This window comes from Pyrgilauda ruficollis, unplaced genomic scaffold (assembly GCF_017590135.1).
Source record: "Pyrgilauda ruficollis isolate IOZ18807 unplaced genomic scaffold, ASM1759013v1 scaffold188, whole genome shotgun sequence".
Taxonomy (NCBI): domain Eukaryota; kingdom Metazoa; phylum Chordata; class Aves; order Passeriformes; family Passeridae; genus Pyrgilauda; species Pyrgilauda ruficollis.
In genome coordinates this window covers 521,186-633,681 of record NW_024517873.1, presented here as the reverse complement: position 1 = coordinate 633,681, position 112,496 = coordinate 521,186, and the positions used below count along the sequence as shown (strand labels likewise).

The 112,496-nt window shown below is 47.2% G+C and overlaps 3 protein-coding genes across 23 annotated transcripts; 1 reads left to right on the top strand and 2 right to left on the bottom strand.

The window, feature by feature from the left end:
• Positions 1 to 2,954: 2,954 nt before the first annotated feature.
• Positions 2,955 to 49,109, bottom strand: CERS4 (ceramide synthase 4). 15 transcript variants are annotated; one of them, XM_041465322.1, is made up of 12 exons: positions 34,220 to 34,413; positions 31,918 to 31,983; positions 27,334 to 27,507; positions 19,947 to 20,064; positions 16,889 to 17,007; positions 14,789 to 14,846; positions 12,316 to 12,366; positions 8,283 to 8,375; positions 7,522 to 7,650; positions 7,225 to 7,331; positions 6,702 to 6,858; positions 2,955 to 4,065 (listed from the first exon to the last, which is right to left on the bottom strand). In XM_041465322.1, exons 1-12 carry the CDS (start codon positions 34,231 to 34,233, stop codon positions 3,874 to 3,876), a joined length of 1,278 nt encoding a protein of 425 aa, XP_041321256.1. In that variant the 5' UTR covers positions 34,234 to 34,413; the 3' UTR covers positions 2,955 to 3,873. The 15 variants fall into 15 exon arrangements, with proteins under 15 accessions (XP_041321256.1, XP_041321268.1, XP_041321257.1 ...); XM_041465334.1 differs by lacking the exon at positions 31,918 to 31,983 and adding an exon at positions 33,805 to 33,870 and having other exon boundaries at positions 34,229 to 34,413; XM_041465323.1 differs by having other exon boundaries at positions 34,229 to 34,413.
• A 22,834-nt stretch (positions 49,110 to 71,943) lies between these two features.
• LOC121352372 (thaicobrin-like) lies at positions 71,944 to 76,756 on the top strand. 2 transcript variants are annotated; one of them, XM_041465254.1, is made up of 3 exons: positions 71,944 to 73,512; positions 73,624 to 73,733; positions 74,359 to 76,756. In XM_041465254.1, exons 2-3 carry the CDS (start codon positions 73,661 to 73,663, stop codon positions 74,877 to 74,879), a joined length of 594 nt encoding a protein of 197 aa, XP_041321188.1. In that variant the 5' UTR covers positions 71,944 to 73,512; positions 73,624 to 73,660; the 3' UTR covers positions 74,880 to 76,756. The 2 variants fall into 2 exon arrangements, with proteins under 2 accessions (XP_041321188.1, XP_041321187.1); XM_041465253.1 differs by having other exon boundaries at positions 73,621 to 73,733.
• Positions 76,757 to 78,395: 1,639 nt separating this feature from the next.
• Positions 78,396 to 112,440, bottom strand: MARCHF2 (membrane associated ring-CH-type finger 2). 6 transcript variants are annotated; one of them, XM_041465252.1, is made up of 5 exons: positions 112,291 to 112,440; positions 99,870 to 100,089; positions 96,123 to 96,318; positions 83,930 to 84,139; positions 78,396 to 81,257 (listed from the first exon to the last, which is right to left on the bottom strand). In XM_041465252.1, exons 2-5 carry the CDS (start codon positions 100,043 to 100,045, stop codon positions 81,099 to 81,101), a joined length of 741 nt encoding a protein of 246 aa, XP_041321186.1. In that variant the 5' UTR covers positions 100,046 to 100,089; positions 112,291 to 112,440; the 3' UTR covers positions 78,396 to 81,098. The 6 variants fall into 6 exon arrangements, with proteins under 6 accessions (XP_041321186.1, XP_041321181.1, XP_041321182.1 ...); XM_041465247.1 differs by lacking the exon at positions 112,291 to 112,440 and adding an exon at positions 111,842 to 111,865; XM_041465248.1 differs by lacking the exons at positions 96,123 to 96,318; positions 112,291 to 112,440 and adding exons at positions 111,513 to 111,601; positions 111,686 to 111,712.
• Positions 112,441 to 112,496: the final 56 nt, after the last annotated feature.

The following is a 112,496-nucleotide window of genomic DNA, read 5'->3' as shown; positions in this document are numbered from 1 at the left end:
AAACTCCTACTAACACCCACTGCCACACCGAATCTTTTTCAGTGATGGCACAGGAATACTGGGGATTTTATTACTGTCTTCAGAAATGCTGCAGTAGGAAGCACTCCACAAGCTTTCAGGTGAATACATTTTTCAAAACATAACATGATTCAAGCACTGAATAATTTCTTTTTCATAGGGGGAAGAGGAGTAGATCTCTTACCTGATGGGGGTCTTTATGTACATATAGCATTAAACCTCAAGGTGAGAACCAGAGATAACTTGATTCTCTTGATCAAGACACTTGGTGACTCCTCTCTCCACCCTGACTGAGTGTGTTACTAAGATATGCAGCAAGATTTAATATAAGAAAGCAAAACAACTTAGGGAAAAGGAAAGCTGTGAAGATTTTGGTGCTTTCTTGTGTTGTTCAGTTTTAACCTCCCTCTTTCATGGCTTGCACTGCCTCCTAACTGCACTTCATGAATTCATTTTCTGCCCAACCATCCATGCTGACAATATCTTAAAATTTTATGTGTGTATCAAGATCATCTTTGAAAATAAGTTTAACACATTTTACAAGTGGCTTTGGTGTTCAAAATCCCTCTGAGCATCTGAGATTTAAACCTGTTCTCCATCAAGGCCAGTAGACTCTGTTGAAGCAAATTTAACTTTTCAAAGGTAGAAATGGGAAGGGAGGGTGGGAGCTGGCTGTGCTGCAGCGTGGCTCTGGGTGCAGTAAGGGGACCGAGCCTCGAGGGACAGAGGCTCTGCCGCAGCCACAGCAGCTCCCTGGGAGTGTGTTTGGGGTAAGGACAGGACAGAGGGTATTGATGATGTGCAGACCTGTCAGAGGTCTCCATCACCAAAAGCTAACCCAGCTACCTGGCCTCACAGAACTTCTTCATCAGCCTGGGGTGGTCCTGGGCCCGCCAGTGCCTGACCCAGGTCTCCACCTTTCTGATGGGAAGGTCACTTTGCTTGGCTAGTGCAACCAGCTCCTCCTGGAAAACAGCAGGGAGGAAGGACTGAGCCCTTTGGAAGCTGTCATTCCCTGTGAGGGAGGAGGAGCTCGGCTCCCAGGGCCTGCTTCTGCCTGTCTGCCTTTGCCCAAAGTACACCTTTATTTGAAAAAAAAAAAAGTATCAACTCTGTTTGCATTTGTGAACTCCCAGATTGTTTTGGCCATTTTAAAACTCCAATTCAGACATATCTAAATGCAGGTTCAGAAATAAGCACAGCCTCTCCCTGGTTAAGTTTTGCCAGCTGTACACAATGAGATGTAATATCTGGCTATAAAAGTTAAATACATTTTTTTCATCTCTGATACTACTTTAGCTTGTAATTATCAGCTACCGATGGAAAACCTGAAGATAAAAGATGTTTCAGCTTGTAAAGATAAAGAAACAGCCACATGGTTCACTCCATAATGTCAGTAAACCATTCAGCTGTTGAAGTGGCACTCACAGGCTTGAAGGCATCAATTCCATCATTCTCATTTTCTGCATAAATTCCAAATAACATGACAAGAGTTAAGGTTTATAAACTGTGATGAAAATTAATACAAAAATGAGCTCATTAGCATTTAATAATTAATCTGACAAAGCTTTATAGTGATTACATTAAATTATTTTTTAATAGAACTCTCCATTAGGGAGTGAGGAGAAGCTGAGGGAGCTGGAGGGGCTCAGCCTGGAAAAAAGGAGGCTCAGGGTGATCTTCTTATTCTCTACAACTCCCTAACAGGAGGGTGCAGCCAGGTGGGAATTGGGCTCTACTCCCTGGTAACAAGTGATAGGAACAGAGGACTCAAGCCATGCCAGGGGAGGTATGGGTTGGAAATCAAGAAGAATTTTTTCATGGAAGGGGTTGTTAAACATTGGAATGGGTTGCCCAGGGAGGTGGTGGAATCACTGTCCCTGGAGGTAATTAAGAAGTGACTGGACTCTGCCTTGATTAACAAAGTGGTGACTGGTCACAGGCTGTACTTGATGATCTCAGAGCCCTTCCCTAATCTAATGGATTTGGTGGTTCCATGATATGCTCTTCTGGGTTTCTCAGCAGACAAGTGACAGACTTGCTGCAAGTTTTCTACAACAGCTGTTCTGTGGGGGGAGCTGTGATGCCCCATGTGTGAGGAGAGGAGGGGATGGATACACTAAATTCTTAAACACTATCACACTACTCAGAAGCTTCCCAGCCCTGGAGCAAACAAAGAGAGAAGGTCAAGCAGTGCAGGGAGGAAGCTGAATGCTTCTTCAAGCCTTAGCAAGTTGATGTGAGAAAACAAATTCATCAGCTGATCTGCCTCAATGACTCATCACTGTTATGCTCTGCTAAAGGCAGCACTCAGTAATTGCTCAAATCCAACAACTCTCCTGTATCATTGATGTATCTTTCACAACAACCAGATTTGCCTCCTAACAAGCTTATCTCAATCTTCAGGGACACCACAAAGCCCTGAGGATCAAATCCAGCAGGCATTAACATACACTGGCTCCATTAGGCATTATGCAGAGTCTGGGAAGTATTCTGCTCCTCAGAGGAGAGGTGATGTGATTTTACAACAGGTATCTTCCCTAGCCTCCTAAAACCTTACAAAAAAAGAAGAATAGATATTAATTTCTCTCCTTCTACCCTTGCAAGGCCAAAGCACCACCCCAGTGTTGCCATCTTGGACTTGCCATTGTCCTGGCAGTACCAAGCAACCTGACCTGCCCCTAGGTCTAGTGTAGGGGTGTCCCACATTGTCCTTTATTCCAGGGCCAAACACAGTCTTACTGAGCAGGAGACAAACCAGGCAGCTGCAGGTCTTTACTGGCATGGCTCAGTGTGGCTGTGTGTCCTGTGCGGGCAACATCTTCCCCCTGGCAATGGCACCCACATGGGTCTCCCTCATCACACATCCACCTGTAAGGTGCAGCCAGCCAGGTTTACCTCCTGCTGGTTAAATAAGTAGAAAAGAGACCAGATGATCAAACCTTTAAAAGTAATTTATAAAGAACATTTACATTCAGTAGTACAAAATGATGAGTCATTTCAATATCCCTCCTGAGCACAGCACCTGCAGAGAGGTGAGATCATACACTCAAATCGCAGCGTACAGAACATGTGCTTCCAACTTCCAATTATCACAGAATTACAGAATATTATGTGTTGGAAGAGACCCACAAGAATCAACGAGTCCAACACCTAAGTGTTGAGAAACAGCTGACTGGATCTCCCAGCTCTTCCAATGTGATTTGTGTGGGGACTCTCCAGCCTGGGCTTTGGAGTTCCCTCCTTAGGGGCAATAAGTAGGGACTGAGATCCATACCATTACAAAACTGGTTACTGGCACAAAGAGTACTTCCTTTGAGAAGAACATGTTTTATCTTATGCCTTTCCAAAAACTTTCATTTCACTATGCTCAGTTTTTATTTTGTAAGTGTATACAGGGCACTTGTTTTCTCAGAACAAATCTTACCCAGTGGTAAGATTTGTCACTTGTCAGCCATAATAATAATCCAGAGGCTGATCCAGGCTAAACAGATTCCTATCAAACATCAGGTGGGTAAAACTTGACGCTGCAGGAGTTAATCCACCTTCTTATTTTTAAAGTATTTTTCAAGATTAACACACTTGACAACAATTATGGTACAGTCTTAATACAAGTCAAACCACTTTGATCCCTTACTATCTGTTTTGAGGCTACCTATAGTAAGCTTTTACTGAAGGAAGACAAAAAACTTCCTTCAAATATTCATTGACTATAAACACTTTGGTTTATGGGAAGCAGGAATTAAGCTACAATACTGCAATTGCACTCCAGTTTATCTACACAGTGAGCAAAACTGTTTCTACAGATGGTGGCCTGGGGTTGCTGGAGGCCAGGCCAGCAGCACAGGACAGCAGCTATCTCTCCTTGGCATGGCCATTGGCATGATGGGCTCTGTTGTCCAGGGGCTCAGATCCATTCCTCTGGATGTAACCGTTGCTTGTGACATTGCTGAAACACGTGATCCCATTTTTCTCCTTTTCTCTAATTTTATCTCTTTCTTCATCCTTGTCACTTTCTTCTGTGTCACTTCTCATGTCCTTTTCCATCTGCAAAGGCAGGTGAGTGAGAAGCCAGATAAACGCAGCAGTTTTCACAAGCAGCAGTGATGCTGAGCCACAGGCTGACCACGCACCTGCTGCCTCAACCACTCAGCACAGTCCTGCTCTGTCCCTTCAGCTTTTACGTTACCCTTGGGAACATGTTCTCCTTGCCTCTTTGCTTTCAGTCTCATGGAATCTCATCTGTGATCCTGATACATATTCCTGATATACATAATTCCTGAAATTAGGAATTACAGGCTGCAAAGCAGTACAAAACCACAAATGCCCAGGACTGAAGACAGCTGTGTAAGCCTGAGGAGATCCACATTGCTGCCCTGCTCATCAGCATGAGGGAGAAGGATGGGGTAGGCAGTTAATTAAGCTCTTTTACACTTTCCAAAAGGGACAAGGAGCTAACTTCTGCCTACATGGCCTGGGTGGCTGCAGGCTGACAACACCTGGAACAGGCTGGAAACATGCTTCCCAAAGGCTTAACGCAAAGCCACTCCACTCTGACTACATTCAGTTTTATGGTCAGGCTTTTCCTCTTGCTGTTTATTGACTGAGAAACCTGTAATCCACTTTTGTAAGTATCTAATTAACTGCCTTAAAAGGAAGGCAAAAAGGAAATAATGGGATAAAATGACAGCTTAGAAAAAAGCAGCTCAGCACTTCCTGGCTTCTCAGGCTGTCTCTACTCTGCCACATAAGATGCCAATACTGGGGACAAACTCAGTGTCACACTCCTTGTTGGGCAGAAGGAAAGCTGCAAACCCCTTCTGTGACCTCAGCTTTAGAAACTGCTCAGGGGAAAATCAGGTGCTGCCCAGAAATTTAGTCTCTGTTTATGGCTGTCCATTCTTCTTGAGATCTCCCATATCATATTGAGAACTCTATTTCAGCTCATGCTCTTTCCAGAGATCACTACAACCAGATGCAGACAGGACTTGTAAAAATCTAAATTTGCACTGAATTCAATCTGCCTCCAAGGACAATATGGGTGGGAGATAGTATCTGCTGTGAACAACCTGCACCTTGGATCACTCTGGAACTGACAGATCAGGAAATATACAGGAGTCTGGACCTGCAGCATAAGGACAAATTGTAGTCAATATTTCTAAATATATCCATTTATAGCCAGAGAATGTGACTGAGGCCTTAAATCTGGCAAGATTCCCAAAGGAACTACAAAGCTGCTCCTTCTATGAGGGAATGAAACTTGTACTTCAGGATCTAGGCTGAGTTCTAATTACTTGGGATTAGGAAACATCATGTGAGAAGGTGGTAAAGATTATCCTGTAGCCAGAGAGGAAAACCGTGGAGACCAGAAAGGCCCACAAGAAGAACATGAACTGATTGCAGCAAAAGTTTCATGATTGTCAAAGAGAGAATGTCCTGTATGCTTGCTGATATTGCTTTGGTCATTGAAACAGATCTGTTTAGGACAAATCTTTTGTGCTTTTTACTGAGCAGTAAAGTTTTCAAATATATTTTTATATCAAATCTGGCATATCCATTTTAGATAAAATAGGAAAAATTCTGGATATGCTTCAGGATTTTCTTCCCTGATGGTTTTTTGCTTTCTGATAAGACTATTTATTACCTTATCATTTTACACTACAGTAACTGCAGTGGTAATTCAGCCCCCACAAAAACTAGGAAAACAATAAAAAAGTTGTGTCTTCATTTCCAGCCCTGTTTCCTGATCTGCAAGTAATTTGCTCTGTGCTGCCTTAAGAGAAGGCAGATAAAGAAAATGGGAACAATCAGGATAAAGAGGAGCCTTTAATGATTGCTCTCAGTTCCTGTAAGACAGAATTCCTCAGTTGGATACTAATGAAACAAATCATCCTGGGCTCTGAGGTCACTTCCCACAAGGCACTGACTGGTCACCTTTGGACTGCATCCTTGGCATGTGGCCAGTCACAGCTTTGATTCTGGGAAGAATTTCATGCTGAGCAGCACTTTGGTCTCACAGCAAATACTACAGGCCAGAAAGAGTGGGATGTGGGATGCATTCCATTTCAGTTTGTACAGCTGCAGCTCAGATACTCATCTCTGGCTGCTCTGTGCCTGTTGAGCAGCACTGCCAGGTGAAGTATGGAATGGATCATAATTTGGGCATGCCTGTTGCCCTCCACTGCTGGAAGAAGAGCCCAGGCAGCTGGTTTAGACAGCAATACCTACTGTGTGAAATCTACAGCACAGTAACACAATTGTAATCAAAAATTCTGTACAATAAGGGAAACACTTCTGCACTGACCTCACCAATCATGACAATTCCCTCTTCCTTGATTTCTCACTCTTGTTACAAATGCAAATCACTCTGCACAAAGCGTTGGGATTTTTACTCAGATGTCACTGGCATTGTTCACAGACATCTCTCCTAGAGTCCAATCCATATTTTTGTTGAATATAAGCTTCAGAAGTGGACGCAATATTGTAGCGATTGATAAAAATTTTTTTGGTCAACTTTCCCTAATATAACTGAGTTTCCTTCCACCTCACTGTTGGAAACATGCATGTATAAATTCAATAGAACAATAAGGAATCCATGCCAGATGGACCCCTGTATTCTCAAGCAGTCTAGGTGGACCCTCCCTCCCCGTGTGATGTAAAGGATAGTACAAACTGATGCATACCGTGCCCTGGAGGATGAACTTGTAGACCATGTGAATAATTAGGCAGGACCAGAAGATATGGAGCAGCTGCAGAATTAGCAGGAGAACATTCACAAAGTAGTATCCAAAGAAGGGTTGGAATATCTCCATGGAGTAATAGTAGGTGTTATAAAGCACTCTGCAAAACAGAGGGGATTGCAGTGGAGGGAAAGCATGTTGTTAACAGGGCCACAATTAAGTCCCAGAAATTTGTAGTCACAGAGGAAGTTTCAGATCAGCCACTTCCATCTTTACCTATCCCAGCTACCAGTTCCCCACCCGAAGTACATGGGATGGAGCCACTGGCCCAGGGCTCCAGGAGTGCTCTGTGAACCCAAAGAGCAGCTCTGTCTACCCCAAGGCAGGTGCAGCAGCCATGTAGCACCCATGTGCAAAGGGGAGGAACACATGCTCCAGGACAAAGAACAAAGGCTGCAGCAGCCAGATAATTGTCCTGTCTCTCAGAAGGCAGCTTCTCCATGTCCCCTCACTGCAGCAGACTCACGTGTAGGGGTAAATGACCAGGCGGCTGATCAGGAAAACAGCTGAGAAGATCATAAAGAGGCTGTCACAAGTTTTTTTCCACTTCATGTAATTGAATATCTTAGTTGGCTGGAAGGAGAAAGAACAATTAAACAGCAGCCAAGACAGCATCTGCACACACTCCAGGGGGTTAATGAGACAGGTATGACACAACCTGCATGCAGAAACTGTGGAATACCCCCGTGCTTGGCCTATGTTAGCTAGGACGACATTCTGTGACTGAATAGCACCATTGCTGATTAGGCTCTGCCTGGCTCACCTCTAGGAAGCAATCAGAAGCATCATGAATCACCATCACCAGTGTCCCAATGCGGATGTAGTTGGCACAGTATGAAAAACTGATCAGGAAGATGGTTGCAGCATGATGGACTATCTGCTCCTTGAAATCCTGATGAGAAGGGGAACAGCAGAGAACAGAATACATAATGCACCTCCTGCCCCAGTCCAAGCGTGGTTCCTGAAGGTAGCAATGATATCTCTCTACCTAGTGACTAAGAAACCTCCCAATACAAATCTTACCCATGTAATTATTTTACCAAATGCATTCTAGAAATATAGGCAACCAAGAGACCCAGGAATTAAGAGATCATGGTGTAACTGAGGATCTCACAACAAAGAACATTCTTTCTCTCCACCAGCCATGGCCTGATGCTGCACGCTGTCTGTTGGGACACTGGCACCAGGAACACAAGCAGTTTCACTGGCAGAGAACCACCTCTTTTCCTGTCTCTATGATCAGTGCAGCCTAGAAGAGCTACAGAAGAGCAATTTTATATTTGGATTTTAAATTTGGATTGAGAACTCTGCAGTACTTTGCACCTTTCTGTATCAGGGTTGGTGTTCTCCACTTCCCAGAGTAGAGAAAGCCAATGAGTGGGAATGAAAATTCCTGTGAACGAGCAAGGAGAGAGTGCCACAAAACCTTGACTGGCACTATACACATACTTTTAGAGGTCACTCTCCTAAGTGTTCAGCTTGTGTCCTGTTTGTACTTGATCCTCCACTGAGACTGCCACTCACCTTCCTCTTCACGTCAAAGGGCAAGGTGAAGACCAGTGACCAGTAGAAGGAGAGCTCCAGCATGTAATACCAGAACAGGGAGGGTTGGAGAGGCTGTGAGAGAGGGAGAGACAGGGAAACACCCATCAGATACATTAGTGCAAGGGCTGCAAGTGAAAACTCCTTCCAAGGCAAAAGACAACTGTAGTGGGTTGATGCTGCCTGGATGCCAGGCAGCCACCAAAGTCACTCTGTCACTTCCCTGCACAGCTGGACAGAGGAGAGAAAATATAACAAAGGGTTCATGAGTTAAGGACCAGGACAGACTGCTTATCAAATATAGTCATGGGCAAAACAGACTCTAATTAGAGATATGAATTAAGTTAATTGCTAACAAAATCAGAGCACGATCATGAGAAATGAAATAAGCCCTTAGAAACAAACACCTTTCCCCCTGCTCCTCCCTCCTTCCCAGCTCTACCTCATACCCCAGTGATGCAAGGAGATGGGAATGGGGGTTATGGTCAGTTCATCACCCATGGCTTCTCCTGCTGCTCAGGGAGAGGAATGGTTCCCCTGCTGCACTGTGGGGTCCCTCCTGTGGGAAACAGTTCTTCATTAACTTCTCCAGTGTGAGTCCATCCCACAGGCAACAGCTGTCTGTGAACTGGCACAACATGAGTTCATCCCATGGAAAACAGTCCTTCCCAGACTGCTGCGGTGTGGGTCACTCTTCCACGGGGTGCAGTCCCCCAAGGACAGGCTGCTCCAACACGGGAGCAGGGCTCCTCTCTCCATGGGTCTCCCACGGGGCCACAGCCTCCTCTCAGGCATCCCCCTACTCTGGTGTGGGCTCCTCTTCCACTGGGCTGTGGGTGGATCTCTGCATCCCCCGTGGATCCCCACAGGCTGTGGGTGGATCTCTGCGTCCCCTGAGGATCCCACGGGCTGTGGATGGATCTCTGCATCCCCCGTGGATCCCCACAGGCTGTGGGTGGATCTCTGCATCCCCCGTGGATCCCCACAGGCTGTGGGTGGATCTCTGCATCCCCCGTGGATCCCCAGGGGCTGCAGGGGCACAGCTGCTTCACCTTGGTCCTCAGCACAGCCTGCAGAGGAACCTCAGCTCCCACACCTGGAGCACCTCCTGCCCCTCTTTCTCCACTGACCTTGGTGTCTGCAGAGTTGTTCCTCTCCCATGTTCTCATCCTGCTCCTCTCTGTCTGCAAACACAACTGTGCAATAACTTTTTCTTTTTTCTTTCTTTCTTTTTAAATCTGTTATCACAGAGGTGTTACCACTATTTCTAACTGGCCCAGCCTTGGCCAGTGGCACGTTCAACTTGGAGCCACCAGGGATTGGCTCTGCTGGACATGGAGGAGGATTCTGGCAACTTCTTACAGAAGCCACCTCTGTAGCCCCCGGCTACCAAAAACAGGCAGCGAAAACCCAATATTACAGCAAATCAACAAAGCTGGTTCCTGCAGCCACAGGGGGAAATAGTTCAACTGAACAACACACTCCCTCATGAAATGTCATCTGTGCCAAGATGAAGTCAACAGCAGGGGAAATTCAACTTTACCACATCATGTCAAACATTTAGGGAACCACCATGAAGATCGTGAATATTTTTAGGATTTCTTCAGCATTATTCTGATTTCTGAGCAGACAGTACAGAGTTTTAAAAACTACATAAACCAATTCATTATGGTGGAAAAGGAGTAGCTGAATGAATCATTCCCTTTTTAGGCTTGAAGATGCTTCAGATACCCTGCACTCTGTCACAAATTTTCCAGTTTAATTAAAGTAATGGGGGGAAAATCCAACCCCAGCAGGAAATTTAATTCACATTCTTTTGGGTAAATTATCTGGGCTTTTACAGATGGGAAATGGAAAGCTTAGCTCACTCAGCAATATCTCATTACTTAACAAGCAATTTTTGCTGTTGTTGCATTATATGACCTCCTTAAACCTGAATCTATTTGATAAATAATTACTATGACTAAAGGGGCTTTGCAACCATTTTCAAAGGAACATGAAGTATTGTACTCCCTAATACCAACTGGTTATTTATGGCCTTCATAAATTTTAGTTTGTTTTCCTTTGTAGCACCAGCAATTGGCCACAAGAGGAAGCACAGCTGGATGCCCTGAGGCTTCCAGGGAGGACATGAACATCTCCCTAGCTGGTATGTGCTGGTCACACTCCAGGTTATCCAAACAGAAGCTCTGGATCAGAAGCTATTTTTTCCCCCCCCCCCAAAGATCAGACTGTTTGGGAGAACTGGTGTTTCTCTTGTCACTGTCTGTAGCACACGGCATGGTCTGTTTAGTAGAAATTGTAATTAACACGTGTGTTGTTCCTGCTAATACACAGGTTTGTCCTTGACTTGCTTTTTGCCAGTGGGATATGACCAGCCCTGGTTTTGGTCTTTCCTGGTTGTTACAAATGTTGGAAAATGGGTGTGTGTTCGATTTACATGGAAAGGTTTTGGTAGGGGGGTGGGGGCAGGGGTGGCTTCTGTGAGATGCCAGAAGCTGCCCCAGTCCAACAGAGCCAGCCCCAGACACCTCCAAGATTGATCTGCCACTGGCTCATGAATGATAGTGGCAGTGGCTTGAGGACAATGTACTTAAGAATGGAAAAAACTGCTGGACAAGAGAGGTGTGGAGAGAGGAGTGAGAATATGAGATACAGCTCTGTAGACCCTCAGGCCAGTGCAGGAGGAGGAGGAGGAGGAGGAGCTCCTGGTGCTGGAGCAGAGTTTCCCCAGCAGGCCATGGTGATACAGGCTGTGCCCCTGCAGCCCACGGAGGTCCACGGGGAGCAGAAATCCACCTGCAGTCCCTGGAGGTCTAGAGCCTGACTAGAGCAGGGGGATGTGGCCTGAGGAAGCTCTGAGCCTGTGGAGACTGTGCTGTAGTGCTGGGGCAGGCTCCTGGCAGCACCTGCGGTGGAGCCACGATGGAGCAGTGCATTCCTCACGGATTGCATCCTGTGGAAAGGACCCGCAGTGGAGAGGTTCATGGAGAGCTGTCTCCCGCTGGAGAACCCTGCTACCAGAGCAGGAGGAAGGAGCAGCAGAGCCAAGGTGCAACAGACTGAGCACAACCCCCACTCCACATCTCACTGCACCGTGCAGGGGAGGAGGTAGACAATGTGGGGGTGAAGTTAAGCCCAGGAAGAAGGGAAGGGTGCAGGAAGGTGCTTTTAAGATTTGGGTTAAACTACTCTTATTTGACTAACAGTAAATGAAAATAATTTTTCCCCAAGTCAAGCCTGTGTTACCTGTGATGGTAACCGGGGATGCTCTCTCCCTGTCCTTATCTCAACCCATGAGCCTTTTGCTATATATTCTCCCCCCTTTCCATTTGAGGAGGGGAGAGAAAAATGGGCTTGGTGGGCACACTGTGGCCAGCCAGGGTCAGTCCATCACAGTGTGCCATTATGGAGGCTCCCCTTGTTTTTGACAAGACATGTACCACAAGTGTACAGAGCAGAAGACAGAGGGAGCTGAGTGATCCTTGCAGTCTAACATTCCTATTCAAGCCCCACTTGTTTGTATGGTTTAATTTTTACACAGAACTACAGATTTGCCCCTGAAATTTTTGCCTTCAAGCAATACTGGATTGTTCAGACTCGTCCTCTAAGGCATTGCCTCAATCTTCAGTCATTAGTCCTGTTACATTTCCTGTGCCTCACACTGTTAGAATTGGGCATTACTTTTCTCTTTATGGGTTTGCAACCTCCACATACAGTCAAGGGGTTCTTTCTTGTTCTAGCTTTGACTGTCAGACAAAACCCCTGGAACATAAGTCTTCATTTTCGCTTGATAGTGACAAAGTGCTTTGCCAATTCATCTTCTCTTGCATTAGATGATACCAGGTACAAAGATGTTCTCTCCAGATGAGGGTCTGACTTTGAATTCTTAGGTCTTCCGAGTCTGAATTTAATTCAGTGTCCTCTTTTTGTCACTATTATAATCTGATTTTCAAAAAATACAGAAACACAATACAAGACTTGTAACAGCAATTTTCCTTCTTGTGTGACTCACCTGTTGTGGATATCCTGTCCAGCACTCTCTATGGTCCCAAAGCCAAGGCTTCTGCAACAAAAATGAAACATGTATGTGAGAATATCAGAGGAGCTCTTTTCTTATCAGTTTCTAATTCCTTTAGTTTCTTACTGCTACCGACTTTGTTGTGTTTTATTACAGGCAGAGCTGGTCTTGCTGTCTGGAATCCAATTGCCAAGAGATTTCCACTACAAGGACTCGCATCTGCTTGTGACATTTCTAAATTGTGGCTATTTGCCTGAAATCTCACACACTATTTAGCCGTTCCTAATAAAATAGCTCAGAGAAGACCTCTCCCAACTTTTTGCCGTCTTCCACACGCTTGAGGTGTTGGTGATGTTTTGAGCATTTAAAAATAATCTTACAAGTATTTAATTAGGAGTATCTGTGATGTAGACAATAACACTTAAATGTAGATAGAAGGTTGAAAACTGGTGTGTCAGGTAAGTGGTTTTTTTCTTTAACAGTGAAGGTTATGCTGCAGTTTGTTAAGTAATGAACCTCTGAAAAGATCCTACTCTGTTCAATAAATTGGTAGTTTAGAACTTGGCAGTTTTGAAACCTTCATAGAAACATGGCAGCTAAAGTCCCCAAGAGTCCTCCCTGCATGGAGCATGCTCTGCCTGGAGCTGAGCCCAGGCTGGGCCAGAGCTCACAGAACACAGCGATGCTCACACCTATGACGGTAATTTTCTTTAAGTTCTAGAGGGCTCCAGATATCAGAGCTGAGGCAAGAAGGCAGCATTTCTTCGTCCCACTGAGCTCTGCTGGTGTGTGGGTGATACAGAGGCAAAGCAGGAGGCAGTGGGTTTAGGTGCAGGGCTAACTTGGAACAGACAGAGTCCCTGCTGACTGGGAGTGATGCTGGGAATAGAATTTACAGCAAATACATGTGCAGAACCAGGAGAGATGTGTGGTACTGAACCAGAAAGCACAAAGCAAAAACCATGAAACAACTACGGCACACTGTTTACCTAAGCTACAAAGGAACTCCAGATCCCTGAATTTCATCATTCCTCTATTATCAGCAAATATAGCTGATTCCTGGTGGCCTACTGGAAGATAACTTTCCTTTGTTACAGGCTGTTTCACTGACTTATGGGCAGAGGTTTTTGCTATCAGTCCAAAACTACTAATGCAGAATTTAAACACTTGCTTTTTTCCTAAAGAAAGAAGGGAGTTTCACAACAACAAACACATGTTTAAAAGCTACTCAGGTAATAAAGTAAACATGTGAAAGTCAAAAAATCTCACAGGTATACATGTCCTGTCATGTTAGTTCTTTGTCCTTCTTTTTAAAGTAGTCATTTTAGTACAATTTAGGTAGCAGAATAACATATTTGCTACAGGATCTAGAGGTGCTGTCTGTAGGATGGATGTCTCCCTTTTTTTGTGAAAATTTTAAGATGTGTGTTGAATAAAGACATGGGTCACAAAAAGTGAAAATGGTATTTCATCCATATAATGGACAGACAACATGCTGAAGAATATGATTTTGTCCCTTGTTGCTACAGGGCTCTTGTACAATGCTAAGCAGATCATCCAGACCAAATTTCAAGAGCTGGTCTCAAAGAACAGTCTTCTGTTTTGACGTACAGATCCACAGAACACTGCAGCTGGGGTTCAGATACCTTCACTCCTCAGCTAGCTCATCCTCTAATCCTCATACTTTTGAGTCCCTTAAAATCTGACTTGAAAGTCTGTGTAAATTAAAAGTCCTTCACATGTTACAGTGAGAGGTCACAAGGAGGGTTTGTGCCTGCTGCCTTGGGAAGTGCACATTTTGCATCACTTAACTCATCAGACCAGACCAGAAGACTTGCAAAGCTCACCTAGGGAACCAGACACAGCAAAGGAGTCAGGTGAACCTTGAAAACAGAGGCAGCAGATGGCCAGTGCCCTAGTCCCAGCTCAGGGACAAGAACATACCCATGGCTCCCCTTAGCACTTCTGCCTGATAAGACAGTACAAATTGTATCAAGAGAACTCACTATTTATCAAATTAGAGAAAAGGCTGAGGCATGAGCCTGAATCAATCACATCCTGGGTAAGGAAAACAAAATTAGCAAATAAAATTATTAAATTGCAGTCCATGCTCCAAAGGAAGCCAAATTTATTTACCTTAAAGAGGTATTGGAGACAACACACAAACAGGCCCTGCAGCTTCCAGCTTAGGTAAGTGTTCTATCTCCTACCCTGAAGAAATTTACTTTTACACAATCCCAACTGCCTTCTGCTTTGCCAGAAGAAGAGGAAACTTGGTTCTGGAGTCCTTAAAATAAACCCAGTCCAGTATGTCTGTGGTCTCCTAAGTGTGCTATGCAGGGGATACACACCAACCTGTCAGGAAAACCTCTAGAAGAAGATCTGAAAAGGCATGTTTGACAACAAACTCTGCCATTCTTGAAGGCATAGGCTGGGTAGAACAGCAGGTGACTGCGTGTGTACTCACATCATACAGGACAGCGAGTCCAGTGAAGAAAGAAATGATGTAAAATGTAAATCTCCAGCTGCAAACAAACAAAACAAAGGGCATTAGAATCCCATTAATTAACCCCTGAGCTGCAAGTTTGTGTATCCTCACACTAATTAAAACAATTACACTATTAAGGCAAAGACACATGTTAGTATGTTTAAGGTTTGACCAAAACAGGAGCAGCTCTTTGCATTTTACCAGCACATTTCACAGACTTCACAAAGAGCAATTCCTTTGCTGCAGAGATGGCAGAGGACACAAGAATCTTGCTGACTAAAATCCTGATGAGAATAATCCCAAAGCTTCCCAGCAGTAGCAGATGCATTTGTAAAAGTGAAACAATGCCAATCTCTCCTAGGCCTTTAGAGATCCAGCCTGCTAGATTTGTTATCATGCACCGTAGCTAATTACTGTCATGTTTGGCTCATTGAGGAGTCAGAAATTATTTTCCAACATTAAACCCACACAGAAGTACATACAAACTGTTTGTCCAGATCAGTGGACAGAGGCAGGTCACCTGAATATTCACACATATAGTAAGGAATGGGGGGAATTTCAACCTAACCAAATAAACAAGTTATTAATAAATGAACCACAGGAAATATTAAAAGGAGTAAAACTGTCTAAATTAGTCCTTTAATTTCAAAAAATCTCCATAACAATTCAGACATAAGTGCATTTTGAGAGACTCCACCTGTCAATGAAAGCCCCAGGAATTCCAAGACAAAAATAAACTCTGCAAAGCTGCTCTGTCACATCAGAGAGACGTTCTGTCTACAGACTGCACATGGCGACAGAGGGCGGGGGAAGGACTCTGTCCTCAGTGGGCTGAGGCAGAAAAGGATTTACTGTTTCCTACTTACTGTTACTATTCACTACAAGTCATCAGAGTGCAGGGAGAGCTGGTATTTCATCCAGATGGAGGCAGAATAAACATTGTTGCTTTACAACTCCTTATTCACTGTTTCTGTAAATATTTGTAACTATATGGAATATTATAAATAAATAATACACATCCTTTTCTTCTTTTTGAATTAGGGTTTTTAGGCAGGGGTTTCAAATTACAGGTGGAGTGTTCAATGGAGCACATGCTGATGAGCCCGAAGTTCATGCCTAGCCTATGGATACAGACACACACTTTTAGACAGATGAATAGTACTCCAGGTATTTAATGATTTCTTTTGCTTATGTGGCTTTCCTGGGGGAACCCAACTCCTTACACAAACAGCAGAGCAGCCCCTTGTAAATGAGGCATTCCAACCAACCTGTGGAGAATCCTCCTTTTCTGTGGAAAGCTGAGCCAGGACTGACGTTCAGATCTGTCTGTCCTGAGATTTATTTTGTGCCTCCACATAACAAGGAGGATTTCCACACAGCTGTTTGCAAGGCAGTTTTTGCTCTTTGCTCACAAACTTCCACCCCCGTGGAAGGATGCTGGTTTGTGACTTTCAAGATGCTGAAGGCAAATGACAGCAGAATCCAATCCAGCCTGCTGCCTGTAGCTTTTGAAAACAACAGTGTGCAAAATAGTTGCAGAAAAGGTGCAGCAGAAGGAATCTATGCAGAAAGGGAAACTATGGGGAAGGAAACAGAAAGGATGCCTTTTTAGTAGGTACTGAAGCAGCAGCAAAGCACTAAGATGTAAAGAGCAGAGAGTTTTTCAGGTTCAAATATGTGTCAAAGCAGGATGCCAGTGTGACAAAGTCAGGAAAATTCAGAAACAAGGGACCAGTAAGGAATAAAGGTACAGCAGTAAAAGGAGACTTAGGATTGCAAGTAAGGGGGAAAAACAAGAAATGTTTCCATAACAGAGAGGCAGCAGAGAGTAATAGCAGAGCCAAGTGGGTCAGGGAAGAGCCAAGATGCTCTCTGCATAGGGATGGAGGGCAGACAGGGAGCTGGGATCTCTGTGTAGGGATGGAGGGCAGACAGGGAGCTGGGATCTCTGTGTAGGGATGGAGGGCAGACAGGGAGCTGGGATCTCTGTGTAGGGATGGAGGGCAGGGGGAGGCAGTGAGCTGTCTGTGGAGCTCAGCTCCAGTGAAAACGGAGTTCATGGCCTGTGCTCCTGCTCACCAGGCCTCGCTGAACTTCTTGGACAGGCTGGGCCGGTCCATGTTCCTCCGGTGCCGGAACCACTTCTCCACCTTCCTCACTGGCAGGTCACATTGCTTGGCTAAACTGAGCAGCTCACCCTGGAAAACAGATGAGGCAGCAGGCTCAGATCCAGATTCAAAGTTCAGAGAGGGCAATATCTATCTGACCCACCACAGAGCCCAGCTGGAGCCCCTGGCCAGCCTAAGTCTGCTCAGGCTAAGGCATCTTTCTGAAAGCTGTCCATTCCTAGTGTAAAGATCTTGGATAGCAGAAAATCTTTCCATTCCCCTCTAATCAATTGGTTATAAATACTAATGTTGAAACTTCTCATTTTTTATGTTAACTTCCCCAGTTTCATACTGGTCCTGTCTCCTCACAAGTTTGTTGCCTAATCACTTTCTCACCCTGAGTTTCTTCAGGGACCAAATCCTTCAAATCTGTCACTCCAATAAAGATCACTGCAGTGTAAATCATATTTTATGGTTCTGCACTGAATCTTGTCATGCCTCTCAGCAATTCTGATGCAGTATCATGGTGGATGTAATGAGCAGAGGCAACATCATTTTCCTACTGGATATTCTCCTCTCGTGGTAAACCTGTTAGGGGTAATTCTTCAATATATAACTCACAGAAATCCTGCAATTACCTTCCTTCTTGTCCTTAGGCTGTTAAGAGTTTGTCATGTTTTATATTCCTACTTGGAAGTGTCATCATGGATAACCTTGTTTTTTAAGTAAAGCAATAGTTTTTCATGGAATGCATTTACCTGAATTGGTATCATGTGAGAGTGGCCTACATACTTTGAGCATGCTGTACAAAAATAAATTGATTACCAGTTTTCAGGTATGCTGCTTTCAGATGTGCTGTTTTATGAGCGCTGTTCTGGAGACAAATGGAGATGTTAATTTACATTTTCCAACTGCTCCATCATGTGGAATTCCTCCCAAGAAATGGCTGCCAAGAACTGTAAAATCTCATATTGTACTGGACAAGTAAAAGCTGCCTTTAAGCAGTGGTTTGAGAGCTCCTGGGAGGGGAAGGGAGCCAGTAGACGGGCTGAGGTGTACCCAGTGATGGAGAGAGCCAGGCAGCAGCTCCTGCCCCACCTCATGCTGCTGTCTCATGGTGAGGATCTGTTCCAGTATCCCAGATCTGCTGGGAGAAAAGCACCACTTCAGCACAACAGGGGTGCAAGAAGAGCTGCGGGAAAAACCTGCTGGCAAAGCCAGGTCTTGAGTTAGATCTCTGCCATAGAAGCAGTTATAGTAAGAAGTGTTTGGATTTTGGGGACAGAAAGGCAAGAGGAAAGCCAACCACACTGACAGTGTCCCTCAGAACACTCCTTCCTGTTGTGGTGTGTTTTTGTTTTATTGGTATGTTTACTGTTTGATTTGCAATTTTGTAGTTTCCTTATGCTGTTCCTTTCGTCCCTGCCCTTTTCACAGAATCTTTTTACTTTTCCTTTCATTAAATGCCAGTTTCTTCCCCAACCTGCATTCTTTCGAGAAATTTCCCTGTCCATTTTGTATTTCTCCAGACTTTATTAGCTCACTGAAAATGCTCTCCTCCCTTGAAATTCTTTATTGGTTTATACATTATATTCCCTGCCTTGTTTTTCACTCCCAATTCTCCTGATTTGTTAAAGATTGTATCCTCCCCTGAGACCTGCCCCCATATATAAGTCACTGTCTGCCCCCAGTTTGGGGTCCTGGGACACTGAAGAGGGGAAGTTTTACCATCGAATAAAGTTACCCCAGGACCCGTGGTGCTGCTCTTTGTCTCCATGCTGTGCTGTCACTGGTAGCTGGGATTCAGTGGGGCTCAGAGGGGGGATCTGTCACCCTCCCTGTCACCATCCAGCCAGGACAAACGGCACCTTCTCACTGCTGCAGAGATGGGCTGGCTGCACTACCCAGATCAATGCCTGCATTTTAATTTTAGCCTCTCTTCCTTTATTTCTAATCTGGTACTGCATGTCCTGAGGCTCCTCATGCCCCACTGCAGCAAAAGCATGCTGCAACAGCCTTGGTGAAGCAATGTGTTTGGAGCAGGATTGTTCCTTGGGACTGGAAGCCATGGTGAGCATCCTACTCACCCATCCTCTATAAGGGTTCACAGCAAGTGCTTTAAGGCCAAGAGAAAGTCTACAAAACCAAGCTGAAATAAAATCAGATTGCTTTCCCTAGCACGGAATTCACACTCAGGGACTTCCCTGACCAGGTTAAATTCTAATATTGCCTGACAATTCATAATCCTGCTAGTGGTTTTTCCCATCAGCAACAGCCATTATAACTCTGGGTCATCTTGCCAATTTCTTGAAAAACACTTTTCTTATTCCTCAGGGGGAAACTACCCTCCAGTTATGTTTGCAGGCTTCTGAAGCCCCTCACAGTCTCTGTGATGATGGCCAAGACTCTGGCTTCTTGCAAGGCCAATCTCAAACTCATGGATTGCATGGCAACAGAATGACCCAGTCTAGGACTAGATCAAGCAAGACACGTTTGCTGAGCTGCAGGGACTAGCAATGTGGGAGCTCAAGGCAGCTGGTTTTTATTCAGGATTTGCCAGTATATGAAAAGAAGCCATCACAGAATGGCTGGGGTTGGAAGGGACCCTGGAGCTCACCTTGTCCAATGGGCCCTACTCAAACAGAGCTGCCTAGAGCCAGGTGTCAAGGACCATGCCCAGAGAGCTTTGAGTTTTCCCAAGGATATAAATCCCCAACCTCCCTGGGCACGCTCACAGTAAGAAGGTGTCTCTGCTGTTCAGGCAAAGCCACCAGTGCTGCAGCTTGTGCTGTGTGTGGGGCAGGCAGGGACCGGAGCTGTCACTGCTCCTCTCGGGAGCAGTTTCCTCCGCTGCTCGGAGGCAGAACTCAGAGCTGATGGCACTGCAGGAGCACCCTACAGCAGGCTGCTCTCAGGGAACCAGTGCTGCAGCGTTTCCTTTCTGGAGCTTCCAGATATCAACGGCATTGCTAAACTTCAGGACTCCAAATGGGATTTTCTACAGGAAAGCAAAGAAAGAAGGGACTCACCTCTTTAGGGTTCTTGCAGCGCGTACTATAGAATGTTTCCAGCACGGGGTTGGGCTGAGCTTTTGGTCTCTGCTTGTCTCTCACACCCAATTTGGTACTGAGGGGCAGGGCTATGGCTCTGCAAAAGAAACATAAAGGGTCAGCCAAAAAGAGAACAGTGATTTCTGATTTTGCAGCACTGTTAAAACGTGATGCAGTACACAACAGCTGCTTCCCACATGTGAATCTAAACATGAGTATCATGCTGAGTAGATAAAATCACAAACTTACAATAGAAACTGCTGGACTTGCACCCTACTGCTCTGAGCTCTGTGCTGTGATATTCAAAATTACATGAGACTGGCAAATGCGATATCCTCCTTTGTCAGCTTCTGAATCACCAGGCACGAGTCTCTGGTGTCCTTGGAGCTGATGGGGAGAACCACACTGCTGATAAAGCCTAAAGGATGTTCCCTGCTTAATCTAGAACATGGAACACACATGGCATCCACCTGAACTAAGGCCTTGGCTCAGGGTCAAGAGGGAGGCTCTGCCAGAGGCATATTATTAATGCAGAAGAAATGTCCTGCTGAAACAGAAAGCCATTTGGTCTTTCCTGGAGTAACTTATCCCCCTGTTTCCTAATATAAATCAAGCACCGTTGCAAAATAAGCACATGGCAGCTAGTAACCTTGTCACAAGCAATGATGTTTGCATCTTCAGTCTTTCACAGTGAAATAAAGCAAAAAAAAAAACCAAAAAAACAAAAAAAACACCAAAACCTCAAACCCCAAAAAAACCCACAACAAAAACAAACAAAAAAAAACCCCACAACCAAAAAATCTGCATAAATAGAAAAAAATTAGCCAAGGAAAACTGTTCAGAGAATCCCTGTGCTCAACAACTCAAATCCTCTACCAGCAACACTCCTCTCTACCTCAGCAGCAGGAAACATCCTCATTGAAGGTGTGAAGTGAGATCCTGCATAAATACAGCACAAAGAGGAAACTTGTCACAATTTTTTTTTTTTTTTAATATCTAAATAATCTGAATTTTTCTTTAATTTCTCGAGAATTAGCTGTTCCTATTAATTGCTCCCTTTTACACACTGCCACTGGGGAAGTGTCTCTGTGTTGCTGCAAACTGGTTCTGAAGCTGCTTTGAGCTGACAGCACCAAGCAGAGGCAGTGAGTGCTGAGCCCCATACCTGCTCTGCCTGGTCACTCCTGATGTCCAGGCAAGTCCTCTGATCCATTCTCCCTAATGATTTGGACACAGAAGAAGATTTTTTTTTTTCTTTCACTTTCCTTAAAAAAAGCTGCAAAAGCTGTTTCACTGTGTAGGTGTTTAAAGGTGTTCTACTTCAAAATAGTATGGGATATATTTATGGCTGTGATTATCTGGTGTGGTTACTTGTGGTTTCTGATAGCCATAGAGCTTATGCTCCATATGCATGTCTTTAGGGACTATTTCAGGTCCAGAATCCTCCAGATGGGTCTTTAGAAGTTTTCTTTTCAAGAACTCATTTCTTAATTTAATTAACAAGTATTAAAAAAAAAATTATAAAAAGACCCCCTACCTAAGGAATGCTGTAACTTCTATTAGACCACAGGATGGGTACACATTTTGCTCACTCATATAACAGCTCTCCCTTTTCTTTTGCACAGCCAACCCACCTGCCTGTGTATCAATTGTTCTTTGTCATTATCTCTGGGAAATTCCTTTGGCATCACTGGCTATAGGAACATTCAAAAATGTACCAAGACCAACAAAAATTACATGTTTCTACCATAAAACAAGGGCCAGGGCTAAGTGTGCTTGCTGGCAACAAGAGAGATAGTGATCACAAAAACATGGGTAACCACTGACCAGTTTCAGTGAAATTCAGCAGCGCTCTGGCACTGCTGCTGGGTGGCAAAGGCATATAGCCATCACTGGGAATTCTGGGCTGGCTCTGACTGCTCTCAAGAAATGTTTTAAGTGCATCTAATGACTTTTTTTCTATATGAAGTGATTGGTTTAATAAGAGTGATACTGGACCAGCACGTCCTGTGCTCTGAACAATAAGACAGTATTTCAGTAGTATCCATAACTCCACTAAATTGGGAAAAAATCTACCTTAAGCTCTGCATTAGATCTTGGTTCTTATATTAAGCAGTGGGCCTGATCTTTCTCTTTCAAAGAACAGGCATGAATACAAGCACTTCTGAAGAGGAAGATGTAATCAATTCTATTGTTGAAAACAACCTTACTGCCACTTCTTATCAGGCCATATTGGGAACTGAAATGTATGACATTTTCCAGATACATTAAACAAAGAGAATATCAGGTATCAATGCAGCTTGACAGCAAATTTATTTTACTGAAAAGTGTTCAGAAAAATTTCTTAATTTTGTTTAATCCCTGACTTCTCTATATTTCCTGATTTCTTATGGTCATGGCATAAAATCTCACTGGAACTGAAACAAGCCACTTGCAGTGGATGAAATCAGGGTGTAACCAGTTACAATTACTTTGTTGTTGAGGTTTTGAATATACCCATGATTTATGGAACCAATCCTACTTTTATTGGAACATCATTGGGAAACCAAGGCCTGAAATTGTTCCAAAGGGACATTTGCATGTGTTGGCTGTATGCTCTGACTCAGTTCTCAGTTAAGTCCTGTTCCAAGCACAGCCCTAAAAGGATGATGCTTGTTCTGATTTCAACATCACAGATCTCTCATCTCAGTGGCAGGGACAGCCTTGTCATGGCACTTTATCAGCTCTCTGCGAGACAAAAGGATAAATCTGAGACTAAACTGTGCCCCTCTCAGAGTCAGACATAGCCAGGGAGATGATTCTCATCAAAAGCCAACAGTTCCACCAGTGAGCACCTCTCACTCCATGTTTTACGTGGCAGAGGTCTCACCAAGGCACTTTATTCAGTAACCAGAGAACGAGCTGTCTTGTGCAAAATCTCCTCAAGTTGAAACTAAGTGGATTTACCATGAATAGGATTAAACTGCTACTCTCCCACCTTTCAAAAGTGGGCTACACTCCTTCTGCAGAGGCTTTTAGAGTTAGCATGAAGTAAAAGAAATAATTTAACTTTGGGGGTGGATTTTAAAAAATATTATTTATAATATTTACTTGCAAATACCTTCAAGTACTAAGAAATGCAGAACCAGTGACAGCAGCATTCCGAACTTCTTTGAACTGCACAGTCTCCTTTGGCCTCCAGCTTTCCTTTGGCAGAGGGCTACTCTCTGCTCCTGGCACAGTCTCTGCCTTCTCCTGCCTGCAGGAGAATGCTTCACACTAGTTAAACTGACTGTTCTGTTTGACACAAGGCCTGGATTCACCACAGTGCTGCTGTCCAAACGGAGTCAGGTCATTTTCAGTTAAATGCTGCCATGTGCCCTCATCCTTGCACCAAGCCCCACCTGTAAGACCTTAACAGGAAACTGTTTCCAGATCCTTCCTGATTACTGATCAACAACAAAAGTCTCTGTGGAAAATAAACTTTAGAAAGATACATGTCTAAATAAAATACTCAGAATTGGTGTCCTTTCCTTCCTCTGGTTTTGAGTTCAAGTATCTGTTCCTGGCTGATCAAGAGTGTCCATTTCTTTAAATGTACAACATGTGGCTCACATCCTGGCACCACCCTCCCACAAAGAGAGCTAGTATTTTGGACTAAAATCCTCTTCTAGTGAATTCTGGGAGCTGTGTGCGTTCAAATTCACTGAGAGTTTTTTCAATTGCCCAATATCCAAAAATCCCTGGACAAGTCCAAAATGAGACAAATCAAAAATTGTTTGTAAAGTCTGGTTTTCAATGGCTTTACTGTTTCTCAATGGACTTTAGTTGCCACATTTTACTAACCATGCAGGCAAGAAACACTTTCCAATACTCCTTCAGAATCATAGCTTTCCAAGAACTTGATTTTTACGGAAATGGTCTTAAAAATTACATAACTAAAAGAGAAGCCAACATCCTTGCAGGACTATATCCAGGGAAAAGTTCTGCTAAGTAAAATCAAGCTCCAAGTTTTGGTTGCAGGACATATCTCCTACTCACAAGTGCAACCTGGAAACACTAAAGGAACAGGGGAGGTTCCCAAGTTCTAGGTGCTCTCTTTTCTCAGGACATCATTAACTGCTTCCCCCAGCTCCTGCCCCAGTACTGTGGCACAGCTCAGCACTGCAGCAGAAATGGGCTTTCTACTCTTCAGCACTGAATCCACCTTTCCCCACCTTCCCCAGCACAAACCAGCTGGCAGGGAGTTGCTTCACAACCCATGAGCTGTTTCTTCTGCCCCAGGGCTGCAGCCACAGCCTCCTCGGCTCTCCCAGGCCCCACCCCGACACCGCAGGTCCCCTTCCCACAGCCACCACCCCATCCCTCATCGCTGGCTCTCAGAAGGATGTTGCTGGCTCATTTTGGCCCAGTTCAGCCAGCCGGTGCAAAGGAGAGGAAAAACCATCCTTTTACAAGTTGAATGCCTAAAAAACGGATTAAACAATTGGTCCCAGCACAGTGGCTGATGCAGACATTGCAGAAAATGCTCCCAGGCTTCCCCTGCCTCTTATTATTTACCTGGAGTTCTGACAGTTAAATCACATGAATCACATTATAACATGTCTGAAATCCCAAAGCAGACACCACCAGGAACTATCTAGAGAGAGAAAAACTTGGCACCCCATGCAGAGTTGCAAGTAATAGCTGGTGGTGCTGAGGGTAGAATAAATTGCCAGAGTGCAAGTACATCCACCAAACCCAAACCTGTCTATTAGTTACAGCCACTCATTTCAATCTGCAGAGCAGGTGTCCAAAGATATACAGTCAGGATTATCTACACAGAAAATGAGAAATAAACACACATTTCCTTCTGCAATTCTCAAACTTGGTGTAAATTATTTTAAACAGGGCCAGTGCCACTGTTTAAAGATACAGATAAGGCAGTGGAGAAACTGAGGGCTGGATTCACACTCCACCTTCCCAGGGGAAGCTTTCTTCTCCAGGATGAAATGGATGTGAAACAGTAATGATTCACAATGAGAAAAAGTCATGCTGAAGTAAATTACTGCAGAGTTAGGACAAACAAGAATACAGCTCAGAACACCGGCTTGTAATTTGCATAGGTAAAATAGGGCTATGATTATAGGTTTCCTGGACCTGTAAAATGGGCTTGTGATGTTATCTTTTTCAAGGGTGTGACATGCAGCTTTTATTTAATGAAGTTTGTGAATCAAAACAGCTTTAAAATTAATGAGTAGGACCAGGCCTGTGGAAACACTCCCAGATGAGGCAGCGCTTGGATGGGAAAGAAAAAAATCTTTTTACTTGGCCATTGGCATCTAAAAGCAGACGAAAAAGATATTTAGATTGACGGGGAGTGGTGTGGCAGGAGGCAGGCAAACAGAGTCACAGAAGCACAGATTCAGAGATGCTGAAAGGGGCCTCTGGAGACCACCCAGCCCAAGTGCTGCTCCAGGAGGCTGCCCATAGGGGCTATGCCCAGCTGGGTGTCCTCATCTCTGCCCACGCAGACTCCTTCCCCCTCTGGGGAAACTGTTCCCATGTTTGACCAACGTCACAGTAAGAAGAGAGTTTTTGTATCTGCAGATGGAGCATCGTGCATTTCTGTCTGTGCCCATTGCTTCATGTCCTGCCAGGTGCCACCACAGGGAAGAGTTTGGCTCCTTTTTCCTGGCCATGAATGGCACTGGGGAGCCACAAACCGGCCAAGGTCAGGGGCACACGGGCCAATTTCCAGCTCCACGCCAGAAGCACATCTGTGTCACCGACCAGCAGGGCCCACCTGAAGGAGCACGGAATCCAGCCAGCTCCCTGCACCAGCAGGGAAGAAATGTGAGTCACTTGTCTTTTAATGGCTACCTGGAGCACCTGGGTTTCCACAGGAATAGATTTAACCAAGATGCCCATTTCCCCAGGAAAGTGCAGGAAAAAAAACCCATGGAATTTATGGAATGCAACTGAACATATTTTTTGCAAAGAGGAGATTGTAATTCCAATCTTGTATCATCCTAAAATGATTATTTCAGTAATTATTCAAACATTTAGTTTTAATAAAATATCCCAACTTACAGTCAGTAAATTTACAGTATTTTAGATAAAATTCTTATAGGAGAGCTCTGAATTTCAACTTCTATGTTTTTCCAAGCTACCCTTGTGTCACAGACAATCTGCAGAAGAAACATCTCTATAGTCTACAGGAAAGTCCATTTCCATTTTGTTGTGCAGCCACTTTTCAAAAAAGAATGATAAAATGTTTTTTAAATTGTCTTTTTCCCCTCTTTCTAAACTTAAAACCATAGAAGATTTCAAATTATTACCTTTTCAGAGAGCTACTAAGAATACTGGGTTTTGAATATATCGAAAAAACACTTTAAAGTGTATTCAAAATCACGAAGGAGACTTGCACTGCAGTATTAACAACAGTTAATGCTGTAGTAAATCTCAGTTTTCCACCAGCAAATCATGTGTCACCAACCACATTAATACTGACCAAACTCATAAAGCAATGCCACCAGTTCAGGACTTCAATGATTAAACTCAGAGTTAATGACACCTGCAGGATTTCTTGCTATACTTTTGTCATGAGGCCCACATTTTCTGTCCTGAAGTGTAATGTGTAAAACATTCAAATGGTTCTGGCCAGAAAGATCCTTGAGTCACAGTAACTTCTGCTGCCAGCACTGGAGGGTGATATCACAGAGTCTGCAAAAAGCAGCCCCAAAAGCAGATCAGGGAGCAGAATGAGAGGAGCAGAAATCCTGGCAGCCCAGCACTGAGGGGTCTGTAGGAACTTCAAGCCAGAGGAAGCAGCTACAGATGTGTGTGTCCCTGGCAGAGGAGAGCAGGGGCACTGCCAGCCCTCGTGGGGCCAGCACCACCCACAGCCTGTGCCAGGCAGGGCTGATGCTGAGGCACAGGGCTCAGCCCAGTCTGGTGCATCTGGTCCAGGTTTGTCTATCAGGTGCAATACTCCAGATCCCCATCACCCAAGATAAAGGAGACTTAACTGTGTGATGGAGTCTTAACAGGATTTCTGCCACACTCAAGCCAGAAACAGCAAGTAACATGCAACACACACAAACCAGCAAAACACACACATAAACCTCAGCTACACTTATCTCTTTAATGTGTATGAAGTCACAATGCTTGCAAATAGACCCTAAGGATAGGGTTTGTGGTCTACATTCAACACACTTCTTTAGCCAGTATACAGGGCTGAAAAGAAGGAGCTGAAAAATTTATCTATGTCAGCAGACTTTGTGACATGGAGTTTCTGTGGACCTCTTCAGTCACGCATTGACACAGACAACAAAGCCAGCTTTTGGACCCAAAAATTTTGCTGTTATTGTAGCTAAGAAACCACAAACAGTATGAAATAACTTACCTTTCAAAGGCACATCGAATGACTACCAAGATTAAAGCAAAGGGGATACTGAGCAGGAGATGACGAGGCTGAGGATAATGAGTGTCTTCAGATTCTTGCATGTCCTCCCAGGTGATTCCTGGGGGCAGCCAGAACTCGTGCTGCCACAGCCACTCATACAGAGAGCGAGCCATCCTGGAAGGAGCAGAGAGCAGAATGAAGTGAGCCCTGCACACAGGAAAACCTGTCAGCACAAGCCGGGGCAGCCCAGGAAGGATTACACCCCTGCTGAGGTGGCATCTGGCCGAGGAGCAGAGCAGCTGTGGGATGCAGCACTGCCCAGGGAGCTGATAACCTGTGCACAGATCCTTATCATGTGCTTGGGAAATGCTGAGTCCTGGCACCAAACCAAAACAGGGGTAAAATGGAGAAAAGTGCCTCAGAATTCAAGAGAGTATTAGTGCCAAACTTCTCTGGTTCAGAGATTCCTCTCTACAGCTTGGTATTGTGGGGATGTGGCAAGTCTGCTCTACTTTTTATGTATATATCCTTATTTTTCAGTTTTTGATCTTTTGTATTTATTTGTTTCTATTTACAGATTGTAATTCCATTATCTCTATGTGTGTGTGTGCATTACACTTATTATTCTGAGACTTAGACTTCACCTTATAAAAGAAAAAAAATCATCTTTCTGCTGTGAGTTATTAAGGAAGGTACTTCAGGTAAGAATTTTTTTGCTAGGTGGATTTTGTGCTGGGTTCTTAATGTAATTTTAAAGACTATGCTTGAATGTGGAATCTACATATATGATCAGTGAATTTAGCAGCAAAATGGAGAACAGAATGTTGATGTGACAATTCAACCCACAAATACTGTTTCTAGATAACTTTACCTCATACAGAAATATGAGCTGCACCACCCTCCAATACATGTTGCTCATTCTTAGCTGGTAACAACCAACAGCCCAAACACAAGCTCTGAAGTCAAACAGACTGTGCAGGCTCAGAAGAAGGAAATGGGAATGAAATGCCCATTGAGACAATCAGAACAGTGCACAGGAAATGCCACCTTAGGAAACTAGGGAAAAAGCATAAAATTTAAGTGTCTGGCCCAAGTATTATAAAGCTTCTCTTCAAGCACAGTCCCAAGGCCTGGCCTGTTTTCTGCAAGAACTGCCTATCAAAAAAAAAAAAATTAATCAGTCATTTTATTTTGAAGATACCTTTAATTCTGATGCAATTTCTCTGTTAAACTCATTCTACAATTTTTGTGTCTGAGGGGTATTTTCTGAATCACAACTATGGAGTCATAGAATGGGTTGGGTCAGACAGGACCTTGAATCTCATTCCACCCCTGCCATGGCAGGGACACCTCCCACTGTCCCAGGCTGCTCCCAGCCCTGTCCAGCCTGGCCTTGGGCACTGCCAGGGATCCAGGGGCAGCCACAGCTGCTCTGGGCACCCTGTGCCAGGGCCTCATCACACTCATGGGGAAGAATTTCTTCCTAATATCTAATCTAAATCTACTGTCTTCCAGTTTGAAGGCATTCCTCTGTGTCCTGTCCCTCCAAGCCCGTTTAAAAAGTATCTCTCCCATCTTTCTTGTAGGCTCCCTTCAGGCACTGGAAGGAAATGTAACACCTTTTCTTGATTTGGACTTCACTATTCCCCTCAATGTGTCTTTTGATCGGACTACAACAGGGAAGAACAGGATGCTATTTCTTTAAATTTGACTCATTTCTCCTGGCACATGCACATCCAATTCAGTTTGAGGACAAAACTGACTGAAAATATTTGTGTAATTGATAGTAAGAGGATGCAAACTTTCTAATCACTTATAGAAAAATATATAGAGAATTTATATATCATATATAGAAAGCAGGAAAACATTTCCCTTTTTCTCAAAGAAAAAGGAAAACCATCTTATGAAAAATGCAGTCTTCTCCTCCACCATGCACTGCCTGACTTCAGCTTTTCATAGTAAAACCCACAGCATAAAAATCCTCCTAAAAATCAAGAACCTTACATACTGAAGAACTGCAACCAAAAGAAGTGGAAGTATGACTTCACTAGCACTGAAAAAAAACATCCAGGTCTTTTACTAGAGTTCAGTTTGACAATAATTAACAGTATTTTCTTTCTGGTGTAACTTCTGGGCCTCTGGAAACTGCACTTTTGATACCACTTCCACGCTGCTCTCCATTCCTTCTTCTAGTTCTTCTTCCAGATAATGCCTGGTCAAAAACCATTGGCACATGGAGATAAACAGGGTTTATAGATTCTTCAAATCCTGTTTTAAGAGCCTGACAAGCAGGACGCAACAGTTTTTGAATTGCCTGCCAAATCTTGAGTCTCTACAGCTCTCAGGGGCCTAGAGTATAACCTACCTGTCCCCACCAAGGCTGTTTGGAGGTGGGAACATTTGCCACCAACCACTGCTCCTCTGGCAGGGCTGCAGGATCCTTCAGGACAGTTCCCTTCCTGTGCCTTTAGTGCTCCAGCAGAAGCACCTGAAGCCAGAGCTATGGAGGCTGGTGACAGCTCACTGGTGACAGAGCTAGCTGAAGCACACACACACACCTGCCAGGAAAATCTTTTCAGACTACTCAGTAAACATGCTACCCACGAGTACAGCTCCACTTGGGGGACACAGCCCTGTGCCCATGGGACAGGGCAGCTGTGCTGAACCCCCAAGCCTTGGTGAACCATTTTTTCAGAATGTCCCCAGACTTCCTATAGACTGTGTAAACCCAGCTTTCTCCATAAAAGTCTACATTTTTAGAGAAGAATGTGTTTGTGTAGAAGCAAACTGTATATGGGCTTAGCCTACGACGAATTCAACATCTTGTCAGCATGAAGCAAGGTGACACCACACCAAAACAACGTGTGCCCTTCAGACAGTACTGGATACCAGCCTGAAGAGCCAGATAACCAAAGTGAGGTGCCTGAATTGCAACAACTTCACAGGCATTGAAACTCAAAATGTTGGTAAACTTTCTCAGCTGTTAAAAATCTCAGCTCTAGTTGGGAAAAGCATTAGGAATACCTAGGAGAACTCCAGGAAGAAATTACACTTCCTCGTTGGTTCAGCTCTTCAAAAAACATTTCTTCAGAAGGTCTTCCCACTGTGCAGACTTCTTTTCCTCAGATGGCATGCTGAGGAAAGCTGCCATCACAGCCAGCCTTGCAGCTGCACAATCCCACATCCTCCCTCCAGAACTGCATATATCTGGCAACAACACACAACCACACTTGGTAGAGAACAGCAGCTGAACTCCACTGGGGACTCTCTGTGGGAGAATACAAAATAGAGGTCCAGTCTGCCTAGGGGGGATATATAGATTCAGTGGCCTAAGGAAGCAAATAGCCAGCACCTAATTGACTCTCATGTGCAAAACACAGATAGTCAGGATCACCCTCATGGAATATTTCTTCATCTTTGCAGCAGTCTTTACATATTGCAGAAAATACAGAACAAAAAATACAAAAAAAAACCCCCAAAAATACAGAACAGGGTACTACATGAAGCAACACATATCTTTTGCAATTTATACAGGTCAAGTTCTCAAGTCAAGGCTGCTGGAAAGCTGAAGACAATGGTGTGTCTAAAAGGCCCTTTGAGCACCCACAGAAAAGTGTAAGAGGCCCATTTCTTTCTCAGAGGTTCTTTACACCTCACAGAGCATCTATCCTGCACTGTAGCTTTGTAACATGCAGAACCAAGCCCTTCAGCTCTGAACACAGGTCTGACTGAGAAGACACCCCCTCACACAGAGCTCAGCAAGAACAGAGACAACAAATGACAGTGGGAAACACTGGACAGAGCAACATCAGGACTTCACAAACAGCCAACAAAATAGTAAATGCTGAAAGAACAGCTTTAGGTTGGTTGTAGAAAGGTACATGTAAGGATGAAATCAAAATCAGAGAAGTATCACAGCTACACCGTGGGGTGAGGGAGGACAAGGCTTCAGCACTTCCCGAGCCCATGGAGCACCAAGAGGAGTCTGGCAAAGTGGACTTCACTGAGCTCCTCTGAGTGGCACAGCCAGAAGCTCCTGAAGCAACTCGACTCTGCAGCCCAGGGCCCCATCCACTGTATTTACTTTGTTGAATCTTGCCTTTCCTGGTGTTGCTTGTTTTTTTGTTTTTGTGTGAACATGGTGGTTTCATGTGAATCCTCAGCATGACAAAGGTCTCTGCTGTTGGGCTTGCTGAGCTGCTCCAAGGACAGCAGGAATTTCTGTATCCGCAGCGCCTGCAGCAGAGCAGCACAGCAGGGTCCCCACCCTGAGCACACAACACCACTGCACTTAACCCTGCAGGGCCAGCTCTATGCTTGGTCTTGGTTTTGAAGCAGAACTGTTTGAGAAGAAGCAGGGCATCCAGCTAAAGAGGTTACTGCTTGTCTCACAGGTAAAATGGCTAAGCAGGTTTACCCAGGCAATGTTAACTGTTGCTTACATCTTCAAAGAGTTACTCTCTTGCTTCACTTACAGACTCCATTCCCAAGCAAAACATTAGTATATAGGTACACAAATATTCATGTAAATTTACAAGTGTGAATACAGCAGATAAGGGTGGAGATGAAACAGAAACAGCTTACACATCTTGGAAAGAACTGGGTACAGAGGCCTTCGAGGGCTCGATTACAGCAGGCACGGTCCATTGTCTGCAGGTGGATTATACAGGTTTGTGGGTGAGCCATGCCAAAGGTACAAACACCCCTGCAGTGGCTCTGGGCCAAGCCATTTAGGTCAGCCAAGTCTCATTAGTTTAAGTACAGCATCGTGTTAATGGCCTGGCTGCCGGAGCAGCGCAGGGATTCCTGCAGCAGCCTTCCTGGTAGGGCCAGTTTTCCCAGGATGCAATCATCCCTGCAGCACAGCACTGCCACGGGGAAATCCCTAGTTAATGGGGAGCACACCACCACAGGGATGCGGTTATGCTGCTTCTCCAGTCAAGTTGCTTTGTTTTTCCATGGGGTTAAGGCTAAAGAAAACCAAAAATGCCTCCTCAGTCTTGATATGCTGGAGACCAAAATGGGGAGGGTTGCTCTATCCTCCCGAGAAACTGGGGCTGAGAAACAAAGTCCTCCATAGAGTTCTAAAGGTTCCTGTTATTTCAGACTGGAAGAGCCATTGTGTTCCTGCCCTACTCTGGTCCATATTGCCTAAATTTGAGTTTCCATTGCCTATTATGCATTTCAACCTTTAACTCATTTTACTAAGAAATCAATTAGCCAAGAACTCCATAAGTAAATTCTCTCCTGGTAGCTTTTCTAGGCAGTTTCTTGTTTGATATTTCCCACAATCCTGATGTCTCCTGATAAACTACTTGTTAGAGCTACCCAAGAGAAGTTACTAGTGTAGACATGAAAATTACTGTCTCTTTTAGGCAGAAATAAATTATTTTAAGAAATAAAGCTCTGACTAACAGCACAGGCTATCTTTTGAACACCCATATTATATTTAATATCTTAATCTCCATCTCCAAGGATTTTTCTTTTTTTAAACTTTCACACTAATGATCACAATACTGGTATTATAGTATTTTATAGTATAGTTGTATTTCTAGGATAATTTTTGCACTTTTTTTTTGGTAAAATCTTTTTTACATTTCTTCTAATATATATCAAGACTTGGTAAAATTTATAGATTTAAAAATCACTAATAATTTGGTAAAATTTATGGATAAAAAAATCTTTGCTCCAAAATTCTTAAATTACATGTATCATTATTTTCAGCATACTGAGATGGAGATTAGCTAGTTAGAGTCACCTGCCTGAAGGGAATACATTAAAGCTTTTCAAATTTCACGCCAGTTTTGATATGTTCATTTCCATTTCCTCATCTCTGTTAGCCATCCTGGAGTCATACCTGCTTTCAGATATCGTCTTACTCAAAACAACATTTCCCCTGCCCAAGATCCCCTTTTTAACTGTGTTTCTCTTGGTTCTTCACCATTTTAAGGCTTTTCTTATAATGTAAATTTAAGCATGGATGGACAATGTCCAAGGGACTCAGCTGAGATTTATCAATTAAGAAAAATGCCTAAGAAGGTCCTCCCATGGTAATGAAAAAATATTTAAACCTTTCCATATAGAGCCAGTCCATGAACTGTTTATTGAACTTAGCTCTCCTAGCATGCTTCCTCACCCTGTCAAAGTAACATTCCTACAGAACCCATCACCCTCTACACATCCATTTCTTTGAACTTCTTTTGCAGATTTTTACAAGCCTGCTTGCTCTGGCCATAACTGATGCAGAATCTCCAATCACACGTACAGGTTTTGGTATTAATCTCTTTTTACCTGCAGATAATTCTGCTTTATTTCTCTAGTTACCTGCCTTCTTATCTCTTTCTCTTGTGACTCTACACACCTTTTCCCCTCATACTACAGCTTCTGGCAGAACCTCCATTTGTTTTTGAATGAAATAAGATGTTTCAACTCTGACCAGTAGCAAGAGAAATGAAACCACAACTTCCTTACCTTTGTAATCACCAACACTGTTCTTCAGGCTCACCCTCCTCACCCAGACTCCGTTTTCCATATCCTCTTTTTCGGAAGATAATTGAAAATTTGAAATTATTTGTGCAGCCTCGTTTCTCCACCAATATCCAGTTACCCTCAACTTCCTAGCTTTTGGATATTCTCCTCACTTATATCTACCAGCTCACATTTCCTACCAAATTATTTCGTGTCTGCTGTTTACAGAAGAATAAATTCATTTTCCAAGTCATGTGCCGCTCTGTTCAAAGGCCAAAATTTTCATGTACGCCATCTTTTGGGAAAGCTCTGCTCCAGAAAAACCCTAAAATGCCCAATCAAATATTTGAAACTGCAAATAAATGCTGCACAATAGACAAACTTGCTCTTCCTCGCCCAGCATAAATGACATACTAACCTCCCATACCTCATGCTCCACGTGGCAGCTCCTTCCCTGGTGGGCTGCTCTGCCTGTGCGTGCCTGGCTCGGAGCAGGCTGCAGGTATGACCCACAGCACGGGTTTCAGCTGATGTCACTCCCCACGTCAGAATGCAAATCAGACAGCTCTTCCCATTCACTCATCCCTCACTGAGGGGCATAAGTACAACTTCCTGGTTTTGCCAGTGGAAAACAAGCATTAGTTTATTCAGCTAAAAACAAGGCCAGAAAAGCTCACAAATACCTCTGGCTCCACCATGTCTTTGGTCAAAAGGTGCTCAGAGCACCCAAATTTTTCTTAGCCTCCCTCTTGCACCAATGCACTTTCAGAAGCTGCTTTGGGCGCTCTTCACATCCCTCACTCCAGCTGAGCTCTAGATTTCCTGCCTGCATCCTGCTTTCCCCAGGCAACATTTCTGTACTGCTCTTGGCCATTCATACCACTCCCACCTTCCTGATGCTTCCTGCTTGTGTTTGAGCTCAAACAACAGTTCCATGCTCACGCTCGTTTGCCTCCCACCATTTGTTTGTCTTCTTGCATGTTGGAAGGACTACACCTGCTTGGATCTGGCTGTCCTGGAAGATCAGCACCTTTACCTGCCAGGAGAGCCTCCCATGAACTCCTGCCAAGTAGACCCCTGAAGAAGAAAAAATCTCCTCTCCTGAAAGTTAAGAAAAACCCAAGAAGGTAGATTCAAATTTTGGAATACCACAGCTGTTTCTGCCATATTTTTCCTCCAAGAACCTGGAGATACTTCCCTACTAATGCTGCAAAAAAACCTGGGCTGAACTGCAGCACTCATCAAACTAGTCTGAAAAACAAAGTGCTGTATTGAATTATCAGGGTAAAAGCAACAGAGACAAAAGCTAAAAACCTTTGCTGTTTGGCTGGTACCTAGTTCATGGCTGAATTATTAAATGAAGTAACATTCCTGTTACATGCTAACATGAAGTAACATGCCTTCCAAAGGCAGAGTGAGGTAACACAAACCTTGTTGTCCTGACACTTGGGAACAATGTTCTGCTACTGAACATTAACTGTACAAACTGTACAGTTACAGAACTGTACAAACAAGCACAAACAAAACAAAACAAAACAATCGGCGAAAAACCATAGGAGGCTGCATGCTGATTGTTTGGCCTCATCACTGTGCAGAAAGCTACAGACCATATTAAGGTTTAGTAAGAACATCAGACACCACTGGTGTCCAAGCAAAGCAACTGAGGCACTCAAAGCACCAGCTACAACATCTCCACAAAACACAGTCTCAGACCTATGTGTGTTTCTCAAGAGTGCAAATGTAAAATATAAGAAGGAGGTACCTATAAACCCCAAATGAGCTACTTATCAATTTTTTTGCATTTTTTCCTTCATTCTTTCTCCTGACATCTGCTATTTCCTCCAGTCTCACTGTAGAAACAGCCGTCTCTGTCTGACATCACTTGATAGAATTGAGGAAGAAAATCAAGTTGTTTGCCTCAGGCCACAGTGAGCTAAGAAGTCAGGTTGGAAGATCACTCAAAGAATCAAGAGGGAGATTACTTCTCCTAGAACTGCTCACCTGTTCTTTCTCTATCAGTATCAGAGTCAGGCAATCTTAATGAGATCATGTCCTTCAATCTGAATTAAGAGACAGTAAAAACTGCCAAAAAGCCTCTAAATAGAAATGCTATTTATCCACAAAGACTGTACCAACAAGCAGTTCATACACCAACAGAAGCCTTTTGAGGTTTTGGAAGAGAAAGGCCAAAAAAGGAATCACACACTGAATAAGGCTCAAGACTTTGAGCCTGGGCAGCAATAACTTTGGGAGAAATTCTTCCAAAGGCAAGTTCTGGCCTTACAACCCACTTTATGTTCAGGGTTGTTCAGATGCTGGAGGAGCAAAAAAATACTTGTCCAGATAATTCATGACAATACATACTCCTTGACACTTTTTCTACTACCAACAGCAATCACTCAACTGATTATCACTAACCCCGTTACTCAACAAACACATACCAGGCCTTAAAAAGTTTAATTCTAACTTAAAAATAGAGAATGACAAAAAGCAGGTAGTAGGTTCAAGCTTCCAAGCCATACTCAAGTCACATTAAAATACCAACACAGCTCTCAATTAAGCCTCTTTCCTACAAGCTCATGGAACAATGCAATGCTTCTCCAATGCGTTACTTGACTCTCCAGCCCTTTTGAAGCACAAGCATTCCTAAATAATCGTACTGTTGTGGTCTGATGGCCCTCACCTCTCCTCTAAGAATCACCCTTGGCAAGCCCTTCTAGTCCCTTCCAGGACAGCTCCTCTTCTTCTGTCCTTTTGCCTTCAGCCACACTCCAGGTTCCACAGTCTGTGCAGCCCTCAGAAGCTCTTCATCCATAGTTTCACCTACAATTCCTACTTCCCTGCAGCCCAAAGTGCCACCATTGTCCTAATTCATACAGTCAAGCCCTACAGTGAATCAAGCACTTTTATCCTTCTTTCTCTCCCAGCAGGCCATTTCCCCAGTCAAGTTTTCTAATTCATCACACCAGCAGCTCTGAGCATCCCCTCAGTGCTGAACTCCTGAACAGCCAATGCTGGGTCACAACAAGAGAACCTGCTGTGTTAAATAAGGAGGCCTAAGGGACTGATCTGTGCAACCTCTGCCACAGACCTCGCAAAGATAAACAGCAAAGTGGAATTGGATCATCTCGAATGCCAACATAGATAAGAAAAGTGCTTACCTATCACTTGGGATTAATCTGTTGCATGAAGTTGAGGGAGGCATCCCATATTACAATGCAGTACACCTACACACACAGTGAATGACTTTTCACACAACCCTCACTTTCCTCCCTCATGCAGGAAACACACAGGTTTTAATTACTTTCTATGAGTTGGCTTTAAATTTCAGTATCAACAGTTCCATCAGTTTCCCAGGTATTTGTTCCTGCAAACTCTCCAGCCTGTTCCAAAGCTTAGGAAAAAAAATTAATTACGCTAAAATTAAGATTCATTTAAATTATACTCCTACCTCCTCCTAGTACATGCTTTCATGATTTTTCATTTCAAAACACAAAACTTAAAACCTTATCTGAGAACATCTACATTCCCAACATTACTGCAAAAGCAAAATATGTCAAAAACATTGAGATAGCAACTGATAGAAAGATTTCCCTTTCTCCAAGATTAAAAGCATTGAGAGTCACTTTTCACAAGCATTACTGCTTAATGAGTAATACAATCTATCATATGATGATGTTCATTGAAAAACAAATGTAAATATGAATTATTCTTCATTAGCACAGATAACTTAAAAGCTCTGTGACAGGAGCAGCCTGTAAGCAGAATGTAAAACTCCAGCTGTTTCCGCAGGCATTGTGCTCTCTGCTGGAAGGTGCCTGACATGGACAGAACCTGCCTCCAGTGGAGCTTTACCTGCTACATAAACAAATCATCCAGGATGGTGCATTCCTTGTCAAGATTTGAAGGCTGCAACCACACTGCTATTTATCCAGCAATTCTGGCATTATGGGATGGCTTATCTACATGTGCAGTGGGACCCTTTCAATGAGTGATCCTGCTGGACACAGACAGGGCTGTGAAAAATGCATATTACATGACAGGCTTTTCGCAAATATTAAAATGAATACTGTATGTGTTATGTTGGAAAGTTATGTTGTATTAATCCTTTTTTGGTAGTGCTATACTAATTTTTTTAAGTAGTGTAGTGAATATAGTTTTAGGCTGCAGAAACTATGTAATGTAAGATACTTTTTCTAACTAGACTCCAAAGAACTCAAGAGAAGAATTATTGCCTCCTTATCGGGGAGAACCAGACTTCGAGGTACCAAAACAAATGATTTACAAGATGAGGGAAGAAGTTGACAATAACCAGAAAACACCCTTTGTTTGAAAATAATTTTTGCATCATGTATGAGAGATATGAATATGCAACAGGCTATTACTTTTAAGGGTTAATCCTTCGTTAGCAAAGTGTGTTCTGTCGCAGGACAGAACATCCAGACGTCTGTAATTCTTTGGTTTTTTATTGTCCTTTATTGTCCTAACTCTAATTGTCCAGATTCTTATTACTCTAATTTGTATTACTACTTTTACAACCATTTTATTACTATTAAACTTTTAAAATTTTAAAGCAAGTGATTGGCGTTTTTCACAGGGCTCATTGGGATTGCTCAGCCCGGGGTCCTCGTGCTCTTCTGACGAACGGGGTCACTCCTCAAGCTGGACTCATCCTCCTGCTCCGCTGAGGAGCCCTGTGTTTGCTGAACATCTGAGGGAGAACTCTGACACCCCATTTGTTCCTCCCTGGGCCAATTCCTCTGCAGAACAGACATGAATTTACCCCACTGCAGCCGGCTGTTCTGCCCCTGAGCCGACACCACCGTGGCTGCGGCAGCTGCCCAGGGTGAGACCCCGGCCCAGCCAGAGGGATCCCCCCACACAGCCCTGACTCACCCTGGCTGAGTCAGGGTTTATTTTTAAAACACCCATACTGAGCGCCACTTTCCTCTTGCTTCAGTTCACCACAAGTAACTTTACAAGGAAAGTCACACAGAAGTGATTATTCGGGGAATTCTGCTTTCATGCTTTTAATTCAATATCCTCTCTAAACAGAAAAATTCCTCTGATCTTTTCTTTGAAAACATTAAACACAAACTCTTGACAATTCATCTTTCAAACCCTGCAGAAGGATCTTTCAAATATGTATGAAGACAGACAGATGAACAACAGGGAAGCCGTTGTCCCAAAAGCTCATATAGTACCTCAGGGATAAAAATAACATTGCTCATTACAAACAAAATAACGTGAACACAGCCTGTAGTTCACCTCTTTCACAATTTATTTCTCCTTATCTGTTTCGGTTCAAAGCCTTGGCATTTGTTGGGTTGGAAGGCATATGCCATAACCTGTGACTACCTCACCTGCAGCAACCTCGCGAAGAAAAGTATTTGAAGAATTTCTTTATTTTTGGAACTGACTTTTAAAACAAAGACACTAGTTCTGATCAAAATCAGTTTCGGTAAAAGGTGAATCAGCCTCAAAAGTTTATGGAATTACTGCAGTCCTCTTTGAACACATTTCCTATTTTCCGAATAAAACTCCTGGATTAATTAAAACTAAAGCATATTGGAAAAGGAGTGAGGAACATGCACTGGGTTCTTGACATTGCTATTTAATTCTGGATAAACCTGATGAGGTGTACTCATCAGTAAAGATGAAAACACTATAAAAACAACCCCCAGCAAAAAAAACCTCAAGTGGACTTTCAAAACTGGGGAAACGATGACTTTTTTTTTCTTTTTACTTAAGAAGAACCTGCTATAGAATGCCAGTAGAATTAAATATGAAACCTTCAATACAGATATACTAAAGGTGAATACATGCATACAGCAGATACCCACAATAAAATGCATTTATTTGAATGAGGAGGGTGGCTTGCAGACACCTGGTTAGGGTGAAAAGCACCCCCCAGCCAGGTCAGTGTGTGAGCCCAGGAGCACTGAGTCCCACCACAAGCAGGCCCAAGGACAGGAGCTCTGCCAACACCTGTGGTGGCCTGGCTGCATCTGGTGGAGAACAGCACTTGGCATCCTCAGCCCTTCAGGCAGCTCCACAGCAGGCCCAGCCGGGGCTGGCACAGCTCCTGGAACTCGGCAGAACCAGAACCTGCCCTGGGCGTTCCAGGGCTGTCCCCGCTGCTGGGCAGGGGCAGTGCCCAGCTCCTGCAGAGGCTCCCCTACAGCTCCTCTCGGGTGCACTCCAGCTCTAGAGACCCCATGAGCTGCAGCTTTTACAACAGAACCTGCAGTGTGTGGCACTGCAATGAAACAGTGCTGGAAACGTGTAAACTCTACACCTGCAACGGACTCCACTGAAGTGTTCAATTACTCAATTAATATTAACTAGAACAAGAGTAATTAATTTTACTAGTAAGAAATAATGACAAGATTTTGGCTTCCTAAAGAGCAATCTATTTTTAAGTAAGCCTTTTGACTTCTGCTTTTCCTTTACACGCAAGCATGGCTTTTCTCCTACAGGGAAGAGACCTGCAACAGACATTAGAAATACAAGCAGGATATGAAACACAGAGCACAACAAACAATTCTGACTCCAGCAATCTCATGACACTTTTGTTCTTATCAACAGGCTCTAAATTCACAGCTAAAGTGTAGTCAGTTCAAAACTGCATGCCCCTCAGTTCAACTGCACCCCCGCTGGATTTTAGTGTGGACTTGTTATGTCATAGTAATGTCTGGATACATCCAACGAGTCTAAATTTATTAAACAAATGTGATTTTTCAGAAAATGCTGTGATATAATGACTCAGCATTTCAAATAAGAAGTACATCTTACTTACACCCCACAGTACAGAAAATCAAGATGGACTATTTGTTCTGACTTGTGCATGTCAGATCTTTCATGTTCTCTAATCTCCTAAGTTTGTTTTCACCTGAACAAAGCCTAAGACTGGAGGACCACAGTGGGAAAAGAAACAGATGTGCTTCCTTTAAGATTATATCAGTGGGTGGAGAGATCCACTACAGCCCTTAAAATGAAACTTGCTGCTCTTTCCAGCAGAAGATCCCCCTGCTGAGAGAGGCTCTTACAACTGAGAGCCAGTGTAAACCAACAGAGCCATCAAAGACTGGACCCTGGCCTCCACCCGTTCCTGGCCAGCTCTCCCACATCACTGCCACCACCCCAGCTCAGGAACCTGTGAGGCTTCACAGAGAACCAGCCTGAGAAACAGATCTGGGGTTAAACCAAATGTTTTTTTGTTTTTACTCAGGGGTGATTTTACCCCGTGCCAGTTCCTCAGTGCAATTCACTTTCTGGCTTCAAAATCATTTGTGCAGGCTCAATGCAAGGTGTAAGGGGAAATGACAAGTGGCCCGGACCTGGCAAAGGTGGCACCTCTCTCTACAAAAGCACAGCTCAAGCTAATGAAACTGTACCTCTGCTGAGCTCCCAATGCCCACCTGCTGCATCATACCTGGAAATACCTGGATTCACATCATCAAGTTCTTACTGACCTTTGCAAAAGGAACATTAAAAAACCCAAAAAAAAACCAAACTAAACCAAACAAACAGCAACAACATCAACCAAAAAAAAAAAAAAAAAAAAAAAAAAAAAAAAAAAAAAAAAAAAAAAAAAACAAAAAAAAAAAAAAAAAAAAAAAAAAAAAAAAAAAAAAAAAAGCCAACCTAGAAAATTAAGCCTAAATATGTGATAGATGCATCCCCAAGCCATTTCTGGGTGTACATACACAACTGTCGGGACCCTCTGCATCATATCACACCAAACACCATGCCTGTATTTTTCTCCTGTTTCTCTCAGGAGTGAGTTACAATAGAACTATCCCCTACTCATCTTAGACCTGAAAAAGTAGTGTACAACAACATTCTAGCTGCATTTTACCCTCTTGCAGAGAAATTTGCTATGAATTAGGATCTGAAGATTCTCTGAGGGATCTTTCATTTACAACAACTGCTTCCAAAGTCTGGACAAATCATCGTAACCTTGAGCTGCTACAGCTCAGCTGTGAGGTCCCTCAGTCTGCTGCAAGCATTGGTCACAAACCCAGCTCGTGTGCTAGTTCTGTGCACAGTGCTCTCAAAAAAGAGAAGTCCCGTGGACTTCTACCTCAGAACTGCCTTGGAAGCAGAGGAGACAAGCTGAGGCGTGCGCCCAGATGGCTGGAGCCTTGTCACCTGTAGCTGTATTGACTAAACACTCCTTTACCACAATCACTTTTCACAAGCAGAATTAGCAGCTTTGCAGTTTGACTTTTGTGTATTGAGCTCACATAAACCGCTTCCTAGAATAATGCTAAAATAAGTGATCTACAAAGGCTTTCACTTCCTTCCCTGCCCTGTATTGTTCTCTGCCATAAACATGTCAGAAGAGAAAAATTTGGATAACACTATGAGCCTGAAACCAATTTCCCCCCAAAAGCTCTGCAGGGAAGAGTCTAGGGTACTATAAAAGCTAGAGCTAAAATAGAAAATAAAAATTTCTTGTTATATATCTCAAAGAACAGAAAGCAGTTGGACTTTCCTGACACCTTTTTGCTTCTTGAGCCTTCTTGAGCTCATGAAGGATTCTCATTAGCTGCTGTCAGAAAAAATATGAATTGCGGGAATGCCTGATTTAGTTATTTTTGTGTTTATTGGACACTGCCAGGCTTATAAAAGATTGTCTGTTGTCAAGATATTGACTTTCCAGAGTTCATGCTCTCCTTCAGGTCAGACATCATTTAAGTTCTGCATTCAAAAGGACGTCACAAACTGTAAGTGGTGTTAAAAAACCCAATGAAAATGCACTCCATCAATCTGATGACCTCAGGAAGTGAAGAAAAAAAGCTCCATCATGAGGAGAAGCTTTAAAAAGAAGCCTTCTTTAACTCTGTTTCAACAAAAAGGCATATACCAGGAAACTGAACTTTGAAGCCTGTGAGGATGCCTGCACAAGTACACAGCCGTGGGCCTTTGGAGCTCGGACAGACTGGTGTCCCCAGACAGACTTGGGAAGCAAGAGCACATAGCTGAGACATCCTCAAGCACCACTTGTCTCATCTGGCAATGCAGGGGCTTCCCAGACACTGTCCAACAACATGGGAAAAGGACACCAACTCAGACGAGTTTTTTATTTTGATTAGAGCTGAAATCCTTAAGCCCAACATGAAAGGTTGGCAATATGAATCTGATCTTTGCCACATGTGAACAGAGGAGCCAAGTCTCTTGTAGTTACTGATGTGACAGACAGCAAAAATAAACCTATTTTTGTGGATTTTGGTAGACTATAACAAAAGAAAAGGACAATAATAATTTTTCATTGCAGGTGTTTACTCTCCTTCCTGTCTGGAAGCAGTTGTCAAGCTGTGAAGCCTCTACTCTATCTCCTTAACATAACTCTGACATTAGATGGGAATTAGATTAAGAAAATTAATATTATATGCAAATTTCAACAGATTTGAACAGCTAATAAGCCTCAGCGACTTTGATTCTCAGTAAAAAGTTCTTTTGGCTGCACTTTTCCATTTTGGCAGCTTCTTTGCTGCTCTGAACACAGGCATCTCACAAAGTCTTCTCTTTCAGTGTACAACCCCCAGGTAAAAAAATAGCTTTGTCCTTTTTTTTTTTCTTTTAAACAGAAATACAGAAAAAATTCCTCTGCATTTTCAAGTCTCATGGCTATCTTGATAAACCTGACCTTGTAGATTCATTGATCACCAGCTGAGTCTCACACCTCACTCCAGTTCTCACTGTTGGCTGAAGGAGAGGTAGGTTCCTTCTGAGGACAAACATCACCATGTGCATCCTCTCACACACACCTTCCATCTGACTTTTACAAAACTTACCTCACAAAACTCCGTATTACACTTTCAAAAGAAGGAAATACTTTTAAATTATGATAAACTGATATAGATAAAGATGCATTTTCCAATCTGGCGAGCTAAAATTCAGCTGTCAGACTGCAAATGAACACTGGTCCGCTTCAGAAACATTCACCTCATGCCCTGACACCTGACTTTATGCTTATCCCATTGCCATTACCTCCTAAAACCAACCAGCTGGTCTGGCTTTAAAGGATTCCAGAAGTGGAATTTGCTGTCAAGTATTGATTTGATGTTTTTGGCAACTCCACTCTAAAATTAGGGTTGGTTGGTTCGCTTCGTTGGTTTTTTTAATTATGCTACTTGAATTTTGATCATTACACAAATCTTTCTAAAAACAATTCAAATCACAAACGAAATATCTCAGCCTTCTGCCCAGCTTTGCCGTCCTTTTCTCTGGGAAGAGTTTTCATTGCCAGCAAGAAACTCTTCTCTCAATTCCATCGTTTTTCATGCCACGGGGTAAAAGCGACACTCCGGCAGAGCCCGCGCTCCCCCGGCCCGGCCCCGCTCCCCCGGCCTCGCCCGCCGCCCGCTCACCTCCGGCCTCCCGCGCCCCGCGGCGCCGGCCCGGGCTCCGCCGCTGCCCCGAGCGGGCCCTGCGCGCCCGGGCGGAGCAGCCGCGGCGGGCCCGGCCCCGCTCCCGGCACTGCCTCTCTCCGCTCCCGGCCCTGCCCCGCTCCGCTCCCAGCCCTGCCTGGCTCCGCTCCCGGCACTGCTCCACTCCCGGCCCCGCTCCGCTCCGCTCCCGGTCCGGCTCTGCCCCGCTCCCGGCCCTGCCTCTCTCCGCTCCCAGCACTGCCCCGCTCCGCTCCCGGCCCTGCCCCGCTCCCGGCCCCGCTCCGCTCCGCTCCCAGCCCTGCCTGGCTCCGCTCCCGGCCCCGCTCCGCTCCGCTCCCAGCCCTGCCTGGCTCTGCTCCCGGCCCCGCTCCGCTCCCGGCCCCGCTCCGCTCCCGGCCCTGCCTGGCTCCGCTCCCGGCCCCGCTCCCGGCCCCGCTCCGCTCCCGGCCCTGCCTGGCTCCGCTCCCGGCCCCGCTCCGCTCCCGGCACTGCCCTGCCCGCCGGGCCCCGGCTCAGGGCGGCCTCGCGGGGAGATCTCGGCGCGGGGGACCCGGGGCTCCTTCAGAGAAATTGCAGCTGCTCTTCACACGGAAAACAGTGGTTAAAGTAATACATAGTATTTCAGTCGAAACAGGGAGAAAGTGCTCCTTCTGTGGACCACGGCTTTGGAATCCGTGCAGTACAGCTGTGTAGGTTTTAAGGCCGGAAAAAAACACCCTTAAGATGATCTATTCTGTCCTGTGTTACGCAGGCCAAAAAAAATTCCACTCCGTCATTCTTGCTCTCAAGCCTTGGGAGCACAGATCCTGTTTGCTGTTCCTGTGTTCTAATGCATTCTTGGAGCACTTAAGGCTGTTCCCTTGTCTCACTGAAATGCTGTCCATCAGCTCTTTCCTGCCAGACTTTTCTAAAGCTGTAGTCAGCGCACTTATGATGAGCATGGTTATAAATACCTTTGCAGACAGAAATGTGAACAATTTTAAAACAAGCACAGTGACTTGCTGATAGTTTTCTTGCTTACCCATTTGAATCCACCTGCTCCATTCCCATTAGGCAGTGCACAGTCCAGCTGCTGGCAAAGGGACGGCTTGTAAACAGTCTCTGTTACAGTAGCCAGGCTGCCACAGTATCAGAGAACATAGCTGCACAAAGTACCGGGGCCCTGGAGTTACAATCCTGTCATCTCAGAACATGTACACCTACAAGCAGGTGGTCATTCAGTATCTCCTTGTGTGGCATCACTGAAACCAACTTAAAGCAGTGCTTGATCTGCAATGCCTAAATTTCTAAAGCCAGTTTTTCTGGGGCTGATCCAAAGCCCACTGACGTGAACGAAAACTCCCACTGACTTCCAAAGGGTTGGGATTGGGCTTTCCACAAGCAAAAGTCTGCTTGTTTCAGTGTGTGCAACAGGTGGAACAAAACCATCTAAGACCCCTGGAGCAAAGGAAGGTGCTCAGGTGTTGTTTGCCTTTTATTTCCCTTGTGTTCACTTTGACTCTTTTAGTTACAGAGGCGTGACCCAAGTGCTCCCACTCAGAAGGAGCCATCTGTGTCCTCAGCAGAGGGTCCCCAGCACACAGAACCACAGCAGCACCACAGCCCAGCACAAACCTCCACACAGCAAAGCAGCTCAGAGCAGAGCCTTGGTCAGAAGTACTAACCCTGCATGCCTCAGCAGTCCATAATCATAAATCATGGTGAGGCTAGAATTACAACTGCTGAATACTGCTACTCAATCCCTCTGCAGTGCTGCCTTCAAGCCATGAAAGATACCAGTTTTTTTGGGATTTGTACCTTGAGTCATCCAAAGAGGTCTGAAGGACAAAGATGGGCACACAGTCTCTTACCTATCAGGTTTGTTCAATTCTTCATGAAACAATTAGGATATGAGATACTTAAAAATCACTTATAATTTCAGAATATGGACTGCTGAACCCCTGCTGGATTAGTATTTATATGACAATATATTTATGAGTATACACAGGTTTATAAAAATGTAATAATTTATCCAGCAGATGCCCACTGTGAACAGGATGATAATGTGTTCAGAGGTCAACCAAGTCCTCTAGTTAAAGTCCATGAGAATGTTACCCTCTGAAACCCTGTTCAGCGAGTCCAAATGAAGCTCTGAGCAAGCCTGATGGCCATTTTGTCTGTGAGCTCTGGGATGTGACGCTGGGTACTGGAGAAGCAGAAGGGTGACCTTTGCCAATGGGAACAGCACCCTCGAGTGGGAAAATTAAGTTCCTCCCAGTCAGCAGGACCTGAAGTAAGCAAAACTATTCAGGCTGGAGAAGGCTCTAGGGAGACCTCAGAGCCCCTTTTAGTCCCTTAAGGAGCTCCAAGGGAACTTGGGAGGGAGTTTGGGCAAGGGCCTGGAGGGACAGGACACAGGGAATGGCTTCCACTGCCAGAGGGCAGGGTTAGATGGGATACTGGGAAAAATTCTTCCCTGTGAGGATGGTGAGGCCTGGCACACTTTGCCCAGGAAAGCTGTGGCTGTCCCATCCCTGGAAGTGTTCAGGGCCAGGCTGGATGGCACTTGGAGTAACCTAGGATATTGGAAGGTGTCCCTGCCCGTGGCAGGGGTGGGAACAAGATGGACTTAGAGGTCCTTTCCAACCCAAGCCATTCTGTAGTTCTGTGAAATTCCAAATGCAATTGAGCACTGGTACCCCCAGAGCTGGATGTGCCCAGGTCTGGCAATGGTGAGTGAATGCTTGTGCCTGCTGTGGCACATGATCTGGGCAGAGCTGCTGGCCATTGCAGCCTTACAGGTCCATGTGCCCATCAGCAAATCTCACCTTGTGTGGATTCTTGCATTTAAGTCACTCTTGAGTTGTGACTCACATAACACTTCATCCTACTGTCTTATTCATGCACCTCTCCATCCTAATGAGGATCCCAAAGCCATTATAACTCAAGACCAGGACGCAGCATTTTTGTGGAATTAGTTAATCTAGTCTTGAAATAGATCCTGTTTATGAAGAAAGGGGGAAGCTTGTCTTCAGGAGATCCTGTAATTCCTCAGGTGTTGAGAGAGGATGTTGTGGGACAGTGTCTAACTGGAACTGCACAGGTAGCTCATGGAAGAATGTGCGATTATTTACATCTGAAATTTTATAAGATGCTGTTGCTAACAGGACTATCCTTTTGAACATGCTTTTCTATTATCACTTTATGGCTTTTTTTGTCAGAGCAGGGTAAGTTGGGAGTTTTGAAGGAATCATCACCAGCAGACAAACTCAGAAATTGACTTTCCTGTAGATCATGATGAGACATGTGTTTATGATCAGGCAATGAGGGTGTCAGAGGGTAGATACTATGGCTGACACATCACTGATGCTTCTCAAGAGGAGACAAACCATGATTAACTGCACCAAACCTCCTCTCTAGGAATGCTCATGTTCTGAATCAGTGACATTACTCATGCCAATACTCCTAACACTAACAGTCTAAGGAGTCTTAAAGTCTTCATGTCATCAGCTAAGCCAGGTCATTAAAATAAATCCCCGCTGTCTTCACAGAAAGCAGGTATCTCTGTTCCAAGTCTGCTGTTGATTCCTTCTCTAAAGGCTATGAATTCCAGCTCCACCTGAGTGCCTCCACATCTGCTTGCTCACAGCACCAGACATGGCATCATTTTGGCACTGGCTGTGGCCAATGGGATATTGGGTTTTACATGACTAAAGCAGAAGGAGTCTAGCAATTAAAAAAACTGTACAGCAGTAATGGAATGGAATGTATGAGCCAGTTGTGCAGAGCCTGGATCTGTGAATGCCATCAAAGCCTGCACACTACAGCAGCAAGAGCTTAGTTTTACTCACAGGACCTTTATAAATGACATACTCTCCTAGAGAGAGTGCTTTGAACAGGTCTCTGCCATCTTAGTTACCCTAAAATGCAGAGTGGCTGGTGGGATTTAAAGAACATTCTTGATTAGGAAAATTTGAAAATCTTCTAGGTCTCTTTCCATTTACCAATGGCTATTCCTGTAAAAGCAATGTCTTCTATGAATTTTCTGGAATAACAGCTCCTCTTTGAGGGTCAACACCATCTCAAGACATTCCTTTACTGCTGATCATACTATTGTCTAGGAAGATAACATGCAGCTTCCTGTTAACACCATTGTATGGATATTTTTATTGTATGGTGTATTTATTGTATGGTGTATTTATTGTATGGTGTATGTACTTTCCTTTTCCCCACTTATATAATCCTGAATTCTGTGCCATTTAGTTTCTTCATTTGTTCAAACCTGATGCAGAATTTTTTATTTGGGCTAAATTGGGTCCCCCTTATCTGTCTCTCAGCAGCTATTTGCTACCTGTACTCTGCCCTAATCCTGCAGTGACAGGTGATGTCCATTGACACTCTCTTTCCCACTGGCACCCCCAACCCAATATTCTGACACTGGTGTCTGCTCTTACCGTGTCATTTGGTTTCTGAACCCTAATGTTTAGGGTCCCAGAGGGACCTCAGATTCTCTGTGCAGAGACAGCACATCCCACATCCCACAGCCATCGCTGCTTACTGCAGGTCACTTACCCGCTCCTGCTGCTGTGGCTGCTGCACTGTCTCACTTCCACATTTTTCCTGCCGTGAATCAGCCTGAATTGGTTGTCCTTGGATATCCTTACAACCTTGGGTGTGCAGAGAAGGTGGCTTATTGCCTGGTGCCAAAGTTCAGTATCTTGAGAGAAAGGTACAGCTTTGTAATTGAAGTAGAAAGAGGAGAGATGCGGACACCATGGGCACTCTCAGATATCATGTGAGCCCCTCCCCCGGCTCTGTGGGGAGGCACATGGGAGCAGCTTTGTTCCTATTTTAGGTACAGACCTAAGTATTCAAGAGCCGTTTGTACTCTCTGTGCAGCCTGGCAGGATTTGGGTTACAAGCCTCAAAGACCTGCTATTGAGTGTGCTGCTCCAGGGGATTACAGGCAGGAAAGCTGTCCCACAATCTCTGTCCTTCTTGAAAAGGCTTTCTAAAGTATCCGACCTGTGGCTAATATTAGACACTGCAACTTCAGCAAGCAATCCAGTGCCCTTTCTGTAGTGCTTGGCTCTGCCCGTGCCCGCTGTGATTTCATCCTGTAGCGCCATTCTCAGGGTGAATGTCAGGACCTCAGGACTCGCGTCACTGGACACTTAAGGGTTCCTTGCTGATATTTTTGTTGAAGAGGGTGAAGTGTCCCAGGCAAGCCTGCTGGAGTGTCAGAACATCCTCCCCTTCTCTTGCACAGCCAGCACAGCAAAACTCAGGATGATATACTGAATAGCTGGTTTTATTAGAAACACAACTGACTTCATTTCCATTCATTTGCTTTTGAATTTCATTCACAGGTTCTCTGACACTCATACAGAAGTACTGAGATGAATGTGTGCAAGTGGTGTTACTTGAGGTAACACCACAAGCAGAACACTGCCTGCTGAGCCCTCATCACGTCTCTCAGCTCTTCCTGAGTTGGTGGCCATGTACTACCATGGCATTTTGCGTACACCTTCCATACCCACCCCGAGGCTCTTGCTCCAGAGAGTGCCAGGGCTTCACCAAGCCTTGCAATGGCACAGGTGGGACCCTGCAGCCCTGCAGCCAGCCCTAGGAACTGAACAGAATATTTCAGTTGGAGGAGACCTACAACAACCATCTATCCACCTGCCTGAGCCCTTTAGGGTTGACCAAAAGTAAAGCTTGCTCTTAAGGCCATTGTCCCAATGCTTCTTCAACACTGACAAGCTGGGGCATTGATTGCCTCTCAAGGAAGCCCATCCCAGGGTTTGTTGACCCTTTTCATAAGGAAGTGCTCCCTCATGTCCAGTCTGAATCTTCCCTGGAATGACTTTGAACCATTTCCAGGAGCGCTGTTCCTGGATCCCAGGGAGAAGAGCTCAGCACTTCCCTCTCCATATCCCCTCCTCAGGAAGCTGCAGAGAGAAACAGTGTCATCCCTCAGCCTCCAAAGGAGGCAAGACCAGAGCCCTCAACTGCTCCTCAAGGGCAGGCCATCCAGCCCAACCAGCTTGGTTCCCCTCCTCTGGACTTATTCGAGGACCTTCACATCCTTTTTAAATTGTGGGCCCCAATTTATGGGATTGCATTCCCATTCTATGAGGGGACAGAACAGGAATTACAGCTATAGTAAATTGTTTCAGGATTTGCTATGCCAACATTCATTTGCAGTGCACAGCCCTTTGCAGAGGGGAGAGGATGGTCTTAAAATGGTTACCAACTTGTTTTCAAATGAAATTCAAAGCATAGGTTTCAGCTCATAAATCCTGTGTCATTTGCAATCCTTGCTGTTATAGACTGGGGGCACTCAAAAAAGGGAATTTATCTCTTTTGTGGTTTGACACTGATAAAGACACCAGGCACCGAAGAAAATCATAATGAAGGGCTCATGAGCTGAGATAAGGATTGGAAGAAAACACTCTAAGGGCAAAACAGGCTCAAACTTAAAGGTATAAAGTAAATTTAATATTAACAGTGTCAGAGGAGGATAATGAGGAGTAAAAGAAGCCTTTCAGTTTGTCACTTGAGATCTTTCTACAGTTTGCTTAGGAAGAGGAGCCTTTTTCGTCTGCTATGCATGGGGTCTTTGCGTGGGAGACAGTTCTCAGTGAATGTGGTTCAGCGTGATTCTAATTTCACAAGTAGCAGTCCTGCCCAACTTGCTGTAATGTGAGTCCCTCCCACAGGCAAAAGAGTCTTCCCAAAACTGCATGTCATGGGTCACTAGTCCATGGGATGTAGTCTTTTAAAGCTAGGCTGCTCTAGTTTGGAATCATGGGCCCTCTCTCTTTGTTCAGGTCTCCCACTAGACCACAGCTTTTGTAGCATCCACCAGCTCCAGCATGAGCACCTTTTCTCATGGGTTGTGAGTAGATCTCTTCATCCCCCATGGACTTCATGTATTACAAGGGGACAGTTTTTTTCACCACAGTACTCACTACAGCTTGCAGAGAAATCTCAGTTCTGACATTTGGAGCACTTCCTCCCCTTCTTTCTTTCCACTGACCTTGGTGCCACCATGTTGTCTTTTTCCGCATCTTCACTTCCTCTTTCTCTGACTAGGAGGAAAAAATCTGCTGCTCATAAGTACCACCGCAAACAAACACCACAAATTCAAAGATTCCTGCAGGATCCCACAGTGCTGAGAAGCTGATCTAGTCTAGGTTCTACATGGGGAATCACTTGTCATGCTTCTGCCACCATTGCACGGCAGTGGTGGCTGCTGCGGCGCTGGCACCATGCAATGCCTGTCCCCATGCAGGGCACTGGGAAGGGGAAGCCGCCACCGCCCCTGCCCTTCTGCCCATGGCACAGCTGGCTAGGAGTGGCCAGGCGGGCAAGGCTCGCTGCGGGTTGTGCCAAAATGTGGTGGCTGTGGTGGCTGTGTGGCCACACCCAACGCCGGGATCGCCACCCCTCAGAAAAACTTCCCACACGCCACTTTGATTTCCTTCTCAAATATGTCACCACAGAGTGTTACCAACCTCTCTAACTGGGCCAGCAGCATGTCCATCTTCAGAGCCATCAGATATTGGGTCTGTCAGACATGGTGAAGCTTCTGACAGCTTCTCAGAGAAGCTACTTTTCCAATATTAAAATCTACTTTTGTGGCCCTTCTCCGATACTAAAAACTAGGCTGTGCAAAATCAGCACAGTTTCTAACCTCACTCTCACAGGCATGTTGATGCCTGCTGATCAGACCCATGTTTGGACATATGGAAGGATCTGTGTTGTGACACTGAGTGTGTGTCATGGCTAAATCCCAGCTGGTAACTAAATACCACACAGCTGCTCCTCACCCACCTCCATCCTGCCTCTGCTGGGAAGAATCAGAAGGAAAAGTTAAAGCTCATGTATTTGGGGGGTGCCCTCATAGCAGGAAGGAATGATGAATCTGACTCCATGTTCTCAGAAGGCTAATTTATTATTTTAAGATACTATATTATATTAAAGAATACTAAACTAAATTATACTAAAGAATACAGAAAGGATACTTAGAGAATGCTAAAAAGATAATAAAGAAAACTCGTGACTCTTGCCAGAGTCCTGACACAGCTTGACCTTGGTTGGCCAATAAGTCAAAATAATTCACATGAAACCAATGAAACAATCACCTATTGGATAAACAATCTCTAAACACATTCCAAAGCAGCAAAACACAGGAGAAGCAAATTAGATAAAATTGTTCTCCTTTTTCTATGAGGCTTCTCAGCTTCTCAGGACAAAAATCCTTGGTGAAGGGATTTTTCAGAAAATATGGATGTGACAATCATGGGCTAAGAGAAGAACAGTTTAACAATAAAAAAACCAGGAAAGAACCCCACCGATAATAATAAACCCAATACTAATAATTGCTATGAAAAGGAGACGGATAAAATGCAAGAGGGACAAGTGAAGCCCAATACAGTTGCTCACTATCCACTGACCAATGCCCAGCCCATTCTTGAGCAGCAATCAGCCCCTCCTGGGCAGTTCCCCCCTCTTTACACACTGGGCAGGATGTTCCATGTTGTGGAATATCCCTCTGGCCAGTTTGGGTCAGCATTCCCAGCCGTGCTCCCTCCAGCTTCTTGTGCAGCTCCTCACTGGCAGAACATGAGACACTGAAAAGTCCTTCACTTGGGGTGAGCTGAGAAACAACAAAATCAGTGTGTGATCAACATTATTCTCTTCATGAATCAAAAAGCCACAATGATGTACCAGCCACTGGGAATAAAATTAACTCTGGGAGCCATTGTGCAGCTGGAAAACTGTAGCAGTGGGGAACAAAGCAACAGGGACCCCCTTATGCATCCAAAGGAGATCACTTTATTGTAGAAATCATCCTCTTTTTATACTGTGAAAAACACCAATCACTTGTTTTAAAATTTTAAAAGTTTAATAGTAATAAAATGGGTATGAAAATAGTAATACAAATTAGAGTAATAAGAATTTGGACAATCAGAGTCAGGACAATAAAGGACAATAAAAAAGCAAAGAATTACGAACATTCGAATGCTTTCCTCAAAAAAGCATGTCCTCTAACAAAAGATTAACCCTTAAAAGCAATAGCCTGTTGCATATTCATATATCTCATACATGATGCAAACATTCCTTTCAAACTAGGGATTTTTCTGTTTATTGTTAACTTCTCCCCTTCTTCTTGTAAATCATTGATTGGTTCCATGGAGTCTGAAATGACATAGAAGAAGCCAGGTTCTTCCCAATAAGGAGGCAATAATTCTCCTCTTTGGGATTTTAGTGTCTTGTTGCTCTTATCTCTGTGCAAATAATTTCTTGATTATCTTATCCATTCCTTGAGCTAGTTAGAAAAGTATCTTACATCGTATAGTTTCTATTTTAATATTATGTTGTATCCTAAAACTGTATTTAACACACTACTTTAAAGGATTAATACAGCATAACTTTCTAACATAATACATATAATATTCATTTTAATATTTGTGAAAAGCCAATCGTATAATATGCATTTTTCACATATACCTCTAATTTTAACCTGACATAACTGAAACCAAACTGAGACTTAAGAGAACGTAACAGAAAGAAGGCACCCATTGGCTGGCTCAGCTGCCATGCTGCTGTCCGTGCATCCTGCCATCCAATCAGCTTCCTGCTCATACAGTGTCCGCGTGTTCCTCCAGCCAATCACAGTCTCTCTTGCAATGACTGACTCCTCCCTCCCAGCACCTCTCGCCCCTTACCCGACTGCCCCGCCGGCCTGCGGCCGTGCCTTTCCACGAGGCCTTCTGGTGAGCGTGAGCTTTAACCACTCTAGTAATTATTGCCCCATATCCTACAGGAAACTACGACATCACTGCCACCACAGAGACACGGTGGGATAACTCATGACCGGAGTGCTGCAAGGGGTGGCTGCAGATTCCAAAGGGACAGGCAAGGAAGGAACCAAGTTGGGGTAACCCTGTGTGTGAGCGGGTGTTTTGACTGCCTTGGGCTTAATGATGCCAAAATTATAAGATTAAATGCACAGGTTTATGGTTAAGGATTGGGTGAGGAATATTGGCCATCATAGACTGACCAACAAGGAAGAAGAGGCAGACAAAACATTCTATAAGCAGATGGGAAAATCCCCACAATCACTGGTCCTTGTTCTTGTGTGGGACTTCAACTTACCAGATGTCTGCTGGAAATACAACACAGTGGAGAGAAAAGAGTCTATGAGGTTCCTGGAGTGCATGGAAGAGAACTGCCTGACACAGCTGGAAAGTGAGACAGCCAGGGAAGCTGTCCTGCTGGACTTGCTGTTTGTGAGCAGAGATGGACTGGTAGGGGTCGTGACCGCTGAGGCCATCTGGACACAGCGATGATGAAGTGACAGTTTTTGATACTGGAGAAGTAAGGAAGGAGGACAGCAGAACTGCCACCCTGGACTTCTGGAGAGCAGACTTGGGTCTGTTTAGGAGACTGATTGAGAATCCCTTGGGAAGCAGCCCTGAGAGGCGAAGGGGTCCAGGAAGGCTGAACATTCTTCAAGAAGGAAATCATCAAGGCACAAGAACAGGCTGTCCCCATGTGCTGAAAGACAAGCTGGTGAGGAAGAGACTGGCCTAGCTGAACAGAGAAATTTGGCTGGAACTCAGGGAGGAAAAGAGCATTTATCACCTCTGCAAAAAGGGGCAGGGAACTCAGGAGGACTATGAGGATGTTGGGAGTTAGGCAGGGAGAAAGTTAGAAGGGCCAAAGCCCAGCCAGAAATTAATCTGTCCCATGCTGTAAGAGATAAATGGATAGTTTTCTGTATTTCTATAGATACATCAGAAGGGCCAAGGAGACCCTCCATCCCTTCATGTGGTGGAAAAAATTGTCACAAAGGATGAAGAAGAGGCTGAAGTACTCAATGCTTCCTCTGGACCTGAGGCTGCTGGTCAATGTTATGAATAAAAAGTTATCTATTTTTGTTTAAGGTTACAGAGCTAAAACCGGTTAGACCAATTGCTGTTAAATTAGCTTCATTGTTAAGAGTTCTTCTTTAATTGCCTGTCAATGGTTGGTGATTTAGCCATTGTCCTCCTGATGCTTGCCCGGGAGCAACACCTGGACCAGGAAAATAGGAGTGGCCTGAGATCACGTATGCAGATGAGAAATGCACTGCTCCAAACCTTCCCGTTTTCCAGGAAAACCCCTAAAAACAACGAACCAATATAGAATTAGGGGACCCTAGGTGATGTCTAAAGATAGGCACGTAGTCCAGTGCCTGCCTGAATCCTTTTTGCTTCTCACCCTGATCTAAAGGATGTTCACTAAGGAGGGGACCCGAAGTGTTGGACCGAAAATTAGGAATCTGCGAATCTCCCGTGAGGACGCAGTCCCCAGCTCTGCCTGCAGACCAGCGGACAGAGCTGCATCACCCTCCTCCTCCATGCCACTCCTGGGGACAGCGGAGGCGTGGGCACGACCCGTCGATTTCTCCCCACCTGAGCTGAATCTCTTTAATAAAGGCATTAAAAAGGAGAAAGATCTCCTGCCCACTTATTTCAGTCAAGAGCAACTGAACATGAACTGGTGTGTGCCCAGAGGGCCAAGAAGGCCAATGGTACCTGGCCTGTATCAAAGATAGCACAGATGAAGTTATTTTCTACCCCCTTAATGGTATGAGCTGAGTTTGCACAATTATTGGAATTTACAAATAGTACTGAACGGGACGTGCCTTGGCTTGTCTGGCCCCTGCTGCTGAACCAAATAGGGGCAGCTGTGGTGTTTTGCACCCCAGAGACACTTTTGGCTAGCTGTGGGTCGCAGCTGGGCACAGTGGGGCAAGCCCAGGAATGCCTGAGCTCTGGTGGTGGCAGGATAGAACCTCCTCTAGCAGAGGGTCCACTCCCAGGTTTCCCTGATGGAGAAGCTTTAAGGCGATGGTGAAGAAGGAGTCAGTCCTGATGGAGGGTTTAATCCAGAGTTTTTATTCTGGGCCACATGGCCTCTGAATGTAGCAACAGCTCCACCAGGACTCCCCAAGTGTGTGGCTTGCTTCCCTTTTACCCAGGGGAGATGTGGAGGGGGGAGCCCAAGGACCACCAGCCAGCTACGGGGGGAGGAGGTCTTAGGGAAAAAGGAGTCTCGAAGCTCCAGTGCCCCCCAGGGGGTGGAGAGCGTCCTTTGAATCTGCCAATCACTCAATGCTCCTCTGGAATTTCTGGGTTGATAGACCATGCCCAGCAGGAGTCAGGGTGGGGGAAAGGAGAGGTGATTGACACGCCACCTGGGGAAGGAGACTTCAGGGAGAAACCAGGGAAACTGAGGCACACCATGACAACACACCGCAACACACAATTTTGTTGCAAATTTGATCCTTTCATGCACTTGGTTCTGGTTTCTTCCAGCAGCAAACTCACTTGCATAGAAGAGGTCAGTTGGTCAAGTTGTCTTGAGGGTGTCTTGGAAGCAATCTTTCTTTGACACTCTCTTATGTCAAATGCTGTACCCCTCTTTGTTGTGCAGAGGGGCCACAACAAACCATCTAAGACTCTTCCATTATGAGCAAAATGCCAGAACATTCTGTCTTAGGCCATACTACCTCACCCGTCCATTAAGGGCTTGTGGCCAGAACATGCCTAGAGAGCCACATTCTCCCACAGCCCACAGTTCACACTGGGAAAGGTGGCAGTGGCTGCAGCCAGGCCAGGGAGCTGCACCCATCACAGAACCAGGTAACACAATCGTTGGTGACCTTGGCACCAGCTTAGTGGTTGACACCATGACGTGGTGTGTTGGGGATTTGGGGCCTCTTGCACGCAGTCACCCTTTGTCCCGCTGGGATCTGGAGCAAGCCCTGGGCAACCTTGTGGAGAAGGAGGTGAGGAGGTGGGAGCTGGAAGCACTATGGGTTGAGTTGGAGGAAGAGTGGTGCTGGGCCCAAGAGCAGCACTGCTGCTCCACTGCAACCCTGCAGCTGATTCAAGCCTGGCTGATTGAATTGAATTATCAGCATTAGAAGCTAAATTAAAGCAGTCGGCAGTTGTTTCAGGAATTGGAATGGCTGGAAAGAGAAAGATCCAGCTCTTTCATTTCCAGGCTGCATCAGGCTAACCTGGAAGCAGACAAGGAATCTGTCCTCCTGGAGGCTGTGAGAAAGCAACTGGCAGCATTTGTAGCTTAATAGAACTATGATCCTCTTGATGGTCCCAATGAGTGGCCTGAACTAGAGCTCCCTCTCATTTCTGGACAATATGTTTACATCTTTGGAGACACAGATGAAGATGGTTGGTATGTAGGAGACCTGCATGATGGCACAAGAGGATCTGTCCCATCCAGTCTTGTTGAAGAAGTTGGAGTGATGGGCATCCTGATGGCATCACATCTGATGGAGACCAACTGATGGTCTCTCCAGAGGCTAATGATTAGAGGATGCAGAGGATGTCCAGTCTTCTTATATCTTCCTGTTAAATGTTTTCTTAATGATCTGTGTCATCTCCCTGTCCTGTGTATATGTGAATGGAAAGGACAAGATGCGTTCTGGGCAGGGGTACCAGAGAGCAGATTGTGGCAGTATTCAGGGAATCCATACACGAGTTTGCTTGTGACTGTAGAGTGTCATGTATGTACCTACACTAGTGACCTCCCTTCTCTGCCAGCCCAGGACAAGGCACCAGGCTGGCTTCCAGCAGCTAGGCAGGTCTGTACTGTCCTGAACTACAGCAGCACAGCAGGAGAGGTTCTGGGCTGGAGTGGCTGGAGATTCTGGCTAGTCTTGACATCCCTCAACACTCTGGGTCTCTGGGTTCCATGGGGGAAACCGAATCCTTCTTCATTCCCAGGACTTCCAGCTGGGCATGAGAAGCCTGCACTGCTTCAGCTGAGTCCCTGCCCTGCACAGGATTCAACCAGCACCTCCCTGTCACTGCCTGTGTGTCCTTGTTTTGTTATGGGTCAAGGATACCAGAGACCAGAGGGAAACATTTACACCTTTTACAGACATCCACCTCTGGTAGAACAAACTTGCTTTCAGAATGAGTCTGTCTCCTCTCTTTAGATGATTGGTGATTATTTCAGTCAGCTAAAAGATGATTTATTGAGGGTAACTCTGCTGCCCTTTTCCCACATTTCTTCACTTCACTGGGAGCTGTCAGACCTGGAGCCCTGGGACATCGCCAGGGAGGCCAAAAGGGGCAGAGAATGTGGCACCTTGGGCTGGCAGGGTGTGAGTCTAGGTGTGTCCCCAGAGTACCCAGGGCTGTCCTTCTGAGCAGGGTCTGTGTGCCAGCGCAGGAACTCTGCTGCCTGCCAGGGTCAGTGCCCAGCCAGGCCAGAAAGCTTCCCAGAGCTCTTTGGGGAGAAACTGGGGGTGGAAGGAACCACACTGGGAAGGACAGAGTCCTGTTTCTGTTGAGAGGGTGCTTCATGGGCCAGGGCTGTTCACAGCTCCACATCATACTCAGGATATTTCTGATGGCAGTTCTGAAGAAGAATATCAAAGAAGAAGGAGAAGAATTTTGAAGAAGAATATCAAAGCAGGGGTTGAATGAAAGGGAAGGAGTCTGTGCATTGTGTTTTCTCCTCTTGGTTCCCTGAGTCAGCAGACTGCATTTTGGAGAAGGCACTGAGACCTCAACTCTCATTAGGACTTGGCTGCACAGCTCCCGAGGCCCTGCACACAGCTCTGTCCCTGGGCAGTGTGCTGCTGCCAGGAGGTCCTTGCAGGGCAGTGCTGAGCTGGGAAGGGGTCTCTGGACACTGACAGGGAGGAGCTGTAGGAACCAGAAACAGCTCCTGGCAGAGACATCTCCAGGCAGGGAGGGAAAGGAAAGTGTCACCTGAAATGCCTTGGGAAAGGCAAATCAGGCTCGTCCCTGCCATCCCCTGCAGTGCAGATGCCTTAGCCAGAGCAAGGTTACCTGACAGGAGACACACCATGATCAAACAGGGGGTATTCTCAGGGCAAGCCTCACCTCCTACACTAATTTTTCTTCACCTAAAGAATTGGAAGGCATTGAGCACTGGCACAGTGTAGTAGCGTGGATGGTGGTTGCTGCTACATACACTTATTTCCCAATAAGCATCTCCTGTGGAAAAGCCGCTTGGGTGAGCATTCAGGCAAAGCAGTCAAGTCCACACACACCACACTCACCACAGCCAGCTCAGCAAAGAGAGGCAGAAGGGCCTTTTGTATGGTCACTTCCAGTGAGGTTTGTTTCAGCACACCAAAGGGGAACCAGAGACAAAAGTCAGGACTGTGTGCTCTGCACAAGGTTAAGTAGGGGAGGGAAAGGGGCAGTAAAAGGGCAGGGCAAAGGGCTTTGGCTTTCAGGGAAGATGGGGCTGGCCAGCAGGGGTACCACAACTAGTGAGGAAACAGGGCAAGGAGAAACCAGGGGAAGTTGGGACATATGGGGGAAGGAGCAGGGATGGATCAGTGTTAAGCAAGAGTCCGTGAGGAAGTCCTTTCCCTCCGCCCAGGTGGGGTAAACTCTATGGTATGTCTCTCCAAGGCAATGCTCTGGGGATTTCCCTGAGGGACAAAGATTCAGAGGATTCCACAGCACAGGTTGCCCAGGGCAGTGGTGAAGTCACCATCCCTGGAGGGATTTAAAAGACGTGTAGAAATGCCACTTGGGGATGTGGTTTAGTGATGGTCTGGACAGTGCTGGGTTAACAGTTGGACTTGTGGCATTGGTGATCTTAAGGGTACTTCCTAATTTAAACAATTCTTTGCTTCTAAGTCCCTGGTCTCTTCTCCCACCCACCAAAGTCGCTGCTGTTAAGGCCATTAGTACAAGGATGAGGTACCTCCACAGCAGCCCAGCCTCTGATGAGGAGATACTCCCTTGTGCCCATATATCTTCCCTGACCTGCCTCCACTGTCAGGAGCATTGGGATATTTCTCTGTTTCCCTTCTTTGTCATCATCTCATCTGCAGTCTCCTGGTGCTGCAAAAAGTGAGGCTGCAATGAGGTGAACCACCCTTCACGGAACCCAGAAGGTCCTTTGTAAGACTCCTTTCTCCAGGCTGACCCCCTCGAGATTCCTCAGCTGCTTCTCATCAGACTTGTGCTCTAGCCCCTCAATATCCTTCTTGTCATGAGGGGCCCAAAACTGACTCCAGGATTTGAGGTGAGGCCTTAGCAGTGCCCAGCAAAGGGGGACAGTCACTGTCTGAGTCCTGTTGGCCATGAACCAGTCCCTAAATGCTTACCCATAAACTCCTGCCTTGGTCTTCATCCATCCCTGGGCACAGCTTGATCCATTCTAGTCCCTCTCTCATGTAAAGAGCAGCTGCAGCCCCTTGCCTTGCTGACCCGTCTTTCTTCGTGTGTAGCCATCCACACCAGCATTCCAGTCATGCCAACTATTCCACCACATCTCTGTAACTGCAGTGGGACCATGGCCCTGTGAGCACACACAGTTCCCTCATCCTTCCCATGCTGTGTGCTTGGTCTGCAGGCAGTTCAGGGGTAATGGAGCAGGCAGCCTTCCCAGGAGGGGTCCAAGAGGATACACAACAGCCGCACGTGCCCTGAGGTGGTTGGTCTTCTGCTCTCATCTTGGGAGGCCACAAAGGAGCGTTTGCCACTGCTCTGGGGGTCCTGACTAATTCCTTGACGTGATGGTGGAAGTGGCCCCAAGTCCTTCAGTTTAAAGCCCATCTGTCCAAGGTGTCTGGCCTGTGGTCACGTTCCCTGACCTCTTCTAGACACGTGGATCCCATCCCTCCCCAACAGGTTGTAGTCATCGAAGAACGTCCTGTTATCATAAAAGTCAAACACCCATGATGGCACCAGCCACAAAGCCAGAAATTTATTTGCATTACACATCTATTCCTGGCTGTCCCCTTTCCTCTGTTATAAATGAATAATCCAATTTAATAATTAAGGAAATTTATTAAATAATCAAAAGTATAAATTTGTGCTGGTTCAAGCAATTCAACTCTGAGCCAGGCGAGCAGGGTCAGGGAGACTCAGGATTTGGTGTCTATCATACCAAAGTCCCTGTGGGTCTCCAAAGATCATTTCTAAGGGGTCCATTTTATCCAGTCCTTCGGGCTCTGGAAGGGGCTCTTCTTTAGCATATTATTGCGTTTCCTGGAACCGGTGGATAAGTGCTGGAATCCTGTCAGGTGAAAACTTTCCGGGCTAAACTTCTGATGATGCCTATCAAAATGCCTCCCGCTGGGGTCTTGTCAGACGAGAGAAATCCCTTGGAATATACATCTCTGGAGACAGTTGCCTTCCTGGTGTTTGAATCTTTATCGCTTAGTTTATTTCTGCTTGTTGCTGCCATTGGTTTTAGTACACAAAATGCTGTGGTTCTAAATTTCATTTAGCACTAATTATTTTATAACATATATTACTCCTCTTATGGGTGAAATGAAGGAAAAAATTACTCGATCACCAATATTTTTCACTTGGGCCACCAGGGCTTTGTAATCTTTCTTGATTTTGCCCAGGTTCTGGCTTGTGTGTCATCTGTGCCACATGGAAGAGCAGCAGTGGAGAGCAGTCTGTGCTCTTGAGAGGTTGTGGCACCCTCTCAACAATATCTCAGACCTCAGATGCCAGAAGGTAGGTTACTTCACATGACTCTGCTGAAGGCCTCACGGTCCCTTATCAGAGCCACCCACCGTGAGCACTCATAATTTCTTTTACAGTGTCCCCTCTGTGCTTCTGGTACAGTTTCTCCTTGCAGACCTTGCTTGAGGGTGTCTAGAGCTGCCAAAGTACTACTTCTAGGTCTGGTGTGGTGCTGGAGTGTAGGGATGTGTCCCCTGTTGATGGAGTGACAAAACTATCCTTTGTCCCCTTAAAAGGGAAATAAGCCCAGAAGTTTCTCTCCTGGATTAGGTGAAAAAGGCATCTCATAGGCCTGGGGGACTCCACCTCAAACTTAAGGATAGCCAATTGGACAGGAGCCAAAAAGTCCCGCCTGGACAATTTACTAGAAAAAGAAGAGAACAAAGAAACGAATGGCTTTTGTGAGGTGTTTTATCAGGGGCAGGAGGGCCTCTTGCACCTGGATCGGTTTTCTCTGTAAAGTTGTTATTTTGCCTTTTATTGAAACCTCTTTGTTTCCAGCACTGCAACAGAAGCCATCCTGCTGATTTTATGCCTTCTAAGGTAGCTGAGCTATCTTGGGTGTGAAATAGACCTCCAAGAGCTTATGAGACCTGGCTCGAGGAGGCTCCTGTTTCACTGGAGGGCGGAGGCTGACGCACAGTCCTGCTTCTGGGGGTCACCAGCTCTGAGGTGCCTCGTTCTCAGTGCCTGCCAGAGGAACATGGTTCTGAAACCACCTGTCCACATCCATCTCAGGTCCCCTAATACTGCACAGCCTTTTAACTGTTTCCTGTTTGTGACATAACAGATCATCAAACCTGTGCACCCCTTATGAAGGCGTTATGTATAAAAAGTTATCTATTTTTTTTAAGGTTGGAGAGTTAAAACCGGTTGGACCAGTTGCTATTAAGTTAGCTTCATTGTTAAGAGTTCTTCTTCAATTGCCTGTTAATGGTTGGTGATTAGCCATTGTCCCCCTGGTGCTTGCCAGGGAGTGACACGTGGACACGGCAGCAGCAGGGCTGAGGAGTGGCATCAGAGCTAGTATGCAGATGAGGAATGCATTGCACCAAATCTTACAGTTTTCCAGGAAAACCCCTAAAACCAACGACCCAACATAGAACTAAGGAACCTAGGTGATGTCTAAGGATGGGCGCGTAGTCCAGTGCCTGCTTGGATCCTTTTTGCTTCTCACCCTGATCTAAAGGATGTTCACTAGGGAGGGGACCCAAAGTGTTGGACCAAAAAGGAGGAATCTGCCAATCTCCCGTGAGGACGCAGTCCCCAGCTCTGCCTGCAGACCAGCGGACAGAGCTGCATCACCCTCCTCCTCCTCCTCTGTGCCACTCCTGGGGACAGCGGCGGCCTGGGCGCGACCCGTCGGTTTCTCCCCACCTGAGCTGATTCTTTTTAATAAAGGCATTAAAAAGGAGAAAGATCTCCTGCCCACTTATTTCAAAGGTATTTACCTTTTCTCCAGGAGAAAGGTCTGGGCACTTGTTGCCCAACTCACCACCTGTATTGAAGTCTCCTTCCTTACCAGCTGTATCTGGGTGAAGCCTTCCCTTGGGAGGGTCCATGCCTGCTGGACACCAGTTGACTGGACTATCTGATGTAAAATCATGTCTGAGAAAGAACACACTGCTCTCCTCCCTTTGCAGGGAGAGCTTTTCCTATAGCAAAAAAAATCTGGAGTTACCCATCTCACAGTGTGGGATATCACCAGGTCACAGGTGAACTCAACCCCAGGGTTTGTGCTGCTGGCAGGTGTGGGGACAAGCACAGCCATGGACCTGTGGGACAGATGAAGGCAAGAGACACAAGCTAGGTGCAAGTGAATTTACTTCATTTGCCAAGCTCACCAAATTTATATCCTTAGCCCGAAAGCTATTTTTAACTGCAAGGTTAAAATTAATCACAGTTCTACAATAAATCTGTCCTCTTGACATCTTCCATTATTCTTTCCAGAGTCACAAGTCAGTAGAGCAGAAAAACTGTTTTGTTTCAGATTTCTTCATGTTCTGGTTGAAGTGGTCTCTTGTTCAGCTGGTGTAGTTTGTTCAAACACATGATGTTGCTGCCACTGCTGTTTCTGTAACCCTTTCCTTAGCCCAGCAGACCTGCCCCACTGACATGACTTCATTGGCTCCAGCAGGATGCAGTGAGCCGTTTTCTCCTAAGTGCCTGCAAATCCCACAGGCTGAAAGGAGCAGGAGACATTGCTCAGAGACAATAATGCTGACACACATACATACAAATGACACCAAAGTAATTTCATTGTACACATTTTTTAAAAAAAATCCCTGTTCCTGGAACATCTTTTCAGTAGAAGTTGTGTTCAACAGAACAAGGAGAGCTGACAACATGAGTTGCAACTGGAGAAATTCTGACCAAAGACAAAGGGTTGGTTCAGGCCCTTGAGAGAGATGCAGCATTGGACAGAGGTCCCGAGACATAACAAGATCTCTGCCCTGGGAAACCCTACACAGCTCAGCCAAACAAGGTCCACAGGCACCAAAGGCAGCCCTCAGGTTAGCTCAGCTCTGAGCAGCTGGTTGCCACAGAAACCTCCACAGGTTCCTTCTAAACTCAATCCTTCTGTGAGTATGAACTACCAAGTTCTCCTAGAAAAGCCTTATCTCACTCTTTTGCATTCATCACAGTCATATTTTGAGAGGTCCCCGGACCCAGATAGAACCAAAAGTGGATTTTTTTCTCTCAGACAATATCAATGGAAATGCAAAGATGAAAATACCCTCACCAACACTGAAAAATGCCATCCCTCCCTCTTTATAATCCAGACAGATCCAGGTCCATTTGGGGGTACTGATTTCAGGAAGGAGAGTGCAGTCAGAGAGGTGAGAGATAGGAGGTACCCTGGCAACAGCCCCACTGCCCAGCTGCCTTTCTCTGGCTTAAATTCAAGCCAGAGAATATAATTCTTCTTTTTTACATCTTCTGTAGAGACCCCCCACCATGGCCCATCCTCCTGCATCCATCACCTTCACCTCCCAGTACTGCCTCCCTGAAGGTGAAGCCATCACAGCAAACCACGCAGCAGCATGGGTTAAATCTCTCAGGGATGTCCTGTTGTGTGTCACCTCATTTCACACTTTTGCCATCATCAGACAGGACCCAGTGGGCTGTGTCTGGACCCAGAACCATATTCACTGCAGGTGAGATGGAACCAACACACCAGGGCAGAGCTCACCCCAGGGGAGCTCTTGGCTGGGGCTGCCTAAGGAAGAAGCAGGGTGGGAGAGGGAGCTGGCAGACTGGGCAGGGGAAGGTGCATGTCCTGGGTTGCAAATTGTGGGTGGAGGTGTGTATTCTATTATCATCAGTTAGAGGAGGGGCAATTATCTTCTGTTAATTGGGCAGTTTTCTTTATCTCTTCCACAACCAATCCTCCCTCCAGGGAGATGTCTTCTGTTAAAGGGCCATTGAGTCTCACTGCATGACTGATAAAATTACATTATTCCATTGTGAGATGCACCACCCACAGGGAGGAGCCAAGAATTCTTACCTGGCTATAATCTGAGATTTGGAACACCACAGCCAGCCTTTTCCCACTGGATTCTCAGAGGAAGACCAAGCCCATCTACACCCCCACTGGATCTTCAGAGGAAAGCTCCACTCTTCTACAGGATCACTGCTTCAACAGAACCACACCTGTCACTGCAGGAGGACTGCAGCCACCACGCTTTCTGTGGTTCTGCAATGATTGCCCTTAAAATGACAAAACTGACTCATTCAAATTAATTGCATTATATGTATCCAAACCATTTCCATCCCAAAAGTCTCCCAGAAATACAATCCATGAATTTTTCCATTTGAAGATTTCTCCAATTTCTGGAAAATGGAAAGTAAAACTTACCTATTTTTTTCTGTTGCTTTCCCATGAAGAAAAGAAAGAAATGCAAATAATTTTAAAAATCATCCCTTCCACCAAGCACTGATTAACCCCCAGCAGGTTGCAATCACCCTCGTGGCAGAAGGGCCGCACGGTCTGGATGTGCCTCAAAGCATGTGCTGCTGCAGTGCCTTTTGGTGCATGCTTAGTCCAGTTCACCACTGCATCTCTGCTCTGATACATTTCCAGACCCAAATCAATCATTGTTGTGTTGCACTAAGTAGCTTATTTAGTTATTATTTTGCACTGGGTGATTGGAATTTTGCACTGAGTAGTTTTTATATTGCACTAAGTGCAATATTTGTTTGTATGACATGGTTTGTTCTGTTCTCCCCTCTCCTCCAAAGCCCCGTGGTGGTGCTCTTAGCCCGGGTTCCTTCCTTCCCTCGCCCCTCCATCAGTTGTATCCCATTGCCTGTGACCCCTCTCCTCTGCCCCCCTTCCCCTGGATTTAAAATTTCCTGCCATGAGCCATTCTTTCTCTTTCTTCTCCTGGACAGCTCCATCCCAGGCTCTCTTTCATTTCCTGGATGCCATTACCTCCCTCCTGGACTCTGTCTTTCCCCTGGAGGCGTTCCACAATAAAGCTGTGGGATGTTCATCCCAAGAAGAAGAGTGTCTCTCATCCTTTGCTTTTGTCCTTGTCGGTGAAGCCAGAGTCCAGAGCTAGCCACACTGGACTCCCACGAGGCTCTCAATCCAACAAATCATCCAGTGGAAAAGGAGCTTTCCCATGACACAAGGGAAAATAAAAAATACATTCAGTATCTGCAGGTGCTAAACTGAGAGACAAGGATTTCTTTCTCATACTAAACCTGCAGGACAGGATTTCACAGTGGGGGAGACTAAGGGCATGGGTTGGTTTTCCCTTTTTCATTCAGTTCCAGTGTTTATTTCAGCCAGGGTTCTGCAGAAACTCTGCCACACTGAAGGCTGATCTTTTTCCCCCCAACCTGCACTTCCCGATGGAAGCAGTGGATTTAGGAGCACAGATGCACAAACCCTATCAAAATCACAACTGTTTGCACATGGAAATGGAAATGGAATGGAGATGGCCGTGTGCTGAGCACGCTGCTGGGCCATGCCCCGGGGCCTCTGCTGAGCGCAGCTCCCTGGGCAGGGCTGGGGCGATGCCCTGGGCTCGGCCTGCCTGATACCGGTACTAAAGAGCTGAGCCCTGCTCCGGGCTGAGCGGGACGTGCTGCAGCGACAGGAGAGTCCTGGGTCACGCCTCTGCTCAGGATCATGCTGCTCTCCACTGCAGAGCCCATTCTCAGCCAGGGCAGTGTCTTCCCAGTGGGATGGGAGCTGCCACCCACGGAATCTTGCCACAGCAGCGCAGGCTGTGGGTGCCAGCTGGCTGAGCTGCAGGACACCAGATCCCTCAGCCTCATGGCACTCCCGTGCGATGTACGGGGCAGAGCCACTGGGAACAGAGACCCCCGGGTGAGCCTGTGGGGTGCTGCATATTGGGGGATGTGGTGGTTTGGCTGTTTCTCTTCCTGACAATGACAAACTTTGACACAGGCAAATCAAAGAGTTTTTTCAGGCAAGTGTCACCTGGAGTCAGGACATTTCTTGCAATCTCATTTGCATAACATAGAGATCTGCTCTGGTGGCCAGTTCTGCAGCAAAATAATCCACAGGCCAGGGTATTAAAACATAAATGCACAAACTACAACATTCTTCCTTTATTACCCAATGCCTAATTTTTTTCTTACACCTTCTTATATGAAGAAAATAATAGCAAGAACACTTCTGAAGGAGGAAGAATATCTCCTTATGGCCACTTGGTGGGTAATTTCAGCTCTCTGAAATAACCTGGTATTTTCAAACATGGGACTTAAGAAAACCCTATTTCCAAAGCAGCCACCTCAAACTGCTTCTGGGCAGCAGGACAGGGAAAAAGCACGCTGGCTGCAAGCAAGTACATTAGAGGTACCAGGAACACGAACTACAGACCTGTCACCTTGAACTCTACCACTAACCTCAGCATAATCTGTTATGTTCACTCAATTATCCAGTCACAAAATAAAAGGCCAAACAAAATTAAATGTAACAATAATTTTAATGAAATTTAAATGAAATACGCCATGTTGAACAAAACACTTGTAATTCCCTCTGTCAGAGAGCTGGACATGGAAAATTTTCAAGTGTGCGCTGCCCTGGGCAGGGCCATCCTTCAGCAGCTCCGTGTGCCCTCAGTATTGAAGCACCTGCTCCCCATACTGTTCCTGTCCCCCCGTAGTGATGCACAAAGGGTGAGAGCTGCTCCCAAAACCAGGTCACCTCCGTGTCCTGTTCTGGGGAGAAGCTGCAGGGCAGCATGATGTTCCTGCCCTTGGCCAGGTGATGGGGTGGGGTGTCCCCTCACCCTGAGCAGAGCTCAGAGAAACACGTGGAGGAAGAAGAGAGAGCCGTGAGTCTGCTGTGGCGCCGAGCTCAGGCACAGCAGGTTGCCAGGCCAGCTGTTGGAGTGCTTGTGGCGATACTTTATTCCCTAAAGTCTGCTTTATGCCCAGAAATGTCTGTGGTATCTTTAACAGGAACCAGGGGGCAGGGCCAGAGCCTGGGAGCCCAGGCACAGGCTCTGTTCAGTCCCTCTCTGGCATGGTGGGCAGCCACAGGGACTGCTACTTCATTGCTTTTGCTGCATTCGTTTTCGCCAATCTGGGCAAGAAGCTTTTGGGTGGGGTTTTTTGTTTTGTTTTTGTTTTTGGGGTTTGTTTGTGTTTGGTTTGGTTTTTTTCTTCCCCTGGCCTGGAGGCTTTTCACCAGCAAATCCTTTCGGAGGCTTTTTGGTTTTTTTTTTCCTTGAACTGTTTTGTTTGTTTTTTTCCTTTGGCCCGAGGAGACCGCAGGGGCAGCCCTGGTCAGTCCAAACCGCAGAAAGACCAGCAAAAGAAGGGACATTAAAGTCCACCAACTTCACCTGCTGTGAGGAGAAGACCCATGCCAGAAATCCAACAGGTTCCCAGGCCGCTTCAGAAACTCTTTTCTCCCCCCGTTCCCAGAGACAAATAAGGGCAGCTGCCATCTTTACCTCTCAGCAAGGTGGGGATGGGGTGAAAGGTTCAATTTTCTTTTTTTTTCCTGTGCTTTGCAGGTATCTTGCTTTGTTAATAAACAGTTTTACATTTTTTTCATTTTCTTCCCCTGATACCCATTTCTCTCATTGGCAGAAGAAAAAGGAGCTATTTAAGCCCTTTCCCTCTAGAGGAAATACTCATTCCAGGTGTTTCCTCCTGCAGTTTGTCTCCAAAACTGAGATACCAGGTCATCGTGCTGGCAGCATCCCCATGCCAGGCACAAGAGATACTGAGGGGAGCTGGGAGAGGGACTGTCCCAGATTGCAAGGCAAGATGTACTCCATTTGCCATCTGTTAGAGGTGTGGCATTTATCTTCTGTTCAGTGGGCAATTTATCTCTTCCACACCCACTCCTCCCTCCTCAGAGACACCTGCTGATAACAGGCTGTTGAATGTCCCTGCATGGCTGATAAGAACTACAGCAGCCATTGGGAGATGCTCCACCCAGAGGGAGGAGCCAAGCATTCCTACCTGGATATAATCTGAGATCCTGGGACAGCACCACAGCTTCTCCACTGGATTTCCCAGAGGAACAGCTGCCTCTTCCACTGGATCTTCAGAGGAAGACTACACCCTTTTCTACAGCATCCCTGCTCCAAGAGAACCACACCTGACACTCCAGGAGGACTGCAGCCACCATTCCAATTGGACTGCTACCAACACCCTGCCCCACAGGTTGTGTTCTGACTCTGTCAGTGTTGTTTTGGTTTACTGCTTTTTTTTTATCTTTTTATTTTCTTCCCTATTAAAGAACTGTTATTCCTGCTCCCATATTTTTGCCTGAGAGCCCCTTAATTTCAAATTCATAACAATTTGGAGGGAGGGGTTTTATGTTTTCCATTTCAGGGGAGGCTCCTGCCTTCCTTAGCAGACACCTGTCTTTCCAAACTGACACAGGAACCCTGCCCTGCAGCATGGGCAGTGGGCTGGGGCCAGGCCACCACCCCCCCCACTTCCCTGTCCTGTGCTGCTGGGAGAGTTCTTCAAAGCCCTGGTTCTCAAGGGCACAAGTGGTGCCATGCAGCTCAGGGCAGGCAGAAAGCAGGACAAGGAATGATGGAAGTGGCTGGAAGGTTTCTGAGAGGTTGGCTGGGGCAAGTGACAACTCAGCTACAAATAAAATTCAAATATCCTTATCTCTTCTCATCTTTACAAACATCTGTTAAAAAAGTAGAAACATCTCAGGTACTCTTGGCATCTTTGAAAATTTAAAAGAAAAAGGCTTATCATAAACTGGCCACTTAGCTCACTGAGAAAGTGGTTCTGGTTGAAGGGAAACAAAAGCAAACTAACTTTTTACAAGATCACTTTTGAGTTAAGTGCTCTGCTGCATCCTTTGCCAGGGCTGCCTTGAAGAAGATGCTTCAGGTCAGCAACATAAGAGCCCAGGCTAAATTTGTTGTTGCTGGCTTTTTTCCATTATTGATCTGGTTTTCCAAAGGGTCCAGCACACTCTGGACACTGTGTAATAAATAGGAACATGCAGGAAGCAAGAAAACCAGGGAGGGACATGGCAGCAAATGATAATCAATCCTTCAGCATCATCTAATCCTCACCCAGGTTCAGTGAGGTTGTTCCACGGCCTGTGCTGCCATGGCTGGAGGGATGCACCAAGATCCAGAGGGATGCTGGTGCTCCCAGAAAGGGAGAAGGTTTATGGAAAGGGCCTGACCCTGCTCTGAGCTCTGCTGTTCACAGGGAGCCAGGAAGATGCTCGGGCTGGAAGCTGTGCCACAGAGATCAGCAGGATCCAGGGAATTCTTACCTGGTGCTGCTCATGAACTGGGAGAACTGTAAATGACAAAATCCAGGAGAGAGGAGAGGAGCTGGGAACAGGAGCACCACCTGGAGATGAGGAAGGAGAGGGAAAGGGCAAAAGGGAGGAAAACCAAGAGAAGGGAAAAAAAAAAAAAAAGGCAAAATTCACTTTTAAAGGGATTCATTGCTGAATCCAGCTCCTTTTTGTAAAGCCTAGTGAAGAACCTCAGATGCCAAAGGTTGAAATTGATTTTCCATCTTCACCCTGACGTTGGTTACTGTTTTATACACAAAGTATGAGACTGGTATAAAAGGTTGTGGGGATTTCCCAGGGGAAAGCAAAAGCCAGCCTGCTCTGCCTTTTTTGATTCAGCATTAAGAGACAAACAGGTGCAGAACGAGAAGGAGAAGTCCTGACCAAACCAGGACTCATTCCATGCACCTCAAAGAGGGCAGGAAGTGGCCTTGGATCAGTGGAAGCAAAATACCCAAAACACTAATCCAAGACGCAGCCAGGACAGGACCTGACCCTGCTCTGCTCTCACACCCCCTCTTTTTGCTCACTCACTTTGCTAACAAGAGTTGGAAACCATGGGCAGTTCTGACAGATGCCAGAGGGTCCTTTTCTTCTGCAGATTCCCAAAAAATGCCACCTAGCTGGAGACCCTGAGCCCTCTCCTGCATTCTGAGCTGGAGGAGGAGCTGCTCAGCCATCACCCAGCACCTCAGAGAGCCCCCTGGTCCTAGCTGAGTCTTTCCCTGCCTGAAAAGGAAACAAAAATGTCACCCTGTCCCAGCTTGCTACCCATTGCCCCCTGTGTTACCTCTGCTCCAAAATTAAAGTTGCTGAGTAATTTGGAGGATTTTGGTAATGCTTTTGCTCTGGACATGCCCTTTTGGCAGCATGCACAGACACCCCCGCTGCAGGGACTCTCCAGGGCTGCATGTGACAGCCTCCTCCCACAGCTCTGCCTGGACTGGCAGGAGTTTGCACATCCCTGGCGTGAGCACAGAGGCTCTGGGAAGGAGGGAGGTGATGAAGCCAGGACTCACACCCAGAGGCAGTGCCAGGGTGGCAGCAAAGCCCAGCAGTAGCTTAAAAATTGCTTGAAAGCAATTCCCAGCTGAAAGGTGAGGCCATCAAGGATGGTTCCTTTGGAGAAATCTGCTGCCCTGAGAGAGGCAAAGGCAGTGCCAGTGGAGCTCAGCCCAGCTAGGTGCAGCACCATCCCTGCCCAGCCAGGCATGGGGACCTGCTGGGGCAAAGGGACCTGATCAGCGACCTGGCCAAAAGGGGTACAAGGAAAAGAAGGGAGCAAAAAATAAAGTGTACAGAGACACAGACCTGGACAACTGTCCTGGTTTGAAAGACAGATGTCTGCCAAGGAAGGTGGGAACCTCCCTTGGAATGGCCAAATTATTATAATCTTGAAATCAAGGGGCTTTCAGGCAAAGAATCCCGAGGCACCCGAGTAGATGGTGAGGGTCCTTTGTGAGGTGAGGCAGGTGTCAGTAAGGTCCCAGTGACACGGCCACTCTCAGCAGAGTTTAATTCGCGGTAGAAGGCAGGAGCAGAGCCATCCCGCAGAGGAGGCGAATCCTCCCCGCACTGAGCGCAGCCTGTCTCCCCTCTGATGTCCAGAGCGAGAGAGAGCTACAGCCCCTCCTGCCAGCCCAGATCTCCCGGAAAATCTGCCCTTCCCGAGAGAATGCCCCTCAGCTGCCATAGTGCAGCCAGCTCCACTCCTCCCCCTTCTCCTTGGCCAGATCTTGTCTCTCTTTAAGTATCGGTCACTGTTGTCTCTTAGCAACAAATGGGAGAAAATTCCCTGAGAGGAAGAACAAAAGGAAAAATCCTAACCCACAACAACAACAAATGAGAGCAATGAAAGTGTAATAATCAAACCTCATAATTTAACGATGGGATCACAATTCCAGGGAAATCCAGCCTGCATAGGTGTGCAAAGCTGGGGATCAAAGCTGCGTGTCCCAAACGACTCCACGTGCCAAGGGAAGGATGTGAGCACTAAAGCCAAGTGGGGTGAAAGAATTTGGGGAGGACAAGGTGTCAGACATGCCAAAAGAGTGCAAGAGGAACTGGTCATGGGTAAAGTGCAATCCGTCATGGGTAAAGGGAGCTTGGCCAAGGCAGGGTTCAGGCAGGCAGAGGGTTCATGCGGGTGTCTGCAAAGCCACCTGGCAGCAGCTGCCTTGCATCCTGCTTTATTTGTGCTCAGCTGGTGCCTTCCAGAGTGATGTGACAAAGCAGAGTGGAATGCCTTGTGTTCCCTGTGACTGGGAATAAGGCCGTCATCCCTCGACACAGGAAGAGCTGCCCGGAGAACAGAGAGGTGGGATGCAAAGCCCAGCACGTGCTGTTCCCCATTACCAGCTGAGCAATCGAGGTGGCACGTGCCCTGCACACGTCTCCACCATGAGCCATGCAGCAGGACAGAACTGGGCAGACAGAAGGGCAGGAGCCAGAGCTCCCCCTTTCCCAGAATGCAGCTTGGACACCCAGAGCACGGCCACTGCTCTGTGGCTGGTGTCCCCAGGTGCCATCCCAAGGGGCTGGAGGTGCCTGTGGGGCCATGGCCCAAGAGGGCTCTGAGCATCCTGCACAGGCAGATACAGACTCCTCCAGCACTCAAGGGCTCTTATCACCCACCTGCAGCTGGGCCGAGGGAGGGGAGATGCAGCAGACCCTGTGATGTAAACAGGACTGGGCACTGCAGGAACAGGAGGAAATGACAAATTCAGGTGTTGGATGAGGTCCCACAAGGGCTGGCAGCTTCAGGGCATGGGAGGTCATTGCCCAGATGATGGGAGGGGGAAGCTTGGTGGGGTGGTACCCAGACAGACTCCCAGGTCTGCTTTCCAGCCCCTCTGGACTGTGCCCTGCTCACTCAAACAAGCTGGAAGTGCTGGGCAAGCTCAGTCCAGCCATGAGTGGATGAGGGGATCAGAGAAGTGGGAAGCAGACTGAAGACCTTCAAACCATCTTTCCTGGAACCAACCTGCAGGCTGAGCAGGTAAGTCCTGGATGTCTAAAAAGTGCTGAATGCTGTGATCTTTCAATTACTCCTTCTCTGCTTTATCATCTTCAGGCAGTCCTTGAGTCTTGTAATTCTCACTTCCAGCAGTGAATCCTTTCTCCCCTCCTGTTGACTGACCGTGGACATGCTGGCATCCAGGATGGAGACAGCAGACAGTGAGACCCTGATTGATGAGGTGGAGGAGATGAGTGGAAGAGGTGAGTTTTCAGAAGAGAAGAGGAGGGAGAACTGTCCTCTCTTGAGGACAAAATGCACCCTGCTTCTGCTGTGGGACAGCTACTGAAGGTCAAAGCACTGGGGCTTGTTCCCAGACTAGGCTTTTCATGGGCTGGGACTTGGTGGCTGCAACACTCCCAGCTAAACTCTTGGTGCTCATCTGTAGATCCAGATCCAGCACCAAAGGCTCCTGAGCTGACATCCTTGGCCCCCTCCACTGTTCATAGAAAGAGATGTGAATTTGGGGCCATGGGTTATGGGTCTTGGGGTAACCTCTAATGTGGTCAGCACTGGTTTGTGCCCTGCCTGTTCTTCTCTCGCAGTACCAGAGACACCCAGGCTCAGGTCCAGGTGGCTGCACTGCAGGTGTGCTCCCACCCACTCAGGTGCTGCCTTCTCCTCCAGGAAACAGAGGTCCCCTTGTCCAGGATGTGTGCAGGCCCCTGGGGTGGGGACAGGGATGGGGCAGCAGGGAGCCAGGGACAGTTCAGCTGGGGGGGTTTCCCTCTGCAAGGGAAAAGGAACTCACCCTGTCCCTTTTCTTGCTGGGGTGGATGCAGCCCCAGGGCTGCCTGTTCTGAACAGCTTCTCTTCCTCTCTCCCCAGCTGACGTGACTCTGGACCCAGACACCGCCAACCCTTTCCTCATTCTGGCCAGTGACCAGCGAGGGGTGGGACGGGGGGACGAGTGGACCTTGCTGCCCAACAACCCCGAGCGGTTTGACACGGAGCCGTGTGTGCTGGGCAGCCAGGGCTTCGCTGCGGGGAGACACTGCTGGGAGGTGGAGGTGGCCGAGGCAGGGGACTGGTGGGCAGTGGGAGTGGCCCAGGAGTCTGTCAGGAGGAAGGGGATCCTCAGTTTTACGCCCCAGGAGGGGATCTGGGCCGTGGGGCAGTGGTTTGGACAGTACCATGCTTTCAGTGATCCTGACTGGACCCCACTTCACCTTACCTGCCTCCCCAGGGCCATCCAGGTCTGCCTGGACTTCATAGACAAGCAGGTGACTTTTGCTGATGCTGAGAGTGAAGCCCCAATCTTTGCTTTCTGCCTGGCCTCGTGTGCTGGGGAGAGGCTGCGCCCGTGGCTCTGGGTGGGGATGGACTCGTGGCTCAAGCTGTGCCCCTGACAGGGAGGGAACATGGGGGACAGGGAAGAGACTGGAAAGGTGAACGCCATCACTTGGGTCTTGGTGCTGGGAACTGGAAGGGTCCTGCATCCTGCTGGCTTCTCCTCATGTGGATCCTCTGGCCACCAAGGAGAGGACTAGCAGGTCATGGAAGTGGATGCCACAACAGAGCCTCCTTCATCCCCCCACCCCTCAGCTGGGACTGCAGGGACAATAGGGAGCACAAAGGCTGGGTGCAGGGAGGAGCTTGGTGCCCGGTGGTGCCATGGCAGGGACCATCACTGAGTGCCAGGGCACTGCAGAGCTGCTCTGTACAAGGCCATGGAAAATATAGCAGGGTCCAGCTCCTCCAAGGGTGCTGGCATAGTGCCTCTGGCTTTTTTTCAATTAAGTTAAAAAACCCCAAACATAGCTGGATACTCATGATAACACTTATCTTCCCCACACATCCAGAGCCTGTCCTTGCCTGATGTGCACTAAGCACATTTCTTGCAGCAGCAGAGCACTGGTAGCAGTGCAGGGGCAGCAGTAGGGGCAGCCCAGGAAGGAAAGCACAATGCTGAGCTGTGTCTGAAATCCACAGGAGAGGCAGGAATCCACAAGAATGGCCACAGATCTGGCATTCTCTGATATCGCCCCATCAAGGTCCCACCTCACAGGATCCTGCTAAATCGTGTCCTTAGGAGAGGAGAAAGTGGATGTTGGTAAAGGGGGACATTGCCTGGGTCCAGGCTAGATTTCATCTCTGAACACTTTTCTGGTTGGACCTTCTTTACTGCCACTTCAGTTGTCATCGTTGTGGTGGCATCTGGTCGCAGGCAGCAACATTGCTCTCGCTGCTCCACTCTGGGAGCTGCAGAGTTGCAGTGCTGGGTCAAGCCCAGGTATTGCCCCCCGAGCTCTGCCCTAAGCCTCTTCCACCGTGGTAGCATCAAGACTGAGGAAACTCAGGGTTCTCTGCTCCCAGTGAGGCACTTCCTACTCTCCATGGGCAGGAGCCTCTGAAACTGTCCTAGTTTTGCTTGGGATAGAGTTAACTTTCCTCTCAGTGGTCAGCACAGTGCTGGGTTTGGGATTTAGGGTGAGAGTAATATTGATAGCAACAACCAAACCATCAGTCACATGATGTTTACCCTGCCTTTTCAGTCTCATGCTCTGCCAGCGAGGAGTTGCACAAGAAGCTGGGGCGGGGGGGGGGAACACAGCCAGGACAGCTGACCTGAACTGGCCAGAGATATTCCACAAGATAAAACATCCTGCCCAGTGTGAAAACTGGGGGAGCTGCTGGTGAGGGGCTGATGGCTGCTGGGAGACAGGCTGGGCACAGATCAGCGGGTGCTGAGCACCTATACGGGGCATCACTTGTTCCACTTGGGGTTTATATTTTTTCATTACAATTATTATTATCATTGGTATTATTACATATTACTTTATCACAATTATTAAGCTGGTTTTACCTCAAATCAAAAGTTTTTTTTCCCCCCATCCCCCTTGGAGGATGACTGAGTGGCTGTGTGGTGTTTAGTTGTCAGCTGGGGTTACACCATGACAGAGGTTCACAGCAGGAGGTTGGTGTATGGAGTTGGCAGATTGTTAGTTCTGTATTTTTGTCCTTTGTCATGCAAAACATCCCAAAAGAGTTGTGCTGTGCATTTAGGGGCACCTACCTCAATCAAGAAGAAGAAATTCCTTTCTGAAAGCCACCTTAAGTCCCTCAGACTGGAGAAAAGTTTTTTCAACAGACTGGTGTCTGGGAACTTCACTGTAATTTTGTGGTTTGGAGGGAGTAAATACTTTGCTCTGGTTTCCTTTTTGATGTGTCCCCCAAAAATTAAATTTTAAAAAATCAGCTCTCGGAGCTGAGTTGCATAACTGCAGCACTTGTGTGAGAAATACATAATTCCATTTAGAATTGCACCACAAAGACTCTGGGGAGCTTAAAATTCAGCTCTCATGTGTTAGAGATCTCTGCATGCTGGAGCCACAATGGGCAGGAAGGGTAAGGAACACCGGGGTCCTTGAGCAAGGCTGGACCCACACGGGCTCTGAGTGGTTTTGGGGAGACAGCCAGGCGGGGCGGTTTGTGCCAGAGCCAGCGCGGGCACAGACAGCACATCGCAGCAGTGCCCTGCTGCCTCCTCAGCCGTGCTGGACACAGAGACACAGGGCAACTCCCAAAGCCCTTGGTGCACAGCAGGGTGGGATCAGACCCCTGGGACACTCCTGCTGCCAGGGAAAAAGGCTGCAGCAGTGCACAGTGGAAGCACCTCAACAAACATGCTCTTCTCAGCACTGGTCTGTCAGACGTGCTCCAAACAAAGCCTGCCTGGATTTGGCACATCAGCCAAGCAACTGTGACTGAATGCCCTTCCCAGGGAACTGTTTCCTTTTCCCCAGTGAGCCCTTTCTCTGGGACTTCTGCTTCTTTTACACTGTTCTTGCTGTTGCAGATGCCACTTTTTCTTCTCCCCACCCTGCCAGATTGCTGTGTGGCACCACAGTTTTATCTTAAAGGACTGGCTGAGCCAACCATGGCACTCTCTTTTTAAAAAAACCTTTTTTTTCTTTTAATATCAACAAGCCCAAAAAACCCTTGATTTGAGAGCTTGGCCAAGAAACTCATCCAAGGTCTTGCCCAAGGCTAAAGCCTTGTCCAGGACCTCAGAAATGCATCCAACATTGGCGTTGCAGTGCTTTGAGTGGCACTTTAAACGGGCAGCTTCACAATTTCCAACCCCCTGCTGCAAGTGTGGCGTGACCAGATTTTCAACACAGATCCAGGGCCAGGGGCCAAGGCTGCAGGGGATGTTGGGTCTCCTCATTGCTCCACTGAACAGGGAACGATGGCTGCCCAAGTCTCTGCCCTGAGGTTGCATGCCCTGCAGCCCCTGCCATGGTGCTGGCCCTGGGTGGCTCTCGGAGCCAGCTGGCAGCAAGTGCACAGAGCAAGGCTCCTGCCCTGCAGCATGCAGCCAGCAGCTCTTGCACACTTGGGCACAACTCAGACACAGCTCAGACACTGCTCTGAGTGGCTCACACACACTCAAGCACAGCTCTGACACAGTGGGACACAGCTGGGCACTGCCCACCATGACCTGACCCGGGCTCACAGGTGCCCGGTGTCTCCCAGAGCCTGCAGTGAGGGGCTGGGCTGCAGGGCCGTGGGCAGGCCCGGCTCAGGCAGCTCACAGGGAGCCTCTGTGGGGTGGCACCATGGCAGCATCAGGGTCGCTCGCTCTGTGCAGCCCCATACACACCCCTGGTCCAACCAGGGGCCAAGGACTCTTGACTTGGCCCAAACATCATCGCCTTGCTTGGCCCACACCAGGCAGGCTTCTGTACACTGACAGACAAACTGCCCAGAAATGAAAAAAGGCCCTGGATTTTGTCCAACTTTGAAACCGTCTGCTGGGGCCCTGGGGGCTGGCCAGGGCAGCTGCTACCAGGGTGCTCTCTGGGAGGCAGCCTGGGCTCTGCAGCCCTGGCCCCTCCAATAACAACACAACAGCCCAAAGTTTGTCTCACTTTTATTTACATCATTGCACAGCCCATTTCCCCAGAACGCACTGGAACGTGGTGGGTCAGACACCGATTGCCCACACCCACGAGCTGAACATCACTGGGAAGGAGGACAAGACTCAAAGAGTCACTACTGGGTCTTGTGGGGGCACATGCAACCGCTCCAATTGTTGGCAATGACAGCAAAGCCAAGGATGCTGAGTGCAGCCGTGGCCACACACAGGACTGGGACCCCACTGCCCCAGCCAAGGGCTTCTGGCTTTCACAGTTGCATATTTGGATTGATGGTGGGTTTCTTAACTGGAACACTGGCTCCATGAAGTCCTTACCCTGGGGACATGCAATGGGAGAGAGCATCCCTCATCTGCCAGAACTCGCTGCCTTGTGGGGCCAAGCTCCTGGGAGGCAGCCAGGGCTGGGAAAGTTAAACCACCCCTCCATTTTTCTTCACTGGTGATGTCCTGGTGACAGGGGGGTTGTTGGGAAGGGGCTGAAGGAAGGGGCACCCAGGACAAGGCACAGAGCAGTGGTGCAGAGCCTGCTGCTATGGAAGGGTGTGCAGGGTGGGGAGCACCTGCATGGGAAAGGGATGGGACTGGAGTAGGGACTGTGACTGGAGCTGGGCAGCAGCAGCCTCCCCACCAAGAGTACCAGAAGCAGAGTAATCCCTGCATGAGTGGGAAAAGGGCAGACACCCCCAGGTATGTGGAAGAAGGGAAGGGACAGTCAGGGGGCTGGCCAAGAGAGGGGAGCAGAGATGTGCAGCCAGGCTGTAGCAGAGGACGTTCACCCCACAGTCACACCAGCCCCTCACGCTTGGAACAGAGGCCAGTTCAGAGCAGCCCTCAGGGCACAGAGAGGCTGCTGCAAGATGTGTCAGGGTATCCCCAAGCTGCACCTGGGAGAGGGGACAGGAGAGCAGACAGACCACCAGGGCCAAGGGCTGCAGCAATCCTGTTGGGCAAGATGGCACACTGGTCCCTGCTGTTCAGGCCACCAGCAACTACCAGCTCAGGCTGAGGGAACACACAAGGAAACACATCCTGCTTTGCAGATAGGGAGGAGGAGGAAGAGGAGGAGGAAGTGCACGTGGTGCTTTGAATTCAGGAAATTACAGATCTCCATCTCACAGGGCATTGCACTGACCCACCTGCTTTCAGCAAAGGGGCAGAGGGACAAGTGCATGACCACCACCACCCACTACAAGGACACAGGCCCCTCAGAGCCTGCCTCTTGCCTGCTCTCTACCCTCACCACCATGGAGCCAGAGCCCAGGCTCCAGCAAAGCAGCTGCACACACCTCTGGAGCACCTGGCAGGGCAGCATCACCACCAGCGTCCTCACAGCCTGTGCCACTCGGGAGGCTCAGGAAAGCTCAGCACCAGGCACTGTCTGGCAGGGTGAGGTGGCAGAGGCAAGGACCAAAGCCAAACCAGGGGGACTCTTGGCAAAGGGGGCATTCTGAAACAGAGGGCTTTGAGAGCTGCATGTACTGGAAACGTAGGTGAAAGGAGGAGAAGGAGGAACACTGGCCACACAGGACAAGGGACCCAGAGCCTGTTCTCTGGGACCAGCACACTGGGGGAGGGGGGGGGTGTTTCACTAGAGGACACAACAGGCAGGCAGCGCTACCAGGGATGAACCCAATCCCAGCAGCTCCTCTGGAATGTGCAAATAAAGTGCAGAGACAGCCAAGAGCACCTGCGTCCTGCCAGCGCCGCAGGGCATGGCCTGTCCCCTAAGGTACGTGTGAAACTGATGCTACAGGAGGTCCAGCCTCAAGCTGGCAAAAGGACATCAGCAAACAGAGACTCCAACTCCCACCTTCTGGGGTCAGGAAAGCTCCTTTCTCAATCTTTTCAAAGCAAAAGGCAATGGTGGGTTTAGCTAGTACGGAGTCATCTCTTCCCACCCTCGGATCCTCCATCTACCTTTGCCAGACAGACCAAGGGCTGAGTGCATCCGAGTCCTGGGGATAAGCCAGGATCTCAAGGAAAGCATTTTGTGAGATCATGTCTGCACTGGAAAAGATTCTCTCATTCTGAAACTGATTCTGAAATTCTCAAAATTACAGTACTTTACAATACAAAATGTCTCCATTCAGTATTATGTCATTTTACTCCTTCTGGGATTATAGTAATTATTAAAAACACTCAGCTTTCTAGAAAGGACAGAACACCACAAAAGAGACCAAAGAGTAACGGGAAGGCTGCTGCAGTATATCAAAACCAATTTAGTGCAAAGGAGAAGGGGACTTTCAAGAATGGTTGATGGAAAGTGTTCCTCATATGCTCATTTGGAGAAAAGGCATTGATTTAACCTCTGAATGAGATCAGGTTGCCAGCTTCTATCCTGAAGCTTAGAACATCAACACAAAAGGATTGAAACACAATATGCATGGCCATTAAAAAATAATATTATATATAGATATATATATATAGAGAGAGAGGGAGATGTTTTCCATGTATGGTATTTCGTTATAGGAAAGTGTCCCTGCAGACAGGCATTTTCTGCCATCAGGCTCTTTTGGGCCATTTCACCCACAGATGCTGATTATGTGTCTCTTTGCCAAGGTCTAAAGCACGTGCTGAGCACAGAGTCCCTTTGGGTGGGATGATTGTTTTCAGTGCCCCACAGCTGCCACGGTCCCTGGGCCTGTGGGGATGCCCGACCCTCCACCCTGGCCGGCCGCGGGACGGCTCAGACCGTGGTCTCATCCGCCGCCTTCTTCATGAGCTTGGCGGAGAGGAGGGAGTGGGGCACGGGCTGAGGGCTCCGCGAGGCCGGGATCATCAGGCGGACTTTCTGGTTGGTCCTTCGCCACTCCGAGTACAGCTGGCAGTGGTAGCGGAACGAGACCTGGCGGGCGAGAACGCAGCACTGTCACCGACCCGCCCCGCTCCGGAGCACACAGCAGCAGGGACAGCCCAGCGCCCGCGCCCCTCTGCCTCTGGGGACCCCTTATCCTGAGGCAAGGACACAGCACTGACCCCGGCATGGTTTGGGGTGCTCCGTGTCCCCAGCCTCTGGCAAGCAATCAATCCCTTCCTGGTGACCAGGCTGAGTGGGGCACAGCCAAAGGGCCCTTCTGGGCAGCACCAGCAGAGCGGGATGGGGTTTGCTTAGCTGGGTTTGGCTCCGGGCTGCTGAAATGTGGTGGGGATGAGCTGCAACTCGCCCCTTCATGCAGCCCCGGGATGCAGCCAGCACCTTCGGTGAGCAAAACAAAGGTCTGAACCCAACCAGCCTCCTCCCATCTCACACACCCCAGGGGACCTTCTTCATCCTGCACAGAAACCTTCCCTCCTTTGTCTGCAACAACAGGACAGCAGCTGGACTCATTTTTTCCTGACAACACCGTGGCCTGGGAGACTTGTCCACCCGGAGGGAGACAGGGGAGGAAGCAAAGGCTGGAGGAACCCAGAGCAGCCCAGCAGAGGCAGGAGCTGGCCCTGCAGTTTCAGAGCAGCCCTGCGAGGGGAGCTTTGAGCTTGGCTTAAATACCGAATCCAGTCAGCCACTGATCTAAACCAGGCCTTCTTACAGGAAGCATTTAATTGGCAACTGGGACGTACCAGGAAGTGCATCTGACACAGAAAACTCAGTAAAACTGTTACTTCTGGATGGGTCTACAAGACATCTTATGAGAAACGAAGCTGTGCCACTGTGTCACTGAGGTAATTGAGCTTACTGTTTCTTGTACACCCCTCTTTCCTGTTGCAGAGGGATTGTGGCAATAAGACTGTTTGCTGACAAACTCATCTCCCAGTTTTCAGAGAATGGGGAGCTAATGGTGGGAACCTCAAAGAAGGCTCCTGCTCCTCACAAAGGAGCTGCAGCCTTGCCTACAGACTCTCTCATAACCCTCACACTGGTTACAGCCATGAACCCCCTCCCACATATTGGCCCCTTGTACTGCACAGCCTAGGGTTGAACGAGCTGAATATAAAGAAAGGGGCTTCACCTAATGTCCTCCTCTGCTCAAGGGAAAGTGAAGCACAGCAGAATTAGAGCCATTTTAGTCAGGACTTGTTACTGCACAAACATTTTTCCATTTCCTCCAGGTTTTCAGCTCCTCCCCACCAGTCCTGAGATAGAGAAGACGGAAACACTTCCTCTTAAGGTTTCCAATTTCAGCTTGGCTTCCTATGGAAACAAGCTTCATGCAGAACATGCAGCATGGAAACTTTCCTCCATGGCTCCCATGCAAGGAGTGCCTCCAGCTTTGCCCCCAGAGCAGGGGCTGCTGCAGCACCAGCTCATCCTGCCCTGGCTCCCAAGTCTGCAGGGGGGAGTTGTAAGAGTGTCCAGCCCCAGGGGAAGGGGTTACTCTGAGAAAATGGAACACGAGACGACAAGGAAACGGACTGGGGAATTTCTACTGCCCACAGGACTCCCAGCTTTTTGGGATCCCACTATTTCTCCTGCATCAAGTGCACTTCTTCCCTTCCCAAAATGATGTTTCCCAGTAAGCAGCTGGAAAAGGGCATTGACAGGGCATGAGCACACAAAGGGCTTGCTTGGAACAGGAGAGCCAAAATCAAGATCCAAACCCAGAAGTCCACCCAGCAACACAAGACAAAAGAAGTGAATGGGAAACAGAGGGAAGTCCCTGGCCTAGCAGCCCCTGGAGAGAACAGCCCTGGGGACCTGGGGAGGGACCAGGCAGCCCCACTGAGGCTTCTCTTGTGCCACACCCAAACCTGCATTCGCTGTCCTGCTCTTCTCAGCTCCCTGCAAGATACAAGCTCCTCACCCCCTAATTCAGCACATCCAGAAATGCCAAACAAGGCATCTGCAGGAAGCTCTCTCCCAGCAGGGATCAGTTCAACACCCAGACTGGCTCACGTGCAGGTTCCCAGCAACCCCCAGTGCCCCCCATGCAGCCATGGGCCAGGGCACACTGGCTACCAAGCCCTGACTCAGTGCCGACCACAAAACCCAGCACCAGAGAAGCCACAGGTTTCCCCAGGGCCAGAGAGTTCCTTCCACACACCTTAAAAATACTGTATAGGAGTTTGTTTAGGTGTGGTCAGACACCTCCAAGGCCAGTCTGCACCCCAGCTGGGCATGGCCAGTCTGTGCTGAGCAGCAAAAGCACAGAGGGATGTGGTGGTAAATTATTTAGTCAAATGTGTTCCATATTTTACTTTTCCCCTGCACTGCCCAGGTAACAAGTTTGTGTTTCTTCTTGAACTACAGATGGGCCACTGCCTGACCCAGCCCCAAGCTCTTGCCACCCAGCCTCAGCCCCAGCCCCATCCCAGCTCCAGCACTCTGTGGCTGGTTGGGTTCTGACACTCGGGGAACACTGTGACAGTCTGGAAAGCAGATGACCACGAGGTGATTTTCCATTCTCAGCACCAACTTTAGCAGCTTGCACATGAAGATAACTAAATGGACATTCAGGTGGAAGAGCCCAAGGTGTTCTCACACGGGAGGCAGAAATAGCAGGTGGCACTGATGAGGTGCGAGCCGGCACTCCCAGCTCCTGTTGGAGCAGGAGCAGGACCCCGGCAGCCGGCACTTACCAGTGTCCAGAGGACGTAGATGGTGAAAAGTGCTATAGTGAGTGCTATGAGTCCGATGGCCTCCAGCCGGCTGTTGAACTGCAGGTGGTCCTGGGCCCCGCGCAGACACAGCCAGCCCGAGATGGCCGCCAGCGGAGTGATGAACAGGAAACACACCATGTCACAGAACAGCGTCCTCTTCTCATTGCGGGGCCCGGGGTCCTTCAGCCACTGCGGGGAGCACGGAGAAGGGGATCAGCCCGTGACGGCAGGAGCACGGCGGGCGGGCAGAGCCGGGAGCTCTCGCCTGCGCTACGCTCCTCACAACTTGGCTACAGACTCACAACCCTCACACCGGTTACAGCCAGTGCAGTCTGACTCACGTCAGCCTTCTCCTAAAGGGAACCAGAGTGTCAAGTCTAGGTTTAACAACTAACAAGGGAAATGGAAGAAACAGTTCATGAACGTGTACAGGGAAAGGCAGTCATGAATACAGAAGCTCCTGGGCTCTCCTCTGGCGTAGTGAGGAGCAGGCACTGCAGGACATGAGTTCAGTAAAGCCTAGCTTAATATGGATCTGACAGGTCTTGGACTAAACTTCAACACAAACAGACCCAGGACTCTAACTGGTGAAGGGGTTGTGGGAAACAGGGGCACTGGGGTCTGCAGCAAGGCCAAGCTGTAACAGCCTCTGTCCCAAATCTAGCCCTTGGGTTCCTGTGGGAGAATCACAGCACTTTAGAGTTTCACAGGTAATTTCCAAATGTTTCTTTCTTTTTGTGAGTCCTGACTTGCTTCCAGTGTGGGTTCATTTTAGATACTTAACTTCAGCAACAGCAATTGTTCTATTTTCCTAGGATTATGCTATTTTTAGCCTTTCCTTTCCTTTTTTTAAAATAGCAAGAAGCTGTGGTTCCTACAGATATACCAAATTGTTACAGCACATCTTTACTGGGATCTGTGTGTGCTGGCCTGCAGATTCTTCCTTCTTCTCCTCACTAAGATGACTGCCTCATTCAGGTTTTTTAAATTTTATTTTTAAATAAAACTTGGAGAATATTATTGAAAAAGCACAGACAGAGCAGGGAAGAGACTATCAGGGCCTGGGCTGTCAGGCCAATCCTACTGTACGGTACCTGCTTTGGAACAGACAGCTTGGGAAGGGACTCATCTGGGAACTCGGCACACAAAGCTCCTTTCCTACTTAGAAACCACCCTTTAAGAGCAATACAGAAGTGGTGGTGACAGGTATGCAAGAAACTGTGAGACCTCAGCAGAGGTAACCTGAGGACACGGCTGGCCAGAGGCACACAGGCTCAGAGGGAAGCAAGGCAGGGGGCACAGAGGTGAGTGCAGATTTAACTGCAGCAGGGATGCTCAGTAAGACACAGCAAAAGGGCAAGAATGGGACTGGAAGCACAGCCAACTTTTGTGGAAATGGGAAAGAGAAGGGGCAGCTGGGAAACCTGGGCATGGAATAGGGGGGTGGCTAGGCTGGTTAGAGCCACAGCCACAGAAACAGCAGGTTCTGCAGCACCTGGGATGGGACACTGAGCTGGTCATGAGCAGAGGAGAGGATGCTGCCGTGACAGGAATGAGCCTGGCCTGGAATTCCACCTGGGAGGACTCATAACCACAGTATTTTAGGGATGTGACTTGAATCATTTGAACACTTCAGTGGCAACAGTGAAGGAATTTTCATTGATTCTAAAGCCATTTGGAGCATGACTTGATGGGCAGACAGCCAGAAGAAAACCTCAAAGAGTCACAGAATCACTAAGGTTGGAAAAAGACTCCCAAGATCATCAAGTCCAACCATCAACCCAGAGCCACCTCCAAACCATGTCCTCAAGTCATCCACATATTTTTTTAACACTTCAAGGGATGGTGGCTCCACCACTATCCTGGCAGCCAGTTCCAATGCCTGACAACCCTTTCCATGAATAAATTTCCCCAATATCTATTCTAAACCTCTTCTGGCACACCTTGTGGCTGTTTACTCTCATCCTGTCCCTTCTTCCCTGGGAGCAGAGCTTGACCCCCACCTGGCTGCCTCCTCCTGTCAGGGAGAGATAACAGAAGGTCTCCCCTGAGCCTCCTTTTCTCCAGGCTGAGCCCCCCCCAGCTGCTCCTGGTACTCCAGACCCTTCCTCAGCTCTGTTGCCCCTCTCTGGACACATTCCAGTGCCTCAGTGTCTTCCTTGGACTAGGCTGCCACCCCGGGATTTGAGGTGGGGCTTCAGCAGTGCCCAGCACTGGAAGATGGCCACAGCCCTGGTCCTGCTGCCCACACTGTGGCTGGTACAGGCCAGGTGCCATTGGCCTTCCTGGCCATCTGGCTCACACTCAGCCACTGCTGACCAGCACTACCAGGTCCTTCTCCACTGGGCAGCTTTCAGAGCAGGCAGAACTGTCGTTTGGACAGGACTGGGAGAAGGGAGGCAGACCTGCAGGCCTTGGATGGGTCTGCAGAGGAATCAGTGATGAGCTGCGTGGGGACAATAAACACCACACATGCAGTCTGAGCAGTCCTGGGAGGAAGTGAGGGTGGACAGCAACTCATTGGCACAGGAAAGCTGCTCCCATGGACAGTGCTCAAATCCAGCCTTGTGCCAGGCTCTCCCCAGTCCAGGGCCAGGACAGGGCTGCCTGGTGACACAGCACTCAGGCCAGTGCCAAATCACCCTGTCTGGACCAGGTTCCCTCTAGCAGCAAGACCAGTGCACCCCGTTCTCTGCAACAGGACATACTGGGGCACTTCTGACCCTTGTACAGTAAGAAGCTCAGGCAGATAGGTATTTCACTGCTTCTTAATTCTATTTATATTCCTCGTGACTTTTGAAACTCCTTCCTCCTCCCCAAGATGGGAGACAAGCATATAAAGGCAGGAAGCAAATTAATTTCCTTTTGAAGCAGTTGATTTACTTTGCCAATATGCACTGACAGAGTAACAAAATGGAAAACAATAAGCCACTCTAAGGGTGCAGCATTTCTGGCACAGCAACACATCAGTGCATATGGGACTTTAAATAAACTTTGTGAATAACCCATAAAGTGGTCAGGCAGATTAAACATTTTTTGTAGGGAAAACTATCAAGTAAGCATGGGAAAGCAACAAAAGCACAACTTGGCCTTCTAGCAGCTTCCACACTGCAATCTTGTTTGAGACTGAAAGAAAAGAGACAGAGGTGGCTACTTGCTGCCATTTGGGCTATGAGCTGAGTCCCAGATCCTGCTTGAAACAACTTCTCTCTGCTTGTGTGACAGAATTCTGGGTACAACCATATTTCTTTGTCCTCCAGCATGATCCTGAGGCTTTTCCAGAGACTGGGATCAGCAGGGTTGTGGAAGGGAGCTCATTTCTTAGAGCCACAGCAGGGCTGTGGGGTGATGAGAAGCTGACCTTTGGGTGCTGCAGTGCCCACGAAGCTTGGGTGAGCCCAAGGTGATGGGAGGCAGGAGGGAGGGCAGGCAGTAAAAGGCACAAGGACATCATCAGCTCCTCTGGAAGCCAAGAGCAGAACTCAAAGCATACCAGAGCAGTCTCTCAGCCTGACCAACCCAGCACCTGCTGCTCCATGCATTTTAAGACCAGGCTGCATTCTGCCCCTTGGGACCAAGGAGAGTGGACAGAAGAGGGACTCTCCCAGCAGCACTCGGCCCCTTGCAGTCTGTCTGGGGGCTTAAAAATGGGTGCTTTAAAAATTAGCTTTCACTGATTCTTACCTTGTGTGGCTGAATGTGAGCTGTCAGCCTGTTTAATGAACACATCCCATGCAGCACTCAGTGCAGCACAGCAGTGGAGGGACAAGCACGTGCTCACATCTCTCCCTGCCATGCACCTGGACCCCTTGCTCTGGTGGGCATGAGTCAGGACCAGTGTGACCTGCCAGCCTCACCACCTGACCCTGCCAGAGTTCCCCACGTGCTTCACACTACAGCACGATGGCAAGCCACAGCACCACACAAGCATTTGGCTGCATTACAAAACATCCTACATGCTTTCTGCCCACCAAACAGTTACCCTCTGGCTTCTCAGGTGCCTGCTGATTTTCCTTCCACTGCTGACCTGGTGCCTGGCTATAAAAGCCAGAAAAAAATCAGATGAACTTGATCACAGCAGCACTGTTAGCCTTGTCCTTGTACTGAGAAACACATTGAATCAAAAAGTACAGCTTCAGATGAAGGACTCTCACATCCCTTCTCTGGGCCTGCACCAAAACCTTTCTGCAGGCCATCGAGCTTCATGGGCAGCCCCAGCAGAATTGTCCTGTTTCCTTCACCAAGGGCGGAAGGGATGTTTTCTGACAGAGTACCCAAAATTCAGGAAGCCAAGACCCAGAAATGCCCCTAGCCCTGCAAGCATGGCAGTTAAATGCTGCACAAAGCTGCCCCTCCTTATCCTCCTTTCCCCACCTACCTGCCAACAATGCTCCACAGACCTCCGCAAACCAAATCTCTCCTTGTACAGGCATGAAAGCCTTCCCTACACCCTCAGCTGCTGGGAAGCACACGGCTCTGGGCTGACCCAAGAGATTCAGGAGCACTAGAAATGGTGGACAGGAGAGGAACAGAGCCAAGCAGTGCTGCAGGTCACTGGGACACTCCTCCAGAGAGAGCAGCACGAGCTTCCACGGTTGGTGGCACCATGGCCAATGCCACACCACAACGTGCCAGTACCAGGGATCACAGCACCTCAGAGAAAGCTCACTGGTCTTCTGGGTCAGCACAGCACAGACAGGGCTGGACAAAGTGGTGAAGATGGACAGGAAAGGAAGACTAGTGCTGGTGAGCGCAAGGGTATTTTCTGTTTTGGCCCCAAACAGGCCATTGCTTTATGCAGAGCAGTGCCCAGGACTGCACAGAGAAGTGCCAAGAGGATCTCATGTTGGACCTGTGACCAGCATCACCAGACAGCAAACTCAAGTAAAGACAGAAAGGAAAGGATTAGAGGGGTGGGAACTCAGAAGGATTTGTTTTTCACTAGATCCAGGAGTGTAAAAGAGGCATGCACTGAGCAAGGAGAGAGGTGGGCTGGGGAAGGGTAGAGGAACACGGATCAGACAACAGTGCAGTGAGTTCAGCAGAAGAATTCAAGGAAAGCAAAGCAAAAAGTCTGTCTGCAAGGAAGATAAGGCTGGAGGAAGGGTGGAGGAGAGCTTATATCACAGCTCAATTCTCCGAACTGGAGGGAGGACAGTGAGTGCTGCGCCGGGCACTGCGCCCAGAGGCAAAACTTCTTTCCCTAATAACGTAAGCAGGAGTAACATCACAATTCCTGCCTGCCAACCTCCCTTTTTGTGTTCCAGGGACATCTCTGCAGCACCTCCCACAGCCACAGAGGTACAGAAGACTCAGGAGACGAAGCAGAAGGACTGCATGTGACAGACCCATGGGACGTGTCCCCTGCTCTGGGTGTAACCTCCAGTCAAGCAGCTCCTCAGAGAATTTCAAGCACGTTTCGTTGTGTGTGACAGCATGTTTGAAAATTGTACTTTCAAGAGACAAAAAAATAATCCACTGACCTACATAAAATATCCAGTTTAAGTGGACCACAAGTGTTAGCAGCCATTGAAAAGTAATCATCTTTAATCAAAATTGCACCATAAACTCCAAGAACAGCAGGAGCAAAAAACTGTCAGGCTCCCGTACAGCACAGCACTCTTGGAAGGAGGAGCTGTTTTGAGGAGGCAAAGGAGCACATCAGAATCACTAAAGCAGCCCATTTATAAAGTTGTTAAAACACACACTGCTGGAAAACACCAGCAAAATTGAAACACCGAAGCAGAAATTTCTTGGGACTCCGTGATGAGATTTGCTTGCAAGGACAGAAATAGGGAAACAAAAAGTATGGCTGGACTGCTCCAACACTGGTTACCAGAGAAATCTTTTTTGGAATTAGTGAAATGTCTTAAATGAGTTTTTCCTTAGCAAAGGAATTGAATGCTTGCAGAAGCATTATGATCAAGTCCTGTGCTATGCTTGTTAGCTTTCACCATGAGGGTATGTTGACTTTCAGCCTCCCAGTAATTTCAGCAAAGCCAGAGTCTTTGTTCTCTGCACCAGCAGTTTGTGTCCTCTCAGAGCAGAGACCTGAAACTCCTGGCTCCTCTCCCTGGTATTTACATGATGTGTGAAGAAAAACACACCCTTTCTGTGGAGTATGGAGTGATCTTTGCTGGGACTGAACAGCTGCTGCTCTGACATGCAAGTCCAGGACATTTCTGCAGAGACCTGGGCTGGCAGCACAGACCTGACCCGACCCCTCCCCATGCCAGGACTGGCCTCAGAAACCACAGCTGGCTCCCAGCAGGGGCACATGGCCCAAACAGGAGTCTTTGGGCTGCTGAGGTGGTGCTTCTCTCAGAGGGGACAAAATTAACAATAGCTTGAAGCTTTAACCCTTTACAAGCAGTTAATGAACTGAAGAGAGAAATGAGAGGGTGGGTGCCACAGCAAAACACACAAAACAAGGCAGACATGGAAAGGAAATACTTTTGCTGGTAACCTGGAGAAGTAAAAATGGGCAGGAATGGGCTCAGGTACACCAATACAGACCAAGCCACAGCCAGGTCCCTCTGTGAGCAGTGGGCTGCAGCCAGGGAGAAGGCCATGACCTGTGCCAAAGGGCTTGTGGCTGTAGAAACAGAGCCACGCTGTCACCCTTGGTAATGCTTTCTGGAAATACACAACACATCCAATACAGTCCCAAACGCCTCCATCCACACAGCTCTGCCTGAAATCCCAAAGGACAAAGTATCTCCAGCAGGAAGACCACTTTCTAAAAGAAAACAGGTTTGTGACAGATTTTGCCCCAGACCAAAGAGAAGAGTTTATGTGGAAGGGAAAACATTAAGGACAGAGGCAGGGGAGGCAATATTTTGACTCATACACAAGTTGCCAGGCTCTCCTACAGCCAGGAAGAGGCAGACTCCTCCAGACAAGTTGACACATCCTAACTTAGCCTTCTAAGGAGGCAGGAATTAATTGATTAATTGAAAGAGGTATTCCCTTCTTTCCATACATTATACAGGACTTTAAAGAACAAGGTCTGGCTGAGGCACATTTAAGGCATGAAAGATTACAACAAATAAACTCAGTCGTGCCTAGAGAATTGTACAATTGCCCATGGCCTGGGAGAAAGAGCTGTCCAGGCTGCAGCAATCCTTCAGGTCCAAAGGCCTGTGCTCCTGCTTCCACCATGCTCGGGACAGCAAAGGTACAGATACTCCCTGAAGAAGAATCCTGGGCAGTAACTGGACATTTTCTGTGCATGATATTATTAGAACAAAGAGGAAAGTACTTCCTCCAGGAAAACTGTGTCTGCTGCAACTTACACTTCAAACACTTCGCCTAAATATCAAATGACAAAATCTTCCAGGGAGCACAGAAAGTATTTTGCCTGTTTTGACTATGCCAGCCATGCTGGCTAGAGTGTCCTGGAGTCAGATCACTTTCCTGTAAACATATGGAGGTCCATTAAATTAACAATCACATAGGAAAACTATCCCTCTCTGAGGCTTGGCCATTTTGTTCTCTGCTGGGACGTGCTCCTCACCCAAGAACCCTGGTCCACAACTGTCTTGTGCTGAAGACCACTTCAGAGCCGAGCAGAAGCCCTTCTGTCCTCTCACAGCACAGGCACCAGCATCCTGCACCTCTGGCTGCAAAACTGTCCACTCAGGGCTGCAGGTCAATTCTCCATCTCCACCTGCATGTTCAAAACATGCCCCCACTCAGTCCAGTGATCTCACAGCCTGACAGTTTTTAAAACTGTTTTTTTTTTTTTTTTTTTTTTTTTTTTTTTTAGTTTTCAACCAGCTTCTTAGTTAAAAAATAGCTCAGTTAGGCTGAACTCCAGAAGACATTTCCCCCACACCCATGGGCCAGCCTGTGGTTGCCAGAGCTGGCTCTGGGCTCAGATGAGTTACCCACTCTGGGTTCAGAGATCAGGCACACTGGCAGTCAACACTGTTACTGTTTTTACATTGAACAGACCACAACATAAATCAATGGCTGCTTAATGAAAACAAAAATATAATTCTATTAACAAATTATCTTTAATCCATACTGGACAAAGTTGACACCCATCCTCTGTAAAAGAGGCTGCAAAATTCAATTACTGTTTGTGAAGCACTTGGATGTCACAGCAATAAGTACCCCAGAGAAGCTTGTGAGAAAATGAATAGTTTGGTCTTGGTGAGCAGGGACATAGCAGGATTAACACAGCAGGATTAATACAGTTAGCCAGTGAGCATCTTCCATCCATGCACTCCTTCTGGAAGACACAGCTTGTGACCATGAAGACCACACTGTAACACAGACAGACAAGAGGCCTGAAGTAAAAACTAAGGCAATTTTGGTCATGGCATTTCCTGACTTCTAAGAAATCAGGAAGTTTACACAGAAGCATTTAAACTTGGCCATGGAGCTTCCCCCCAATACTCACCAAAATGTTTCCTGCAGCCCAAAATCAGCCTCAGGCCCTCTCATTCTGAAGGATCTTAAAACCACATGACAAAGCCAGTTCTTAATGAAGCTAATGCTCCCTTCCCAGAGATGAGCTGTGCTGACCAGTGACTGCTGCAGCCACTATGACCAGCTCTAAGTTTCCCCAGGCTGGAAAGGCAGGACATGGCAGAACCACCAGCAAGAGCTGCTTTCTGCTCAGAGGCCCAGCAGCAGCAGGTACCACGTTACTAAACTCCCTTGTGGCCAGGTGACAGCAAAAGAGAGCTAGAATGCTTGGACAGCCTTTCAAACATGGGGCAGACCCTTCTGCCATGCAGCATGCTCCTGCATCATTCCTAGTCCTAGTCTCCATCCATTTGTTCTCTGCTCTTAATTTCTATTTTGATTTCACAGCTTCACTTGGTGAGCAGTGGATTTTTATCAGGGCTCCTCAACAGCATACTCACCACAAACATCACTTCCCCCAAAGTTTCAAAACACTCCCCACCCCTCCTCACAAACAACCAAGAGGCAGAGAACTTCCCAGATAAGGTGGCTGGGGGAACTGTGACATTTTTAAATGACTAAGCAGCCTCTTTCCCCAGCCCTCTTCTCAGAAACAGATGAACAACACTTCCCAAAAGTACTTGGTGAAGAGCTGCAGCCCGGTTTGGTACGGGGATGAGATTGCACCAGATGCAGGCAGAGTATTAATGGGAAGTGCCAGCCAGCTGGCCAAGGGCTTATCAGCTCCTTCCAAAGGGCTTGGCACGAAGGGCAGAGCCTCTGCTACCAGCGGGAGCTTCCCAAAGTAGTCACACTTGGTCAGTTGACCTCTAAGCCCCAGCAAACCTCGTGAGATGAAGCACACTCACTGTCATTGCCTCTGCCCAGCAGACTGTAGTGGTGCAGGAGCTCAGAGTGGCTATAATAGCTCCAAATGAAAATGAGAAACTGAACTGCAGGTCACTTTCCCCAAGCTCCAGGCAAGGATCAGAGGGTTTACAGCATGGTGGAAGTAATACAACAAAACCAGGTGGTCCTTCCAGCCAGGTGAGCCATTTTGCTCTAGCAGGAGCTATCCAGCCATGGTGTGCCAGGCACAGAGCACATGTGCTGATGAGCTACCAGGGCTGTGCAGGGCCCCAGCACACCTGAGTGCTGCAGCCACAGCACACTGCTGGTAACCCACCCACCGCACTCCATCGCCTGGGGGGAGTGCTGCCAGCCCTGGGAGAGGGGCAAGTGCAGCCTGCTACCATGGGCTGTGATAAATCAGGCTTTATGCTGCTTTCCAAGCCAGGGAAAACCTTTCTGACCCTGAGCTGCTGGCAAGGGAACTGCTCTGGGGCTGTACCATGCTAGGCTCCGCTCTGCAGCGGGGATCACTCTCACCAGCACCTGGTGGACTTTTCATCAGGTGCTTACCAGCCTCCAGGCTCACAAGGCACTTTAGGCAAGCTGCTCCCCAGCAGACACAACAGAGCAGATCATCCCCTTCACTGTGCTCACAGACAGTCCAAAAATACCAGAAGTAACAAACCACTGGAATCCCAAAGCCTTTGCCAGCTGGCAGTAATGGCTCAAGAAGTCCATTCCTCTCTGAAAACACAGTGGCAGTTCTCCTGTGTTTGAGCTCATTAAATGCTGCCCACCCATCACCTCTCAGTACTCACAATTTGTTTGTTGATCACCATACCCTTATAGGCTGTAGTCCAGAGGGGCTTTTCACAAATTTCAACAGGAATTCAAATTGATTGTCCTGGAATGTTCATTCAACCACACTGAAGCACAGACAAGACTTTTCTGTCCCACTCTCCCAGTAAGCTCCAAATGCCAGATGGAGGCACAGAGTTGGTGTCACAGGAAAAACTCCTCCAATACACACTGGCCTTTGAGCTTTTATTTAAGTGTGCAGTTTTCCAAGCCTATGCTTGTTATGAGGTGCCACAGCATCGTGAAAGATGGCTGAATGCACTCCCATGTGTTTGTTTCTGGCTAGGAATATTTTACCAGCTCTTAAGCTAAAACATCTGAGACCTGCACTCACAATTGGGCTGCATAAGCCCTAGCAAGATCACTGCCCCTGGGCTTGCCTGCACTGTGTTCTCAAAGCCAAGGTACAGTCCTTCCTCAATGTTTTAAAGCAGTGTTTTGCAACCTCTGAAACAACCGTTTGAGAGATACTGGCCAAACACCAATTTATATGCCTGAGCAGCTAGGAGAGAACCAGTAAGACCCCAACAGCAGTAACCTCTGAGGTAATGCTCATACAAATTACTGTGCTAGATACATGGTTTGGGTTAGCACTGTAGGCTAAAGCCTCCTCCTGTCTGGGCTGTCAAGCCCATGACAGTCAGTTTTAAGTTAAACAGTCATTAAAACTTAGTATGAACTTTGCAAACTGAAGCTTTAATGCTTCCCCAATTGATGGACTCTTTTCCATTCCAAGGTTCATTAGGAGGAGATGGAGTATGAGAAATAGAGCTGGGGACTCTGGAAAGGAGGAGGAGACAAATATTGTTTCCAGAGGGAGGTGGGAAGAGAAAAGAAGCAACCTCTGAAATTGATGGGAAACAGAAATGTGGAAAGCAACTTGGAATTCCAGTTGTGACTCAGTTTTGACCTAACTGATGGGGCTAGGGGCAGGAGAGAGTGGACAAGAGCAGTCACCACAAATCCAAAATAACCCTGCCTCCACACCCACCCTGGTGGCAGGCAGCGACGAATCCCCAGCAGCTGGCAGGTAACAGGGGTCTGCTGCTAAGAATCAGCTCCCAGAGCTCCCACTGCTGATGGCTGCAGGAATGTGGGACTCCCAAAATTGTTACATGTAAATGCCCAGCTGCAGAGTGACACTTCTCTGCAGTTGCACAGTGTGTTAAAGGAACCCCCAAGCCAAGCCAGCAGCACACTGACACAGGAGAGCTCACTCAGCTGCAGACATATTAAACCATCTGCTAAAACAAATCCTTAAGCCTTTTGTATCGTACCTCACCGGTTGACTTATTCCTCTTTTGGGGATGTACACTTGAACCCTGAGGTCAGACAATGGCCTGGTCCATCTGCCTTTGTTCCCAAAACAAAAAAACCCAACCCACCAGCCAGAGCCTGCATTGTATGTTCCAGCTCTGGGAGGCTGATGGACTGATCCCCTGTGGTCAATACAGAGAGGAACACAAGGACCAGTGCAGCCCTGTCCTGTCTTCTCCTTCATCTGGGAGGAGCACAGAGCAGCAGGAATGAGCAAAGCCTAAAGGAGCACACATCAATATTAGTCATGGGAAGACAGGTCTTTTACAAATAGTATCAGCAGTTACCACATCTCACTTTTCAGAACAGAACATGACAAGGAAGGCACATGCAAGAGAGCTGCACTAATCTAACACTGAGATAAGATTAAAACCAGGAGCAAAAAAATCTGAATATTTATGAGAACTTCATATTTCAGTCAGTCATGTTGTGACACCTGCATTTTGATGTTCAGGCACTAAAGCACAGCCAAAAAAGCCCAGTGCTTGCCACTGGCAGGTGGCATGTGGACAGTCACAGGTAGGAGCTGCCCCAAACACCACTACTGTGTGTTTGCAATTATATCATTTAGTCTGACAAGGGACTTGATCTCTCCAAACAGACTCTTCTTTGTGAGTACAAAGGTACTGCAAGGAGGAGGAGACACCAAGAACTACAAGAACAGTAGGGCAATCAGTCATTTTCTCTCAAATGATATGGAAATAAAAATGAAGCAGGAAGAAAATGGTACCTCTGTCAAGGGTCTTGGTCTTCTTTCTACAACAAATTCTGTGTGGCAGAGCTCACAGTAACTTGTGTTGGAGGAGGATAACCATTTTTCCAGGCAGCTCTTGTGCACGGTGCCCAGTGTTCCTGTGCAGTCACATGGGGAAAGCAGTCCCTCCCCATTTCCACCTTCATGACAGATTCGACAGATGGGACCATCACTAAAGAGGCAGAACGAGAGACAAACAGAATGAAATCACAGTCAGAGCAGGCAGAACAACACTGCCACAGGGTCTGGTCCCACCAAGCCCCAGAAAGGCACATGAACAGCAAACAGTGTGTGGCACAGCATGCCAGGAGCCTGCTGCAGAAAGAAATCAGTCTCAGGGGACGATGGAGATGCTCAGGACATTTTAGACCATTTAAGATTTGGAAGACCCATAACAAGAAGAGAAGATGGCACATCAGCCTGGCCAGCTCAGCTGGCTCCAGAAGTGACTGCAGAAGTGACTGCAGCGCACGTCCCGCAGTCTTCAGCTCTGGCCACAGTGGGCAGGGGCTGATACCAGACCCAACACCAAGCCTGAAGCACTCATGCAAATCCAGACACCCAAAGCAAAGCCAAATGACCCACAGTAGTGACAGCACACCCTAGCCACCTGCAGCTACTCAAGAGGTTGGCAATCAGGTCACATTTACCAGATCACCTACCCACTCTCAGCCCACCTCGGCTCTGCAGCCTGGGCTGAGCAGGAACTGCACACAAGGAACAGCAATATCTCAAGAGACAACTGAACTGAGCCTGGAAGCTCACCTCCCCAAGAATACAGCATATTTCACAGCAAGCATGCACCCAGAGCAAGGTCTCCAGCACACAAACCCTCTGTCCATCACTGCACAGTAACTCACCAGCATCCTCTGGGCACACCCTCCCCAGAGCAACAACTGCTCTGCAGCATTCGGCCTCTTGGTGGCTGCAGAAATGCTTTGGTGCTTCAACAACACCTCCTTGGCCACAAGTTCCAACTACAGAATCACACAGAACCTCACAGAACCAGAGCTATCTACCAAAGCAACTAACAAACATTTTCAGAGGCATTTACAACCTTCCCTCCAGGAGGCCTGACCTGCTCATTACACTCAAACCATCCATCTGTTCCCAAAATATTCCTCACACCTTCAGCTGGCACCACTGACTGAACAATTAGTGCTACACCTTTCACTAGACCAACTTGCTCAAAGCCCCAGCCAACCTGACCTGGAACACTTATAGAGATGGGGCACCCAGCTGGCATCCCAAGGCACAAGTTTCCTAGCAGCCCTGTGCCACATATGCCAGCCCCATGATGAGGATGTTCTGGGCTCCCCAGATGGCTCTAGACACCAAAGTTTGCTGTTCTCAGCATTTCAGTTAATCTCTTCAGCATCCACCGATCACTGAGATCATTTAGGAACAAAATGCTGGACAGCAGAGGCCCAGGGCAGGACTGCCTTCCCTGGACCATGGAAACCAGACCCTCACTAGTATCTCATTTCCCACCTTCCAAACAGCCATTTCTTTCACAGTTTTCCTCTTACATCCACAGCTGCCCAGATTTGGGGGTGCAAGAGAGGGTGAAAAAGGAACATCTTTGTTTCAAAGACCCTATTGTAGGTCCTCTTAAAATCCAGGTGAGCAGTATCAGTTTTCACCTTTTTCTAGATACTGCTGACAGAACAAAAAAAGCCACACTGAACCCATATTGTAGTTCAAACTCCACTGCTATTCTGACTTCAAAAAACCCCACTTGACTGCAGAAGTTTGTGGGATTGCAACACAACAGCCAAAGCAATCTTCAAAACCAGCAGCACCACCTCCATTAGTCTGCATAGAAAGCAAGAGTGAGGCATGGAAGCACAGTTCAAGGAAAAGGAGCACACTGGGGAAAAAGGTTGGTGGGACATGAGGGAAAGAAAAGAGCTAGCAAGAAAGTGCATGTCAGCTCGCTAAAGGAGAAGCAAGATTCCTCTCTTTGTGTGCCACAGGAGATCTCTACCACTTTCAACTCGGTATTTAGCTGGTTTCATCCCAATTGGACTTTTATTCATATTTAGGGCTTCAAAGTAAATTACACCCAATGTACACCATCTCCTTCTCTCTGCCAAACATCACTGGTGAACCCCTGACCTGTGCTCTCTCCTCCTTTTTACATGCCTTTTATTGAGGGGACTTCTTCAGCCAAGACAATCCCTGCAAAAGGTTCAACAGGAGTCTGGGAAGGTGGTGGAAACTTCATCCTCAAAGATCCTGGAAACTACATCAGACAAGACTCTGAGCAGGCTTGCTCTAAAAGGAAGCTGGACCAGACATCCTATGGAATTCCCTTCCAATTTGAACTATTTGATGATTGTGTAACATTTATTGCCGTAAGATTCTGTACCAGAACAGTGTGCACACACAGCCCTAGTGACAAAGACAGACAATCCCCTACAGCCTCCAGTGCTCTCATGCATCTGTCATTTCCTAAGAAAAGCATCTGCAAGATGCTTCACCCGTTCTCTTCCTGTTTGAGAAGTTTCATATTTCCAGAACATTACTATAACCTTGGATATCAACAAACAACCCAAAATGAAAAAATTTGCTGACTCTGTGTGAAAAGAATTCTTATCAGACTTCATTTTCCTTCCTTCCTTTGCCCTGCCGGATGGGGGCCCGCTCACACCCCCACATGATGCACACTCAGACACAGTTTTCCAGCAGGCTGAAGACATCATATCAGTAATTCAACATTCCAGTGCAGTCACGCTGCTCTTGACTTTGCTGTGCTAAGTGCTTCTGACAAGGAAGACACTGAAACCCACCACCAAAAGAAACAAACTGGTATCCATGTAGAAACATAAGGAATCATTATGGGGTTGACCCTAAACATTAAACCCTAAAAACATTAGGGTTTTTTAATCTGTTTCCAGGCAGTTTTCCCACACAATTATTACCCCCACAAGTTCTAAAGGATTAACCAACTTCTCACCCTAACTATCTACTGCCAGAGAGCAAGCCCAGTTACTTTCAAATTTTTATTGACCTGCTCCAGGTTTGCTGGATGCAACAATTATGTTTGTCTCTATTCTCATCCAGCTTCCCTGCACCCCTCCCCCATTTCTGCAATCACTGCTTTCGTATCACATAAATGGTTGACCAAACTCATTGCAATAAGTTACAGCTGTTCAGACAGGATTTCTGAACACAAAATGTGACAGGTCTCAGTAGATGGACTGAACAATGCTGTCAAATGTCCTCTACTCTGGAAGCTGCTCAAAACAAATGACGAGAAGTCACATCAGGAGGAGTCTGAGCTAGTGAAGCTGCCACGTGTCCCATCTAGCTATAGCTGGATGCTGTAGTTCCTGCAACACAAACACCCTGCCCTCCCTGCGGCTGAAGATCAACACCACGCCTTTACTCCATGGACCTTCCTGGAACAAGGGCCGTGCTCCCTTCCAGCCCTTCAGACGTCCCCATGAACAGCACACTGCCCGGCAAGCACGGCCCCACCTTCGCCCCGCAGGCCGTGACAGCAGCGCAGCCGGACGCTGTGCCCGTGCCCCGAGCTCTGGGGCTCCCTGACCTCGCCAGCTGCGGGCCAGCAGCGCCCGGACGGCAGGAGCCCAGCGCAGGGCACCGGGAGCGGCCGGCCCACGGGGAGTCACGCCCCGGCAAACTCCTTCAGCAAACAAGCCTTTGCTGTCTCCCTGTACCCGAGCCAGGGGAAGAGCCCAGCTGCAGCAGCCTCACCTCTGGGCGCCCAGCGCCTTGATCACCGTGGAGAGGAGCCGCCCGTCCTTGGCCGTGACCTGCGTGATGTACTGCGGGCGCCCGATGTCCGACTCCTCCACCGACTTGGAGAGGGCAGCGCTTCCCGGACAGTCGCACAGGGAGCCGGGGAGGTGGCAGCAGTCGCCTGTCGTCATGGCAGCTCTGGGCCCCTCTGTCCCGGGCCCGGCACCCGGGAGACCTGCAGGAACAGCACCACAGTCAGAAGCCAGAACCCCCAACCCCTCAGGATCCTCCAGCCCCACTCACGCTAGGAGCACCCCAGGGCCCCAACACACACGCGTTCTGTGAGTCTTCTGTCCCCTTTAATAGGCTTTGTGAGGCTGCCTTACCATAAAATTAAGGCTCCAAGTGTTCTACTTACATAACTTACCATCAGAATTGCAAATCTGCCTTTCCCAGAGAGAATTCCTGGGAACCACCCTTTAACCTGATGAAGCCTTTCAAATTGAATGTGCTGATACAGAGATGGGGAAGGCAACCAGAAGCCCCATGGGCTGTTCTGGCTAGAGCTATCCTGAAAACTTACATTCATACTCTCTATAAATACAGCAAAGTTTCACCTGAACAGGGCACCTAAACCAGTTTATGTGGCTGGGTTCAGGAGGTCCTTCTCAGCTGCCTTCAGAAGCTTTCTCAGCACTTGAAAGACTGTCCAAGCCCAAAAGGCTCTCCCATCCCATCTTAGATGTTTTTGCTCTTTATTTCATAAATGTATAAATGTATATTTCATGTATAAAGAAATACACATGCTTCCATTTCTATATCTGCTGTGGTACATCCCAACAGCGAATGTGTGGATATCAACAACCCAAGAGCACCAAAAATCCTCCTTGGGAAGGGCAGCAGACCAGCCTGACTCCTTTCCCTTTCAACTGTTAAGACCAATCATGACTTTTACAAGAGCCACTTGCAAACAGCAAAGCACACCAGCACATTTTCAACATTCACCCAGCAAAGAGAAGACACAGAACAAACAGCAAATGCAAGAAATGGAGAGAAGATGCCCAACACGGCAAACCAGGAGCTGGCTCTGATGAGCCACGTGTGGACAGGAGAACTCTCTGCCTTTGAGGTAAGGCAGCAGCAGCTCACCCAAGCTGCCAGAAACAGCCATGCTCCTCCCTGGCAGGGGGTATCTCATCCCCAAAATTGGGTATGCTCTGCAGATTTAGAAAAATCCTGTTTTTGCCAATTGCCTTTAACCTGGTCCCCGAGAGGCAGCTGTGCAGAAATAAAGAGCTGAGGTTACAGTGAGTCACACTGAACACAATCCAACAACATTGTACTGCTGGTAAAACCAAAATCCCTGTGTCAGTAAACAGGACTGCCTTATGTAAGGCACGCACAGTAATCCCTGTGCGCCAGCACTGCTGGGATCAGAGCTGGAATGCTGCCTCATCCTGGTGGCTGGATTTCAAGATGAAATAAAGCCACAAAAGAAGTTCAAATGAAAGCAATAAAAAGGAAAAAAGGGGAGGAATAAAAGGAAATAGAACAACCACAACCCTAAATAAGATATATGAAAGCAAATTAGGTTTGTTAAATTTTGGGGGAGTGGGGGGAATTGGCAATCTTTGCCTCCTGGAGGTAGGAGCAGGCAATTCACCATCCCATCCAAGGAAAGGTTTTTGTTTTGAGATCTCTGAGCACAACGGGAGTCAAACATTCTCATGAAACTGCAGTTCTCTCAGGTTCAACTAAGCCAAAATCTAACAAAAATAACTAAAGAAAATAAGGGCTTGTTCCTGGTTGGAGGCTTGGCCACACTACAGAGGAAAAAAATCAAAAAAGCCAGTATAAGAACATGATCCTTGAAGCCCTGAAAACACTGATTTGGGTGTTTTTTCATGTCTTGGAAATTAAGCAACTCACACAACCAAGGGCTTCATCTGTCAGGATAGCTTCCTTCATGTACATGCATTCAAGAGGGAGAGAGCCTTTCACTGGTGTCTCAGAACCAGATGTCAACTTTGGAAGCATTCCCTCACTTTACAGAATAGTTTCTAATTTCTAATAGAAGACTTTCTAGTCTCTTTTTCAAAGCTGCTCTTGATAACTATCTGTAATGCTTCCTTCGCATCTGAGCAGGAATAAGCTTGAGCTTGTGGGCAGGTCAACCCTCTTCAACATGAATGTGAATGTTTTCACCAACTTAAAAATTAACTTGATAGACTCAGCCTCTCTCTCCACCTGTGCAAAGAACACACAGTCAGAGCTACTTTTCTCATCTCTCCTCCTCAAAAAAAGGCTACAAACTCTCCAACTGCAAGGAGCAAAAAGTAAGATGATAAATGCTATTGGAATTACTTAAGTCAGCTGTTCTGCAAGTTAAGGAGTCCTTTAAAATTAACAACCTCTTACTGAAACAAGCATGAGAAGATATATGCTTTTAATAAAAAGGTCAGTTCCATTTGTTTGGCCAAAATGTTGTTTATTTTAAAGTTCAGAGGAAAAAGTCCATTCTGCATACTGGAATAAAACTGCCCTCACTGACTGTGTCCTGGGAGTATTTATACTGAGGCTCTTTGTGCTCCACATCTGACAGACACAGGCAGCCCCATGGCCTTGCCCCAGGGCCCTGCTGGGGCTGGAAGGGAATGGCCACCCTGCTGTTCTTCAGGAAATGCACAGGTTTCTGTTACCAGTTATTTGGTGTTTCCTTGGCAGGGTCCAGCCCAGGGTGGAACCTGAAGTCACTGCTTTAATATCTGACTCATGCCATTCAGCAAATATGAAGGAAAAGCAGCAAGGTTTTCATGGTTAGTAACGAAGTAATTGAAATCCAAAGACAACATCTGCAGTGCACTCGGGTCCCAGTCCCATACCCAGTGGAACATGAACCATGGTGTACAGCCAAGTCAGTCCCTCTCCTGATCCCTGACGGATCAGCTCATCAACACACAGCCTTCTCTCACAATTGTCAACAGCTCATCCAACCAAACCCAGAGTTCACAGAATCATTCAGGTTGGAAACAGCCTGAACTAGAAATCATCTAGTCAAACTGCTCTCCCAGCACTGCCAAGCCCACCACAAGCCCTGTCCCCAAGTGCCACATCCACAGTTTTTGAATCCCTGCAGGGATGGTGACTCCACCACTGCCCTGGGCAGCCTGTGCCAGTGCCTGACCACCTGTTCCATGAAGGAATTTTTTCAGCCTAAACCTCCCCAGTACGATTTGAGGTTGTTTCCTCTCTTCTGGTCACTCATTTCCTGGGAGAAGTGACTGACCCCCACCTGGCTGAACTCTCCTTTCAGGGAGTTTTAGTGAGCAAGAAGGTCCCCCCTGAACTTCCTTTTCTGAACAGCCAGCTCCCTCAGCCACTCATCATCAGATTGGTGCTCCAGCCCGTTCCCCAGCTCTGTTTACAGCAGAAACACCAAAATCCCAGTGTGAGAAATGAGACCCAAACAGCTGGTTTGAACCACACACAGTTTTTTTTCTAAGCACCTGTGTTTTCTGAGCCCATTCCTTGGGGATGCATTTCTTGTACACATTTTTTACACGTCTCAGAGACACTAGGTTTATTATCAATGTCCCCTCTGCTGCCATAGTTAGACATTAGCAAATAAATGGGAAGGCTCTTCTCAGCAACATTTTGCATCCTCAGCTTCTGAGCATATCCAGAACATAAAGGGCTGAGTTTATAGATAATTACTCAAACTGAAAAAAAAACCAAACCCTGTCTGTGGAAAGCTGTCACAGAAGAGTGAATTCTGCACTAGAATTCCAAAACTCTAACACGTGCAGCAAACTGTGCCAGCTCCTTGAAGAGCAGCTTGTGCTCTGTCATTGCTCCAAGGCAGAGACCAGGCTGCTGGTGCAGGATCCTGCTCCACAGTTTAAGTGAAACACCCTATCAAGATACTCTTCCTTGTCAGTGCTCATGCCCTGCAATGAGATATGTAATCCAGTCTATATCATACAAGGAGCAATGAATTGGGCAAAACCCCCTCAAAAGACTGCAGAGATCAGGCTGGACCAGTGCTCTCCATGCAGGAGATGTGCCCAGCAGAAGTAAGCAGGAGTCAAGAAGCTAAAAGGTCCCCCAGCTCTACTCTCCATATTTGGACTTTGAAGATGGATAAAACAGTTATTTCTCCCAGACAGGGAAACCACAGCACGCCAGATGAACATCTGGATCAAAGCCACGACGAGAAAAGCACAGTCAAGATGAGAATGCCAACAGGAAAGGCTTCAGCCAAATGATGGCAGTAATGGGGACCGTCAGGTGCAGGTCGTGGCTCTGCCATGCTGCTCGTGGCCCGTCCTCTAATGAACATCCCAACCAGTCTAAAGCCTTGGAGCAATCCTGTGGCTTTGCTAGGATCCAGAGCAAACTGGAACCAGAGCCAGCTCCACCTGCTTTGGGTGCAGCATGTATGCACCAACTCCTGAACAGACTGGCTGCCCTGGGACATCTGCACCAAAGAACACCCAACATGGGAGGCTGCCAGCGGCCGGCTCTGCTCCTCTCACTGAGCAACCCATTCCCTGCTTACTGGAACCGAGACCAGCACCTCTGTGATACGCATGGTATCACAGAGATAACCAAGTCGTGTAGCCAACACAACCCGCCCATCTGTGTACAAGGACTATTTTTTATTTTTAGCAGGTAACCCATTCACTGAGGGCAAATCAGAGCTCTGACCCCTGCTCACGTGAGCTGACGTTTAAGCCCGGGTGCAAAGCTTCCCAGCCTGCTTTCCAAAGCCCTTTTGCCACTTTGGGCACACAGACACTGAGTTTTCTAATCATATGATCCTGCAAATGTCACCAGTGAACCGAAGGTTTTCAGTGGCTAAAGGGCATTTCCTAACATCAGTGCTTTCCTTTTCACCACTAAAACTGGATTTCCCAAATCCTGGGCCCTACAACCATCTGAACATCTCTCTCCATCTCGAGGAGACCACACAAAGAATTGCTTGCTGCACACATCTAAGCACCTGCTCTCACACACCCCATCTCATACAGCTAATGCACATCTCCTCACAGCCCAGGTTCAATCCCAGGTGTGCAGCACATCCTCCAGCACCAGTTCTGCCTACGAAAGCACCAGCATCACCAGTGTACCTGCAGCCTCTCTGCTCTGGGTTAGTGGCACAGTATCCCCTTCTCCACATCTGGCCTCTACACACTCACACCCAAGAGATCACACACCTAAGACACTGCCACCAGAGATACACACAGATGGGATGAGTGGCCTGAAGTGCTCCCTGCTACTGTCAAAAGGTTGTATAAGTGGATTAATCTAAAGAAAAACAAAACAAACAAAACTGAACCAAACAAACAACAAAAAACCAAAACCAAAATTAAACAAAAAAAAAAACACCAAACCAACCTCCCCCCCCCCCAAGGACCAGTCCCACACTGGCCTTTGTTTTCAGTTTTGTTTGTTTAAATGTACTTTCTGCTGAGGGCTGAAAGCCACACTATTCTTTTGTTCTTTATGAAAAATACACAATTTTATACATCAACTGAATCCCCAAAGTTACCCCGCACGTCTGCTATGTAACACCTTAAAAGTACCCAAAAAGCCAGCTCAGGAGCTGCCTCCAGCTGACCCATCAGCAACTCTTCCAGTCGCTCAGGGCCTGGGAAGGAATCTCATTATCCTGTGCTCACAAGTCACCTGAATACAACAGCCCTAAAGTCAGGGTGCAAGGAGCCCTGTCCAGTGAGAAAAGTGACACAGCATTTTATGGCATATGCCTCAACATTCAATAAAAGATCCGATGCCATGCAACAGCTTCCAAAACATTTTAAAATTTGGTAAATAACACAAGGGAAAGCATTTCACTCCCCAGGAGCTTCTCTATTTCTCCCCTGCCTGCAACATTTGGTCAGCAGTTTCAATTCAAGGAGATGCTGTTAAAACTTCAGCCATAACTTGCTCTTCAGAGGATGCCAGTGGAGCAATGCTGTGAGTCAGAGCCAGGGGACAGCCCTGACCATGGGCTCAAAACAAATCCCAAAGAGCAAGGGAAAAAAATAACCAAGGCAAAACGTTCTGTGAGCTTGAGAACCTCCTGATAAAACTTCACACTAGGAAACTCCTCCTACATCTGGAGCAGCAAAAGCTTTGGGCTGACCCCAGAGGCTCACCTGCCTCATCCTTGGGGCAGAGTTTAAAAACAAATGCTCCAAGTTTAACCTTGTAACACCCAGGAGGAAGTCAGAAGCTTAGAGGACACAGCCTTCCTGGACTCCTGTGTTTGTCACATTTGTACATGACCACAGCTGGACTTGGCTGGGCTGCCTCTCCACTGTTTCAAACACACAGCTCAGCAGCAGTCAGTGGTAACTTAAGGCTTCACTCACTGGCTGCTGCTGGGGACAAACAATCATAACTTCTCTATACCCAGAAACTATTTAGACATATTCTAGAAGCTCTCTGAAATCTTGATTATTTAGATTACGGCAAATGGGTTTGCAGACACAGATGAAGAGATAGTCTGTCACTTCCATTTTTTCCAAGGAGACACATTGCCAGCATCTGAGTTCTATTCCCCACTGGTAGCAATATACTGCAGCAAGCCTTGGTGATCAATAATTGCTGTTTTCCAAAGCCAACATCCACACACATCCCTCTTCTTCAAAACTTCATTACATTGGATCAACACCTGCAGTAGTTTCATTTAATCTCCATGTCTTGAAGCAATGGAAAACTATTGGCTGGCAAAAATGAAGCTCCTGAGGCACAGCTCCTGTGGGTCTTGGCAGGGCTCCCAGCAGGTGAGAACCCCAACTTTTAAACAAGGGGTCTCATGGACACAGTAGAACTGTAACACAGCAGAGCTCCCTTCATTTCAGGGTACCTGTCATGTCGTTCACCCACTGTTTTTCAAACAAGTTGTCTTCGTTGCCTAATAAAGTTACTCAGTATTCAAAAAGAAACAAAAAGTTCAAGCTTAGATGTTGAGAAAAAAAAAAATCAGTATAAAAAGAAGCCGCCTAAAGGACAATTTTTTTCTTGCTGTGCTTGGGAACAATTAGCCTGTATGTTATAGTAGAATGCCAAAATGAACAAAGTTATCTCAGCTCTTTTGAGATTTGCTATCTGCCACAAGGCTGTATGAAAGGAAAGTTTACTGCACTTTAATTACCAACATCTGGAAAAACAAACTGCAACATTAGAAGAAAATTCTTTGCAGAGGGTATCTCCAATCAAAATTCAGTCATTTTACTAACAAGTTTCATAAGGGAACAACCAAAAACCAGCTGGGGCATGAGGAACACCTGTGACTCCTCTGAGGATTCAAAAGACATCAGCTTTTAAAGATGAACAGCAGGACAACTCACTACATAATGCAACTACAGAGTCTCTACACCCACCTCCCTCTGCGTTTTATCACTCTTTCCAGGGAAAGAAAGATAAGAAAGATGCATTAGAAAGACTTGAAACTGAAACCACAAACCAGGGTGGAAAAAAATTATCATGCCTACAAAACAATTCTTGCAGAGTACTGTCCATCACTGGGGACAACAGCCAGCCCACCAGACACAACACAGCCCTGCCCTGTTGAAGAGACCACAGCCGTGTGGCCTCTCACATCTCTCTGCACCCACGTGCTTTACAAAACACCGGCAGCAGACACTTCTGCTTCGCAGCTCTACTGCTTCAGCGAGCTCCTCTTTAAACAGAGGCAGCCTCTGCAGCAAGGTCAAAGCTCAAGTGTTCCCCAGTCCTGCACAGTCACTTGCCAGGCAGTTACAGTTTGTTCAGAATAAATGGATTTTCCAGCTGTGCATACCACCTCAGGAAGCAGAATTTTAGAGCAGCAGTGAGCACACTAAAGTGTAGCACCAGATCACCACAGCACCCACACACCACAGAACTGGTCAGTCCCTCGAAGGGCACGGCTCAGGAGGATGCAACACATTATTTCAGGATTGAGAAGCCCAGGTCAGAAAGAACTCACATCCTCCCCAGCGTTTTCCTTCTTGGTTTATAAAGCAGCATTTACACTGCTGTACAAATAAGAGCACTCTGCTTGGAGATGAACTGAGCTGGAACAAGCCACCAGCAAAGCCCGCCGCAGCCCTGCTTGCCCCGACTGCTCAGAGCAGCGCGGCCGGTGCGCAACCACTGCACGAAACCAGGCAGCACACAGCTCCCGGGAGACATCTGATCTGGAATTTTACTTCACTATTTATATTTTCCAACCTAGCCATATCACAAATCTCTTCAGAACGTTCAGCTTTCAAAGAGCTTTCCAGCAAGGCAGCACCACAGGCAGCCTGTGACTCACCACCCCGCTCTGGAGAGCTCCAGAGCAGACGCACACTGAGAGCATCCCCACGGGCAGCCAGAGAGGAGTCACTGATCCCATCCAGTGCCTCCCTTCTGCCCACTCCTTACTGCCACAGATTCCCTCCTCAATCCTCAAGTGAAACTTCATAATTGGTATCTCTGCTGCAAAACTCTCTCAGTTCAGTTTGCCATGTTTTGCTTAGGCTGCATTTCTAGTTCTTCTGGACACAGGCCTTGTCTGATTTGTCTGCAGGGAAGTACAAGAAAAACTGTGAGGAAATAAATTGAAAACAGTCCAGAATTGAAGTTTACCTTTCCTCTCTCACCAGTCTCAAATCTAACCCCAAAAAGCTTTCAGCTGAAACAGAACTAAAGCTCTCAAAGCTTCAAACAAAGAAATCCCTGTTCAAGCCAAGACTACACGAGCTTGGTGCATTCTCCTTTTCACAGAAAAGTGCTTTAGAAGGTAAGTTTGATTTGTTTGCACTTTTATTTCCTGAGCCAGTGCTGCTCCCTGTCCTGTTTCCTCTTTTTAGGAACTGGAGGAGAATGTTTCCTTCAGCTTTGATGGCTAATTTTGTGACAACTGATTAAAATTGCAACAACACTTAAAGCATTTCTGTCCTCGAGGTTAACCACACACAATCATCTCAGGTTCTATCAGGAACTGAAAGTTTAGTTAGAATTGGTACATAAAATCTGGAATAAAACTTACAGAGGCCTATTTATTTGAAATGGGGGCAAATGACAGATTCCAAACTGTAACACTATTTGTTCTACAGAGGCCTGGGGCAGGAAAGGTATTTGCAAGGCAGATGGGTAGAAAGAGCTGCAGGTCAGTACAGCTCCTGTTGGGCTGCTCCCTTCACTGGAGGATGCACAGGGTTCAGTCCCTGCCTCAGGACATGCCAGCAGTCCGTGCCTTCAGGATTTTGTCATTCTGCATTTTACCTTGAGTGTTTAGGGCTTTCACAGGCTGTAACTGCACAGTAGGAGAGGCACATTCCACCCCAGGAAAGGCACACAAGACCCCGAGACACTCAGTAGTGACTTCCCTGCTTTCACCCAGCAAGATGAGCCACCAAAAGCTCTCCCAGCTGCAGTGGGGAACCCCACCCCCCAGCTGAGTTGCATTGCTGTTGCAATGAGCTACAGCTGAGCTGGTCTACTTACAACAAAGATGGCACAAAGACACAGGTTCCAGGGAACAGCTGCTACAGTTGGAGCTGGAGAGAGAACAAGACCAGGACTGGAGAGGTGGAGATCCTGCTGTTTACACGCATGACATGAACTGTGCTGATAAGCCATGAATTTGATAAGCCACACTTGATAAGCCTCAGCACAGATTAATGCGTCATTTTAGCACCCGAGAAAGCTGACGCACAGACTCCATGCAGACCCACGTGCCAACCCTGGCTTGGTGCTGTGCTCATCTCCTTCACTGAGAAGCGCCCCAGGGCTCAGTTTACCTCATGGCTTGTGTGCCCAGGTGTCACTCACTGAGACATGCCCAGAGTGCTTCCAAGAGGACAAGAGTCAGTAACCGAGACCATTTCTCTATTGTGGGAAAGGCTGGAGCTAAGAGCAAGAAGAAGCATAAGTTAGCCACAGTAAATTAGACTGGGAGGGGGAAGAGACACACCAGCTCAAACTTCAGTCTGGAAGGGAAAAAAAAAACTAGTTTGGAAAGAGAAACGCTGAAATCTCCAAATATCCAAAGCGGAGTCAAAGTCAAGTGGAGAAAAAAATAAACTCATCCTATAGTTTATAGTTCACAATGCTGGATTTCTCCCTTCATTTTCTAAGAAAAGCTTCTGTGTTCTTAGTGTGAAAAACCAAGATATTTTAAACAATAGTAAAACAAGTCCCCAAATGCTCATTTTGCTTTGTGCCTCTACCTGCAGAACTACTACAAAGTCCTGTCCTGAGGACTTGCAACTGTCCCTCAGACTCACAGAGTCTCAGAGTCCATACCCAGGCTCAGCTTGCCCCGGATGCATTTTGACTTGACTTTGGTCACGCTGTTTCAAGAAAACAGTGCTTACTTCCTCCCAGGGAAACATGGCGTGCTACACTTGCTTGATGCAGGCCAGCATCAACCAGCTAGAAGAGGAAAAGCCCTCTCCCAGCATCCACAAAGGCAAGAACTCTGTTGGAAGCTGCTCACAGTCAGTACACTGCAGTTCTGCTCATCTGCATGGGCCCCTTGGCGTCCAGCACAGCGTGACCTCACCCTGCAGCCTCAGTGCAATCCACAGCAAAAAAGAGCAAACACATCCAAAACAAGGAACATTAATTCCAATGCCATTTTCTGTTTCCACTTAGAAAGTGGTGCTGATCAGCTAACCACACACAGACACCCCCAGCTATATAGCTGCTATAGAGTGTCCATGAACTACGCTTTAGGTTCACACCTGGCCATTCCCTGTGCCAAGACCTGCTCTGCTCTTGGCAAAGTTTAGACTTCCCCACTGATGCAGGCTGCCTGCAACGCTCCCCAGTGTGTGCTTGGAGGGAATTAGACCTTCTGTCCCCAGCTGGAATTATTAAATTCACTGTCACGGTGCATGTGACAAAGGGATTTTAGAGTCCCAGCTCCCTTCCCTTTTGAGTCTCTGTTTCTGATGGGTGACACACCATCACAGCTTCAAACACACCTGAAAAACCGGGGCACTTCCAGCCTCCAAACACTCCCCTGCATAATCCTTTGGAGATGCAGAAAAGTGTTCAAACACTTTAGCTTTGGAAAGCCAAGACTAACGCCCAGCTGTTCAAAGGATTGTACTGTGCACGTGTGAGTGGCAGCCAAGCAGGGTTTTATATCCCCATGAGCAGGACCAGCCACAGCCAATGCAGCTGGCTGACCACAGTGACATCACAGGCATTCTCAACAAGAACCTGGAAAAAGGTCAAGAAAGTGCTAGAAACTGCATCAGAAGGGAAAGACACAGAGATAAATGCTTGTTGGAAGGAGATTCAAACAAGAGAATGAGAGTGCCAAGGAAAATGAAGGGCGGGTAATAGAGAGGGTTAAGAGAGGGACACAAACAGTCCCTTAGGGATGAGCAAATAAAGGGCACAGGGTGGCATGAGAACCACATTCCCACTGACAGATCTCCATCACACACATCAGGGCAGGGACAGAACACTGAATACAAACAAACAGAATAAAAAGCCAGAGCTGCTTCGGATAACCCTGACACTTCCAGCTCACCATCATCATCCCCAACATGTAACACCTCACCTGCCTGCAAAATTCGAGCTCTGCACAGCTCCCTGCAACAGGACAACAGCCTAAACTCTCCTTGGTCTAGCAGCACCAGGCAGTGCAGATGTATCACCCCTCACCTTGGTGGCACCATTTCTGAGGGCACTACATGCAAGCAACTGCAAACTCCAGAAGCCTCCAAGACCACTGTATGGTGTTTTGGTTTGATCTAGAAAAAAACACCAGATCTAGAACACACAACAAGAGCAAGTGTTTGAGACTGCAACAGAAACACCTCCCATGTCACAATCACCTTCCTGTACATGAGCCACAGACTTGTCCTTTGGATAAATCCCACAAACCAGCAGTTCTGACCTGTCACAGTTGGCTCAAGAAACCTGAGTTTAAATGAGACAGAAAGTTAAAGACTGCTAGTTTATGAAAAGTCCATCACAAACCCTAAGCTTACACCACGGAGGAAAGTAGCTGCTGCTCCAGCACAGGACTGCATCAACCTCTTCAGCTGTGCTGTGACACCGAGCTCATTCTCTTGGGAAATCTCTGCACACGAGGCAGCGTGTCCGTGTGCTCAGAAGGCAAAACGGGCACCAGAACGCTCCCAAACCTGTGAAAAAACAGGTATGGGGGCCCAGTGGCAAAGGAAACTCTTCCTAATAACTGCTTATACCCAGGGAAGAAGAATCTAATGAACAAACACCGCTTCTCAAACCTCCGCCACTTCTGTCCCTGGTGATGTTTGTGCGCGACAGCCCCGGCGTTCCCGGGGGACAGCGCCGTGCCAGCCCAGCCCGGCCCGGCCCAGCCCGGCCCGGCCCAGCCCAGCCCGGCCGGGAAGGGAAGGGAAGGGCCGCGGCTCAGGCGCGGGGCCCCGCACAGCGACCACAGCGCAGTCCGTACCGGCGGCAGCGTCTCGCACGGGGCCCGTGCGGGCAGCGGGGCCGGCGGCAGCCGCTCCGGGGGAGAGGCCCCGAGACCTGCAGCGCGGCTCCGGCTCCCAAGCACAAGCGGCGCCGCACACCGGGGACACCCCTCGGCGGGGCCACCGGGAGGGCTGTCAGGGCTCCCGGGCCCGCCCGCCTCGGCCCGGCCCGGCCGGGACGCCG

What these genes read in the sequence shown, in the direction of transcription:
- LOC121352372 (XM_041465254.1), top strand. Translation starts at nt 73,661, where the DNA reads ATGCTGGCATCCAGGATGGAGACAGCAGACAGTGAGACCCTGATTGAT. An exon ending in GGAGGAGATGAGTGGAAGAG is followed by an intron (nt 73,734 to 74,358) that starts GTGAGTTTTCAG and finishes CTCTCTCCCCAG; the next exon opens with CTGACGTGACTCTGGACCCA.
- MARCHF2 (XM_041465252.1), bottom strand. Translation starts at nt 100,045, where the DNA reads ATGACGACAGGCGACTGCTGCCACCTCCCCGGCTCCCTGTGCGACTGT. An exon ending in GACCAAGACCCTTGACAGAG is followed by an intron (nt 84,140 to 96,122) that starts GTACCATTTTCT and finishes TGCTCCCCGCAG; the next exon opens with TGGCTGAAGGACCCCGGGCC. An exon ending in TCTACGTCCTCTGGACACTG is followed by an intron (nt 81,258 to 83,929) that starts GTAAGTGCCGGC and finishes CTCGCCCGCCAG; the next exon opens with GTCTCGTTCCGCTACCACTG.
- CERS4 (XM_041465322.1), bottom strand. An exon ending in CCCAGTTCTTTCCAAGATGT is followed by an intron (nt 27,508 to 31,917) that starts GTAAGCTGTTTC and finishes TGCTCCTTCCAG; the next exon opens with GATGGCTCGCTCTCTGTATG. An exon ending in CTTCTGATTGCTTCCTAGAG is followed by an intron (nt 7,332 to 7,521) that starts GTGAGCCAGGCA and finishes TTCTCCTTCCAG; the next exon opens with CCAACTAAGATATTCAATTA.